General features: G+C 32.7%; 2 protein-coding genes and 2 non-coding genes across 5 annotated transcripts; 3 read left to right on the top strand and 1 right to left on the bottom strand.

Annotated features, from left to right (window-relative positions):
• The first annotated feature begins 961 nt into the window (after positions 1–961).
• Aldh-III (Aldehyde dehydrogenase type III) lies at positions 962–77193 on the top strand. Of its 2 annotated transcripts, XM_085944093.1 has the most exons (11): positions 962–1076; positions 16179–16222; positions 49080–49319; positions 51572–51793; positions 55068–55231; positions 58083–58313; positions 59254–59451; positions 65790–65905; positions 67539–67674; positions 68864–69011; positions 75805–77193. In XM_085944093.1, exons 1-11 carry the CDS (start codon positions 1073–1075, stop codon positions 75823–75825), a joined length of 1524 nt encoding a protein of 507 aa, XP_085800219.1. In that variant the 5' UTR covers positions 962–1072; the 3' UTR covers positions 75826–77193. The 2 variants fall into 2 exon arrangements, with proteins under 2 accessions (XP_085800219.1, XP_085800220.1); XM_085944094.1 differs by lacking the exons at positions 65790–65905; positions 67539–67674; positions 68864–69011; positions 75805–77193 and adding an exon at positions 62158–63603.
• Positions 77194–83249: 6056 nt separating this feature from the next.
• Positions 83250–98338, bottom strand: LOC147074524 (trimeric intracellular cation channel type 1B.1). The gene is made up of 6 exons (XM_085944092.1): positions 98098–98338; positions 89706–89862; positions 88246–88518; positions 86604–86724; positions 85743–85910; positions 83250–84405 (listed from the first exon to the last, which is right to left on the bottom strand). The coding sequence occupies exons 1-5, from the start codon at positions 98216–98218 to the stop codon at positions 85755–85757; spliced, it is 828 nt and encodes a 275-aa protein (XP_085800218.1). The 5' UTR covers positions 98219–98338; the 3' UTR covers positions 83250–84405; positions 85743–85754.
• On the top strand, positions 92958–93029 carry TRNAP-CGG (transfer RNA proline (anticodon CGG)). The gene has a single exon. It is a non-coding gene; the product is annotated as a tRNA-Pro (tRNA).
• A 241-nt stretch (positions 98339–98579) lies between the features above and the next one.
• Positions 98580–98652, top strand: TRNAV-CAC (transfer RNA valine (anticodon CAC)). The gene has a single exon. It is a non-coding gene; the product is annotated as a tRNA-Val (tRNA).
• The last annotated feature ends 23244 nt before the right edge of the window (positions 98653–121896 follow it).

Here is a 121896-nt window from a genome sequence, read left to right as displayed (position 1 = left end):
ATATCAACAGCCTGCACCGGTAATAGGTACCTACCCACTCATACTTTTTTGTATTGAAATACGTAAAGCCTCAAATGGAAATGGGCTGGACACGTAGTTCGAAGAAGGGACAATCGTTGAACAAATCTAGTCATCCAGTGGCACCCAATAGGTACAAAACGTCCGCAAGGTAGACCTAGAGACCGCTGCATCGTGAAATGATTAAGTTCTGCGGAAGTATGTGGCAACGCAACGCATAGGACCGAGAGAGGTGAAGTCGGCTTGGAGAGGCCTTCATCCAGCAATGGATAGATTCAGACTGATGATGATTACTAACAATCCCGAATCCGAATAATAAGGGGTAGGTAGGTACATCAGCTCCGCAGTTGCTTAGCATACCTACTTACTTTCTCATAATATCATGTTTGAGACTTTTACGGTTGTTTGTTTATTGGACCTACCTACTTATTTATAGATTTTTGGGTTTTCATCGCGTGTACTTCTTCCTTCTTTCTTTGACATTTAGTGCTCGTTGCAGAGAATATATTATATCTTGCGAATGGTCTCTGCAACGACACCGAAACGTTGAGGTGACACACAGTGAAAATCCAAAAATCTATAAATACGATTCTCAAACCAATTTAAAAAAATATAATTTCTGTTAATCCATAAAAACTATAAAATTGACTGCATGTTCATAGAAAACTGTTTTGATTATTATTAATAATTTATTTATTTAATTTAATAATACAAAAATAAACATAATATTCATACATAAATTTTAAAACATAGTGGTATCTTGTAACAGAATATTGAAAGTTTTTATCATGTAAACCAATTTCTTCTTTACCGACGTAACTTCAATACTTTGTAGAAATCTACAGTAGTAAATAATTAATATACAAACGTCATCTCTCGGATAAAATTGTAACTACTCATTCATTTGCTATTTTGCACAAAATACTCGGTATTTCGTATTATCAATTTCGAAGTTGACGTTTACCAGTTCGGTGTGCAGTTTGGTTTGGAGGACAGTGATTGTGTATATTTTCATAATATTCGAAAGTGTAATTGATTGATAATAAATATAATTATGGGTGAGTTGAAGAAATATAATAAACGTTATTTCATTCATTCTGTTCGACATCTGAGAATATTTGTGCCATCGCAGCAGACTGTCAACTTTCAATAACAATATGATTTTATGAATTATTTATGATTTTCTGACGCATATTCTAATTATTAGGTTGTAAAAAATTGTGCATTAATAATTCACAGTCGTTTTTTTGTTTTTATGAATACATATTATTATAACAATATTTTCTTGTCAATTTCCGAGTTTGGATGTCAAATCGGCTTAGTCGGTTCTCAGTTTCCAGTTTACATTTCTCGTTGATTGCTCAATCATGCACAGTGCATTCACTTGCATGTGCAGAGAAAATACCTATATTGTATGCAGTTTATAGAAACTCGCTTTTCTTGGTGACTTCCTGGTTACTTTTAGTTCATATTACCACTTATTCGCTTTCATACATGTCATTAAAATCATATTGGAAATTGCACAATCACAGTTAGGTAGGTATATCATTGCAGGCAATGCAGTGCTATTTTAATTAAATAATTATTTAATGGATGACTCTTTAATTGTTTAATTACATACCTACCTATCCTCCAAAGTCTAATTTTATTCTAATAAATTACTATTATCCTATTACGTTTATTTAGTAGTTTGTTTTACAATGTTTATTTATATTATATCCATAAGGACCATGCTGGTCATGTTGCCAATACCTAATTTATCAACATTTCCAGCAATAATTTGCATAATATACCAATTCATGAATAATATTTTGATATCATATTATTAAATCCGGAAATCAATATACCTACTTACCTTCGAAATTTTGATGGAATGTTGATAGGATTTAGAGTGATTCTAAATTAGATAAGTACAACATAAATACGTTCCTAACTAGGTAGCTAGGTACATGCTGTTTAAATTATTTATTTTGTATTTATAAAAATCTACGGAGAAGCCGGCAATGCAAGTAGGCTCTGGGAGAATGATAAGAATTAAAGATAAAAATATATTATCACAGCCAATTTTATTATTTCTATTTATACTTTGTACCTATGTAAATGTAATCACTAATCATGTAAGTAGGTATAACTTACGAATGTTTATACAATTTAATTGTCCTATAATATAGGCATGTCCAACTTCAAGAACCTATGCTGTGATCTGCTGTCCAATATCATAACTGGTAGTGATCTCCCACACTATCACATTGTCATTTTTCAACGTGAACAAACCTATGAGGTATATTTGGCTGAGGACAAAAAGTTTTACAATTTAAACGTTGTGAACATAGTATGCAAAGAGCATACTGCGCAACGGTAAGGGCAATGTACGGCTACGAAACTGTAGAGCCCGATAGTAGTGCTAGTTATTGCTCATAATTTGTATGCAATATGGTAAACGAAATCTTCATTTATTGCGAACATGTTACCGCATTGCATTCAAATAATATAATCAATAATTAGCACTACCATAGTGATGTGCAATTCAGTGTCACGGCCTGTATATAGTCGGCATTGCGATGAGGGGGAAGCTACGCGTAAATTTGCAACAGAGATTCAATTTTTTTCTCACTCCTTTGGCAGACCGTGAGTGTACGAATACGAATCAATTAGTGATACGACAAGGTGTCTTACAGGCTCCCTCGTGGTTAATTTGAAAAGGAATTTCATGTCTGATAAATAAAGTTTTATGTAAAAATTTCAATGAAATCATATTATATTAAGTAGGTACCTACAACGAAATTAGGTACACGCTTGGGTATAATAAGCGTTGGACATGTCTGGTATAAAATGCTTCAAATGCACTCTATGACGATCGGTCATATACCTATATGTCGAAAAACCAGTTTCTTATGTTGGCGTCCTGTGTCACAGGGTGTCACAGAGTGTAAATACGAAGTCATAGCTGTCATACAATATGTATGTATAAATGTCAGAATGGCATAGATTTGATCATAGACACTAAAACGCTCTTAGCATATATGTGCCCGATCGTCATATAGTCTATTTGAACCATAATACGTAATTATCAAGTAAAACCTCTAGTATTATTCGCGTTGCCCAATCTACTGGTGGCCAATAATGGTGAAGTACAGATTAGTAGATAGGTACCTCAGTCGTACAAAAAGTATGCACGTGAATTGCTATATTAATTAAATTCAGTCTTAGGTAATTAGCTAGAGCTGCTAGAGCGTAGTCATACGTTTTGATTTTTTTCTACTGTTCCATACTTACTTTTCTTCACTAGGACCGACCCTATTCGAACCAGATTTAGTTTAGGTAAAGATTTCATGTAAAATTAAAAAATCTAAGGAGGTAGACTCAGTACAAATTTATAAGACGGTTTTGTGTAGCTTTTTGTGCTCAAAAATAATAGTTAAACGAAAAGATTATATACTTACAATAAAATTTAATTAAAATAACTGATAATACAGTCTATTTATGTCGGCCAATGGGTAGCCATATAAAGCAAATTCTATCAGATAACAAATTATTATGAGTTATTGACCGTCTTAAATATTAAATTCACCTCTACCAGTGGCGAAGAGTAGAGGTAGGTTGTTAAGATCCTAACTAAACTCGAGCGTATTTCTTTTCATTGAAAGACTACAATAGTAGGTATGTATATAGTGTTTGCTGGTTTTTAAAATTCAAGCTATAGTATATAGTAGTCGAACAATATTCGTTTATCAGTCTATAAAAGATTCTATAAGATACCTAAAATTATGCCATTAAACAAACCATACATAATTTAAGTTATTTTATAGATATACCTAAGTAAGTATATTTTTTATTGATATAGGTACTTTGGCTAGGTAGGACTAATTGAATTAAAAAAATATATATCCAACACCATCTGTAATAATATGTATTCTTAATTCTACGAAAACAAATAAGTATGACTGGAAAAGTGTGCACTGGTTTTGTCGGATAGCCCATAGCATACCTAAACTATTATGGTTTGGTTGGCAGGGTTTAATTTAATTTTAAAAGCTACCCAGCACCATCTGAAAATTGTATTCTTAGTTCAATGAAAACTGTTAAGTATGACCTTTTAGTTAACGTTTCTTAGGTATATTATGTATTGTTCAATAACCAACAATAACAGAAGTCATCTAGATGTCATCTGATGTTATTATTAAATTTCAGGTAAGAACGTATTGTACTCCAAAAGCAGCACTTCCCACAATAAATTATTATTAGTAATAATACTTGAATATATTATAGATATCTATCATTGTTTTGCTGTCGATTTAGAGACGATAAAATAAACCCATTTTGCATCAAATTCCATATAATTAGGTTCGACCACGACCAGGGGCGAATTTAATAGTGCTCTGTATGCGCGCAGGAATAATGCCCTGCATTGATAAGGAGCCTCCAAATTTAAAAAAAACATCACAAAAAACCTACCAACATTTTTTCAGTGGATATACGAATGTCGTGTACTGCCAAAAGTCTCTAAACCATGTTATCGAGTATGTAATTGCAATTTTAAATGCAGTTTTACATGCCCTCTAAAATCAGGCATAATGTTAATGTATTTTGTGCTTTATGTGCACATTCTATAATATCGGATGACTTTAATTTTTTTTCAAGCATACATACATATTTATAATACCTATATAGACACATAATCCGTTATAAACTATAAATCCATAAAGTAATTTTAAAATGTGTATTATGTAATTGAAATTCTTTTTATTTATATTGAATCGAACTTTGGCGCGGTCACAATACCTTCATGTTGTAGTGTTTGAGTTTAATATCACCGGTAGATGTGGTTTGTACCTAGTACTTACAATTTTTGTAGCGCTCTGAAGTTTTACGTATTTCACCTAAAATTAAGTAACTACTGCTCGGCTCTATACCTATATTGACATCTACGTCATGACGCTGTATGCGATGCCAGTATTACGTCACGCGCTTTTTAGTTATTTCGCGTTTAGTTCCAGAAACTGCCGCAGTGACGTGTGCGTCTCGATTTAGAAGTCGACGTCTGGATGCAGTTCTTTGCAATACTGATTTTCCGCAATAGCATATTACTTACCATCGTTATAAAAGCCACAGACATATTATCTGAAAATCTGTGTTGAATTGAGCAGAATGTTTGTATTTAATAGTAATACTTACCAGGTTAAATGATAGGAAATTGAACATATTTATGCAGTGGGTCAATACCTAAAAGTCTTTTATTTACGTGCGCAACAATATCTTGTGGCACACATGTTGTAAAGCTATGGTCTATCTATTGCGTGTTTGTCCAGTTGGTCGATCGCGAAGCCATTTCCAAAACTCAATTTTATTATTGAACAAAACCGTATCTTTGATTTGTGAAACATCAATAAACAATTATTGAGTACCTATTTCATTTCTGTATTTTTTTTTTGTTGTCTATACGTCTGTATGATTGATTGGTCAGTGAGAGATAAAAACAGCGTCCACCACTCATTATAATATAATTATACAACTAAGCACTGATAAAAAATAATGCAAGCCAAATCAGGGTCTTATAAATAAATAATACAACGCCTCCGTCAATATACGTCACGTATAAGAAAGAATTTTCCACGACCCTAGTTTTTTATATGAGAAGAAACCTCTCGCTCTGACACAAAATTTACCCAATGTCAAGTAAATCCCTTGTAGAAAGAAATAGCCGATCGACCGAATTGCAATGGGATTGCAATTGCAAGGTGCAATTATATTTATTATCGTCTTATTGCCTCTCTAGCCATGGCATGTACAATACAATGGAGTATATAGACACTATAGGTCAGGGATGGCGAACCTATGGCACTAGAGAATGGCACGCGAATGTATTATGTTGAAGAGAAAAAATAGAAAAAATATTTTTTTACAAAAAGTTTTACAAATACAAAAAAAAATGCGTATTTTCAATAATATTTTTACTAATAATATTTATCAATCGTTGCGCAAACGGAAACGACGAAATGCATGGATAAATTTAATGACAGATCGCATTGTATAAAAAATAACAGACAAATACTCTTCAAGAATAAGCATTATAATTAATTTAAATTGCATAGATCGGTCCTTACGTTTTATGCGTCACATATAATAATATTATAATACTGACCTCATCAGGCGGCGGGGAAGTTACGTCGCGGAGAGGATGCCTCATCTGATCCGAGCAATTTTATCGTCAATTAACGTGCGTAAAGAACCAAACTAAGTAGGTGTTGTAGTAATACTCAAGAACTCATTACTTAAAAATTTTGAACTTTCAAATAGAATTCTTTTATTTTTTCATTTTTTCATTTTCATTTTCACTACTCGAAAAACTGCTCGGCACGTCAGACAGTAAAAAAATAATATTTGGGAAATTTTGGCACGCGTGCCTAAAAAGGTTCGCCAACCCTGCTATAGCTAATACGGCGCCTTCAATAATTCTGTAATTCCGTCGGGATACACACAAGTTGCCAGCGCCGCAGGCGAAAAACTGGAGTGTTTACGATTCGTAATAAATATATATTTTTTACAATGAGTTCGACAAGTTTTGTATTAAATCTTTTTGTATGTATAAAAATAAAGTCATATTATGTGAACTTAATTACTTTTTAATAATTCACGATTCGGAACGCATTTTTTTGTTACGTTTTACCACCTTACATTACACCCAAGAATTTATTATCGAAGCTCATTAATTATAAAGGTTCAAATAGACTATATGACGATCGGGCACATATATGCTAAGAGCGTTTTAGTGTCTATGATCAAATCTATGCCATTCCGACATTTATACATGCATATTGTATGACAACTATGACATCGTATTTACACTCTGTGACACCCTGTGACACAGGACGCCAACATAAGAAACGGTTTTTTCGACATATATGTATATGACCGATCGTCATAGAGTGTATTTGAAGCATTATACGGTTTCTCAGTGCTACCAAAATGAGACCATAATAGCAGTAGTTGTTTAGGGAAGTAGCTCACTAGTCCGAAAATGTTACACATTGGTGGTGTGCGATGACTTTCGCTTTTAGGGGTGCTATAAGAAATCATTATTTACTGCATATTATCTGCTATGGTATTCTAACAAATTTAATTTACTCTTAGCAGGTGTGCAGATAAAGTAGTCTAGAGTGTGGTATTATGGAGTAGTGGCTCTGCGATATTTTAAAAATCTTTACGAAATATTAATAATAATTATATTATATAAGAAGTAAATATAAGTATAATTCACCACAAAATGTCGCAATAAATGCATAATATTATTAGTTAGTATCTACCTACTTTATCGATTATTTCTGGGGATGATGCATCTACAGCATCTATTGATCGCACCCCACTGTTACATACTTACATATTATTTTTTAACCCTGCGATAGGCCATGAGGCTCAATGACAATAGTGTGGTCTGTAGTGTATTAAAACGATCACAAAAACATACAGGCTTTGAGGGAAACCACATAAATATGTTGTGACCTCACTAGTGAGCGCAGTGCCTTGCGCACTGGATCACGAGGGTCATCGTTTTTGACACCCGTCAGCCATGCTAGTTTTTCTTATTTCCCAAGTTTAGTTTTTGTCTACATATTTATAAAATGAATATAGGTACATAATTCGTATAATTTAATTTGGCAATATTTACAAAACTAACTTAGAGCCAATAAACGAAACGATGTAAAATTAAATTAATATAAATACGAACCATTTATTTTATATTTAAATCTTATTTTTCGATCAATCTCCGTCTTATATATTAAAAAAATATGATACAGATAGACAAATTTTGCTGTTTAAATTTATGACGGAATACTTTCCGTAGGTACTGAGATATCCCGAGTTCGGGCTAGCTCAGGGTAATAGTTGAACTCAGGAATCACAAAATTAGATTAATTAAAAGTCTTTGTTTTTTTTTGTAAGCACGTGGCTTTGTATTTTCAATGGTTTTTTTTACACTTATATTCTAATAATTAACACATTAGTTTTATTTTTGACGCTGGAGTTTGCGAATTCAACTCTACGCCTGCTCGTGATTACGTATTTTTTCCGACTGCCTTTTTAAATGCACGCTCGCCTGATAATTTAGCGAGTACAGTTACTATAAAAGAACTTTCATGCTAACTCTCTTCCACTCTTACATCCTTTTCATCCATCTCTTTTAAATTCATAAAACAAAATCTTACATAGATTTACAAGCTATTCCTATTACTAAATTAATTACAATTTTAATACTATGAATCTTTAATACAATAACTTATAGCTATTGGTTTAAAATTTTATATCTAGGTACATATTGTATTTGTATCTAAATCTAATATATTCTTTTTTTTATCCAGATAGCCAAGTGATACGTCATAAGTCTTTCCTATTCTGTTAATTGACTATGTGGCCAAGCTGCACGTTTAGGCCTACAAAACTTTATTCCGGCTCCCCATGAAGACGGGAAGTCCATGAGTATGTCAGTACCTAATACGATTTTTTGAACGCCTACAATCAATATAAATTTGAATAGAATATTTGTGACACTGATTGGCTACTTATCCATTCAAAATGTTAATTTCCACATAAATGTCAGATAGGTCATATTTCGAGAATGCCCGCCATTTAATATTTGTTGTATCTTGTGGTAAATAATCACAGAAATAACCAAATAACGTTACTTGGCGAGCATTGTTTCGATTGGGTAATCATTGTTGACCTTTGAAGCTTCTCATTACGATTCAATTATTCTTTGGAGTTCACGCTATGCTTACCAACATAAATAAATTATTTTTAGGTTTATTCTTTACAGTATTATTTAAAATCAATGACCCATCGCTCTGGATTATATTATATTTTAATATGTAGGTATAAAGTAAATTCATATACATAAATCAGCAGATTCTGATAGCAAAATCGATAATTAATATCAGAATATCTATATCGGCAATTAAATACTCATTGAAAATGCTATTGTGGACATCCCAATGAATTATTCCAAAATAAATCAGCAAAATCGATAATTAATATCAGAATATCTATATCGGCAATTAAATACTCATTGAAAATGCTATTGTGGACATCCCAATGAATTATTCCAAAATAAATCGCACATGGCAAAATGCACATTCATTAATTAATTATCACATCCAGATGGATTTTTCCCATACATTAACCAGATTTCGTATTTTGATAGTAAGTAGTCGTCAGTTGTCACATTGAAAAGAAATCATTATCATCATCATTAGCCGGTCTCCAATCACTGCTGGATGAATATAGCTATCCTTCTATTCTTCTCGATCTTTGGTTATACGCTGTCGAACTTGGTGAATTCGTCGATCCAGCCGGTTTTAGAGAGCCTTGTACCGTCATTTGTCATTTTATCAACTTGGCGACCCTAATCACATCGCATACTATTATCTTCCTCTAAAAATTTGCTTATTTCGTGATCTTTCCGCGTTATGCCCAGTATACAAATTTCCATGCCACGTTCCACTACTCGTAGTTTTTAGATTTATCTTACATTAAGGCTCCATGTTTCACATGCATGCGCGAGCACTGGTAGCACACATTTTACAGTTTAGGCACAATCGGACGTCACTTTTGAACATGCTGTTCAGACGTCTAAATGCGCTCCATAGAAGTTTGGTTATGCGAGAAACCTTCCCATACATACGTCTACGTCAATAGACATTATTGTTGTCTGAGATGAACATAGTCGATAGTTTACCTGCTCAATGTGAATTTCATTATTGAGGGTCTCTTTTGAGTCAGCAAAGCAGTTTGAACTATTTTGCAAAGATAACAATGTCGCATATAAAGCACAGGTGACTGAGGTATCAAACCGTTGTTAATTGGTAATTTTCTGTTTTCTGGAATATATCTTCCAGATTTGCGGTGAAAAATTTGAGTGAGATCGTATCTTGCCGGACACATTTTCTTTTGGATAAAAGGATTTTTGAAAATAATTATGAATGAATTCTATTCCGACGTTCTTATCGTCTATTCTTTCGTTACTACACCTAACTTAGCCGATCTTATCGTAATCTAATCTAGCAATTAACAATAGAAAATCTTACGGAGATTTTACAGGAGATTAAAAATGTTAATATTGGTGTTTTCAAATAAATTTTAGAATTACCATACATGTAGCCATGCAGTTGGTATTTTTTTTATTTTGGGAATTAAAAAAAGATTCTCAACATAATCTATATGTAAGGTCAAAAATCGATAAAAATAACAACTAGATAAACAAAGGAAGAAAATTGTTATAAACTGGCCTAAAAATTTTGCAAAATTTAATGATTTTTTGTTATTTATAAGTTATTGTCTACACTCTACATAGCCGTCACCGTTTTAGCAAAACCATCTATGTGCACTTTCTCAAATTGTGCAGGAGAAGGATAAAACTGAATAAAAAAATAATGTTACATTTAAACATTAAAATTATGAAGAATGCTTTATTATAATCAGAAAATGGTCTAAGATTATTATTTTGTTTACAAAAATCTTTTATTTTTAATACAAAAATAATAAAAATACAGTTTGTGATGTCACATAAGTTGTTTTGACCGTTTTGTAAATACACATAGTTTAATTTATTCATCAAAATGTGAATAATAATAAATTCATGAAAAACTGTTACATAAATAATAGTTGAAATATACCTACATAGTGCGTTAGTGATAAATTGCAATATCATTTTATTAATTATTAATGCAATAGTGAGATGATATTATATTTATAAGTTCGTTTACTTTCTATTAGCAGGTTTAAATGTTAGGTTATCGTAGAAATAGTGGTGATCTTTCTCTATTACACTTTTTAATTCCTGAAGATGTATGTATTTCGACTGCGATATTGGCAATGATTCATTATATATATTACAAAGGCAGTCAAACGGTTGCACTGATAAAGTTGAGTTTGTAAAAGATTGTTCCATCTGGTAGATACTGTAACATTTTAATATCATATACAACAGGATCTCCGATTCGTTTTCCTGGTCTGATTGAACTTAATCCAGATTTAATCTTATCCATAATTCTTAAAAATTTAAAATCAATGACATTAATTTTATAAGGTTGTTTTGGTCTTGCTAGCCGCATACGTGCTATATAATCAGATGGTGAATATATTGGAGGCTTAAAATACTTTTCTTAGGTGGCATGTGCACTATCGGCCTCTATGTGTGGCCTTTTTCCAGAAAAAGCTGTTGAATCTCGATGTTTTTTCTCTCTAAAGATATAACTTAGAGCAGTAGCGAATAATTTATTTCGGTTTTGATATCCACACCCATCCGATATTAGAATTATTTCATTGTATTGTCCTGCTTTCGATGAGATGAGACAAATTCATTAGAAGATACATTATGAAGAATGTATATGGTGAAATTGTGTAGTTGCAGCTTTTGTTTATAATACATTTGTGCCTGTGTTTTGGACATAGCAGCACACTTTGTAGATCCATTGTGATTACTAACCGTCCAGTAATACTTCTGGTACTCACCTTCATTTCATTTTTGGTCTTCTAGCATCTTTTTTTTTTTTTAATAATGTGGCTATTGTATTTCATTTCTGAAACATTCTTCATTTTATAACTACAGCAGATGGCAGTGATGGCACAATGATCTTTACGTGGTTGGTGGATACTGATTTTTTAGTGGTAAATATACTGGAGTATATTCTGCTGCTTTATGACCATTTTCCAGAGACCATTTTTTATATTCATCATGCATTTGTATTTTGGATCGGAAACACGATTCCACATACACCCTGGAGGTATTTTCTCTGCAATAATGGCTGGGAACTTTGGAATTAGATCCAACCATAATGTAACATTTTTTCACAAATCTCTCCGTTTTGATTTTTGGTTGCACTACCAATTATTTATCTTCAGTCAGAATCTTATTACCTGTCATTGTTGCTTTCAATTGGCCACTGTCATCGAGACGTTTGTAGTTGTTTATCCAACTTTTAAATTAATTCTCGCCTATACCCTATTGACCATGTAGGCATCTTCCAGAAATTATTGAATATTTCCTGTCTCTCTTTTTGAGAAAGCATCTTTCAAACCGTCGTGCAAGACCATAATGCATAGCATATAACATAGAAACAAACAATGTGTAGCCAAACTGTAAAAAAACATTACACTCTCGATATCAAAATACCATCTTACTTATATGTTACTATAATATACACATAGTTGTTTTTGTGAACCGTGGTTTTTGAACCTAACACATAGCTGTTTTTTATTTTTTGAAATAACTTCGGAGCGAGTTTACCCAACACATAGATCATTTTACTGGCCTATAGAGAAAAAAATAAGGAATGACTTGGTATTTAAAAGTCATTTTTGATAAAAGTGACACATAGATGGTTTTGCTAAAACGGTGACGATACATAGTATAGCCAATGCAAGCAGTAGCGCGTTTCTGTAACGCAACATGACTCAATTGATTCGTCACAAGATTTAAAAGGGGGCATCGAACATTCAATCAATAATTATTAACGTATACAAAAATCCTAATGTTAAAAGATTTTTGTTTCAATAATAAAAAATCTTATATTTTTGATCATCGTTCATTCGTAGTAGAGCTAGACATTTTCACGTCTCATGTTAAATAACATTACCTAAATACTCGCAACCGTTATCCATGACGTATCGTTGTAATATTAAATATCATTAAATACTAATGTTTAAAAAATAGTTTCTAGAATATACAATGATTACTTATAAATTACAAGATAAAAATATATTTTTTTTATTGAATATTGTCGATCAGTCACTATTATCAATTACTTTTGATGCCGAGTGATAAAAACTTACGTTAAACTTACTTTGAATGTAATATTATCTATCTCACTGACAAGATTGAAAATAACGTGTAGACGTGCAAAATTATTTTATTAATATCTTGCATGACACAGCATTTATATGGCAACAGCTAGAGTACACATTGAGTTGAATTCGCCAATAAATGAGCTCCGATAAAAAGGGTAGCAAAGCCGATCTCAACGTTATCGAATTATTTCGAGAATCACTGAAACCCTTTCATGGTTTTTGTTTAAGAGTCCAATATTTATGGCTAGGTAGGACACTGACTTGGTGACTGAGCGACTAAGTGATTCCCAACCTTTTACTGTATGGGGACCCTTTGTATTTGACGTATCTCGCTTTGACTGGTGTATCTAGATTTGATGTATCTCGCGGAACCCCTATCCCCCCCTAGAAAGGAAAATTAAAAGATAGGCACTGGAAGCAACGCATGGGAAATTTTAGTGTGTTTTATTAATTAATAATTAAGTACTTTGGTAACTATCAATATTGAAAAAAAATATTAAAATAGTACCTACCTATTCTGTTTATTTCCTACATTTCGGATATACAATTTATATTATCATACTTCCACGTTGTTCAAAATTAATGGGAAATATGCGCATATCAATGCGTTGCAGTATGTACGCGTAACGTCAAGTGCAAATTTTAAAAGCTTTGACAGAAACAAAATGACCAGAGCGTAGTAGGCGGTGACATTCAATAATAACAACTCATTTTTTATTCCTCCATTAATTATTGTTGTACCCACCCACGTAAAACTCTCGCAACTTCAATAATAGCTAAGGCGCAATATCTAACCTGAACTTCAAACATATCTACTACTACATTTCACTACTTATCCAGACATTGAGGGAAAATTTATATTCTATTTCCTATTAAATCTACATTTAGACCGGCTCTCATTTTATCTCGCAATTATATAATAACTCACTATCTCACTATCTCGCATTTGTCGTTGACAACAGTGTAATATGACATTATAGCGCCTGTACCGTGCATGGATCGCCAATCTCATTTTTTAAGAGTAAGCGACACGCGATGTTGTCATTTTATAGTACTATTTGACAGGTCGTGAAAATCGGTTAACATCAAAATTAGTATCTGCGTAGTGCAGTTCGTTTTTTTTACCGACAGGTTCGCCACTCTCGTTGTACTGCGCAGGCGCAGATATCGCGCAGTCCAATTAATTGTCGCGTGGAAATCTAAAAAAACTTCTGAAGTTTTTTAATCTATGCATGCAATCTTGCAATTTGCACGATAATACGATAACACGTGCATTTTTTGTTATGGCCGCGATAATACATAATGTAAGCAGTAAATCCATGCACGTATAAACGGTATATTAGGCACTGTTTAGTTTGCTTCCTTGTGATTGACACACTAAATAAAGTAAACGTCAATTTATTACAGTATCAGTTCAGCGGAGTTTAGCCTAATCTGTGGTATCAGCATATTAATCGTTACCTGCTGTACCTGTATGGTGATCATGGCCCCCACATTCTGAAACGGGCTCCCAGGCTAGGATCTTTGGCGGGCTCCTCGAAATATCGCTATGGATAAATGCAGTGTGACGCTCTACAGTAGCGTTTTTCAAATCGTGTTGTTACGCGGTAAAATTAATGTGTACCTATAGGTATTTAGTGTTTTTTTGTATATTTTAATATATCCATTTGAATTATGGAGTTGTACTGTACAAAACTTAAAAATGAAAAACGAACTTTTTTTACTATTAATGCAAATTTGTGATGTGTGTTTATCTCACTTATCTGGTCGACTCGCCTCGCCGGGCCCCTCCTGAGCCATGTCAGCCCCCCCCCCCTTGTGGGGGCCATGATGGTGATACAGAAACACTAGAACAACGTGTTGTTTTAATTGCATATAAAAACATAACATTCATTTAACCTTAATTAATAATCTTTGCTTTTTTATAATCAAAATGGAATTGACTAGTCGTTATACATAAGTGTGTTTTTATTATTTAATAATATTATACTGGCAACCTTCGTACTATGTCTAAAAAATATTAACATTATTTATGCAAATTCCTAAAAAAAAATAGCTAAGCTATTTCTTTGCTTTTTTTTAATCGTTGGTCAATTGAGTCAACAACTTTTTGCCAGCAGTAATCTTTTATCTGTTTCATTCGATATGCCGAATAATTTCATTCGCAGTTAAATATTTGAGTTTATAATAAATTAATAATTATATTATCGTAAGTGGGTACATTTTCGTTGTACCTATACAACGAAAATGTACCCATTATTTTGTGTAATATGCTAATATGTTTAAAGATTTTAACGTCAGCCTATAAATTCGAAAAAGTGCAATAACCACGGATATCTTTCTTCAGTATGGCTTTATTCTACACTAAACTATTAGAACGGGGATTTAAAAATATTACTTTCTTATGTCATACAAATATTTTATATAATAATAATGTTTATATACGTATGATGAGAAAACACGGGGCATTATCCTGCAAAGTTTACTGTTTTCAAATTCTTAATTTTATCCTATTTATAGCACCCGGGTCCTTGGACATAATTTCATGTACTTATTGGTTTTAAATGATAACAAATGAACGAAGTGAACATGGTATTGAAAAAATGCACTCGCTCGCCTGAGAAAAATATCCATAATAATTCATTACTTATAATTTTTTAAGGCGACGCGAGTGGGCGGGGTTCACAAAAACGTAGTAGGTGCCACTGACTTCAATATTTACTACGTATAGCTTCTCGTTGCTCCAACCGTGTCCACGCACTTTTCCGGGTACATTCCCCATACCCATACACTCCGCAGTTTATTAAGTATAGCGATGACGACCTGGCGCGCAGCTAATGACCACACGTGGTTATTGAATGCGCGTGACCTAGCGATCAAGCTATAACTGCGGGTGCTCACTACGACTTATTACGACCTATCGCATCCACAAATGCATATTGAATGTGCATAGCCTAACGATCACAATTTTATTATTAGGATCGTTAGTTTCGGTCTTTATGAATAAGTAATATTGCATTCACCTTAATAATGTGTAGTTATATAAAGGCATTTATCCAAATAAATGAAGATTGCGTTTAGCTTATGTTTTTTCCGAGGGAAGTGGCGCCAACTTGTGCTTGCCCTATGCCCCAATGTTGGGACGTGACAGGGTGAAAGAAGAAGATAGTAACGTCACAAAAAATGATTATTGATTATTACGTTTTTTTTAAGAAAAAAAAATTCTTTTTACATTACATCACAGGTACTTGTTGGATTTTATAATTTATTTATATGAATTAAAATAGCAATCTTGCTAATGATGTATTCAATTGTTTCAGGTCCTCATACGAATGGGATGTCAAAAAATGTCAACTACGGCGAGGTAAGATGTTAAAATTTTTATTATACCTAATCAATAATAAATTAATGCATTTCGCGAGTGCAGAATTACAAGGTTCTAAGTTTTTGTTTGGAGAAACAAAAGTAACAATGAGGCAGCTTAGAATACTACCCACTTCATTGTTAGGTTTATTTTGTCAAAAATAAACACTTAGAAACTTGCAGTATTAGGTCGCAATAATGGCGATAAAATCGATCAGATTGTGTTATGTGAATGGACTTCTTTTTTGTATTAAAGTATTTATGGTTGAATTGGTAGTGATACAAAAACAATATAAATTTATTAAAATTAGCATTTGCGTTCGGAGCTGCCATTGATTTTTTTTCATTGTTTGTAAATAAACTACATGGCGGTCTATTTTGGTTTATTCACTAATTATTTAAATGGCTACTTACTTCACGTTGTGATCTTAATATTTTAATTATTTAGAACCTTAATAATTTATTATGTATCATTGTATAAAAAGCCTTTTCAGCCTTCTAAAAGTAATGCAGTGCGTGTTTATCTCAACGTAATAGGTACTGACAAATATAACACAATTTATGTAGTTAGAGCGACATGCACAATCTAAGATTTCGATCCTAAGGATAAGTCGCCGAAAAGCATGACTTAACTATAGACAATCCTGAGTATAGAGTTAAGGAATCCTTAACCATAGACTACTTTTGTTATGAACACGTCCCCTTCTGTATTACCATTTACCACTGACAGCTGCTGTCAAAATAAATTCGCATGTCTATAAAACAGTCCATACACTCAAATTCATTTAACAATGTATCTCAATATGGATATTGATAGTGTTAATTCGTTTGGCATGTACTTGCAGAATATTATTTTACTTTTATACGCCAGCCCGCAGAAATACAAAATACCAGATGAAGAATGACACTTGATGCTAGTGTTACCATGTTAAAAAAAAATCTTGTGGTGCCTGTGGAATCACGTATAATGACTTATAACGGAAACATAAGAGTATTATAATTAAATATTAATATGTATTTATAGTTATTGCATTTATAAAATGCAGTTGTCATATTTTTGTCATCGTTTAACGATTATAAAATAATTTACCTAATTTACCTAACGAGAATTTTTAAATATGGTATTATTTTCAATAAAAATGATCTTAACTAAGGACAGTGTTTCTGCATGGTGTTTTCTGCTAAGGAAATTTTAGTTATGACAAATGTTTCTGCATTCCGCTCTAAGCATATAATTATTACCACTATTGTGTGATAATGATAAGAGTGTATGTCGGGAATAACGTATAACTCAAAAACTACTGGACTATCTTTTTTTCCGTATTTCATGCGGACGAAGTCATTGGTGACCGCTTTCAAATAAAATGATTGGGGAAAAAATAATAATTAACCGAATTAGACAAATATTTCCGTTTTGATCTCATCTTGTAGTTATCTATATTTATTTTCAATTTTTAAGTATTTTCCTCGTTCGTTTCTAGGATTTACAAAAAACATATTTAAATTTCTGCCGGCCTCATTGTAAGCTGTACGCGCTGTTGTCAGATTTAATTTTGAAGGAAGATAATATTTAGCATAATCAAGTAACATAGTCTAGCATATTTTTTCTATATTTCCTAAAACACTTGGTAAATAACGAAAGACTATTGTTTTCATTTTTCAAATATTAAAATTAGATTCGAACGCTGTCTAGAAAGGAATCAAAGATACCTAGTATTGTAAAATTACAAAGGATATCGGCAAAATTAATGAAATTGAAAAAAATACATTAAATGCGTAGTTAGGATTTTTCGCGTGACTCGCAATTATAATAATATCGACATCTTGGGTAAATGGTACGTAATGCATTTATCATATGTAAAAGTTGTGTTGTAGGTACTATTAGATCTTGTCTATTATTCATTAAATACAAAAATAAATTTTATTTAAAATCATGTATTATTATGTAATGTAGACACTTTGCACTTAGTATTTTCATTGGATTTTAGGACGAAAATTTAATAATAATAAAATGCATCCGGAGCAGTGGAGCACTACAAATTGTCGGTGCTCCGGCTCCGCTCCTGCTTCGAGCTCCGCTCCAACGCTCTGATAAAAATTATAATTTTTATTGAGATTTTTCTTCCTCTCTTTGATTTTTGTCTTCTGGATAGCTTCTCTTTGGAACCAAATTCAAAACCACTTTTCCCAGTGGCTAATCGAAAACAAACATACGACAGATTTTTTATACCTTTTCCGAGCGGCAAATCAAAAATCTTATTTTCAGAGTTTTTTCCGAATTTAAAAATTATACTTAGTATTTTTGGTCACTACGTTTGTTATATAATACGTAGGTATATGGTATGAGGATCAAAATTATAGTATGAGCTTCAAAAGTATAGTTTGGTTAGCGACACTGATGAGAATCTATACCTATGTGAATATATAAATCGGGGATTACCATCTTATCAGCTTACTTCGCATATACACTTAAGGTACTCATCATTATTAGTAAAATGTACCTAACTATTTACACAGGAAAAAATAAATGTACCGGCAACAATAATTATCGTTTGTTGGAGAAATCTTTTTATCTCCTGTTATTTTTTTTTCCTAAGTCATTTCGATGTCAACATAATCAGGCTCAATAAATTAATAAAATCTAGGGTCGTCTCTGCCAGACGAATAGGCTTTGGTGAATCGTGGAAAGTGTATTTTAATTATTTATGAATGTGGTTCGCATGGCCCGCACAATGAAGGGGCTGACAGGGGTTAATCTAGTCTGGGGGCCCAGGCTTAGAGGGGGGGGGGGGGTCGTGGCGTGGTGGGTCGAACAGTTAAATGAGATAAACACACCACAGATTTGCTCTAATATTAAATATACTGTTTGTAGAAAATAATGATTGTTCCATAATGAAATAAATGCTAATAATTTGAACGTAATATGTAATCGAAAATTTTCATTATTTATCGCGAACATGTTACCGCATTAAGATAATAAATAACTAGCTCTACCAACGTAATTCGCAATTCAGTGCTACTGCCTGTATATAATCGGTCTTGGTGGAGATGGTACTTGGCGAGGAAGATATATACACTAGAACCTCGATTATCTGGATTAATTGGGGATGAAGATAGTCCGAATAAGGAAAAATCCAGAACAACGTCTGGAATCCGGAAGACAAGTACCTAGGTATATTCAGTATGAATAATTTTTATTTGTCTAGATTTGCATATACATACATACACATATGCACATATAATAAATTATTTTTTAATAAAAAAACTACTATAAAACTTACTAATGGTCTTTTCAAAATTTTGTTCCATGATTTTTTCAAAGTTGACACATCTAAAGAATTCCAACTATCTGCTGCCATGTAGCAACAATCTTTTAAATTTATTTTCTTGTAGAAGCTGATAACTGTTTCTTCATTATTTTCGTCTACTAGCAATAATCGTCGAAGCATTTGTTTTCTATATAAACGTTTGAATGTTTCTATTACACCCTGATCCATCGGTTGTTTTACCGACGTGAATCTTTCGTCTTTATATGAACCACATAAAAATCACACGGAAAGCAAAAACACAAAAGCACCGGGACAACTGGACGCCACGGAATTCTAAAATAAATAGACGTTAGGTACTTATAGGTAATTTAGAAAAAAATATTTAATATTATTATTTATATTTAAATGATTATATTATGATTTAATAGTTGGTGAGAATGTAAATATGCAGACGTAAATAATGACTTAATCGTGCATATGTTTACCTAAGTTCCAACGAAAAAAGAGTCTTTTATTTTATATAAAGCCTTAGGCATGGTAATTCTCAATCCGCAATAAAGAATACACTATGTTAAGAGTAAAATGAATTAAAACTACTAAGCAGTAGATATAAACTGATTAAAATACCTCGTCTACGTTCTGTATACGTGTCTACGACAGTGCGGCGTCCAATTGTCCGGAGTCCAGTTGTCCCATTCCCCGTCCCGGGTCACCGCGTTTCAAAGCATCGATTATATCCAATTTGTCTTTTAATGAAAATAATCCGGATATTCAAAAATCCGGATAATCGAGGTTCTGCTGTATTCTAATAACTGTATGCGTTGTACACTTATCTGATGATGGCTGAAGGAGGGTTGGGCGAACTAAACTGAAGTGTTTAGACTGTGTTGAGAAAACTAGAGAGCTCGCTTGTAGAGTAGACAAACGAGAGTAACTCTTATTTAGTTTTCTATTTTCTTACAATTTTTATTATGGTGTCACTTCATTTTAATTATGAAATGTTCCGGCTCAGTTGTTATTGATTATGTTAAATTTCGCTAGACTAGCCTATCTGTAAAAAATATATTTCGACAAAATTTCGTAAAAAGACAGTTTTTAGGTCGTCTGTCGATTGGCTTCTGTTAAATTTTTTCAGAGGCGTTCAACATTCGGCAGCTAACGAGACTTGTATCTGTTATTCGTTTAATCCACAGATTCTCAAACTTATTTCGACCACCGCCCACTTTGAGATTTAAAAAAATCTAGTGCCCCCCATATTTTTTAACTTACCTTTTTACATTACCATCTGTAAATATAATTTTTAAACATGCATTATTATATGAATAGGATAGGTAGGGTGTGACCCATATCCTATTTCTGAGATCAATTAATAATGTTTTAATGAGAGGAAATAAAACGCATATATAATCATATTTAGAAGTATTTTATTAACATTAAAAGAAGGCTTTGAATTTAAAACTTACCTAATGTGAAGGATGAATCTGATGCATTTCGACGAGTTTCGCTCGAATTCATTGCTATCAGAAATCGTTGAACAACCGGCTATAACCCACGATTAACCTAGATTCCGTCGGATTTTGATAGATAGAATTTTTCTACCGTCGCCCCTCTAGATTTCCTCAACGCCCCCCAATTTTATTTGAGCCTTCTATTGCCCCCCTGAAAGCCTTCAGCGCCCACAAGGGGGCGTTATCACCCACTTTGAGAAAGACTGGTTTAATCAAATGCATACACGAACTATTGCGTTGGTAATTTTTCATATCTTTTATCTATACTATCAAAATCTCACATAAACCATGTTCATTGTAAATATTAGATAATGTCGACCATTTATTAAATTCTCCATAAACTGATATTAATCCTACATGCTGATTATTTATGTGATTTATATAATTAATTATATTATTGTGTTATGCGGAAAATTGTTATGAATTTGGAGATCTATATTGAAACCCGTTTTCGATAACAATACTAATATAACATAAAAAAATCTGACACAATAAAATGATTTTTTGGCAAGTACAAAGATTGTGCTATAATAATTAATTTTACCAATTTCTAGGTAGATATCAGTGGCGTGCGGTAACTTTTGCTTGTAGGGATCCTGTTAAGATACATATTACAATAATTGTGATCCCCAATTTAATACTGTGTGGTATTGCAGAGACGTAGGTATGCGATAATCTAAAAATATCCACGTAATATTAGTAATATGGCCCCCAAAAGGGGGCGGCTGACAGGGCTCTAGTCTGGGGGCCCGGGCTCAGGAAGGGCCCGGTGTGACGATTCGACCAGACAAGTGAGATAAACACAGATCACAAATTAGCTCTAATAGTGAAAAAAAGTCGCCTGCGGCACTATTTTTCTTTAATAATATTAATAATTTAAAATATTTGGTTGTATGATGTAAATTTTTAACTGTGTGTCGATACTCGACAATTCCATAATTCAAATGAATGAACATATTATAAATACAAAAAAATCGCTAAAAATACGCCCTAATTTTACCGCGTACACTATTTGGAAAACGATGCTGCAGCGCGTCAACCTGCCTTTACCCTTACCGATAAGTAGCGGGGCCCGCTCCAGGATGTGGGGCCATGATTAGTAACCTTTAGATTTAGAATAACTGTCGTTAAGTAACATTCGCCACACAATTGGACACAAATACATCATATTATTATATTATACTATATAATAGATACTTCATCGATTATTTCTGGGGATGCTCTGCACCTACAGCATCTATGAACTGTACGGCACTGGTAGACATATAATATCAATATGACATGCATTGTAACATGCATTACCAAAATATGGTGACAGTTGGCTATTATTCTTTTAATCGTTGTCCAATTCATTGCCGGTTTAATTCGTGGGACCGCTTCGCTTGAACCACTGATGCAGATTATTCTTCAGCCAAGAGACGCATCTTCGTTCTGGTCATCTTTTGCCCTATATCTTCCCCTGCTTGTAGGGCCGTCATATCAAAAGAAAACGTATCGAAGTTACGATAATTCAAAATGTCAGTAGTTTTTCGGCGCCCCTACGTGGTTAACTAACGCAGTGCATGTTACATTTTATAATTTCGCATTATGTATTCAAAGAATTACAGTTCTTTCGAAAACTAATAGACAAACCAGGGAACACAAAATTAAGTTGTGTGGAGAATACATTAATTAGCCTACCTTGCCAACAAACTTGTGTAGGTTTAAAAGTATGTATGTTCAACTTGGTTTCTCGCATGTTGAACCGGACATCGTATTTCCGTGTTTTGTTCTCGAATTATCATTACCCTAAGTATCCGCATTTTTTACACGAACTATGATGAGTATTAATGATGAATCATCAATTGTCACTTATACCGCATGTACCTACACGTGCACCAATAGTGTATATTTTAAACTATCGCGAAAAAAACTGTTTACACGTAAAAATACTGACTGTCTCGCCACTCTCATTCTTCAAGAGTAAGCGAGACGCGATGTTGTCATTTTATGGTAGATACTATTTGACAGGTCGTGAAAATCGGTTAACCTCAAAATGAGTCTGCGCAGTGTAGTTCGTTTTTTCCCTTTAGGTTCACCACAGTCATTTTACTGCGCAGGCAGAGATAACGCACGATACAATTGTCGCGTGAAAATTTAGAAGCTTCTAAACTGTTTACATCCATGCATGTAATCTTACAATTTACACGTGTTAACACGTGCATTATTTTGTTATAGTCGCAATAATACGTAGGTACTGTTAGCAGTAAATACATGCACGTGCAAACGGATTATAAAACCTTGTTTCATATTTTTTTCTGTAATCGCCGTCCTTTCTATAAAGATTGGCAATCATTTGATATCGATACCCGGAGGCCGGAACAACCTGCCTGTGCCCTAATCATATGAAACCATGTCATTTTTTCAACCATGATATTTGTCTTCGGCCCGGACCTCTTTTTACTGGAAATCGCTTGTCAAAAATACTCCACAGTTTGCGGTGATTTGTCATTGTCTTTAGTATCGTGCCGTTTTCTATCTCGTCTTTCCACGTTATTACATACAAAAATTGACTGAAAACGACTGAAAAAACGTAAAGCCGCTGTCAGCGATAAATTACAGCGATTTTATAGAACTTCCCAAAAATCTTTAATCGGTAAGGTTACCCGCAGGTAAAATAGATTATTATGTATAAAAGAGCCGTGTCAATTTAGCGAAATTCGTTTATTGACAATCCAATAATAGAATCAATAATTAAGTTTTTTCGTTAGAATGTTCAAAGATTACAGAGGGGGGTTTATCTCTTCTTCCCCTCGTTATGATTTACCATATCTATACAGTATACTTTATACCGGTATTTATTAATAAAATAGATACTCGACCACATAACATCAGGTATATAATAATAAAATAAACTATAGCCGTTGAAGTGGGTTTGATATTATTTTCACGTCATTCGATTTATGTTACAAAACAAAGACTAATTTAACGGAGATTTGTGAATATAAACCACAAATGGTCGGTATAAATATAAAATTACCGCAAGACTCGTAATGTTTTTTTTATTTAATACGAAATGTCTGATCTTCTTCTTGCCACTAGCGTCGTTGTGAGACAATCATTATAATCTGTAGTGTCAAATAGAAGTGGGACAAGACAAGTCAATAAATGAAATTCCGCTATTTACCTATAGCTTATAAAGGAGAGGAGATAATAATATTTATTTCAGTGGGAGTAGAGTATTTTTTCTTACTTATATACCTATTATATTATTTATTTACCAAAAATATACAATGTGCCGGTATATCTCATGTTTCCTTCGTAAAGTAAAATATCAAAATGTGGTTGGTTGGTGTCAGCGTTGCCCCACACAAATATATCTGATAGGCATAAAGCCCACCAAAGCGGCGCTCGGTGCGCTCTCTACGAAGTAGGCCCCCTCCCACCCGCGCATTACCCTTCACCTATGTAATAAGGGGCTCAAGGAGCACAAAATAATTATTATTATCAGCGTCTCTCATAACAAAGCAATAAAAATATTATTAAATTTCTCGGGGCTTGTAATTAATATTCACGATGACATCATTATACCAGCGAAATATCGGACACGCAATAACTATACAAAGAGTTCACTGTTATTAAATAATGGCTTCTTGCCCGTCTATCGACGACGCTGCCAGGAGCGTGATTTTGCTTGCCATGTTCAATGAATGGACTACGTTGTATTTTCGTTAATTCGGCCGCTGAGAAGCCACACAACGGTGACTCATGGGGTGGGCGGGCACAATGTGTCGTCAAATCCAGTGTGCGCTGGCGTATTTGATTACGTTGTATTTTCGATGATTCACATAGAATAGGCGCGAGCGCCCCGCAAGTCCGCTTTAGTGGACTTTATGCCATAGGGTTATAAAGTAAGCTAATTTGGAACTTTTTGTGGTGTCAAAAAACCCTAGATTTAACGCTATACGCCAGATGCGTTTTTTGAAAGCTAGTTGTATATTCAAAAAATGCTATATCTGGCACGAAAAACAATGTTTACAAACGCAACGCTGTTTGGTATACATACATACATAATTGAAGTCAACGTTATCGCATCGCATGACTAACATTAACGTTACTGTAATGACATGGGCCAAGTGGAAGAATACTGTTATTACTAAAACTATACATTTATCTTTATTTATTGGGTTCAATGTCATTTTTACATAGTCCACTCTTTTTTCTTAATATTTTCTAGCTGTGACTACCTATAATTTATGCAATTAATAAGGAAACGTAACCTCGCCAGTATGTTTCACTTTGAAAACTCGAAAGGTTACATAAATAAGTAATAATTAGAGGCTAAATATATATTTGTTACGCTTCTGTGCTGCCATGAACCATTATCAAAATGGTTTTTAATCTTAATTCTTAAATTTAATCTCTGTATTAAATTCGGTAAAGATAATTTAATATTATTTCTAAAATACAAAAATATACAAGATAATATAGTATAGTATAATTTATGTATGCCTGCGGTATATAATAAAAAACCTACAAGTCATAGTCTCATCAGTCATCACTCAACAAACATCAATTAGGTATGAATTATTTTTACTGCGAAATTGTTTCCTAACATCTAGTATGTCATCTTCAATAGTCTTACTTTAATAAAATCGTAGGCACATAATGTTACATTATACACTATTATAAGTGTTTTATAAATACAATACCTACAGTAGATATAAAATTAATGATATTTTTTTTTATTCGGTGTTCGCTTCTCTTAAATAAATTATAATGGTGCCATTAAGTCAGAAAGAATTTTTATTTCCGGGATTAATATTTCGTCACTACATATTCTATAAATATTATCTTAAGTTCCAGATACTAAAGAAAAACTGTTTAAAAATGAATAGGTACGATGATTTTTGCAACTAACTTAAATTTAATTTAATTAAGATTCGAAAAGTACAAGTTAAACTTATTTTAACTTCAATAATTGTGAATAAAGAGATTGTATTGTTTGGTTACATGTAAGTTGTACGTATGCAGTTCTTCGTGGGACACTAATTATTCGTGTGCCGCAGTACGTGAAACATGAGTTCGTGCAACATTTAATCAAATGACGAGTTCTTCATTGAACATTTCACCGTAGAATACATTTCACCGTGGAATGCGTATTCTACAACATGTGGCGCTAGTTTGCTGTTCCAATTAGATTCAATACTAATTTTATGAGATGTCTTTATTGCTTTTAAATAATTTAATGTTGAAACTACATAAATAATATACATATACATATACGATGTGATTGTATTTATAATCTACTTACCTACCTATTTTTTAATCTGTGTTCCTTGTATTACGATGGTTTTATTACGTATTTTTAAGTGTTTTATTTAGAAATTAATATTGTAAGTTACCGAAATAGCAATATTTTGTTAAATATTATAAATAAATAATATTATATTTATAATTCCGTAATTTTATTATTATTTAATATATTTATGTATTATTTTTTATTATTTTAATATATTATTTTAATATATTTATGTAATATATTAGTATTGGCTAGTATTAGTATATTAGTAAGTAATATTGCACTTTAATGATATAATTTATCAACAGCTATTGGTGGTAATTGGTAAAATATTATATTAGGAGATTATCTTTATTATTAGAATATTATGGTTTCAAATGTTTTATTCAGATTCCTATAATCTTAACAAAACATTTGAATAAAAAAATTATGTGAAAAATGTTCTCTTATTGTATTAACATGTATATTTATATTTGTATTATAAAACCAGATCAAATGTTTCGTATACACATAAATTTTGCGTGTGGACAATGGACTAGTTGATTTGAAACCTTTAGTAAGTAGGCATTATTGAAAATACAAAGATGGCAATACCTACCTACTTTAACTTTTACTATAGATAAATGCAGTTATTATTTAATTCATTTAGGATAATATTGATCTTTATATATAAAGTACGCAGTACCTACCAACATGTAATATATATAATTAACGCTTTCGCTGCTGAAGAGATAATGAGATTTTAATTGCCCCCTTTAAAATGCACGTTAATTACATCGATCGGCCGCCTGGCCATTACGCGCTGTGCGCGTCTTCCGCGTCCAAAGTATTAAAAAATCAATAACTAAAATGTAGTGTTTTGAAATAAACCAATTACAAATCTGTTGTATTTTGGTGGTGGTATTTTGGAGACTGCATTTCATAAAAAAGACAAAAGACGTATCCAGTTGGTAATGATTTTGTATAGAAATTATGTCAGTTTATTGTGTAGGTTTCTTCTATTATTATTGTGTGCACAAAAAACATTTGGCCACTGTAATATACCTAATATCCGGAGTATATAAATAAATGTACCTACCTAGTTATATAGATAAATGGTGTTATTTAATTCATTTTGAATACTACAATACAAAACTACATATAAATAATATAGGTACCTATATGATATAATTCTATTTATAATATACTTACCTACCAATTAATTGTCTGATGTGTATCCCTTGTATGTATTACGATGGTTTTATTACGTACTTTTATGTGTCATATTTTGACATGAATATTGTAGGTCAACCGAAATTAAAACTACAAAAATGTTAATTATTTAGCTAGGAACTTACTGTATTCTGTTTACTAAGTATTCACACATACATGATTAATTATAAATAATAATATGTAATGTTTAATACACTTACGTTATACTTAGGTTACTTTTGTTACAGTTGCATAATAGTACATTTTAAATATCTATAGGTCTTACCACAGAACTGAGTAATAAGATATGCGAAAGCCAGTCACCATCGACCAAGAATTTGAAGCCAGCAACGCAAGAAATACTAAGCCCGTTTAGTGTCTTCGAATATTGCCAATATTGAATGCGCGTTTCGTTTATGTTAGAAACTTTAATGCATATTATGTAAACAATATACATAATGTAAATATTGAAAATAACATATTCTTTATCACGTGGTTGTTGACTATACTACTACTACTATGACTTAAGATACGTGAGAATGAGTTTAGGTGGATGTTGTTTTATAAAATCTTAAAATAGGGTCTGCTTAACTCATCCGGTGTACTTCCTTGTACCTATCTAATTCATCTACTGATATATCTCTTTTTTTATGTAATACTGTTATATTTATATATCTTTGTTTCTAAATGTCATGTTGTGAACGTCTTAAACTTATAATTTGTAATGTCCACAATATGTTAAAAAAATAAATGAATTGAAAATTGAATTGAAAATACCTACCTAATATAATGTTTTCCTAATTCCCACTAATAAATAGCTGGCACTACATAATATTACTAATAAAAATCATCAATTATCTATACTTACATGATTCCAATATATTACACAAGGAATTATAAATCTGGATCTATGTAAAAGAAGTGCCTATGTCAAAATTGTCTAATATGTACTATGTTAAGTGTTGAAAAGTTCTTAAAAATTTTCAAAAATTGCTTTATTTTTTAGTCTTGTCCAAATTATTTACTTGTATTAAAAACAACAAAAAAATCTATAGTGCATCATTATTGTTAAAATTATCAATTAACAAGTCTGAACGGTACTAAACAATCGCTTGTACTGGAACTAGCTAAATAATTAACATTTTTGCTCCAAAGCGCCAATACATAGTGCTCCATTGAATGGAAATTATATTAATAAATAAACTTTTTACAAAGAATGTTGTCGCTTGTTAGCCATTCGCCCAACCCATTGGGTCTTTACGCTACTACGTACTTATCTATAAAAATCATTAATATCCTAAATGAATTAAATAACAGCATTTATCTATAGTAAAAGTTAAAGTAGGAAGGTATTTTCATCTTTGTATTTTCAATAATGCCTACTTACTAAAGGTTTCAAATCAACTAGTCCATTGTCCACACGCAAAATTTATGTGTATAAGAAATATTTGATCTGGTTTTATATACAAATATAAATATACATATCAATACAATAAGAGAATATTTTTCACATATTTTTTTTTCAAATTTGGTAAGATTATAGGAATCTGAATAAAACATTTGAAACCATAATATTCTAATAATAAAGATAATCTCCTAATATAATATTTTACCAATTACCACCAATAGCTGTTGATAATTTATACCATTAAAGTGCAATATTACTTACTAATATACTAATACTAGCTAATATTAATATATTACACAGGGAATTATAAATATAATATTATTTATTTATAATATTTTACAAAATATTGCTATTTCGGTAACTTACAATATTAATGTCTAAATAATACACTTAAAAATACGTAATAAAACCATCGTAATACAAGGAACACACATTAAAAAATAGGTAGGTAAGTAGATTATAAATACAATCACATCGTATAGGTATATTATGTATGTAGTTTCAACATTAAATTATTTAAAAGCAATAAACACATCTCATAAAATTCGTATTGAATCTAATTGGAACAGCAAATTAGCGCCACATGTTGTAGAATACGCATTCCACGGTGAAATGTATTCCACGGTGAACTGTTCAACGAAGAACTCGTCATTTGATTAAATGTTGCACGAACTGCGGCACACGAATAAGTGTTGTACGTTGAACTGTTTACGTACAAATTTCCGGATACGGTATTGTTTTGACTATTATTTTCGTATTAACTTATAAGAAAAGTATTAAATTAGAAGACAGCTATACAGTTAGAAGAACTCCATCTAAATTCTAGAAGATTTAACTTATTATTCACCAATTATACACCAATAAATCACTAACCGGTCTCCGGTGAGTGCGAATTTGTAATATCACTAAGTATCAATTTTTAATAATAATTATTTGGCCCACACTTATTTAGACATGTGCCACGTGCCAGGAATCGTAATAATGAAATGAATCACGTGCGATCAAATTCTAAGTTATTCACAAATTTTATACAATAAGTGCAGATAGGCCAATCAGGGTGAAGTAAACCATTTTTTGTAATATGTCGATTGTTTTTTGCAACATGAAACAAAAAGAATGTTATTTTTTCCATTCAGTGCAAAGTTACATCTCGTTTATTTTATGTACGACGTGATTTTGTTTTGTTTATTAACAAATAATGTATTATAAATAGTTTTATTTTTGGAATCCCCCGTTGTTTACGGAAATTTGCTTGTCGCAAGCCAGTTAAAAATGTACCCCCGAGATCAATGGGTGGGTTTACCTGTAAGTATTCATATTCTTACGTAAATTTCAATCCATTTACATATGGCCCGGTCCTAGTAAACGCGAGGCCCATAGATTTAATTAAATTCATTTTATTTACAAGATGAGTGAACACTGCAAGGTTATCATCTCAGTTCACGCGGAAACACCAGAAAATAATAGCCAAATAAAAATATTTTTAAACTTTTAGACTACAGTATGTACCTACCTAATGCTGTATATGCGTTTCGGAAACGAACAGGGCGAATAATTAATTGTTAACATGATAAAACTAATCATTATGAAAGTCTTTATTGTATGTAGGTACCTATATTATAACAATTTATTGAAAATCTTGATAATATAACAAAATTGCTTATCTTATCGGGATAATATTTGTTTTTCATGTCTGTTGTTCGAAATTCAAACTACTTCTTCGCTATTGAGTCCTTCTTGGGGCGTCATGGCTTGATTGATTTGTATAATCATTAATATTGGCATTTTTGAAAATGCTATTTGCATTTCTGTAGTGTGATGATGCCAATTTGGAATAATGTGGTGTTTTGGTTAAATGCATCAGAAACATGTTGGTTGAGGATATTCTTAAATAATGTGGCTGAATGTTCCGAAGAATTGTATGCTTTTACTACGCGAGGTATCCTCGTTTAAAATGTAGTCCAATAAAATATTTTAAATGAAAAAAAACTTTTCCGTTTCCTTATTTACTTTTCTTGAATTTTTTGTGTTACACGCATAAACACAAGTTTTTAATATACTTACTTAAATAAATCGTCGACTTATTTAAAATAAATACAATTTTAATATATTTTTAACGATATGCTCTTAGTATGTAAGTACGTTTTACTTTAAATTGATGAAAGTCATTAGGTACCTACTTACCCGATAAATTTAATTCGATGGAAAAAAATAGCAACTGCTATTTTGACATATGATTCCGAACAACTATTTTCGTCAATGAATATAATTATTATAAAATCGAAAGTTAGACATCACCGTGGTAATTATTTGACAGAAGCTTGTGTAATATTAAAATAGTATACCTACTTATAATTTGGAATCTAAATAAATTGGATTCAAACAAATATTAACAAATATGTCGCTGAATATTGTAAAAAAAATGGCTGTATCATCATATATAAAGTGTCTATCTATATGAATCATGGCATCTTACTAAGCTTCAAGAGTCTCGGCTTTTGAGCTTTGAGAATCGATGTCTCCGCCGAATCTTAGGGGTACATTGATACGACCTCATTACAAACACCCGAGTTCGTGAACAGACTCAACAGCCTTCGGTGACTGAAGTTATCACGAAGAGACGCTTTACGTGGCTAGGACACGTATTCCGGATGCCGCCAAAGAGTGCGGCACTTCGTACCCTTGTGGCACAGCCTCAAGGGTTCCGTCGCCGTGGCCGGCCCTCCCTCACCCTGCAGAGGTGCTACAAAAGCGACCTTCGTGCTGCAGGTCTGACATGGCGGGAGGCGCAGGAGTTGGCGATGGACCGAGGGAAGTGGCGCCAACTTGCGCTTGCCCTATGCCCCAATGTTGGGACGTGACAGGGTGGAAGAAGAAGAAGATATGAATCATAATATAATATAACTGAATCATAATATAAACATAATCATAATATCGTGCTAAATGCAATCAGTTCCCGTGCACTTGGTTGTGTTTGGAGACTGAACGTATATGTTTGATGAACCCAAATTGTGTTTTGCATATTTGTTCGTAATTTAACAAATACCTACCTAGAAAAGGCTTCGCCGGTTGGGCCTAATCGGTCCAGTCGTGCTAAGACCGGGCCTATGTTTACTGGATCAACATTAAATCAAACCATGTGTATTACGACCCACGGATTGGTAACCACTTGTGTACATTACGGGATCGTTGCATCGTGTCTAGCCAATTTAATTGTTATCATTTTGTAATAATTAGCAAAATTGCACGTAATGTAAATATTGATTTGTCAAAACAAGTTCGCTCCGCTTTCGTTATTAATGTATTGTATCGTGTGAATTATTGTGGACAGACAACTAGTTGTGCAAGCAAATATTGCCCACTTGTATTTTTTTCAATACCTAACCATACTATGACGTATTTATACTATCGTTGTATGCACAATAATTGTCCTACATTTTTGTTTTAAACCGGTTCGATGATTCGGCTGGTTTTTCATTACTAACTTATACGTTCACGTTGCGCTGTTGCGTCACATAGAAAGTTACTCAATATTTTCAAATTTGAATAGCAAGTTTTTATACAGCTGACCGCCGCGAATAAATCGTTGAAATAATAAAAAAAATAGGGTAAAATATTCTTGATTAGACTTTACTTTTATCGGTACATAATATAATATAGCAGTGGCGTCCGCATCATATATGCTATAAATGAGGAGCATCTCCTGAAATAATTTATAAATTACTATTAGGTACTTAACAATAATGTACAATGCTCCCTCTAAGGTGTGCGCGTGTGCGAGCGCACACCTGCCAAAATATGTCCGCACACATGTTTTCATCCCCCGCATAGTCCTAACACAAAAATATTCTAAAAGAAAGTTTCAAGAAGCGATCACCATATACGTCCCGTTCAATAGCATGCCAAAGTATACGAAAAGAAAGATACGTATTTTAGTGTTTAGCAATGAGTAATGACCACCTATGTGCCGGGTCCTCTTCATTTCCTTTGACATGTTTCAACTTGCAAGAAACATTGTCAGTACAGTCTCATAGTAGTCCTTATTGTGAAACTATCACAGTTCTTACAATATTTTTTAAACGGTAAAAGTGTTCGTGCCAAAAAGGAGTGTTTTTTACTTAAAATATTTACATACAGATGTGCTCAGGGTACGTAACAAACAATTCAAGTGAACAATACAATTGCTTGCACAGTTACATAATATTATATAGTACTTACAATAATTATTCTCTCGCGACAAGACATTCATAATCATGTATCTAAATACACAGATATCCCCGAGTATTATGCGTTCGAATTCGTCGAACTTTGACTTGAATTTTAAACTTTGTCATTAAAAAAGAAATTGTATATGTATGTTTGTGGGGGGGGGGGTGTAAATTTACCGAACCGGATGAAACCAACCCTGCACAGATGCGTTGATGATCCGCACACACAATATAAAAATTAGAGGGAACGTTGCTATGTATCTATTGTATTCATGACCCACGATCGTTGAGTTGTAATGACGTGATCCTGAATTCGAATCCCTGGTCTTAAAAATTCACGTTTTGTTTTTTAATGTGTATTTGGACGCAGACAATGGACGTAATACGTCGAGCAAGACGTACCTAAGAGGCCATCCATTGACTGAAACCGTATGAGGTTTAGAACCGTGTGCCAACTAAACTTATGATTAATTCTGTTCATGGAAATATTTTTTCACAAAGTATATTATAAGCATCTGATCGTATCCGCTTATACCATACACTCACACTTACAAAACTTAGTGAAAATATATTTTCATGAACAGAAATTATAAGTTTAGTATGGCACACGGTTCTAAACCGTATACGGTTTCAGTCTATGGATGGCCTTTAATACCCATTTCTCGTAAAAAAATCTGTTACTTAATGCATCCTCCACTCTGTGATAGCCCATATAATTGTCTTAGGATCGAACATGGTTTAAAAAAAAAAGTAACATACAAATAATATTACTAACGTAAATATTTGTTGAATATCGCAGTTACCACTCTGCAATACAACACGCCACACGGCCTCCCCCAAGATTAAATTACAAAGTTACAAAAAGACTTGAGTGGGTAATATGTAGGTATATAAATTTTAACAGCATCCCTATCGCCAAAAGTCACCACACTTCACTGATATGCAGGTACCCGCATAATATAAGTTAATTAAACGTGAATTCAAATATAAACAAAATTAAAGTAAGATATATTTTATAATATTATATAATATTTGTTTATTAAAAATAGCATTATCAAATTTAATGAGCATACCGTAATACTGTAAATGTCTACGTATAGGAAAAAGGACTTAAACCTCAGTATCCAAATTTTACCGGGAAGCAGAAAATGTTTTAAAAAAATTATTTATTACAGATCAGAATGCAAGTCTGTTTCCGATTTTAATGGTTGATTTTGAGCAGGGAATACTGAAATAATGGGAAATGGTTTTCTGGGTGTAGTAGTCGTAAACAATTTTTACATGTAACATCTAATTGATCTGTAAGTATCCATAATATACAATAAAATTTGTCATATAAACGTAACGCGCATTCGATATATGTAACGGCGATCATTGTGTATTTCGTGATTTATGTATGGTCTGAGTAATAAATCGAGGCCGGGTTTAAATCATTTGTCCATAGCGACTGACTGTTACATTTTTATTTTATTAATTTGTTCTGTGGTTTTAAGTTACATCGAGCGTTGATCTCCTCCACAGGTTTCTTCCAGACAGCATATAATGTCCCTGCCCGTTTCCTCCAATTTTACCGGTCGTAATTGTTTTTTTTTGTGTCTCCCATACACTACCTTTTGAGCTAGTCCGTGAATTTCTCACTGACGTCTTAAGCGCCGGCTAGTCGCTCATGCTTTACGACAAGCTTACCTGCGCAAACCGGTTTGTATCGGGAAGCCCGTGTGTATGGACGGGAAAACTGAAGAACGCGCAAACCGAAAAGCGCTGTAAAAGTCTATACCGCAGTTATGTTTCAAGTAGTATAACCTATGTAACCCTTCTTTAAGTGTTCTAGAAAAGTTACATAAGCACTAATCAATAAACAAGGAGTTATAAGAAAATGACATTGTAGCGCTCATCTGTCATGATTTTAATACCTGTCGTGGTCACCTTTAGATAGTAGGCAAGGTACATACCTACCAGTGTTGTTTTTTTTTTTTTTTTGCAATCGAGACCTTGTGGTATTAGTTTGGCTAGTGATTTATGTCTATGTTATGAGTTATAGTATACCATGTGTCCACGATGTGAAATTTTAAAACGCCTCATGAGTAGATGTTAATTTTATATCATGACTCGTCTCAATTGAAGTTTTTTACTGATGAAAATGAATGAAAACGCAAGTGAGTGTGTTAATTGGGAAGGCCTTTTGTGTTTACACTGTCAATTGTTTTAATTGGTTAAAATTCACTCACAAAACTCGTCAAATAAAATATCACATATCGGGGAACTGTCTTTAAAAATATAGTCATTAAAAATAAAGCAATGCATTTATATGAAAAGTACATTATATTAGTGTTACGCGGTATATTATATTTATATCATAATATTATCTATTAGGTACTATAAAGTGAAATTAAACTTTTTATTCGCGCTGTCTATTTTAACACGCACACTAACGTTCGTAATATTTCGTATATTTTCCAATATAATATTGTATTTCCTATTAAGGGGGGACATGCTCAGCGTAGGTCAAAATGGAGCTTTTGTTCTATTTTCAAAGCATGAACCTTGGTCATACCTTAAACGTTGTATATAATCTATTTATATAATTTTGAAGCCTTATTATCCTTTATATTTATTTTAAACATTTGGTGTCTGCATAAAGTATTTTAATTACATAAAATAGTATTCTTTTAAACCTTTCGCTCTAATGTTTTAGAATATAGTCATATTTCAGTACATAAATGTGCAGTGGTGTTAAGATTTTTTACATTTAATAATTATAAAGCAATCATTATTCGTAGGATGTTTATCACACTTGAATGGCCAAAGACATAGCTTATAATGAGTATATTTAGAATTATCTTCAAATGTGTTAATCTTGCTCATTTTTTGAATAATAAAATGCCTAATTCTTGTCAAATTTGGGATCACAGAGATTAGCAATATAATTTTTATCGTAAATATTTCACTATAATAATGTCGACATAAATTATACTGACGGTTTTATAAATGCGTTTAAAAATTAATAAATGTAAAAAATCTTAACACCACTGCACATTTATGTACTGAAATATGACTATATTCTAAAACATTAGAGCGAGAGGTTAAAAAGAATACTATTTTATGTAATAAAAATACTTTATGCAGTCATCAAATGTTTAAAATAAATATAAAGGATAATAAGGCTTCAAAATTATATAAATAGATTATCTACAACGTTTAAGGTATGTCCAGGATCATGCTTTGAAAATAGAAAAAAAGCTCCATTTTGACCCACGCTGAGCACGTCCGCCCTTAATATAAAGTTACACACGGTAATAGTATTTTATGCTAAATAAATAGGGAATGAGTGTATTTCCCAGAAAGTCTGGTCGTATTGTCGTAGAGTTGGGCAATTTTCTCTCACCCATGGTTTGTAATATAAACATACGAAATGTCTGTTAGTATTACCAAATTAACTACGTAAATTTATTAATACATTATTTTTAGATAGAAAACAGTGCCGTCTCGTGTGAGTAGACAGACAATGTACATTCACATGACCAAACAAGTCTCACGAGTGGTTGAAAGAATATGCTAATGCCATACCAATTATTTTAGTCATGGATGCATAGAATGTCACAGCTAATACGCCATTTCCCCTCTTATAATTCAGCGTTTAATGGATAACGAATATGCGAGCTCGATGAATAACCTGCAAATTGACAATTGTCATATTTTACGCATGAATAAAACTGCTATCTAGTTATTAACGTCGTTTACTTAATTCAGACAGAGGAAAATTGTATATTGTGTTGATTATATACGCATATACGAAAGACTAGCAGTATTAAATGCGTATTATATTATTTTCACTATTGGCATATACCTATTATATATTTTAACACAATAACAGTCCATAATACCAAATGACAGTAGTGTACTGAAACAGTAGTGTGATTAATAATATAATGGAAAAACACACCCAGACTTTGAGAAAATCTCATAAATATATTGTGACCTCACCGGAATCGAACCCGGAGCCCCTGTATGAAAAGCCACTGCCTTACACACTGCGCTATGAGAGCCGCCCGTCTACTATGTTAATAGGCGATACTTTAATAATCATGTCAATAAAAAATATACGAATGTAGATACTGTCGGTAGCTATACTGTATCCGCGATGCGTACATTTATTCAATTAACCACTGATAACGCAACTAAGCAAGCATTAAGTTTATATTAACTATTTATTTTATATTGTGTAGTATAAAAATATTTTAATAATTATCGAGCAGTATATATATAAAAAAATGTTAACACTTGATTGCAGAACGTTACGTTGCCTTACTAATGCTTCAAATACACTCTATGACGATCGGTCATATATATGTCGAAAAATCCGTTTCTTATGTTGGCGTCCTGTGTCACAAGGTGTCACAGAGTGTAAATACGATGTCATAGCTCTCATACAATATGTATGTATAATATGTCGGAATGGCATAGATTTGATCATATACACTAAAACGCTCTTAGCATATATGTGCCCGATCGTCATATAGTCTATTTGAACCAGTGATGCCAACCGTACTATAATTATAGTACAATACTATAATTTTAATTCTGCGAAAAATGTAAAATACTATAATTTTACGCCAAATATACCAAAATACTATAATTTCAAAGGATTCAAGACGAAAAATGTTCCTGTACTATATATTTTTCAGAAATACTATAATTTTTACGCCTTTGTACTATAATCAGCATAGAAAAAGATGGCAACACTGATTTGAACCCTAATTAACATTTTTGTGTCTGTCGTTATATTTTGATAATATTTGTGCATGGCGACGTCATTTTGATTTGACGTTACGTCGAATTACTATGCATTACTAATGTAAACGTAAGCATTATTGCACTGTGTGCCACGCGTGCCTAAATCGAATGTATTCCTTTCTCTAGCGACCTTCATGAAAATTTTAAATACGCGGTGAATGTTTCATACTAGTATAACATTAATCATAATATGTTATACCTACCAGCTTTTGGTGTTGCTATATTCAATAATATTTATTATCTACTACCGAACAGTAAGAATTGCTTAAATACCTGTCAAGGTCTGCTGCATCTTATTGAATGTTGTTAAGTATTACATTATTTTTTAGATTTAATTAATAATTATTTATATTCATTTAAATTATGTAATATTTGCTACAATAACTAGGCTACAAACAGGTGGGTAATCAGTAATCACTAATCAGTAATCACTAATCACTAATCAGATTGGACTTTATTCTATACTTGTACTAGAGAACAGAGGTCGACAACGCGTACAATGAAATTACTATACCTATCCAAGAGTTAAATATACGAGATAATCTTTTATTTTTGTTTGTTAAAACTGATTCATATTTTGTCACATGTCTTTATGTAATCGTTTTACTTTCACGTTTCGTCCAAACTTAGACACACATTATTCACACACAATTCTCATGTAATTACAGATATATAACATTCGATATAATTGCTATAAATATATGTACACAAAATAAAGCAATACGGGTCAAAGTTTGACCCATGGGTCAATGTTGTAGCTACCTAATTTATTTGATAACCAATGGATTCGACGTCGAGAATCTACTGTGAACCGTGCTTCTGTTATTACGTTTTTTTTTGTTAATTAGACACTTACTACTAGATGTTAGTTTGTATGTTTTTTACAAATCTTAATAATTACACGGAAATTTACAGAGCCATACGTGAAAAATCTGCATTATACTAGTTTGGCGGTCGAATTTGGGGGTCTAAAAATGTCTGACACTTAGTCGGCTCTCACATCAAAACTCGTCCGCCTGCAACGTGTCGAATACGTCGATGTGACGTCATCGTTATTCACAAAACACGAGTTGTCAAATGGAGCTCCGCAGATTGGTCGAATGCGACTTTTTAGTCTGAAAAAAAAACATCTACTGTTCCAATCGACAAGTTGCATGCTTCTCGGGCTGCGAGTCGAAGACGCCAGGACTCGTACGAACACCTACGAATTGGTCATTCCTATACCGGCTCGCCGATCGCCGCATTCAAATATCTATAGATATGTTTCGAAGGTTACGTGCGACTATCGCTAGATAGATGTGCGCGGTTATGCATGGCCGGATCGACGTTTTTGAAAAGTTTGATTTATTCGTTCGGCTTAGTTATAAACGCCGCCTTTACAAAGATATCTTCCAAGCCGCCGACTAATTTCCAAAAGGCAACAAACACTGCCATGAAACTATAATAGACAGGAATACACCACACGTAAAACACTTATTTTAGCTTAGCCAATATTTGTAGTAGGTATGTAAATCTAAAACTCTTACACACTCTAAATAAAACGTTCTACACTTGAATACGCCTACATATAACCTGGTCCATTACCACCGTTTGCGTGCATGGCTCATTTCAGCACGTGCTGCGCAATATGTTCAGACCCGTCAATGATCCACAGTCAGGATTAAGAGATGTTATAATATACAATAACGAGCTGTATGCTTTATGCTTGAGTCTGCACATCATACAGTTCATCAAATTAGAACACCTCAGCCATGTCTACAAAATGGAAGAATTAGGCATGAGAAAGAAACAAACCTCGTACAAGATGGAGAAACAGTGTCGAGCTGGATTAAAATAAATAAATGTATGGAAACGGCTTTGGACAGGCCTGAATGTAGGCAGACGCTAATAGAAGGTCAATACCTATATAGGGTTGAAGGCATAGAGGTATTAAATTAAGAGAGGGGCAAGGAATCGGCTTTCTCATACAGCTGAATGAAGCAGGCCAACAATAGCCGATAACTTACGAAAAATAGCGACGTGATAAAAAAATTCAGGGCATCACAGAGGATTTACTTTGGTCATTATAATGTACCCAACGTTATAATGTTAACATTCAAATTTTGCCACAAATTGATTACCAGCCCGCCCCACCATACTTTTTCGCCATACTAGCCGGCTTCACCATACTTTCATATAACCTGCCGCCCCTAGGTTGAAGGGTTGTTTTAGGATTTTGCACGGGGGCGGTCGACTACCTTTGAATGTATCTGGACACGAGTAGTATAAACATGTTATTTTAATATTGGTTATAACTTTAATATCAATTAAAACACGGCGTATTATAAGAAAAATCTGGCAATAGTAGGTACCTACTTATGTTATGTTAAAAACGACAAAATAACGTAAGTAATTTGTAATGTCGACAGGTCAGCCAAAGGACAATGTTCATTAATGGTATTTAAAAAAAATCAGTGAATAGATTGGAACAATTTATAATAATGTACCTAGGGATTTCAATACCGAATAACAATACCGGTATTTCGGTGTTTCCAATTGAATACCGGTATTCGTGAAAAATTAAAAAAAAAAAAAAAAACAGAAGTATCCACAAATGAAATACGGATAAGTATATAAATCTCTTTAAAATGTTAATATTTTATAGAAAAAATATAGGGCACAGATAAGTAGGTACATATTACTTATAAAATATTATACGTATATTACGTTAAAAATGAGTAAAGGTAAGATATGGTAGAGATGCTGATGTTTAAAAATACCTAGTAGTTGAACCATTGGCACTTTCTTCTTCCAATGATCTTTCAATAAATTTATATTATGAAGTGTTCTTAGATGCGTATGTCTCTGGTAATTCTACCTAATTAATGTTTTATTAGTTTTTTGCACTTTTTACTTTTAGCGATTTCTTTGCTTTTATCCCATAAGAAGCCTCCATTATTGTACTTATAAGATATTTTTTAGTTAGTCGATAAACATCAAAAACTTAGGCACATGAAAATCCATTATAGTATATGATTATTACTTTATCATTAAATATTGACCACTAGGGCGCTGAGGTTACTAATTATTATACAAACGAACGTTATTTAACCGCGATTTCAGATTCATCTAAAAGTAGATACACCTGACAACTTCTAAAACCCGTGAGCGACGCGAACATATTTGGATACATTTTAAATTAGGGAAGTAGGTAGGTACCTACATATAATGCAAATGTATTTCGCAAATCTGCGCGTGTTATTGCTGGCCAAGGACATCGAAAGGCATCGGAAATAAACTATAAATCGCGTAACCCGACAATAAAATACAATCCTGTTATACCTTTTATTTTAATTAATACCTACATTTTGTTTCCACTTTCAATACCGAATACCTATATCGGTTTGGTCTGATTTTAAAAACCGGTATCGAAGAATACTGGGATACCGGTTTTAAAATACCGGTATTGCAATCCCTATACGTACATAATAAAAAAATGATTCGCCGCATTTAGAATGGTCTCGCGGAGAGTTAAATAATGTGATATGAAATTTCAACTTGGCCAACGAAACTCGGCATGTGTGTCCGCCGAGGTCTTCTTTGTAGAAATGTTGCAAAATAACGCCTAGGACAGGCTAAACCTCATCTTCCCGCAAATAAATAAACACAGTTTTGTATACAAACTGTTAATTTCCCATGCTTTTTTTGTTTGTCTGCAGCTGATGTCGACTCGGCATGACTTTGTATATTATTCGAATAGTAGTGTGGAACCACTTTTGAGTATGACAGGTTGCGGTGACTAGTAGGTGGGCACGCCCACTATTGATTATAACTACAAGCCATATGTTCATTGCTAAAATCAAGTGCAGAGTGTATGGGTATGAAAAATTTAATGTATGCAGTGCATGTGCGGTATGGAGTCTAAAATTAAAGCGATGAGGTGCGATAAGGTGTTTGCGTCTAAGAACTGACAATATCATGTCTCCATGTTAGCTGGGGACTTTCCAAATTCCGCAGAATGTGAATGTCCCGTACAAACAGCATGAAAAACGCAGTCCGCAGCATGTGATTACCACCGATAGCAGTGGTTAGTGAGAGTTGGAGTCAGTAGTTGCGGTTGGATTAAATTCGTGGATCGTTCACTGGATCGTGATCGAGTCGGTTTAATCCGTGATCCAGATTGAACATGTATCGAGCAGATTTAAGCATTGTCCAGATGGTGCGATTTGACACGCGCATTCTCCGGTTACATGTGACCTCATTGAGCCATCCACATGTGCTCGCGGCGTATTATTTGTCGCGCGACAAGCGCAAGCACTCGCTAATCGCGGGTAAAGCGCGGTGAGACACGCGCCATCTGGATGTCTTATGAATTTATGAACTGAATTGCTTTGATTTTCGACATCCGCGATCCAGATTGAACGTGTAATGTGTAATGCCTGCCTAAAATGCGGTAATGTTTTTTTTATAGTTTTCTCATTTTTATACCTATCGTAGAGTGTCTATTTCTTCTCTATGTCCGGTGGTTGTTTGTCCGGTACAAATCTTGCAATCGATTTTTAACTAACTTCCCGACTAGCTAGACATTTGAAACTTTTAGAATATATCAGAACACGATGCCAATGCATTCTTTTAATACTTTTAGCCATCTTTAAGTATAATTGAATTCATTTTCAGTCAATGATGTTTTGTATGAAAAGTTATTTCGGAAGAAATCCGTAATCCAATCCACTACACATTCCCCAGTAGTTAAGCTACAACATACGGCCGTAGCCATAAATTGACAAACTATATTTGAAGCAGGGAGTAAAATGATGTTAACGTGCATGTTCGAACATGTACCTAACCGATTTTTTTAAACGGTACATGTTCAAACACGTTCCCTACTTTAATTATAGTTTGTCAATTTATGGCTACGGCCGTATGTTGTAGCTTAACCACTGGGGAATGCCAAAAGAAATGGCGTATTTAAAAAAAACACTACCTTATTCTTAGGTCAATACTTATTATAAATCAATCATTATTCGTAGGATGTTTATCACACTTGAATGGTCAAAAACATAGCTTATAATGAGTATCTTTAGAATTATCTTCAAATGTGTTAATCTTGCCCACTTTTTGAATAATAAAATGCCTAATTCTTGTCAAATTGGGATCACAGAGATTATCAATATAATTTTTTATCGTAAATATTTTATTATAATAATGTCGATATAAATTATACTGATGGTTTTATAAATGCGTTTAAAAATTAATAAATGTAAAAAATCTTAACACCACTGCACATTTATGTACTGAAATATGACTATATTCTAAAACATTAGAGCGAGAGGTTTAAAATAATACTATTTTATGTAATAAAAATACTTTATGCAGTCATCAAATGTTTAAAATAAATATAAAGGATAATAAGGCTTCAAAATTATATAAATAGATTATCTACAACGTTGAAGGAATGTCCAGGATCATGCTTTGAAAATAGAACAAAAGCTCCACTTTGACCTACGCTGAGCATGTCCGCCCTTAAGCTAATCATGTCAAGTTTATATTATGATTCAACAGAAAATTTTTCTTGTAAGTAATTATTTATTATAGAACTATACCGTAGATTCCATTTTCAAAAATCTAATCTAACAAACTACGTTGTGCGGCTTTTAATTATATATTGACTATTTTCATATAATATATTATAATAAAGACAGTTACAAACACAACAGGAAAATGCGGTCCGTGCGACCCAAGCTGTATAATTTTTTTTTTTGTTACAAGTGGATAAATTCCGACAGTATAATATTAATAGCTGTATAGCGGTCAATTATTTCCAGTCACTGAACCTATTTTCAGAAAACATATACTTAATTCAAACTTGACTCACATGGATACAAAGTAATTACGTTCTATATGGGTCTAGGACGGCGTTTCGGAGTCAGGATAACAGGTTGATCATCTAGACGTCGCGTCTGGCAGCAGCTGGATATAAAGAAAGAGTAAAGAATACATTGTGTGAATAAATAGGTAGGTACCTACCTAATGTCAGTATCATTCTTTTTTCTATTGTTTGTGTAGGGACCATGAACTCGATCTGAGAAGTAAATCGTGTACAAAGAAAAATAGTCCCCAAATATTCACAGATTTTTTGCTTAGATAAATGAACTCGTCAAATTAATTTGCCGCGAAGAAATGAGTGTGAATAATGTGCAAAATTTCGTGGGTGGAATAAAATGTCCATTCAGGGAAATCGAGAATCTGGTATCGCATACCTACTAATTTTCTACGATGTGCGGATAGTGGAAGCGTTTGTGCGGATACGTGGCACTAGAGAGAACGTTGAACGTTAGGCCTTGTCCACATGGCGCGTTTTGACTCGCGCGCATTCCAGGTACATGTGACCTCGTTGAGCCGTCCACAAGCACTCGCGCCGTGACGACTGTCGCGCGCGGTCGAGGTGCAGGTGACCTCATTGAGGTGTCCACATTTACTCGCGGCGAGACACGCGCCATGTGGACAAGGCCTTGGTGTACTACGACTACTTGGCGTTAATTTGTATTATTATATTTTGATTTCTTATTTTCACGACTCTGGATAGAAAATAATTATGTAAGTATTTACATTGTGATGTCATTTCATTAATAATAAAATGAATCTGATTATTAGCTTATCTCCGCCAATGAAATTAATTTGTTGGTAGTTTCCAAAATAAATATACATATTATAATAATATATAACTTGCGAACCGTATTTCGTCGACCCAAAAGCAAAAGGGCACTTGTGCATAAATTGAGTTTTGAGAAAAACGCATTTTAAGTATTTTTGGAGTGAAAAAAATCGTGGAGAGGTTATTACTTAATATTTTGAAATAAAATTTTGAACACATGTGACCTAATTACTCAACATTGAAATTCAATTTTTATTTTTTTTATAATTTATCAATTTTTTATTTTAAGAGGTTTTAGTCACATGTTCCTTTTTTCCTATATGCATTTATGAATAGCTTTATCTTCATCTTTTGATTTGCGAGCGTCCACTTTACGCTTATTGTGATCTTCCAAAATATTTATTTCGGCCTCTTTGTCCGCTGCCAACATGTTTTTAAATTTTTCACAAATTTCACAAGTGCCCTTTTTCTGCAACGAAATTTTTTTTTTGTACAAAGGCCCTTACTCACTTTTAAATAATTACACTTGCTACCTTTTTCCTACATTATTTTTGTAAACATTGCACATAGTTCCTAAAATCGTGTACATGTTACCTTTTTCCCATACATTAAATGAAGATCAGTAATGAATACGTGTATTAATTAAGGCGCTAAGTACCAAAAAAATAAAAACTGACATTTTTATAGAAAAATGTTCTACATACCAACGCCAATAACTTCAACTATACAAGCAAGTCAAAAAACTACAGAAAAATATTTAAACCTGTCGACGTTGTAAGTCCGTTGGCGTGTTTTATTTATAATGGTGTAAGTATCATTGCAGTGGTCAACGGTATTCAATATAAAATGGCTGACGATGGTGTGTTGACACTTGCGAATTCTTAATACCTAAAATTATAGAAGCTGCCGTAATTGCTTCACACTGTAAAACCATATTTTTCAGAAGGTCTGCTTCATGAATTTTTACTGCAATGACTCGGTATTTTGTAACTTCAGGCAATACTACTTTTTGGTACTTAGAGCCTTAATTAATACACGTATTCAGTTTACAAATACACAAGTAACCTTTATTTTCTTTGCTCAAATTGTGAATTCATGGGTTTTGCTTCATAAATGCCGTTTTGCCCATAATGTAGAGAAAAAAATACGAAGAAAACTGCATTCATAACTCAAAACCGTAAAAATTGCACATGTGCCCTTTTGCTTTTGGGGCGACGATTTAATACACAAACATCAAAACGTGATGTTAAATTTGACAATGACCATATTATTATTATACTTACTGTATTTTTTTCGAGATCCCAATCTGGCAAAGTAGACCTCTTTGGCTATTATAGCAAAACAGGTTTTGTTTTTAGCCCATGTCCGCTGAAACGTAATATTATTTTCGTCGGTTGTATAACGTCCATAGCCAACGATAAATGCCTCGCTACATTACGGCGCGTAAACTAAATGATATTTATATTTTATTATTTAGTGCTCTATGCTAATGTGCGTTCCCATTTTTCTCGATCGTGACTCTCTCGCCGGATTTACGGCCGCAATGTCAAGATCGTAGTTGATTTTCGGTTAAAGTTGTAGCAATACAGCGTTGCGTAAATATATTTTGTATACATTTACAGCTCATCACTTGTACGTGTGGTGGTATCTCTATGTAGTAAAGTAGTTGAATCGAGACGTAAAAATACATACTTGACGCACTAGTAATTCCAAATACCTAGCACGATAATACGTTATTTCTCTTGATCCGAAATAACACGGATATCCCTCGGGTCAATTCTGTATAGGTATAACGCGGTTATTTAAATTTAAGTTAACGTTCAACACCCACCCACTGCGCTTGCGCCATGCCATTCTCATTTTTTTTTAAAATATGTAACTTCGACGTTTGTTTAACCTAAAAACAGAAGAGGAATTAATGATTGTTATATTATATATTATGGCGTTTATATTACAATATCACAATATCGCATTTGAAATTTGTTGAAAATATTTCGCGCAATCAATGACATTTGACAGCTTACGGGCGTCTAGTACGACAATTCTAACTTGTGACGCTAGGTCGCAATGTTAGTATTAATTATCGAAATATAATTATTGTCTTGCTCTATCTCGCTATCCGGACCAGCGTTAATAAACGTCACGCCTGACAGTTCATATCCCGAGATAATTATCTCTCTGAATGCGGCATAGCATATTTATCACTTTTTTTTTTATTAATTTTTGAATATCCCGGCTGACGGATAATACAGATATGGTTAAATTCATATGATAGGGGTCTCGTACGCAGACATCGCATGTGCTCCCCGTGTAGGTAGGTAGGTACCTACCTACTTGAAATCGCAACTGGCTACTACATGTCGCACCCACAAGCGGTTCCGTGTGCGCTGGCACTGAGAGGATACTATTATTATGAATTATTATCGTTATGGATGACACCTATGACTGTTGGATAGAGCAACTAGGTATTAGGGTCGAGTCACACTATAAAAACTCGACCTCTGCCGACAGTATGTCATTTTCTTTCATCAAACTTCATACAATTGTATTTTCATGGTCGATGTTTATTGCGATTTGCAGCTGGTGTGTCTTGACCTTTAGTTACCTACATGCTGCATACCCTTTTTCAGAAACGTCATCCATTACAAATACATTAAAATCACATAATTTTTTTATAATAACTACATAACTATTAAGTATGTAAGCATAATAATTATTTGTATTTTTAATACGTACCTAATTACCTAATATGTTTTTAACCGATAAGTTTATACAACCACGAGTATCTATTTAATGTCCTTAAAACACTAAATTATAACGCATTTCAAATTTATTTAATTTACATATGAATTTTTCAGTCATATTGATACCGATCAAATTTAACTGTCATTCTATGTACAATATAAAGCTACTAGAATCTAGAGCTTGTGATGAAAATTTTAGACCTTATTCGATTCTCGAGATGCTCGAGTTCTCAACTTGAAGAATGTTTGATTCTTGTGAATTGATATCTTGAGATCCCGAGAAATTATTGTTACTTAAGTTGTTCGCTAGCAAATTACTTATTATACGTTTTCTTCAGATTTCTTTTCCGTATTAGAAGTCGTCAGGTTTTTTTAGCTCTTCAAGAAGCCAAGAAGGCAATAATTCGAAATGAAACTCGAGACCTTTTTTTTCACCCACGAATTTAACAAAATCCACTCAAATTCAACCCGGACTTCCGAATCTCAACATTTTTTTATAAGGATACTTGACCGTATCGAATTCTCAAGATTTCCATTGGTGATCTCTGGAAAATGGATCTTTCGTAATTTCTGAGAAATTTCGATCACAACCTCTGTAGTCTGTATGTAGGTAGATCCTTCTATGTATTTATTGATTCGCGTTTTTAATAGAGCGGTGGTTCACTCATCAAAAGTGGACTTAACCAGTGGCCAGGGCAGCGCTCGAAATGGAAAAGTTTACGAACCGGAGCGCTCGACAGTTTTCTGAAGATATTTCCATAGTTATCAAATTCTATGGGTATTTCATAAAATAAGTGTGTTAGATTTTCTATTTTTGGCCTATCTGGTTCAAATGGTCAAATTATTTTTTCCACTAGACGGAGCGATAATTTTACCGATTTCACGAACAGGAACGGCGCTCCGGTGCGCTCCTGCCCATTTCGAGCCCTGGGCTAGGGCCTACTCCAAGTACCACGAATGATGATGCCATCACTTTTTTTATTTATAAGTTATAAGTTATAACAATGCTGCCAATGCAAATATTGTTAACAATTAAAATACACTTATTTAATTATAGGTAGGTGCCAAGTTAACCACATTAAAATCCGTTTGGAATCGCCATCAATATTGTTTTGTATACCTAGCTATTATAGTTTGGCTTAGCATACGTCCCGGTTTTGCTGGTTGTCCCCAAGTCCCGGCTGGTTTGCCGTTTTGTCCCGGTTTATTATTTATTATACACCTGAAGAATTGAAATATTTTAATTACAGATTTAAACCAAGTACCAATACTATATATATTTTCTGTCTACTAAACCACTTCTGTTCTTATCAATTGGTATTCTCCATCAACAAGGTTTGGTGCAAAAAAGGTTTGCTGCGGGTTCTCAATGGTCTGGTTTCATGAAAAAGCTTGAATTGCTGAATCAACAATTCAAGGCAGCATAGCTAATAATAGTATAATTTGTACCTACTACATATTTAGTCCGCATAATATGTACCATAGTAAATAACTATAGTACGCCAAAAATACTATACTATTTGCAGAATGATATAATATTAAATACCTACAATAATTCTAAAAAACACATTATTTCGAATGCTTTAGTTAACATTTAATACTTAAGGCGGCTCTCGTGGTGCAGTGGGTAATGCGCTGGCCTTCCGCCCGAGAGTTCTGGGTTCGATTCCCGGTGAGGACACAATATTTATGTGTTTTTCTCAAAGCCTGGGTGTTTGTGATTGTCCAAAATTACTAACAACCACCTTGTACGAAAAAGCAAGGACATGGTTATTAATAATTTAAAAAAAAAAACTATAAAATACCTATCGTTGTTTCCAGATTGTTCAAAAATCTCGAGATGCTTTCAACCGTGGCATGACAAAGCCGGTGGAATGGAGAGAAAAGCAACTCAAGGCGCTGCTACGGATGTACGAGGAGAATAACGAGCAGCTGATAACAGCTCTCAACAAGGACCTGCGCCGACACAAGATGGAGTCAGCTCTGCTGGAAATAGAATTCTCCAAAAATGACCTCATCAACACAATCAACAACCTGAGGGATTGGGTCAAGCCAGAGAAGGTACCATATTATATTTTATCCATGCTAAAGATATCAATCATAATAAATCCCCATCGTCTTGGACAGTGACCCATTTACAGAGGTTGAGAATCTCCTTTTACCTATGCTTCTTCTACCCTCTACCTTTCCTTGTATTATGAGTTATGGTAAATCATACTTCTCATTCCGGAAAATTTGGCTGAACTAAACTATTATGTGATTGATAGTATTTCTAACGTCTGTTGGCTTATTTTATTGACTTATCTTAAAACCTAACCTCCTCATTGGTAATGTGATCCGGAGATGATGTTATTAAATTAAGACACAGGGTTTAAGTTTACACCTTTATTATATTAAATTTACAATGTTTAGTTAAGTTTGTTAGATTATTTGGACGCGGGAAGTTATGTAGTGATGTTGTAGGTCAGTAAGTAAAAGTATTGAAGATAGTAACGAGATGTGAACTGCTACAGCCGAGAGCCACAAAAGAAGTGCCGCCTGCTGGTAGTCGGTTTTGAGCACTGTTTTTAGTTGCCACACAGCTAAGTATTGCTCTTGCAAAAAATACCCGTTACAATACTAATTAATTACTATACCACAGGTTTCAGTAATCGCTTTAAATCTTTAATTATGGATAGTTTTACTCTTGAGTTTATACAAAACATAGATAACTATTGTGACTGAGATAAGCTATCTTAGTTCATATTGTCATATTCTCAATTCTTTTATTATTATTTAATTGTTTCATAAATAGTTTCATGATAAGATTGACAAGAATATTCTGACCCATGATAGTAATGTGTTTGCAGCAAACATAACTAACATTAAATAACCTTTTATCAAGGGGGGCAGCTACCCCAGGCCTCAGTTTTGCAACTTGTTCACAATGCATAATACCTATAACAAATATCATTATTCTACAAATCGATTAACGGCTACTGTTAATTATTGTGTGTAGCATGGCCCCCACACAATGAAGCGGGCCCCCAGGCCATGATCTTTGGTGGGCCCCCTACCTACCACTAAGGTTAAAGGCAGTCTGACGCTCTACACAGGTGTTTTCTAAATAGTATTCAAGGTCAATAAAAATTCAGTGTATTTTTAGCGATTTTTAACACATGGAGACGAATTATGGAGAACACACAAGAACCAAAAATTGCATCGTACAACCATATACCTATTTTAAAATGGTAATAACCCTGAAGTACAATAGCGCCGCAGACGACATTTTTTTACAATTAGAGTGTATTTAAGATGTGTGTTTATCTCAATAATGTGGTCGATCCGCCACGCCGGGTCCTTAGGCTAGAGTCCTGTCAGCCCCTCCCCCCTTGTGGGGGCCATGGTGTGTAGGTATGTCTATGTGAGTGTAAAAGAAATATAGCAAATATAGAAAAAAATTAAAAACTTTCTACAATCAATAATGAGTCAATATACTTATGAGATTGCACGTATTTTCGATTATTCCTAAATATTTAATAAATTTGCTGTTGCAAAATTATGAAAAGCTTTTGTTAAAAATAGTGTCTAAATAAATAATAATATTAAATACCATGAACAACAACTAGCATATTATATTAATTTTATTAGTCGTAGTTTTGGATTTTGAAGAGAGGGGGCTCAAAAATACCAATTGCCCCAGGCATTGCGTTTTCTTGTCATATCAAAGCATCATTAAATTTGTATAATTTCAATAAGTCATTAAACCTAGTAAGTCAATGAACATAAATGTATTTATTTAGTATGCATGTAGATTGAAATACAACTATTATTAAGTAATAGCTTGCATCACTATTATTTTATAATTATTATTTACATTTAAACGTATATTGCTCAGGTATTAATATGAACCTGTTTTATTAGTAAATTGTAAAATTTTATAATATTATAAAGTATTTAGTTTGTAGGACTCAAGTAATTATCGTTGATTAAACTAAATCACAATAATATAATGGTACTGCTTCTTTCAATAACGCTACAGTTTAAATCGAGCCTATAATTCTCCTCTTCTGTTCCGGAATTTCCGTTAAATGCGGGTTCGAGTACTTCTGTGCGTCATATTTTTTCTAGTAATTATATATTTAAACATGTTCAGTGAAAATAATCAGTTAGTAAATTCAATAAATTGTTCTTTATTCACCAAATTTAATGACAATTGGCATTGCTTAAAAGGACATTGTCAATTGGTGTCATTATGTACTTGTAAATGTTGACGTAACATAGCTATTTCTTGATGCATTTTTATATTCCTTATATACCTTTTCTATTTATAGCCATCAAAGGCACTCGTGAATATGCTGGACGATGTGGTGATCTACAACGACCCGTACGGTGTGGTGCTGGTGATGGGCGCGTGGAACTACCCCATCCAGCTGTCTCTCATCCCCATGGCGAGCGCTTTGGCCGCCGGCAACACAGTCATCCTCAAACCGTCAGAACTCTCCGAAGCGTCCGCACAGATCATGGCTGAACTCATCCCCAAATATTTGGATACTGTAAGGCTTCACATACATACCTACTTACACTTAGTCATCTGAACTTGCATATTTTACCTGTCATGTCATCGTCATCTCTGTGGGTTGTGTGGTCAGGACTACATGTAGGTACATCCTTATGGTGAAATTACAAGACCAGCCATTTTAAGTGGCCATTGTCAATATTTTTAATTCGAATCATAGAAAGTCTAACTTAAATAATAAACAATACTTTTAACCGTAATTGATGCATTTTGATATTTCTAAATATGTATGTTACGCCGAATGTGCGAAATTGACTATTACATAAAATGGGAAAATTTTGCCTAAATCATGAAAAATGCAAGCCCGTTGCCTTATTCATGAATTAGACAAAATATCTGGCGAGTGCGTGAATTCGGCAGTAATTTATCTGCCTAGTTCATGCATTGGACAAATTAGATAGTAGCGCTTTGGTGGTATTTTTTGCAACTAAACTAAATGTGTCAAATGCTCATGCATTGGTCAAAATGTACGTATATTATCTATGGTCAAAATAGATGATTGCGCTCCGGTGGTGTTTTTTGCAACTAATCAAACTAACCAAATGTGTCAAATGTCATTGATTATAATATAAAAATATACCAATCAATAACTACAATGACGTTAATATCCATTTACTATGCGCAAAAAAAATCTAGAACTATAATATGATAACGGAAGAATTTTATTGAAAGGTATTTTGGCGATTTGATTCTTGCTTGGGTATCAATCGTGCAATGATCGATTGTATGTTTGTGATAGTTTGTTGACACTTGTTAGCTAACCTCAAAATGGACATTCAGTTGAATAATTTAATTCAGAATTACAAAACCTAACCTAACCTAATAATGATAATATTATATTATGTCCAATTATAACTAATAAAACCATCCGTATTAAATTTACCTTTTCTTCTGTCATGTTGACAGTTTAAGAATTCCATACCCTGGCGAATTCATGTACTCGGCAGAAAATTTACCTAATTCAAAGGCAACAGGCTTGACTATTACATGAATTAGCCAGAACTTTGCCCATTTCATGTAATAGTCAATTTCGCACATTCGGCGTAACATGTATAAAAATAAAAACTATTGTTTTTCCTAAGCAGAGCATATGAACCTACATAGACAGGTGGTTATATCAACAGATTGAGTGGTTATTGGCTGTTTGCCTCACCATTCGGTTCTCTCTGGATGAAAATATACATTGAAAAAAAGAATTTGATTTTTGCGGTGTTTGCTACTAATGAATCTTCAATGCGAGATAGGTTGCAGCTAATTTAATCATTAGCTTTACTAACCCATTTTCTGATTCACTTCCATAACCATAATATTATTTAGGCTCCGTCTCTATCAGTGGTGCCAACTATCGTTGACAAAAACATGCCAGACGAGGTACGAAAACAAGCTATAACTAAACTCATTTCAAAATTTACAAAAAATAATTAATTAATCTAACAACCTATGATAATTAATAATTAGGTAATACCAGAGAGTGGAATCCCCGATAAAAGTGAATCCGATGCCAAATGTCTAAGCACACATTAAATTATAATATCTGATACCATTATATCACTATAATGCTAAGAATGCTCCTATTGTTTCATTTATTTTCATATTTCTCAAGTATCAACCTACCTTCATTAAGGGGGGACATGCTCGTCGAAGGTCAAAATTGAGTTTTTATTGTATATTCAAACCATGATCCTGGACACTCATTAAACGTTGTAGATGATCTATTTATATAATTTTGAAGCCTTATTATCCTTTATAGTTATTTTAAACATTTGATGACTGTATGAAGTATTTTTGTTACATAAAATAGTATTCTTTTAAACCTCTCGCTCTAATGTTTTAGAATATAGTCATATTTCGGTACATAACTGTGCAGTGGTGTTAAGATTTTTTACATTTATTATTTTTTAAACGCATTTATAAAACCATTAGCATAATTTATTACGAGATAATTTTTGTAAAATATTCACGATAAAAAATTATATTGATAATCTCTGTGATCCCAAATTTGACAAGAATTAGGCATTTTATTATTCAAAAAATCGGCTAGATTAACACATTTCAAGACAATTCTAAAGATATTTATTATAAGCTATGTCTTTGACCATTCAAGTGTGATAAACATCTTATGAATAATGATTGCTTTATAATAATTATTGACCTAAGAATAAGGTAGTGTTTTTTTGAAATACGCCATTTCTTTTGTCATTCCCCAGTGGTTAAGCTACAACATACGGCCGTAGCCATAAATTGACAAACTATAATTGAAGTAGGGAGTAAAATTATGTTAACGCGCGTGTTTGAACATGTACCTAACCGAATTTTTTTTTATTTTTTTTTAAACGGTACATGTTCAAACACGCGCGTCAATATCATTTTACTCCCTACTTTAATTATAGTTTGTCATTTTATGGCTACGGCCGTATGTTGTAGCTTAACCACTAGGGAATGACAAAAGAAATGGCGTATTTCAAAAAAACACTACCTTATTCTTAGGTCAATAATTATTATAAAGCAATCATTATTCATAAGATGTTTATCACACTTGAATGGTCAAAGACATAGCTTATAATAAGTATCTTTAAATTCATCTTCAAATTTGTTAATCTTGCCGATTTTTTGAATAATAAAATGCCTAATTCTTGTCAAATTTGGGATCACAGAGATTATCAAAATAATTTTTTATCGTGAATAATTTCCAAAAATTATCTCGTAATAAATTATACTAATGGTTTTATAAATGCGTTTAAAAATTAATAAATGTAAAAAATTTTAACACCACTGCACAGTTCTGTACCGAAATATGACTATATTCTAAAACATTAGAGCGAGAGGTTTAAAAGAATACTATTTTATGTAACAAAAATACTTCATGCAGTCATCAAATGTTTAAAATAACTATACAGGATAATAAGGCTTCAAAATTATATAAATAGATCATCTACAACGTTTAAGGAATGTCCAGGATCATGGTTTGAAAATACAATAAAAACTCAATTTTGACCTTCGACGAGCATGTCCCCCCTTAAATATCTGAATAAATAAACTAAATATCTAGCTTATTCTTATCACATTTAAAGCTGTTGAAGGCATAAAAAACGCTAATAAAAACGCCATAAGCTAGATGCATTTTTTGCAAACTAGATGCCTATCGAAAAATTCTAGATCTGGCAAGAAAAACGCTAAGTTGGTAACGTTGGTCTCTATAGGCGAAGGCTTTCTTCAATGTTTGTAGTATTGCTAATCGATATTATTTGCAGGAAGCAGTCCAAGTAGTCCTGGGTGGTGTTGAAGAGGCATCGGAGTTATTAAAACAGAAGTTCGATTACATTTTCTTCACGGGTTCAACAACTGTGGGTCGCATTGTGCATGCTGCCGCCAATAAGCATCTCACGCCAACCACTCTTGAATTAGGTGGCAAAAGGTACAAAATGAATTTTATATCGACATATATCATATAATCGCAATACCCTTTGAATTATTCAGATGTAAACCGGTGTCAAAGGCGGCCGTTGGTTTAAAAAAAATATATTGGGGGTGCACTTGTGTAGGTACCACCTACAGCATTTGAAGAAAAAAATATTTTAAATCATTTTTGAATAAGCAGTTTTCTTTATTGTATTACAAGAGTTAGTAGGTATATTATCATCAACCATTTTGCATTAAAACATCAAAGAATTTCCAAGTAAGAATAACTGAAAAGCTATCATGCATTATTAGAACTCATGGGACTGTATGACTTCAATTAAAACTCTAAAATATTGTACCCCAATAATTATAACTACTTTATACATTTATTGTGTAGGGCTGAGATGAATGGAATGTAAAAACTGAATGATGTTATCTTATATAAAATTGTGAGGAGTACATTAGTGACTATTTCTTGTCTAGTGAGTGCAGTGGCGATCGGTGAGTTATTTTACTGGGAGTTCACTTTTTTTTAAAGTACCTATGTTATTGTTCATTTGTATGAGAAATCCATTTTTCTGTTTTTCATCGACACAAATTCATTCTTTTTTGGATACTGAGCATATATAATGCCTTCAATCTTGGTTGCGTGATGGAGTTTCTGCTAAAATACTTGATCCGTTTGAGTGTGGTAAAACATCTTTCACTTTCCACTGATGTCATCGGAATAGTGCAAATAATTAAGGTTAATAGTAAAACCGTTTTCGTAAATGTGTCAATAAGATTTTCTTCTATTATAATGTTTAATAATGCTGAGGCAACATCAGCATTATAAAAAATATCCAAGCTGTAAATAACACAATAATTATTAATAATATGAATCCGCTTTCGGGAGGTTTTACTGGGCGTCTTACGAGCCTTGAGCGGCTCGCGCAACTCAAACGTTTAACCGTGTGTGAAAATGTTCGTAGACAAAGTCTTTTTTTGGTTATACGTTTATTCGGTTCGAGAACGGAACGCGCCTTGGCGACAGTGAGTGGCGCTCGAAGAAGTATTGCTATCTCACGCTATCACCTACAGACGAATATTATTGCTGTCGCACTCATTCTCATTACAAGGCATGATTGCTCGAGCGATCGAGGAAACGCGCTCCTGAATAGCATTGCATTTGGCAAAGCAAAACCACACGGGACGATGCCAGCGCGACGCGTGATCATGAACATTGTATATTATATTTAAAATAGCCGGTTAAAACACATACTTATTAGAATTCGTTTTTGTATATGAATTAATGACTACGGTAATAGATCAGAACACTTTTAATAAATCAAATATAAATGAAATACTTATTTAAAAAAAAATCTTTTCGCATAAATTGAGTGGGTAGGTGTTCACCGCTCCAGCACTCTCAAGGGCGCATCGCCACTGAGTGAGTGTGTTACTCGGAATATAATATATTCCATATAATATATAATATATTATACCATATCTTATGGCTGTGCTAATTAGCCGCATACATATTGAATAGCAATCATTGTATACTTAGTATGTCAACCGTCAGGAGATTATTATTTATCATTTAAAAGCACCTGAATGTTAATGATTGGTTTTTGATGACAAAGTATCTAATACTAATCGTTTACAGTAATATTCGTATTAATTATGCATTTTATTAGGTACGTAGGTCAATGACAAATAAATAGTCATGAGGCATTTATTAATTGAATGTCATTAATCATTATAATGAAGAAACTTTTTTTATGAATGAAAGAATATAGCGCACAGGTTCTCAAACTTATTTCGACCACCGCCCACTTTGAGATTTAAAAAAAATCTAGTGCCCCCCTTATTTTTTTAACTAAAACCTTAACTTTAACTTTAACCAAAACGCCATTTTGGTCAACTTCCGGAGATGCCAGATTCGTGATATAAAAAGCGGGAACGAGACTAGTGCATGCGCAAGCGACTCTAGTTTTTTTTGTCAATATGGGTCTCCAAGCATTCAAGCCTAAAATCTCATCTCAAGAATTTCGGAGGAATTTCGCCGCGATCGACCGAAAATTTTTGTATGAAAAAAAATATCTTAAATCACAGACAATTTTATTTAGTTAACTTAACCATGGACTACGTACATGAAATATAAAGCTGCATTCACATTATTACATGCGTAAGCGACTCTAATTTAACCGTCTATACAGGACTCCAAGCATTCTAGTAGTAAATCGCATCTCAAGTGGTATCATGTCTAGATTCCGTCGGATTTTTATAGATAGAATTTGTCTGCCGTCGCCCCTCCAGATTTCCTTAACACCCCCTAATTTTCATTGAGCCTTCCACTGCCCCCCTGAAAGCCTCCAGCGTCCACAAGGGGCGTTATCGCCCACTTTGAGAAAGACCGATATAGCGTCTGATTACAAAAAAAAAATCAAACACTTTTTTCGTATGATTTTTTTGTATTTTAGAAGTTATAGTTATGTGGTGCATTATTATTCAGTCAAACTATTACCAAGGTAATGTTTTACCTTCGATTTGAAATTATTCATTGACGAAAATAGTGTTTGTACACAGTTATTATAATATTATGTTTAGCCGAAAATGGTGAAAATAGTGGTTTGCTTAATTTTTCATTGAATTAAACCTATCATGGTTAATGACTTCCATTGCTTTAAAAGTATATTATACAATAATATTAGTTTTTTTTATTCACAAACATATTGGTAAAAATATTATTCAAATTGAATAGAATCAAATGTACCCACTTAAAGTGGAGAATTCTTGAATATTATGAATAGAAAAATGTTGAAAAATCACAAACTCACGTAAAAGTTTATGTATATTAATAGATTGTTCTTTGTCATTTTTTCCAGCCCCGTGTATATTGACAACACAGTAGACATGGATATGACGGTGAAGCGGGTGCTCTGGGGCAAGTGCATTAATGCTGGTCAGACTTGCATCGCCCCCGACTACGTTCTGTGCACCAAGGAGGTGCAGGACGCCTTCGTGACCAAGTCAAAGGAGGTGCTGGGAACCTGGTTCGGTGAAAACCCCCAAGAGTCACCCGATCTTGGCCGGATTATCAACAACAGAAATTTCGCGTATGTTGTATTCTTATAATATTGTCAAACTTGTCTTTATTTTGGCAAATGAGTGACCATATACTTGGTAAAATCTTATTTATATTAGTTGAATAACACCGTCATATATATACATAATCTTGAAAGCCTTAAAAACGTACTTATTAGAAAAGATCCTAGAAAAAATCTCGGACAAAATGGGATATGAACAGACATCTTTTGCTTGCCTGGCGAGTACTCTTAACCAATTAAGCTACTGTGTAATTGTCGTTTTTTTCAAATAATTTTTAATTACTACACCATCTGTCAAGAAATGCGTACCATCTTTATTATTTAAATCAAGTGAATGACATTATTAACTTGATTTGTAGATGTCATCAGGAGTAATCAAAATTTTAGTTTTTTATGACCTTGCACTTGCTAATAATTTTTAATTATTTTTTAATTAAACCATTTTTATTCAAATGAATAATAAACAAGATTTATGAATGTAGCATTCCTTATTGAATACCTATATATAATTTTAAAGCTCAGTAGCGATGGTTGTTGGTTAAGTCATATTCAGTGAATAATTTTCTGATTATTTTTTCAATACGTATGTTTCTGATCTCTATATAATGACACGATTTATGAATGTATTTATGTTTTATTGAAAATACATAATCCTGAAATACCTTAGAGGCCATCCATAGACTGACCGTGTGCTGTACGAATCTATCGATATCTGTTAATGGAAATAATATATAAATGTATACGGTCAGACGCTCATATACTTAGTGACAATATATTTTGATAAACAGAAATCATAGTGCGGCACTCAGTTCAAAACAACATGCGGTTTCATTCTATGGATGGCCACTTAGAAACCGACCACCGACCCAAATGTCTTTTATTCGAATAATGCTCACTCAAGATAAAATGACATAATTTATTCAGAATGTATTATTAATTTTTTTTTCAGCCGTGTCTCCTCGTTAATCAACAAAGACCAGGTAGCGTGCGGAGGCAACGTAGACTCCAAAGACAAATACATCCAGCCCACCATCCTCATCAACGTAAAGGGCAGCGACCCTATCATGCAGGAGGAAATCTTCGGCCCCCTTCTGCCCATCGTCAACGTGGACAATGCCTACGAAGCCATCAACTTCATCAACGGCAGGTATGAATCCCACCGTCTGACTACAGGCCAACTTTTGTCGGATACCTGTGATTGATTGGCTGAAATCTTAAACCTAGGAAACACAAAATTAATGGGTACCGGCTTACCCTGCCGGGTGTGGTTGCAGTTTTGTAATAGTGTGAACTTTATTATTTTTGGTCATAAAACCATGAGACTCAAAACGTGCCGATTGTAACGAAATATTAAATGCATGTTATGTTTACGTGACAAACTTTAATGCATATTATGAGACAGACGTAACTATTGATAATAACATATTCTTTAAATTTTATTTCATATTATTCTACACTCAATATATGTACCATGGTATACCACACTCAGTAGGGAAAGCCAATTCCCATTATTTTTGTGTTCCCTGGTTAAAAATATCACAAAGAATAAAGTAAATACTTTTTATAGTACATAATAATATGTCTAAGTTACATTTATTATGTATATTTTAAATTAATGTCAGAGAGTATTTTTCTCTGTTATATTGATATTGAATGTGTTTTTTAGCGATGGGTTAGTGTTTATCCAACTTTTGTAAGCTTTTTAGATAATTAAATTTAAAAGACCCAAATCGAAGGCTAAATGGACATATTATTATGTATTTGAATAAGACAATATCTCCACAAATACCCTTTACCCCTTTTGGCATTGGAGGACAATATTTTTATAATATAAAAATATGATACAGACGAGAGTTTTGACTAGGTTTCGGCTAAAACTGGACTTAGATACTCACGCGTGGAGCATAGATCGATTGAAAATACATATTTTAGTATTTTTGCCATTTGTACTGACTGGTAGATAATATGACAAATTGTCTGTTATGAAAAGGCCACCATGACGTGTTTCGACTGTTCCGTTTACGACTCACGGAATTAGCTTCAATTCCATATAGAAACACCACATTAATTTACACTACATTAATTGTTTATTTAGCTTAATCTGAGCATAGAATATTTATTGATTTAAAAAATTTAATTCTTAAGACCTAATTAACAATCATTTATTGAAATATAGCAACATTGCGATATTCTAGCAATGGAATGCTGTCTCGTACTTGCATCATTATGCAATTGGGAGCCAAACAAAAATGACAAAATTATGCAGACTTACATAGCAAGCCTAAAAACATAAAACTCATCAAAAAGCACATTTAGCTTCTCTTTCTTACACATCACTAATAATCTTACCCCTTTCATGTTTTAGACAGAATTTTATATTCTTGCCCCTTTTGCACATGTGACAGGAATGTCACTTATTCATAAAATGCACAGAATTGCCACTTGCTTAATTTGATGCTCCCAATAAGTAAACTCTGCAATACAAAGAAACTACTACATAATCCGATGGATAGCTTTGACCCTCCAGTCCAATTTTTCGTCCACACTTTTTTTCCATCGCAAAGCAATAATTCAAAAAAATATTTATCGTGGGTAAAGAAGACTGAACTTGACTGTATTGCCTTATTGTATTGTACTGTATGACTTGATTGAGGTAATATTTTAATAGGTGAGGTGTTCCGCAGGGTTTCCCTCTCTATCCCCCGATATTAATTATTTATTTTTCAGAAATCTGGCTTAGTTATTATCAAAAGAAATTTTTATGTTGTTTATTATTGCATTTAACATGTTGACTGAAACAGTCCTTTTGAAAATGATAGACAAAACTATTTATATTTTCATACAACTTAATTATTTACATACAATTATAATCTATATTATATTATTGTGAACCATCATGATTTGATAATTGTTATGTTCATCATTCATATACACAATTTTAAATCGTTTTAATGATATGTCATATCATTCTGTATAATCACTTTATCATTGATAATGTTTTCGCTTATCTTACTAAAAATATTAATTTACTTATTAGATGATTGATGCATTTTGAAATGTCATGCATGAAGCTAACATTAGATTGTTTAAATGAAATTCATCTCTGATTTCAACCTATGTTGCCATTTCATCATTAATTTTCCATTGTTAGTTTATAATGGAAGTAATTAATATCATCAACTGAACATTATTAAAAAAGAATTAATTAAAATTCTTATTGATTTAAACTACCGCAACACTGGGTAACTGTCAAATTATGACAATGTAATTGTGTATTTCAGAATTTAGAATTTTTAAAAATTTAATATTGTTAAACCAAACATATTTTCTTATATCGTTGGGCTTTTTTGAAAAGAGAGAAATATTATTTTTTAAATGTTGAATCCGTGAATTAGTAGTGCAACCTATTTACAAATTCCGTCTATGATGGAGTTCCAGCCATCACATTAGAACCAAGGCAGACAGCACTACAAATTAATTTAAACTGTAACACCGCAGTTTGCCTGAATTATTAGTGCCATGCGGCTTATCATTTATGAAGGTTTCATGATATCGATGACCACTATTATAGTACATGAATAATTGTATTAATAATTTACGACTGACTGTATCAAAAATCTTTATAAAGAACCAATTACTGTAAATTCACTTGTGACAATAAGACTATGACAAAGCTGATAAGCATATTTCAGATATACTTTTGAATCGAATTACAAAAAATGTTCAATAACTGTGATAGTGGTCCGATGTATAGTTGAGACGGCGATGTGTTTGTGTGAATGGCTGCGGCCGCTGACTTCTTGTTGTTGTTTTGCATTCCATCATTTTCCATCATCACCAAACTACGGCACAGGGGATCACCGTTGTCATTGTACGTTTTCACCGACCAATCGGCCATCGCGGACCTATTTATTCACCAGACGCGGTCTGGCAACGTCTGCGTCAATGATACCATTATGCAATACAACGGTAAGCCAAATCGATAGACAAGTTTAAGCTCTCCCTGCTGTGTATTGCCGTTGTTCTAACGCTAACTCGTATCTCAATAGTGAGGTTAAAGGAAACACCGCAATGAAGTTTTATTTCAATTCTAAGTTTGTATGGCTCCCTTTATAAACAATTTAAGATTTTTAATATTCATCAATGATATTCAAATAATATATTTCCATTAAAACCAAGATTGAAACTGCATTCTTACTGCACTCGTAATGAAACCAACTGGCTTCATAATTTGGAATGCAAAAGATGTAGATACGAGTTAGCATAATATCAACAATAAAGTACATAATATTGACGCTATTCTAATATTGGAAACTAGATATTATGAAAAACTGTATTCTGTATTCACTCTAAGAACATGTCTTGGGCATATGGGCAAAAACTAATTAACCACAAGTTACCTTTGAAAATGTTGTAGTCACTTTCAAGTTTTCATTAAACACAAAAAATTAAATTAAACATCCCACTAAAAAAAGAGGGAAAGTTAATCGTAAATATATGGTTAATCAATTTTTATTGTGTACCCACGAAATTGGTCTCTGTGTAGATATTTGATTTGTAGTGATATATCATAGACAAAAATGCTAAAAAGGAAGTCTAATATTTTGGTAATTTCTTGTCGGCCTGCATCAGAAGAGCTGCGATATTATGTATTACGCGATATCACACGGAGAACTAGTGGTGATGATCCATGGTGGTTTGAACTTGAGGATTGGCTTACTTTGGTATTAATTCGGGTGGTGGGTTAAAAATATTTCTTTTATGTTCATATGCATGTCATCACTTAGACAATAGACGACTCACTTACGACGACTAGTTAATTACAATCAAATCGAATATGAATTCACTTCAGTGTCTAAATTTGAAGTGAAAGTAATTGTCTCTATGTCCTAACATTGATTGAAACCACTTGAAGGACGTGTTAGCAAGTGATTGGTAGAATTGTCTGCCTAAAAAATGATGCGATTAGCAAAATGGATAGAACTCCGCCATTGTTATTAACGAATTTTCGTATCTTAATTGGAATGTATTATTTTTTCAATTGTGAGTAATGTAAAATCATTTTTATTTAGTATTTGACTCACATAATATCTGTACTTACCGTATTGTATTGAATATAAAAAAAAACCCACTAATTTTTAAATAACAATAATAAATTGTTACAATTTTGTTACGAAGATGAAAGTCATATGATGGCAATAAAAAGCGGTATATTATTTATCTACTTCCGTCTTTAATATCGCCATCAGTCTGTAACTTCTTCAGATTCCTATTTACATTTCGACTGATCTCCGCATTTTCCCACAAAAAAATATCATTTTTCAAAGACACTAAAATAATATTTGCCTTTTATAATCAATGCAATACCTACAGTATATTAGATAATACAGTATAATATATCAAAATTATTTGTATTTCAATTTTTGTAGATAGAATTTTATTGATCAGAAACAATTTGAATATTTTATTTGTTGTACAGCAAACATTGAATATTGATTATTACATATTAAAATGAATGAATTAGTTATACATGGCAAACGGGGGTGAAGGTATCAAAATATATTGCTAGATCTCATACAGAAGTAGTTTTTTTTTTTAATATGCTATGTTCATAATATTGTACTGAATGTTATATTGTAATATGTTGTAAATTAAATTATGATAAATAATACAAGGGTTAATTTTAATAAAAGAAATAATTTTATTCGTCCTAATAAATAATTAACCAAAATCTTCACTTTAAATCAAGGTTGCTAATTAATTCCCATTTGCATTGTCTGTGTATGATAATTCTTCAATTGCCGGCTCGCTTGTGAATAAAATTTAACTATTCAGATTTAGGAATCATTCATTAAAAGCACTCGATCAATTCCATCCGGCAATCCATTACATACCTATATCACGTTCATAATCATTCGAATTTTGATTGGTCAAGCCAATTGTTACAATGTACTGTGTATTTGACACTTAATAGGTACCTACTGATACCACCTGAGAATAAAATATTATATTTATTTCTCAGATGAATATTATTGGAACAAAAATGCTTTATAAGAATTATGTTCTTACAGTCTAAAATCTGAAATCTATATATATGTTTGTGTTGGCTAAACACAAGTCAGCAGCTGTTGGTACATTGTAACATAACTGTTGAGTGATAAAATATTCAATACTCAAATAGAGATGTTGATTTTTTTTTCAATTCAAATACATTATATGCTTGAATTCAAGATTCAGGCGTCTTAGGGGTGGTTATAGTGTATTATTAATATACACATCCTCGTGAAATAATGACTGTTACGAAACCCCCTGCAAGAAAATGTCGGAGGAGGCAACAGACAGCTCTAAATGTGTTACGTATGCTTATGATGTTACCACGAAGATTAAATTTCTATTGCCTACTTCTACATTTTTATTATCAATTTGAAAATTGATAAATCGCCTGGTCTTGTTTGGCCTAAAAAACAAACATTGTCAACCGCTTCTGATGTGGCGGTCCTAATAAACATAATATATATTTAAGAATATCGAAGATCAACAGTAAATGAATGAATTCAAAATCATTTTTATATATTCTTTGTAGCAATGTTTACTTTTTGTATATTTTTATCTTTTTGTATACTTAGTTCTAAAGTTCTAAAATCTAAACCTTTATATCTAGGTGAAAGTTGATACTATGATAGTTATTGTGCAAAATTCCTACATTTGGACTGAACATGATAGGTGGCAAATTTTTAAATCTGTTTACGATGTATGATTGTTACTTACATACATGTGTCAATAAACGGTATATAAACTGATAATTTCATCTCAATTTTGGGCCAAAGTAGAACCTCAATTATTTACTGGACAATAGACCATATTCATATTGCGGCAGCTTATCAATGACACACGAAACAGAAACAGTATTATCACACAAAGTCACACAATCCAAGGCTGGTATTGTCACTTTGGACTGCCGAAACTGGAAGATGTCCCATTTTTAGTAGCATTCATTTTGAATTGAAAAATCTTTACTTCGAAAATTAACTATTTTTCACGCAATCATTTTAAAAATTCTTGTTTCATGGAAATACAAAAGGTGGTTCTACTGTGTCTTTAAACATCTAAATAAAATTATTGTGAAAAGAAAATTCAAATTTTAGCTATATAAATATTTTTTTTTTTTACTTTCAATCTTCATATGTTTGGTAAATCTCGTCTGGCTAAATTTGTGAGTGATTTTTCAATATGTGTTTGGATCCAGAGCATGGCCCAAATAGGTCAAGAAACTGGCCAACATTTATCGTATTAAAAAAAAATCTGTAATGAAATCTCTTAAAAATTTGGTACATATCATGTTTTGCGAAAATAACGAAATACTGTCTAATCTAATATTATTATTTATTTATGTTATGTTATGTTGTATCTTCCTGACTGATATTTCATCAAGAGGTGTCGGTGTACCTAATAATATGTTGCATCTCTTATGGCTTTTTAATATAGGGAAAAACCGCTATGTCTGTACATATTCACCAAGAAAGACGACGACGTGAAGACTTTCACTGAGAACACCTCAAGTGGAGGTCTCGTCATTAATGACACTATGATGCACTTAGCAGGTTTGATATTATATATTTTCACATTCAATTAACGAGTTCTGGGATAGATACCTACCACATAATTAAAATTCAATAAACAGGATACCCTGATAAATTGTACTTAATTTTTAACACATTCTTGTTTCAAAATTACAAGGTTGTATGTTGGGTATTTTTTGGTAACGTTGAAATTTTTTTTGAACAATACACTATATCTCAATAGTAATAAAGGATGGGTACATATCAGTGGCGTGCGGTTCATAGATTCTGTGATTGCGGCGCACCCCATAACTATTTTTAAATATTTATATAAAATATTCATAAGATAGAAAGTATGTGATCACTGCGTTGTCTATATAGGTGAACTAGTGGGACATATTTAAAACTCTTCGTATTGATGTAATTTTCCTGAGTTTCTACGTACATTTCACATATAGAGATTGCTAATTAAAATAATGAATATTGAGTAAAAACATAAAAATGGCTGTTTCCATTTATACCTAAAACCACTCAACAGCATGCCCAATCCCAAAAGTCACCACACGCCACCGGTACATAAATAATATATAAAATTTAACAATGCAGACTTACACTTCAAGATTTTGCGGGCTCCTCAGATAAAGTAGTATAATGCTTGAATATACATTATATTCGGAGAGTTAAAAGGGTGTAAGTGACATTTTGCAACATTTATTATTTTTATATATGTATATAATAATTGTAACTTTGTCACTGAATAATTCTTGCTGACACAACAATCAATCCACGTAAATAACAAATTTTTGTTAAAATGTCACTTACGCCCTTTTGGCGTTGCAAACTCATTATTATTATAATATAACACTGGTAATTTATAAAAACATAATGATGTTACATACAACCTTGTAATGTTGAATCAGCGATATGAAATTATATCAAGGATTATATGCCATGCATAAAAAAACTGTGCCATCTTATAAACAAAGATTGGCATCATAGTCATTGTGTCTAAGAGAATTGATTTTCCTTTGGTCGAATCACCGATACAGATTCTTCACCTATAACTTCTTCGTTTTACAATATATTCATGTCTTACTTATTGAATTTTACTGTACAGTTAATAATCAAGCTATGTTATATGGAAAAAATTACCTATTTGTTTTTTTATTATATTTAATGATTCACTTTTGGATTTCACCTGACAGATTGGCATTTTTAGCTTTAATACCCCCTTTACACGTGCATAGATTTACTGCTGACAGTGAGCAATTTAGAAGCTTTCGAACTTTTTTGATTCATGCAGGCAATCTTGCCAACTGCAGAAAAATACACGTTTTTCTTGTTATGGCCGTAATATACGCACTATTGCTGGCAGTAAATCCATGCATGTGTATGGGCGCTATAATGTTGCTTAGGTAATCATGACTTATGTATTGAAAGTATTTTTTAACAACATATCAAAATACAAAAATGAAAAAAAAACCTGGTGATAAGTCAGAACACAAAATGTAATTTTTTCACTTAAATAGTCGGTACCATTTACCTACCATTATTTTAATAGTAGTTTTTAATTTTGAAACAAAGTAATATTATAATTAATTTATTGAGTTTTAGTAATCCCAAAGGAAGCGTATTGTATTGTTTTGAATAACATGAAATTGATTGTGATGTTCAGTTGACACTTTGCCGTTTGGAGGAGTGGGTTCCAGTGGAATGGGCTCCTACCACGGCAAGTCCAGCTTCGACACTTTCACCCACAAGAAGAGTTGCTTAGCCAAGAACTTCAACCCCATACTGGAAAGTCTCGCTTCGTAAGTAAACCATATTATTATCTTCCACTTACTATATAAATTCTCACGTATTATTATCATCCGATACAAGTGTATTACATTTAGTACAAGATTTCAATAAAATGGAACTAATTCTTCTAAGAACACATGATTATAATATAGAGAATGTCACAAGCCACCCTCTAAAACCATGGGTCACAGAATCGATTCCTATGCTTGGCAAAAATTTCACATTTGTTCATTCCACATGTGTGTTTAACCCAGAGCAAGGTTCCAAAGGGTTGAACGAATGGCTGACAATCATTCCTCATAACAAAACATCTATTAATTAATCTCTACATTGTGATGGCCTATCTCTCTGGAACAGTGTTGCCATATGTTGATTATAGTACAAAAGGGTAAAAATTATGGTATTTCTGAAAAAAACTATAGTAAGTTTTCATCTCAAATCCTTCAAAATTATTGTATTTTTGGCATATTTACGTAAAATTCTAGTATTTTACATTTTTTACGGATTCAAAATTATAGTACGGTTGGCAACACTGCTCTGGATTGAAAATGGTAATTTAGCTAATTTTGATTATTGAAGTTGAAGTTTTTACTATACATTGGATTTATAACTACAGTGAAACCCCGAATTTATGTATAAATTGCGTTGGAGTATAATATGTTAACATCCTCTTTCATCTTTTCGAGACTGTTCCTTTTCTCTTAAGCTGACAATGTTCTTCTTTGCTGAGACATTATTTGAACGAATGTAAAAAAAAACTTATACAATCGCGTTGTGTAACCTTGATATTGGGCACTGCAGACATGTCAATAGAAATGCACATGTGCGTCTGGAATACATTTCAACGAGGTATTGAATTAATGTGTTCGGGTAAATCGGATTTTTAATTTTAATATGTGATTTTTTTAATATTTCAGACATAAATTGCGGGAAATAAATACTTATGTAAAACCAAAAATAAAACAGGATTGCAGAAATCACACACGGAAAAATGTGAATTCTGGGCACGTAAAATTGGGACTTCACTGTAGTTGTTTTTTGTTACCTCACTATTATCAGCTATTATCGCAACGAAAACATAATCAAAATTTTAGACGACTTCAACGATATTCAAAAATTAAATTGAAACTGATAAAGTAAGATAATAATGAACCTAAGTACATAAATATTTAATAATATTGATTCGTTCCTTCATTTCAGATCCCGTTACCCACCGTACTCTGATAAGAAAGAGAAGATAATCGGGTTCCTGGTGCGCAAGCACTCCGGTGTCTCTCTCAAGTACCTCCCACACGTCGCCATGTTCGCTTTGGGCGCGGCCATTGCTGTTGCCTTCACATTACCAAAGGTACGAAACATCCCATCCAAAGTTATGAGCTTTATCAAATGAACAAATGTTTTGTCTTCACCGCAAGTTTTTTACTACACAAAAAAATTCTAATAAGCTACTGTTATTTATTTGAAATAGGCAATAAGATAAAATACAGATTGCATATAATACTGTTCAAAGATGATGTCGCACTAGCTAGTATCTACATTTTGGACAGTTGAATTAAATTAGTTTTGACATCATTTATATACATTACAAACGTCACTTGATCACTGGTGTCTTGATAGAAATGTTATCTTTTTGCTCAACCAAAATTACGACATTATAAATCTAGAAGTGGATATTTTTTTTATTTAAAATGTTAGTGACATATTTTCAAATTTTAAACCTTAAAATTACTATTTTTTCAATATTATTGATATTATATTAATTATTGGTACATCATAATTAACTTTTTCTGTATTTACATGGACTAAAAAAACTATACTATCAGTAATCCGCTATCAGCAAACACATTTGGAATACTGACTCAAATTAGATTTATATGCTATATAGTAATATGCCTATTTTTTTTTTTTAATAAACAATATTCTTTTTATGGCTATAAAGTGAAATTACATTTTATAAATCTGTCGAACTATATTCTTCAATCTTGTTCATGAAGTAAATGAATATTATTGAAAGGAAACATCTTCTCTGTGACATCATTTGAGATACTAACTAGTACTACAAAACTGAAGATATTGAGCATCTGTTCACTCGAATTAGTCTGGTTATGCACAGATTATGCTGATATCTGTTCTTCAATTTAATAAATTAGTTTATTATCGTAGTTGAAATTGCCTTAAGTCTTTTTATCCGTTAAGATTGTGCAACTGTAATTCTTGCCAAACCTTCCAACACTTTTCTTGGTGTATTGAAATTATATAGAATTTTTTGTTTGTGTATTCAAAAATTCATAAGTAGAAGAACTCTTGTAATAATAAAGTGAAAAGTGAGATTGGTTTATTGTTTCAAAATTACAAAGTCTTATGTAACATTTATATGTTAGTAAGTATTATATTACAAGGTTCTATGTGGCTGTTTTGTGGCTTCTGGAGACTATGCGCTGTATTTTGAATCGTAGTATCACTTTATCTCACACATAGACCACAATCTACTCTAGGTATATTAATTCATTCATTTATTAGACAATTTTTTATGATCAACTATCAAAGTTACATATTAATACTTTGTAATATTGATCAGTAAATTGAAATTCTGTGATTTTCTGTACTGGCTGTAGGTAATAAGAATCCTTCAAAATAAACATAATTATTACTTTTTGAGATAGATCAGTAAATTCTAAAATTAAATACTCACAAGACTGTGCATCCATAGCAGCTCATTGTTGCTTGTGGCCTCATAATATTATTTAATTTATGATATACTTGCCTACCTACTTTTAACTTTTTAAGCATTAGAAATCGTTTCTTAGCTGAATCTAATTTCATTTTTAGAGATCGAAAAACGGTAATTGCTGATATTTGGTTTTTTATAATAATGTGCCATTTGTCATGTTATGTAGGTATTTGTTACACAATTTTCTCGTTAAAATAACTACCAATTTATTACAATTATTTTATTTTAGTCACCATTTAATTTCCCATTTCAAATACTTAGGTATTTTTTTCTCAAATAAAATATGTTGATTTTTAATTAGACATATAGTTATTGTGGTGATTTATAGTTGTTTCGTAAACGTTAGTTTAATTATTACAAATAAATATGATTTAAGCTCGACTATTAATTGGCCTCATTCTTGGATGTTGATAGGAACTGTATTACCACAAAAACCACCAATTTTACATTTACATACTGTTATACTCTTTAAGCACATTTATCTTATTAATAATAAAGAAATCTGGATTCAATTAAATGTACTGAACTGAACTAGAACTAGTGTATTTATTTTTTTAATTTCATTTAAAATGTCATCTATATTATTGATAATCCATAAGGAACTTAAATTTATTTTTGAATAATTTTTATTAATAAATGAGACATCTAATTCCAAAAAGCGATAAGTCCACATTTGGCCAAAATCGAGAAAAAAATACGCACGTATTCTTTGTATAATTTTACATAATATGTATTGATCTATAAATTCCAAAACGCGACATAACCCTACGAAAAAAAATATTTTAAGTCTCGATTTATTACAAAAAGCGCCAAGTCCGTTTTTCATATTATTTAAAGCTTGGTTGATTTCGCGCATGTTTATGTCAACCAATAAGAGAACGTTCAATATTGAAAAGGGCGTCTCCCATGCTGTAGCATCTGGTAAATTTATGACAGTGCCACGGAAATATGTGCCTTATGCGGGATAAATTAAAAAGTGAAGTACAAGTAGCGCTAAGTCCAATTTTATTTTGCCTATATTTATTACATTTAAGAGTTTATCGGCTGAAACAAATTGCCATTTGGTTTTAATTTCGACATAGAATACAACGGAAAAAAAATCTCACGTTAAAACAAATAATTGAAGTTAGAAACATAAAAACGTTGTTTCCCGAAAATATTGAATTGTGGACTTGTCGCTTTTTGTAATTAGACACCTCAAATGAAGTAAAATATATATCACACAATTACTGTACTTGTAAATCAATAATTTGAACCTAGCGTGTTTTTGTGTTCTATACCCGTGATAAAATCATTTATTGTGAAACACATTTTTTTGTCTCAACAAAAATTAATTGTACAAAAAACATGCTAGATATATCAATAAATTGATATACATACTTCCATTGTTGTTATATCACTAATGATGGATATTATTAGGTATACTTGGTTATTATAATAATATTGTTATCTATGGTAAAATATTTAACATATTTTTTTATTAATCTATGGCAGTATAATGTTTTAGATGCATACCTATTAGTACTATATTATTACTAGATACTTATGCTAATTTTATGTGAAGCTGCCGATAGATATGAAAATTGTATCTAGCTAAATATGAAGCGGGGTATGTGATACTCATTTTTTTTTAAATGTTAAAAACTAATGTAGGTACTGTAAAATTTCATAACAGACTCGTCCTGCAAACGTAACGTTACATTATGTTCATGTTTATCGACAGCTCATTGTATAATTTTTAAACATGCCAACTGTTAAATGTCATTTACTTAGCATATTTTTTTTTTTTTTTAATATTTGTTGATATTGAGGGGAAAAAATAATCATTGTTTTCATTATGAATTATCATTAAATGGAGATTATTATAAATATTGTTTTATTATGACCTTTAATTTGTATTTATCTACATTCATAGTATTAACAACAAATTAACTAAAGGATACATACAAAAAAATACAAATTAAGGTATTTTCAATTTTAGTTTTGATAATATACATTGTGTACTAAAAAAAATTAAGTTATACTCATTTAAAAAAAATATGTATCTATTAATGAAAACAGAATACAGTAGAACCTCGATATAGCGGACTTTGGATATAATAGACAAAATATCCGCTCAAATGTAAAAATTATTAAAAACAACCTGTTTATTTTATACATGTTTAAATCCAAGTGTCACGTTTATTGACTATATACCTATGTCAGATAATGAAATTCAACTATATTACACGCATTTTCATAATTTTAGAGAGTTGATTATAAAAAAACAGCAGAATTCAAATGCAAACAAAACATGATTCTTTTTTCAAAGCAGGATTACCGAAAGCAAGTTCGTCCACATTGAACATTAATGTCACTCCAAAACAGGTGTGTGGATATATCATCTGAAAACAAATAAATAGGATTTTGTTTGTGTTTTTATATAACAAACTTTCGGTTTAATAGATGCATCCTCAACCGCATTAGTCCATTATATTGAGGTTCTACTGAAATATAATTAATAGGCTTTCATTGATTCAGTAACAAATTCTGTTTACGTTATGACATTTTTAAATCATAATGTACCACACAGCCGATTATGTGGCATTAAAAAATCATTTATTCCTTTTTAATACCGTATAATAATTTAATCCTCACTTGGTAAATGAAGAGCAGATTTAGATTATGACGTGACCAAAAAATCATTAGATCTTTTCAAAAAGTAAAGAAACTACACCTAGTTTTGAAATAAAACAGTCTAAATTAAATTTATTCAAACAGTGAATTTCAATGATTTATAACCATACCACATAAGCATGATGTTCGATAGGTTTGACAGAAAATATGACGTAGTTAGAGCAACACCGAGCCAGAAAAAACGTATAAGAGCAATCAAAAGTAATACCCCGTTTACACGTGCATGGATTTACTGCTGACAGTACATTTTATCACGGCCATAACAAGAAAATGAACGTGTGAACATGTATTATCGTGCAATTTGCATGTATCAAAAAAGTTCAGAAGCTTCAGAATTTTCACGCAATAATTGGTACTTGCATGGCAGAGCGCATGCACAGTAGAACGATAGTGGTGAACCTTCCGGAAGAAATATGAACTACACCACACAAAATATTCTGATGTGTACCGATTAACTACGAATTTGTCCGAAGCTGTCTGAATCTGTCAAATAGCACCATACGATGACAACATCTCTCTTACGCTTGAAGAATGAGATTGGAGAGACAGTCAGCACTTTTATGTGTAAACAGTTATTATCGCAATAGTTTAAAATACACGCTATTAGTGCAAGTAATTCCATGCACATGTACAAGCACTATAATAATGGTAACAATAATTAATTTTATCTTATGTAATTCGTGTGTATTAGAAGAATTCGCAATCTGCACAATTTCAAGGTTAAGTTGTTCCACTATAGTAGCTGATTTACTATCTTATTCATTCCTAGTTGGATTGAACACCATACAACAGTGCCCAGTTGCATTTGTACACTAGCGCTCACTCACATCAGACAAACTTTTCAGACTCGATTTGGATTGAAACAATTTATCTCTTACTGGCAGGTCATTTCCAAAGTTAGAGAATCCGCTACTACAATATTACAAATTGCATTGAAGGAGTAAATATTGGCAAGTATAGTTATGTGATAAGAACAAAATATTCATTCTGCACAGACGGATAATCTATTATTATGTTATAGAAAAAAACATATAATATTTCATCACAGGTATTGGAAAATGAATGTATCAAAATAAGTACACTACACAGCAAGTAAGAGTATAAAATATCCAACAGTTATAAATATAATTATGACATATAATCAACAAGAGAAAAAACTTTACACCTCCTGTCTGTGGACTGTCATACTGCAAATGCATTAATTCTACAAAAACTCAGATGTACTAGGTCAAAGAATCCAACATCTCAGGCAGCTCTTTGGACATTTATAGCTCGCAGGAATAATTACAGCTGGTTTATATTAATTAATATAAGGAGTTGCATATAAGTAAAAAAAGATGGCTGTGCTTCTCTGCCTAGATGTCTGTATCGGAAAATGAAAATTTGAACAATGTCATGTTCCTCTGGATTAGTAAAACACTAAGAAGTTAAGAAGTATTGTTGGTTTAAATATACAGCAGAACAGCAGAAAGTATGAAGATAAACAATACTAGGAAGGTCTACAAGCCCCGCATCATGTAAAGATGACAATGGCATTAATATTCACAGAAAAACACAGTATCCTTGGATGATGGGTGGGTTTCTTTGGCCTTTAACTATTGTCATATTGAATATTAATCAGTGGCTTGGATTCTGTTAATCAATCATTAGGCAAAGAAGACTCCCTGGTTCTGCAAAGCTGAAGAAAATTAGGTGCGTGGATGCACAGGACAAGTGCACATTCTACACATTCATTAACAATGCCATAATTCTGTAAATAAATAATATGCAGTTAGAAAATTTACACGTAAAGATAATATTTTGTTTGTGTAACAATGGTCACAGTATTGTATTGTTCTCCCATTTTTAATCTCTAGCGATATTTTATTCAGTTTGAAAGAACAATATTGGCATATAGCATGTAAAATTAACTTTGCTACTGTCAACGCCAGCTAGATCTGCCTTCTGATAATTTGCTAATACAGAACTACAAGGTTCCAAGTGATTATTTTTGGTGAAACAAAAGTAACAATGAGGCAGTTTAAAACAGCGCTGCCATGTCTACTGAAATTTTTTCCAAAATACTGCATTGTTGATTTTATTTCGAAATTCAAGAAATTACTCGTATTCGTGTATTTCCATAATTATTGTAAGTTAACTGATGATTATTTAAACTTGAAATGATTAACGCACGCCCTTTTTTGATGTGTGAGTGTGACACTTCTATATTGACAAAGAAAGCATTGTAACTCTACCCAAGAGCGCCATTTTACCCATTAATACCATCCCTGTTTATATTAAATTAATATTATTAGTTATTCTTATTCTTATTAGTCTTAAATTATATCTAATATATCTACTACATTTTCCAAAATCTACTGATATTTTATGAAATCGACTGATTTTTTTTTCAAAATTTACTGATATTTTAAATTTTGACTTGACAACACTGGTTTAAAATACAACTTCATTGTTTCATGTTTTTTCTGGCAAAAATAAACACTTAGAACCTTGTAGTATTAGGCACGCGAATTGTCAAAAACTGAGCATAATCACCTATTTATACAGTGGTGATCTACAAACAAATCTACCAATACAGACTACTCATTCATGAGACTGTGTAAGCTAACAGTTCCAGGTTAAAAGATACCGAGCTATTTGTATACAAAATGTACCAACAAAAACTATCAATATTTTTCTCGTAATGCTTGTAGTAAGAGATGTGATTAATAATTTTATCTTTCTTTTGTTATAGTGGGGGTCAGGAGAGGAATAAGGAGAGAATTAAATCTTAAAAGGACTTCACAACCACCATTTAAAATAATATACCAATGTATTTTTGTAAAATAGTTTCTATGAACGTAATATAATTATTATTATGTGACAAACATAATATCAAATACCCATGACAAATTAAAACCATCGTTGTTTGACACAATTATTGTTAGTGTCTTACACATTGAGTAATCACACCTGTCTTTATCTTTTATTATGGTAACATTGAATTTCGTTCTGTACTAAATGAAATAATTATTTCCTTATTTTTATTTGATGTAACAATTATCACATATTACCTTGTATTTGCCAAAAGAGGCTTTAGTATGTAATGAGTATAAATGCTTTTAAAGCAAAATTCAGTCGTGATATCTATCTCTTAAAATTTCATTAAATATTTTGTTATTACGGTAAAATATGACAACTCTATATTTTTTTCTTTTCTTTAAGTTTGTTGAGTATTTTACTCAGGTAGCTAAGAATTATTTCACAAGTAAAGGTGGGTTAACGTTCTTTATTTCATTTGCTATTGAATGTATCACAAATTTCTTGACACATTGAAGAATAAATCGTTCCTGCAAAATAAAACTTTTATTGGTACTGTTCGGTTAAAGCGGATACAGCGGAAAACGCGTTTTGAAAATTGCCGATAAACCGGATTATTTGTTAGGTTAACCTAACCAAACCTAACCTAAACTAACCCAAACTAACAAATAATCCAGTTTATCGGCTATTTTCAAAATGCGTTTTCCGCTGTATCCGCTTTAACCGAACAGTACCCTTTTATTTTATGTATTGTTGCTGGATTTACAATACTACCAGGGATAGTTAATTGGCACCTCACAAGTAAAATTCAATATAGATATAGTTTATAACACGGCATACATGAGAAAAATAATGATAGAATAATTAATTGTGTTTCACTTTACCACGGTGATTGAAACCTAATGGTCTATTTGGCCTATTGTAGAGTTTAAAAAAAATATATGAGTGTGTCTTTATTGAATTTTGATTGGTATGTGCCAAAAAACCTTTGCTTGTAGATTACTACTAACTATATGAAGGGTGGATTACAAAAAGAACATAATATGTATGTCAGAACTGAACAAATTTACAGGAGAGCAAAAAAAAACATAATAGAATCTCTACCTTGTGAATTATGAATAATTAAATTTCTTGATGTGATACTACACAATATGTGCTTATATGCTCAATGACAAATATTAATCAGAACTTCTGCAGTACCTGTGAAAGTGAAAAATATGTAATTAGGTATTAATATTATGTATTTGTAGAAACTCTTGTCAATTGATTTTTCTGCTGGAATAAACAAAATTGTATATCTCAAATATGAAAAAAACTGACACATTATGTTGTTTTTGTAATATAAATACACCCTTCATATTATGTTTATAATATATATATGTCAATTATCATGGTTTAATATTAATATAATATTATAATTACACTTCGAGCACCACCTATTCTAAATTTTATTGAAAGCACAACTGCATAGCTATTTAAAACACGCTAAACTGTCACGAGGTAAGGAGTGAGAGTGAGGATATTCGCGCTACGAAAGGTAACTATGTGCCTAAAGATGGCAAGTTAACTCTCAACGATTCCGAAAACTGAACATATAAAAAAATATAATAAATATTTTTGATTTGTTTAGTATACGAGAGCATTTGGCTTAACCCCCAAAACACCGTATCTGGGAGCTGCATTTTAACATTATTATACAAATTTAAAACATGTCATTCCTTTTAGTTGTAAAAATTTAATAACACTACACATATTTTATATGATATATTATTATTGTTAAGGATATAGTCGTGTTGAATTTGGCCATTAAGAATTTATAATATAGTACTTACATATATTTTTTGTAATACCTAAGAAATTTTAATTTTAATTAAAAATCAACACTTTTTTTTTACTGTTAGGTACATAGTACGCCAATTTTTAAAACTTAAATTACGCACTTTCTCAGATATGAAACTAATTGTTGTAAAACGAAAAGCTATAAATATGTTTTATTGAGTTGCTAACTGTGAGATTTTTGATGAGGGAGAGTGAATCAATTTTGAGATAGTCAATAAATTTCCTTACAAACGAAGGGTTAAAAAAACTTGTAATTGAAGAACAGTAAGAAGGACAGGATTAACAGAAGTAACAGGAAGAACAAAACAGAGTTTGCAGGATTTGCTGAAACCTTTATTTTTAACCAGCCCAATGGGGCATCCTATTTCCAAAACGGTTCCTTTTGTGATAATATATTTTGAGTTTCATTTTTAAAGTCGACCTAATATCTCCTCTAACAATACAAGAAAAGACTTATTAACATATGTATATATTTACAGGGGTGTGCTTCCGGGCATTGGGCATTTATGAACTAGAATATGAGCAAAATTGCAAATATCGTAATGCGGTTAGGATAAAAATTACGAAGGTCCTTAATGGGGCTAATACTATAAACATAAAATTTCTTATTAGATAATCTTTTTGTGACTTTTAACTCATGTTCACATTAATTAATTAACACTTCTTACTTAGTTCATCTTTTTCAGCACAGGACAAAAAATGTTAAATACGTTTTTATTCGATTTTGGATTGTTCATGTACCCTGCCGGGCTTTTGGTGCAATTTTTGTTTTTTAATATATGTTTTTGAAAATCTTCACTATGTATTCTTCCAGTGTGTGTTTCAACAATGCGGTAGAATTATTATGTGACAAAACCGAGACTTTGTCATAAGCTTTATGTTTGATTACTGGTAATATCAAATTGTTGGTATATATTAATTATATGGTATGTAATCACCAAATTTTTGTATGTATTTCGTATGTTTGTACTGAATTGTATATTTTGTGTAAATAAATATTATAAAATGAATCATTTTTTTCTTGGCATACCTACCTACCAATTCCACTTTTACCCACCGATATAATTAATATGTATCATGCCAATGATTGAGTTCACTTTGACATCCATATAATGTAATGTAATGTTGCAGTGACATATATATGATTCTGATAAGTGGTGTGAGCACACAAAATACAATGTATAAATATAATGCAGCATCCACTGAACTGACATGGGGGTCGGGACGTGAGTGAACAACTCTCTTACGTATCAACAATATATCGTCTCTGTTCTGGCAGAACACACTAACTGGAGAATACTAGTTTTGAGTAATTTGACTTTGAAGTTGTTAAAATGTTTGAAATGGTCTATCATGTGAGTTTATTAAGTAATCGTAAAAAGGATGACTTTAAAATAAAGACTGTTTATTTATTAAGGAGGTTTCCAGACGGTAAAGTTTGAAATAAGGAACATTTTGGTATAACTAACTCAATAAGTCATTTTTTCGAATTAGTGTCTTCTGCCAGAACAGTGACGATATTATTTTTGTTGTTTTTGTTTCACCATGGATTAATCTAAATCAACTAAATATAATAATAGTTAATATTTTAGTCTCAAATGTTATCTGAATTCATTACCTACTCCGATTTCTGTATTGCTATCTTAAACAGATATATCCAGAGATAATCTTCAAACTTATGATGTTATTAGAGGCGCAGATCAATTCATCTACCATCATTCATATTTTTGCCGTCAGCAACGCGACTGCCACTAAGGTGAGTAAACAATAATCAGTAGGTTCCTACATAAACATAGTATTATGTCAGTTTTTAATACAACTGAATTTTTGACACATATAGCTAGCTATTCAATATAATTCTCTCCCCGAGTAGAATTCGCTCTAGTTAAATAATAACCACTAGCAGAGCCAGCTGGCGGTCGCCAGTCTGTCTCGCTAGGTCTTGTTGATATTAATATAATTGTGAAGTACCTATGCATAGACATAGCGCCATAGTGTTCCCTTCGGGATGGATTTTCATTCACCTCAGACAGTGAGACATTTTGCTGATTTGTCATTTTTACGATTTGCAAGTCGCCACTGCTAATTTGGGGTCATATGCGTAGTCTATTCTGGAGTCTGGCCTTCACAATATCCTCTGACACCACCTGAGGCTGATAGGCCTAGCAGAACTGCTGGCAATCACCGATTGCTACCACTGACATTTTAATAGAATATAATATGTTTATATATTGCACCATTTCATTCATACTTATTTGTTTCCGTTGAACTAAGAAAACATATTATGCATGTGTTGGTTAGTTTTTTATAATTCATTAAATCCTGCCTCAACCAAACAATAGTAGTAAACAATATTTTTCTATCTATTAAATATCCAAAATGATGTATGATTTAATGGCATAATTTTACATGTTTTATGGACAGATGGCTTGGTTTCCCAGGGTTTAATTGAATTTTAAAAAATAACACCATCTGTAAATAATTGTAGTCTTAGTTAAATGTAAACAAATTCGTATAACTGACAAAATTTAGTCTGTACTATCTATGGTGGATCCACCCTACCTCTACCCATCGCCACTGCAGGATAGACTTATTTTTCAAAAAATTACATTCTTGCGTTATAATACGTTTTATATATTCAATGGGGGAAGATCCCATTAGATTGAAAAAATGTAAAAACTATTTCTCATAATAAGCCTTTTAAGATACTCGTAATTACCACTCTGAAGGGGTGTGTCCATATGCTTTGCTTAGGAGCAAAAATGGTATTTTATTTTAAAATTCGTAAGTACTATATACTACTTAATGAATAAATTCCAACGTGTTAAATTTTATTATTGTATCATGTACTTACAAAAATGGAAAAAGTAGCAGGTACTTACTTATTGTACCTAATTGTGTCGTAAAAAGGTCATAATTGACTATTTGACTATAAATATATCATATTTTACTTAGAAGTGATCAAAGATAAAATAGCAAACAACATGCATAATGTCTTTATTAAAAGAAACATTATTGCAATTTAATTTTTATTGAGTATTAATAGTTACTAATGATATAAAAGAAGAAGAAAGGTTACTGTAATTTTATATATAATAATTATTATAAAATATATATCTAAACATCATTAATGTTTAATTCCTTTGTATTAAACGTAACATGAATTTCATTTGCCTACCGAAATGTAAAAATAATACAATTATTACTGAATCACGATAACTACCTATCTATTTTATATGAAAGGATGTGGTACTTACTATAATATCGAGGGTATACTGACAGTACTAATTATTTCAGTTTTTGCTGTTTTTCTGTTTTAAATGCCAAAATGTATACAATTTTACGCTCTACGTCCTGGTAAAACGCACAAAGGCATAGGATATAATGGTGAGAAAATAGAAACATTATTAAATCATATCGTCACTGTTCTGACAGAAGACAGTAATTCAAAAAAATGACATATTGAGTTAGTTATACCAAAATGTTCCTTATTTCAAACGTTACCATCTGGAAACCTTCTTAATAAATAAGCAGTCTTTATTTTAAAATAATCCTTTTTACGACTACTCAATAAACTCACATGATAGACCATTATTTCAAACATTTTAACAACTTCAGTCAAATTACTCAAAACTAGTATTCTCCAGTTAGTGTGTTCTGCCAGAACAGAGACGATATGGTTATTTTTTTATTCTGATAGAAAGCATGATAATGACCTAATGCGTTCTGCGTATACAAAATACAGGACTTGTAACATGTCGTTATTGTGTTTGCCATAAAGGTTAGTCTTTATAATGTAGAAAAAATGTTTTTAAATCATAAAAAAATCTATGTGGAAGAACGCTTTGAAAAAAAAATTAAAGTCCTTTTTGCGATTATCTCAGAACTTGTTTTAATGAGTTAATGCTTTCTGTCAGTATACCCTCGATATTGAGAAGAACGTAATATGTATAATATAATGCAGTGGCGAAGGGTGGAGGTAGGCTGTTAAGATTCGCTATAGATAGTGCACACTAAACTTTTTTTGTCATATGTATTTGTTTTTATTGAACTAAGACTACAATTAACAGATGGTGTTAGTTAGTTTTTAAAAATCAATCAAACCATGCCTCTACGAAACCATAATAGTTTTAGTCTAATTTGGGCAATACGACAAAATTGTGGATACTTTTTCATTCATAGTTATTTGTTTTCGTTGGATTAAAAATACATATTACACATATTGTTGGTTAATTTTTTTAATTCATTAAGCCCTGACTAAACCAAACTATAATAAATAAAAAATATTATTCTATTTATAAAATATTCAAAGTTATGTGTGATTTAATTGCATAATTTTAGATATTTTATAGATAGACATGTATTTTTTGACTATTATCTATTATGGCTTGGTTCTCAGGGCTTAATTGAATTTAAAAAACTAACTAACACTATCTGTAAATTGTAGTATTATTTCAATGAAAACAAATATGTATGTCTGAAAAAGTTTAATGTGCACTGTTTATGGTGGATCTTAACAGCCTACCTCCACCCTTCGCCACTGATATAATGTAGTTTCTTATATTACTCGTAAGTCTAACATTATTCAATTTATTGATAGCAGTCTTAAAATTATCCTCATCTTACAATAAATGTCTTGATTGAAATAATTGATTATTTATGGGTGCTAATAAAAATGTCACATTTTTTCGATTAATCCTGCAAATTCTAAATTTGAATTCTGATACGTCATATGAACTTGTTATAGGCGGTTCGCGAAAGAAAACAAATGACAATCATTAGTCTATTAGTTTGACAGATAAAAAACAAGTGACTTGGTTTTAGATTATATTATTTTCGTAGTAATTAATGAGGAAATATGCATTTATTTCTTGTTAAAACTCATAGTACACCAATGTGCCTCGTACAGATTTAAATAGTTTTGTGGAATTATCATTGTGATTGGTGAAATATCGATTATATAGAAAGTATTATGCGACATTATAATTAATTTACGGTAGATGGACAGCAAGACGCGAAAATGTATGGTGACGGATATGAAACGCGATTTACAAATGATTTTAATCTGTAATTGTGTTGAGTTTTATCAGATTGTGCCGAATTCAGATGGAAGTAAATTCGGGACTCTAAAAAATGAATTGAAATAGTTTAAAAATCAACAAAATGGTATTTAAATAAAAAAAATTGGTGCGATTTCCAAAATCTTTTAGGATAATAATATATAGGAGATGATTCGATATCTAAACCTAAACAAGCTCAACTTTCCAACAATCCATTACTTAAATTCAGGTAACATTACTTTTAGAAAATTAGCAAAAAGGCTTTAAGATGTAGAAGATGTAAGCTTTGCTAAATTCTCACAGAGCCCCTGACAGACCTCGCGGTACCCTGGTTAGGAATAACTTTTCTAAGTGAAAATTATTCATTGATATGAAAGTATATTGATATGTAGCTACAAATTGTGGGGAGGTGTATGCTCCGTCTAAAATTTTAGGACAATATGGGTTTTATGTCGACAACAATTAATGAAAAACCATAAAGTATGATACCAGTCATTTATTTATTTGTTCTTATACTATTTTGACATGTATTTTGTAAATAAATCTTTTATAATCAATTCTCAAACTTCAAACAGATTTAAAACTTTATTTACATGCAGGAATTCTTAAAAATATCAACAGTACATAATATATTTTACGGTTACAGGTCGCATTTGCGATGGATTATTATATAAAAGAAACAAAATCACAAATGTAAGCGTAACCCAACAAAAATAACGAATTATAAGACTGCACCCACTGAGTCAAATAATTGAAATTTTTATTACACTCTTATAATATTCATCCCAGCCGATAACGTGGCAAAAAAATAATACACATGAAATTTAGCTTTGGCATTTTGTGATATTGAAGTAAAACTAAGTAATACATTGGGTTGCAAGAAAATTATTGTAAAGTGGTAAATTAATCACGCAAAGGTGATTTTGATAAAAGCAACATCTTATACTAATAATAATTATTATTAAAATAGGGCTAGAGATGGTAAAAAATATTTTTGTTATTACGGACCAATGTTTTGGTACATTCTACAAAAAAAAAAATGAAACTAGAATACTAATCTAGTAATCTTAAGCAGTAAAAGCCCAAGTAAATAAATAATAAACACAGTGTAATTTTATATTTAAAATTGATAGTGTAAAAATATTGAATTTACACTGTTTTATTATTTAGTTTATATTATAAACAACCCAAAAAGGGTAGTCTTTAAAAATATTTTTTTAAATTATTTGATCATTGATTTCATTAAAAAATTTAAGGCAATCGATAATATTATTTTATTTTAAATTATCAGTATTAAATAACTATTAATATGCAAAAGAACAAGCTAAAAAGAATAGCTTTGAATATGGTATCGAAAACGGTGGAGTAGAATTGTCAATTATTGTGAAAAATAATCGGTATATATTTGTACAAAACAACTAACACATGGTCAAAACTGCTTATAAATAAAAGGAAAATTCGCTTAACTGACTAGCTTCCCTAGGTAAAAATGTTTTGGTCGCTGCAATATTTGCTATTTTTCTATTTTTTTTGCATTCGCAAGATTGCCGACGCTGCCGCAGGTTTCGAGAAGTCATAATCCGACAGGAAATGAGACGGCTAAGTTGTTTTGAATTCGGCAGCCTCAGCAAAGCCAACTGGAAAAAGAAGAAAAAGGCAAACTGATTACTATAATTCATTACGGGCACGACAGACTGAAATGAAATTTACAATCAGACATATTTAGCATAAATTATATTACTGTAATCAAGCTTGTACTACTATGATGTCGTTTAGTTTTCATAAATTTTGAATACCTATCCCAGGGCTCGGCAATTTTTTTAAACAATATCCAAAAGAAAGTACAGACCTACAAACTTTTCTGTAGAATGGCCAAAAATGGAACTACAAACTACCATAGGTTGCCATTTTGAAAATTTCATTTGAATGTCAGATTTTGTCCAGTCGACAGTGGCTCCCCCATACCATTCTTCAGATAAGTTTGTTGGTCTGTAGCACAACAATTATTGAGATTTTTTTCAATAGCCATAAATATATTTTAACAAGTACATACAGTGGAACCCCGACTTTACATGCTCGGAATTCACATTTTCCCACAATTTGCATGTAACTTCTGCAGTCCCGTTTTATTCTAGTACATTGTATATTATTTAATTATCAATTTTGCGTTTTTATTTCCCCCAATTTACATCTGATATATCGTCACTGTTCTGACAGATGACAGTAATTCAAAAAAATGACATATTGAGTTAGTTATACCAAAATGTTCCTTATTTCAAACTTTACCGTCTGGAAACCTTCTTAATAAATAAACAGTCTTTATTTTAAAGTCATCCTTTTTACGATTACTTAATAAACTCACATGATAGACCATTATTTCAAACATTTTAACAACTTCAGTCAAATTACTCAAAACTAGTATTCTCCAGTTAGTGTGTTCTGCCAGACGATGTAAATGTAAGTATTCTTGATACGGTTCTTGCATGAAAATGACTTCTCATATTATAAATACATAATATTATTATGTGGAGCCGAATACAGTTATATATACAAATGAAAATTTGCAATATAAATATTATTGAAAGATTGTAGATATACCTACCTAATTACATGGTAACACGCACGCTGCTTAAGCGTTGGCCTATAGTGTCGTGGGTCCCAGGTTCGAATCCTGGATCTGGCAATTACACATATTGTTTTTCAATTTGTGTACGAGTCAGAGTATGGACCTAATAGGTTGAGCAAGTGGCTGACATTCATTTCTCGTAAAAACAAAAATCTGTTAATACAAACCTCCACTCCGTGGAGGCCCATATGATCCTATTAGGATCAGACATGGTTAAAAAAAAATAAAAATAACATAACAAAAATAAAGATTTTGATAATGTTTTGTAATTACACTAAAGAAAAATATTTGCGTAAAACCAGTTAAACTAAAATTGAAAAATCATCTTAATCCACACGTGATTCATACCTAAAAAGAATTTTAGTTGGTCTTTTTGGCATCTTTAGATTCTTCCTTGGGCTGTCCGCGACCCATCAGCTTGGCCAGGGAGTCCCATATACCCCCGAGGAAGAGCGCACAGAATAGGTTCTCAAATGGCAGGAACGGGTCGTGAATTCCCAACAAGATTGAAGACAGCTGCAATAGAAAGAAAAAGAATATACATTGTATATTCCATTACAAGCGTAAAATTTTGAATACATATATGTTGAATGTAAACAAATAATTTGTTAAAAATCTTGTTTTTGGTACAAATTGTGTAAAATTTTTAAAATCCAATCAAACCCTGCCTAACCAAACCGTAATAGATAAAAGAATATTTTTTTATCTATTAGCCGGGTCGCACATATAAAGTTGTCTCGACTGCAACACGTCGAATACGTCAACATGATTTTCACAAAGCACATGTAACTTGATGTACATCCGCACACAGCTCGAATACATTTTAGTTTGAAAAAAACAGCTGGTGTTGCAAGCAACAAATTTCACTCAACAGAGACCACATGAGGCATACCCTTGTTGTTGTAGATACGCATGATAAGTCACTAACAGTAGACCATTTCGAATCCAACTGTCAAACTCACCAGTCGACATATCTTCTACTTCGCATAGGTGGTTATGTGCAGGTATGATTCATGGCTGTGTCACATGATTTTGTATGTGCAAAGCGTCTTATGGTTTGGCTTGGGCAGATATTGATTGAATTTTACTAACCAATACCGTCTGCATTTTGTATTATTAGTTCAATGAAAACAAATAAATATAACTGACAAAGTTTGATGTGAACTATTGTTGTTGGATAGATTATAATGCTTTACAATATTATCTCACCTTGAAGTAGACGAAGAATATAACAATTCCAAAGTAAACAAGTGCATGTGGCGCAGATATTAAGTCAGTCTTCTTGTCAAGGACAAAGATGATGGATGCAACGAGAGAAGCTTTGGTGTAACTGGAAACAAGCAGATGACAAAAAATTAGTATTTCTTAAAGTAATTACGATTAATTATGATATAAGCTGTCCGCACACGACGACCACTCGTTGCAACAACTTTTCCCTCTCTGTACACCGCACAAGGCACACTTCACCATATGGCTCCCACAACTGATATGGTGGAAGGGTGGACAGGTGTGCGAGGGGGTCAAACGCAACAATTCTCAAACGAATCATTGCCTCCGCACACCTGCTGACCCTTCCACCACAACAATTGTAGGTACCATACGGTGGAGTGTGCCGTATGTGGTGTTTATAGGGGTAAAAGTTACTGCGACGCATGGTCGTCGTGTGTGGATAGCTATAAAGTCCCCAGTGAAAGTTTGTAAATACCAATAAAGAAAAATTTAAATAAACTTGCATTTAATATTATTTTTTTAATCTTGTAAGATAAATACATATCATAAACTATTCTTAGCTTAAAGCGTGAGAGGTAAGACAACATAGATATCATGATATATATTTTGAATATGAAAGAATCTATTCATATCATTGAAATCCCATAATTAAAAATCAATAAATAATACAATAGAAATTCTAGGGCAATTCAGACAGGTCTGAAAATTCTATTGATACAAATATCTCAAAATACCTTAAGATTTTAATGTATATATATATTATGATGATACTATGGACTATGAATAGTGGAGTTTATTATGAATTTTGTATGTGACGACAATTATTCCAGAATGATTTTACTATGGTTCAATACTACGTCAATGGGTTCAGTGGACAATTATTATAGAAGAGTTAATATTCTCCATGTTGCGAACTATTTGTAAATAAAATGGCGACCTGCTGTTTGAAGTTTTGCTTTGATTACTTATTCACTCTGATTTTTTGTCTAAAGAATTATGGTGCCATTATATAAAAAAACTTTTTCAAGGCTTGTATTCAGGGAACAGAAACACTTACGGGTGTGGAGTAACAGGCAACCGATCTCGAGTGTGGAAGAATATGGGAGGAAACACGCGTTAAAAATACGTCATTCTAAGCTTGTCCTTCATTCTGACAACTGCTCTCGATTTACGTACTGACGCTCATTCAATATTGGTGTATTTGAAGGTTGCAACACACACTATTGCATGTCTATAATGTGTGTTTCATTTTCGTAGGACACTCACACATTCAAAACCCCGCTTCAAAATGTAGTGTATTGGGGTATATTTATAGCCTATCTGAATTCTATTTATTAATCTGTTCTGTGTTTGTATTGAATGAATTTTAAAATACGAATGTGATATTGCAAAGTGGAATGACTTTATCCCTAATTGAGTTATTAAGCCTTAGGAACACTTTCATATATTTAGGTTCTAATAGAAGCAGGATTTAATTAATATATTTCAATATTCGTATCTCCTATACTATTGGGGGTGCTACAAAACTCTATGTGGTACCTCAGAAAACAATGTCACTGTATCTATGGTAATCAGTTTTTAGCTTATTTAAAGTGACAAAATATGACATTGTAGTACTCACAAGCTTGGTTGCATGAACTCCATGGCAGTAGGGGTCCACGCCCCTCTTATGAGCCTCTCGAGGAGTTTCACGAACCCGGCACCGTTTCCTTTCATGGTACCGATGATGATCATGATAATATACGCGTTAGGATATAGCTTGGCTGCGTGCGACACTCCATCGTATACTTTCTTCGCGCGGTATATTTCTTTCATGGCCGAAGCGACCACTTTCACAGGTAAAAATTTGCCCACCTTGTATCCGATGTCAAATGGAGTGTAGAATACGAAATACCTGTAAAAAACAAGAAATGATAAACCATCTACGCATGGACTGATATAAGATAACAAAAGACTGAATTTGGAGCTACAATGATGACTTGTTTCTTTTTTACGGCAGGAATATGACCCTTCAAATAGTCTGAATTATTCCTATAGACCACAAGTTCACAACCCATGGGACGTAACACCCAGTGGGGTCTCCAATGAAAGAATTTAAATTTCAAATGAAATCAACACTTCGTCGCTGTAGGATTGGTTTCCCGAATAGACCAAATGTTCAGGAGACGAAAAACGAATTTCATAATCCTATATTTAAATACATGGAGATATTTAAATTGTTATTTTTACAACATATGAATGATGTACTCATTACCATTACAAAGTAATTTAAAGAAAGGGATGGTTCTCGTCCAATTAGATACAAAAAAACATTCTGCATTAAGAGGTTGATTTAAACAAAAACGGATATTCGGTAAACCAATCCTATAACGACGACTTGTTAACCTTTTCTATGCCTTACGATATTACTATGGCAGTATTTGACACACCGCAGATTTTTAACGACACACGTGTAATATAGAGCAAAGCTCTTACTGAAATCGCTGTAATACCAATAATTTGTGGCTTAGTTTTTCATAATAACAGATGTCAGTGGGATTTTATTTTTTTGGATTATGCAAATCAATCGTCAGTGACTAGTAATTTGAGTTTAAAGTCGGACAAGATAACTTGTGAAATTTTTATGTGTGGCCTATCGAACACGCCCTCATAGACCAAGAAAACTCGCTAAAGGCATAGAACCGGTTAATCAAAAATTAAACCAAAACGGTTAAAAATAATCTTAAAGAGACTAAGAAAAGGTAATGTTTGACAGTAAACAAACAGAGACTAGTAAAGTCAATGAGGTTTGAAATGCTTCGCTGTGATCAATTGGCAATATAAAACCTCATTGGCTGCATAGCCCCCCAATACTAATAAGGCTGACCAATGAACGGCCCCATTTACATTTGCAATTATTGTGCAAATGCAACGGGGGTCATAGGTTATTTGGCTATTATAAAAGTAGGTCACAACTCTAAAAAGGTTGTGAACCTGTGTTCGACCCTATAGTTAATATGGTATAGAGCAGTGATTCCTAATGCACCCTCGTTATACTTGGATGTATATGGCAGTATTGAATTAATAAATAAAACAAAATACCATGTCAATGTGCCGACCACAAGCTGTGGTGTGTTTTTCAGTGGCGCTAGAATTGGCTCGCCGAGCAGACCATTGGCCACCATCGCTCCGGAGAAAATAACCAGCATGGTAGAGAGCCAGCATGATAGCGGATGTTTTCTTGAAAACGCCTGTGCTCCTGTGGAAAAACAAAAAAAAATCGAATATTAGAGAAAAACTGTAGCCGATCTGAATCAAAAATAAATACATCCAACTCATTGAACACCTGGGAAGCGGCGTAATGAAAATAAACATATTGAAAAGAAATAAATAATTTGTTATTTGTGCATTACATATAATGACACGCACAGTTATCTGATATTTAACGGTCATTTGAAACGTAAAAATAAACTAAAAACTAAAACAACCATTATTGTAGGTTATGGTAGGTTAATTTTATGTAGCGTAAAAAAATTGTATCAATAATATATTAATACAGGGATCGGCAAACTGCCTATTGCACGAAAAACTAAAGATCTGGCATACGCACAGTGACATGTCAAATCTAAAGTTAAACAAAAAAATAGGTACAACTAAAGTTGTAGAAAATAAAATTGTAAAAACATGCGTCGCTGTTATCAGTGTTGGTGACCACAAGTGATCTGTGGGAACGTGGGTGAGTCCACTTCTCACTTGTCACCACATGAGAGCGCAAATTTTGAATCCATCCACATTTCATCCGGTTCATAATATTATATTTTATGGATTGTAAATGTAAGCGTGAACATTGTTTCTTCTAATTGCTTTAAAAACATTAAAAATACCGTGAAAAAAGGTGCCGGAACGCCATTCCACTGCATTACATGACAAAAAAAGCCCAGGTTGTACCACATTAACCGAGGTTCAAAACAATTTATATTCATTGAGTTTTTAGACTGAACTGGCCAGGCCATGTCCAGCACATACCGTTGACATAGGTAACAAAAATGGTTCTCGTTGGAAACTCAGCAGGACGACTGCAGATGCGCTGGGAGGAGGGGTGAAAAGTGACACTAGGCCCTTCACAACATCAAAGACTGGAGAGTTGCCGCAGAAAATCGCACCAGCTGGAGGAATGCGGTGGAAGAGACTTGAATTGAACTGTAGCGCCATCGAAAGAAGAAGATTATTTCATTGGGCATATTGGCCAGAATCCAATGGAAGTAAGCTCGAACTTGCTCAGTAAAAATATTTTTTTCCATTAGGTATAATGAAGGTATGCTACATTCTTAAGTCTTGTGTATTATGTATTAATTGAAATAGGTAGGCATTACTAGGTATTGTTAGGTTAGGTTAGGCAGGTCACACAATACCCATTTTACTATCTATCGTACTGGTTGAAGTATTACTGGACCCAAGAGGTAAAATGGGTTATAATAAAAACGTATTTTTTCACATGAGCCAAAAACGAAATGGTGGAAAATACTAAATAAGTAGGTAAGTAAATAAGAAAACACGTCAGATAGATGGAGTCTAAATATATTAATGTGAAACTAAAGTCATTTCGGTACAGTTCGGTTATGAGGAATACAGCGGAAAACACATTTTGAAAATATCCGACATACTGGATTATTTGTCAGTTTGGGTTAGGTTAGGTTTGGTTAGGTCAACCTAACAAATAATCCAGTATATCGGCTATTTTCAAATTGTGTTTGCCGCTGTATTCCTCATAACCGAACTGTACTGTCATTTCGTATTGCAGATTCATTAGTAGCGAACTTCACAATATCAGCAATGAAATTTCGACACGATTTAACATGGGCACCTATCAGTGGCGCACCCAGGATTTAATATTGGGGGGGGCCAAGGAGGAGAATGTAAATTAGTCCCATAGACTCTTTTTCTTCTTCACAGCATAATTTCTCGTTTATCAGTCTTTTGTCTATTGCACTCGGTGTACCTATACCATGGTCCCCACATCCTGAAACGGGCCCTCAGGCTAGGATATTTGGCGGACCCCCTACCTACCGCTACGATTAAATGCAGTGTGAAACACTACATTAACATTTTTCAAATTGTGTTTTAGTTCAAATTAAGGGTACTTATACAGTGAATTATTGGCGATTTTTAATACATCTACTTTAATATGTAATGGAGCTGTCGAGTATCGACACATAATAATGAAAAAATATATTTCACAATTATATAAGTACCTACCTAATTGAAAATATTTATGACCATGAAGTGTAATAGCGCAGCAGGCGACTTTTTTACTATTAAAGATAATTTATGATGTGTGTTTATCTCACTTATCTGGTTAACCCGACACGCCGGGCCCCCCACAGCCCGGGCCCACTGGCTAGAGCTCTGTCAGCCCTCGCCAGCCATGACCTACACCACTCCGGAATTCGGGTGGACACCGAGGATTTTTTGACAGTTCCCTTAGGTATTGGGTTTCTAAAAAAACCTAACATTAGTGTTTCGAAATTTTTGTGCTTGAAATTAAAATCTAAGAAATTTTTCTAAAAAGGGTGCTGGAGAATTATTACAAATCATTTTTTTGCCGTGTTTTATTGGCTTTCGAAGTCAATGTTTAAAATCATTCTGATAATTTTCATGTTTGGGGGGTGCCAGGGCCCCTTGCCCCCACTTGCGCCACTGGTGTAAACCACTCCGGAATTCGGGTGGACACCGAGAATTTTTTGACATTTCCATTAGAGATTGAGTTTCTAAAAAAACCCGACATTAGTGTTTCGAAATTTTTGTGTTAGAAATTACAATCTAAGAAATTTTTCTAATGAGGGTGCTGGAGAATTTCAAATCATTTTTTGCCGTGTTTTTATTTGTCTAATCTATTGGCTTTCAATTTCAATGTTTTTTGGGGGGGGCAAGGCCCCTTGCCCCCCCCCCTGGGTGCGCCACTAGCACCTATACCCACTCATATAATAAATTCGGTAAAAGTCTGTTTACTAGAAGCCAGGCGGGAACAGAGCCAATTTTCATAGCCGATTTCGGCAAAATTCAAGAATGATAACCTAACCTAACAAATAATCTAGTACCTATAGGTATCGACTATTTTCAAAATTTGTTTGCCGCTGGCGGCTGGCTTCCACTAAATAATAGACAAGAACCATAAATTCTTTAAATTATTATCTGTACTAATATCATTACAATCTACATAACAAAAATAAAAGACAGCATTTTTCACAAAATACCTACCATTATCAAAATATTTTTATTCGCGTTTTTTGTATTTCTGGCAATATTATATTATTGCCCAATTCTAATTTGTTATTAATGGGAAGCGACGCCAACGGCTCGTTGGTCTAGGGGTATGATTCTCGCTTCGGGTGCGAGAGGTCCCGGGTTCAAATCCCGGACGAGCCCTGGAACGAGGGTTCCATTTTACTTCCGATCACATTTTTTTAAAATCGAAAATCTATAGCGCGAACTCGCAAAGCTTGTTTTTGTTTTGTAATGGTACTATGAACAAATTCGAAGGCCGACTCGCTATCAAGAAAAGAGATAGTCACCTAGGTACCTACTTATTGCACTAGAAAAAATAAGATAACATTATAAATGTATAAATAAATAAATAAATAAACACGATGAAAAGAGTTTGGACAATAGATGAGGTTTTACTTTTTACTTCGATGTCTTTGACGGTTTTTTTGTTACAAAATATTTATGTAAAATGTAATCCAAGACGTATTTGCCATTACAATGCAATAAGCAAAAAAAAATATCCATTATGCTCATACATTAGGTAGGTACCTACTTATAATATTAATTCATAGTCGGCTGTAATGTACCTACATACTTCGGGAGATGGAATTTTATAGTTCAGTGATATTGATACGGCGGATAGATAGGGGTGCCAAAAATTCCCAGGCGAAAATCCGGGAAGATATTTATTAAACACAAGTTTCATTTTTATGGCTGGAAACGGTTTAACATATTATTTTTTTGGTACAAGTTGGTTATGTGGACATACTGGATAATTTGTAAGGTTAACCTAACCAAACCTAAACTAACAAATAATTCAGTATATCGGGTGTTTTCAAAAAAAAAAAATTGCCGCTGTATTCCACATAACCGACTTGTACCATTTTTTTTTATTCAGGCCATCCAATAAGACCAATCACAGACGAATAAGTACAATAGAGATATACAATAAAAGAATAACTAATGGACCCAATGTCAGGCACACACAGAATAAATCAAATTAAATATTAAATACAGTTAATGAAAAATACATTGGAGAGAAAAATTAAAAATGATTAAAAGAAAAAAAAACACAGGTAGTAGTTATAAGATAGTATTATATGATTTTTCAAATAGTGATTCATTTTAGAATTCAACCATGAGGAATCTCATTGGGCGGCTTATACGTCACGAATACAACATCGGATATAATTTGAATTCTAGAAGCTGTATATTAAATGGCACGTGTTCCCAGTGTTCATTAATAAAACTGCTGTGTCAATCTCGTATACTAAACTTTGTACAGAGTAAATAAATTACCAACATATCCGTATTTATAAATTTCCACCTGTGTAAGCCAATGACATATTAATGTCATTGGTGTAAGCATCTAAAAAGTTGTGGGCAGGGATTCTGTAGTCCGCGGTCATATTTGTATTCCCTATAATGTGTATTGTATTTATTATTATTATTATTTTCACCCCTGAACGTAGTATTACGAGCTTCCACGAAGTGGAGGTTATACTGTTAGCCTTTTGAAAGGGAAACGACTTTTAAGTGCTCGATATGCCCTGTGTCAAACGCACATTGGAAAGAAAAAAGTATTATTTTGGCAAAGGGCAAAATCGAACCCGACCCACGGACGCATAGACGGGCGCTCTACTAACTTCGCCACCTTCTAACATACAAATTTCATTAAATATTATAAATTATCTTTGTTTTATAGCATTATAATTATATTTTGTCTCGTTACATTTTTGTAGTCCGTGGAAGATTCACGGTTCCAATAAAAGTTGAGTCGACACTGGATCGAGGGAAATGGCGTGAACTTATGTTTGCCTTATCTACCCAACACTGGAATGTGAAATTAGTAGTTGGTATCTTAAGGGGGGACATGCTCGTCGAAGGTCAAAATTGAGTTTTTATTGTATTTTCAAACCATGAATGCGTTTAAAAATTAATAAACGTAAAAAATCTTAACACCACTGCACAGTTATGTACCGAAATATGACTATATTCTAAAACATTAGAGCGAGAGGTTTAAAAGAATACTATTTTATGTAACAAAAATACTTTATGCAGTCATCAAATGTTTAAAATAACTATAAAGGATAATAAGGCTTCAAAATTATATAAATAGATTATCTACAACGTTTAAGGAGTGTCCAGGATCATGGTTTGAAAATACAATAAAAACTCAATTTTGACTTACGACGAGCACGTGGGCCGTTAAATAACTTCTAGTTGAAGTCTTGTAGAATAAATTAGGAAGATAATGAACAATCTAAAGACCCGATATCTAAAGTAGGTAAATATTGTGAGGATGATGAGTAAGCAAGAAGTTCTGTCTATGACTGGGTAATTGCTTCTTTCTGTACCATTTTAGATAGGTACTTACTGAATAGAATAAAATTGACACAAGTTCGAAGAGCTTATTTTATTAGTGAATATTAGTGAAGTTTATGAATGGTGATCGATTTACCAATATAAACATAAAGCAGACGTGCGTTTAGATGAGATAAAATGTTTGAATGAAAATGGCTTAGAAATAACTGGAACCAACAAATTTACATTATAAGTACACACCCGAGTAATTAAATTGAAATTAATGAATATATACTTTCTCCTTTAATCATTTTCATTTCATAAATTCGACGCCGAGCCAAGAAAGAACATGTGGGGCCCGATTTAAACATTTCGAGGCCTTTCGCTAACAACATTTATTTTTCAAGTTCCGCCGTTAAAAAATTGGCGGTAACGTCTAAAAATTTCATATGAAAAAAATGTGAGAGCTTTGTTCTTAGGATTCCTTGCTAATGTATAAAAATTCAAAGTTGTGAAAGTCGTTAAATCCGACGCTAAACGACAGCCAACTTATCATTTCCTTTTCATGCATGAAGTCTCAATGATTGATTTTGTAGTATGAGTATACTTTTCATTTAAAATATTATAATATTATTAATAATCGGGGAATACATTTTTGACAATAAGTGTATGTTTTTATTTATCGCATTGATACGTTTGCACTGGAAAATGTGAGGCAATAATTGTATTCATTATGATCGGTAAAAACAAATTTAATATTCTCCCTAAAAGTAATATTGAAAATGAATGTAAATTCACAAATAATCGTGGTGCATAGCCTTGCTTCCACGTCAGTGTTTGGTGTTTACGACCAAGTAGGTAACTACGAACATAATAATAAGGTAGGTACTTTGATTAGTATGTACCTATGGCGTGATTCACGATCATTACTCGATGCAATATTTTTTGCTCTCGAAACAAACTGTAAAATAATATCAAACATAATGGTAGATTAGGTAGGAAGGTGATATCAATTATTGAATATTCGAATGGATATTACCAGGGAACTCAGGATATTACATATTATGAGTATAGGATAAAAAAAAAAGCTAAAACGTCCCAAATATTATGTTTAACTATATTGTCGAATAATTAACATAATATTATGTTTACGCTCAATTGACAATGTCTGTTGTGCTGAGACAAACGTTGCAATGGTTATAGGTAAATCTCATGTTTGTTGATTGTCAATATAATTATAATATCTTTATTGTTCTGATCTATTCGATTCACGGATAGGTATAACATTTATTTAAGAAAACGAAACATTGTGGACATAACAAATCTAAATTCAAGACGTTCACATGATATTTACATTATAACAAATATCACCCTCACAAGAGAGGAGAAGATAGTAATAATAATAATAACAATAAAAATATAATAAAAAACATAAGTAGAATTTTATATTTACAGAAAAAGAAAATTTCGAATACAAAATACATAGCACGTCACCGAAAATGTCTACGTCTTTGGGGAGCGCATTGACTACTCTCGCACCCTTCGCTGGTGCCTGATAGGCTTGACACGATGAAACGGTTATATATGACAATTAGTACCTATAACCGATGCAATAATTAATATTATAAATGAAATTTTCACAACACTAAATAAAAGCATTCGCGTTTTGTTAAAAAGAAGTAACAAAAACATTTATTTTTAAATTTAGTTGGGTTAAATACATAACGATTTTATCGTATACTACTATTTGACAATGACATCGATAATATATTATATATTACAAACAAATATGAACGTAGTACTTAAGTAGTGTGACAAAAATGAGTACAAATAACGTCAAATAAAAAATCTAACTACGTCGTATGAAAAGTTATACGCATTTTCATAGCTATATAATTCTAATAGCATATAATAGCATATATAATTTGAATGTTTTGACCTGCCTTGTTATACTGTAAACATTAAAAAACATCAATAAACATATAGACAAATTACCAATGGGTACTGATATCATTTAAGAAAAATACATTATCAGTCAGAAGTCAACTTGATGTCCATTTACTCAACTATACGCGTGGATCATTTGAATTCTCAGTTTTTAAATTAGGTAAGTAGGTATGTATAATGTTAATAAGCGGGAAGAATTCGAACAGTAAAAATAATATATTTATTTAGTTAATAATGTATTTTTGTAGATAAAGATTTAATACTTGAAATGTGTGTATCTAATGATAACATTTCAAAAAAGTTATTTTTTAACAAAACTAAACGTCCCGTTTAACAGAAGTGACGCTTGGCAACCCTATGTAAAAGTCGTGCAAAATAGACCAAGTAGCCCGGAAAACAAACCGGGAGAGAACGAAAATATCTTTTTACGAACCACGTGTGTGTTTATAACTGGCTGTATACGAGCTTATTTGCTTATTTAATTCATAATGTCATATTTTGAATTATTTTATAGCGTTGAAAAACGTCAAACGACCAACGCACGGCAATCGAACAAAAATAATTCAAAAATTTGGCGGTATTTTGGGAAGAGAAAATACTCAAAAACAAGCGAATAACCCATAAAACAACGCTGTATTTATAACTACATTGTAAATGTTAAATGATAATAATTATTAACGAATTTGTATTTGTAAAAATAATAAAATTTTCCACCTGATTGTACTTTCCACCTGAATGAACATTGAAATGTATTTTACGCACGGACAAATTCGATTTGAACATTATTTTCACTGCCTGACCGCCGGCCGTGTGTACTGTGTAGTAACCGAGAAGGTATTTCCAAGGACTGGTTTATTTTTAACGCGAAAGGTATATTAAAAATATATTTTCAAATGTAAATATGCGTATCAAAATTGCTGATAAGAGTCACTGATAAACACGAGAAAATTTCTGTAATAAAAATAATCACGGAACTCACCAGCTCCAAGATCTTCTCTGACCGCTAAAGCGCAGAGGAGAGAATGTGCAATGTCAAAATAAGGGAACATCTTGAGTTTGATGACCTGATTGGCCATGTCGAGAAAGGCTTCGGGATCCATGGTGAGAGGTTCTATGGGCCGACCTCTCAGGAAAAATAATAGTGAAAACGTTAGAGTCTAAACGTCTTCGCTCCCCTAGCCGGCCGGAGATGTTTACACCTCGTTGCTGAGAAACAGACTGGTTAATTCCACAATTTGCCACCCTGCGACAGGAGTGCGAGACTCGTTCTCAAATTAGATAAAGAAAATGATACCTATTCTTCATTTTATTTACCTGTAGTTGTCAAAGATTCAGAAATATTTCACGTTTAGAATAAATCAATAATATCTTATGATTGTGTACCATTTTGTATTAATTCTGAAACTGAGTTTATACACATAATTTTTATTTATATACTTTAATTTTAGCAGTGTTGACATCGTTTCCGTAGTGTAGCGGTTATCACGTGTGCTTCACACGCACAAGGTCCCCGGTTCGATCCCGGGCGGAAACAGTTTTTTGATATTTTTAAATCGTTTTAAAAATAATAACAAAATTGTCTACAATACATTTTAATTAAAAATCTGGCAAGAGGCGGTATCGTACTAAACATTTAGTAATAATTTTCTTGATCACTGAAAATTTACTTTTATGTAGTGATCAATACCTTGGTATGTATGTACCTACCTACATATTACTATTGTATACAATGAAAAAGAAAAAAAGGTAATCATTTTAATTTTCTTTTCAAATGTTATTTTAGGTATGGGGTCCCAATATTGAAGCTTGATTTGATATAAATATAAAAAATATTAAAACGATGAATTAGTCAAAAATCTACACGATAAAAAATTGAAAATTGAATTAAGTAAATTTTAATAATAAATATGACCATAAATATAATGTATTAAGGGGGAGAGGCATAGAAATTCATTATCAAATTAAAGCTTTAAACATATTTTAATCGATCGATACCTATCTAAATACAATGGGAAAAATAAAATATATTTTTTTATTTCAAAGAGAAAGCGACAAATTTGAAAAAATGGCTAAAAATAAGGGTTTTACTAAAATAAATATTTATTGTTCCAAGTAATTTCTTGAAACAAAATTATCGATTTAATGTTGTTTAATAAGTTTTCTTGGAACTAGTGAATCTCTCTTGTCAATTAATTATAGTTTTAATGTTTTTTTTTCAATCTAAAATCAATCGATTTTTACGAAAAATAAAAATGTTCAATTTTCAATAATTGCATCAAGCGAAAACGTGGGCCTGTTCAATATATTTTTCTTACTTTTTAGATATATTTCACGTAATATTTTAATTTATATTTATTATGTTATTTACTAATTTCAAATTAAATACAGTCGTCAAGGACGTGCTGCCTCTAGCGGCAACAACGTGCGATACCGAAATAACTGTCATCTGTATTAGATTCTAGTTCGCATGAATAATAGGTACCTACCTCGTATGTAGATACGTGCGGTTAGTATGCATGCACATGGTAATATATTTTATTACGAATGGTCTGAAACAATTTGAGAAATTTATGTTAGCATTTATATTAAGCCGTCTTCTCATTTGTTTACTTGTATATTGATAAAATAAAGCAAACATTCATCAGTCAATTTCAATACACTGCTAGCAACGTTCCCTCTAATTTTTCTATTGTGTGTGTGCGGATCATCAATTCACGCATTTGAGCAGTGGCGTAAATAGGGTTGGTGTCACCCGTCAGCCGGTGTGGTAAATTTACACCCCCCCCCCCCCCACAAACAAACACATACAATTTTTCATTAAAACTTATATTGTTAAGGTAGGTATCTATTTATTAATTTCAGCGATTTTATATAATAATAACACTAACAACGATAATTTTTGAAGTACCTACTTAAATAAAAAAATAGGAAATAAAGAAAAAAAGTAAAACACCCGATACAAAAGCCAATTTGTTGCATTTAGAAAATTTGCGGCGTCATACTGTCAACGTGAAGATGTTTTTACTTCCTTAGATAATTCATAATTATCAGCTTTGTATGAGCTACCAAATTTTTTAATTTTGCTTATGTGTTCCTTTCTTTCATGGCCACTCTTGACTAGTCATATAAATTCGGTTAAAGCACACTTGAGTGCATGGCAACCTCAGTTTGGGTAACTGCTCCTGAGACATTCTCAGTTATAAAAAAGCAATTAGACGAAATAATGTTCGCGCTTACGTAGTAGGTAGGTACAAGTTAATTTTCCTGAATCATCTTATATGAAAAGACATACTATTACATATCCTGAAAAACTATCGCGTTTGATATATTATATGCATTGAATTCTATTACCATTACTTCAAGTGAATGTGAACGCGAATTTTCGCAAATGAATCTAATTATTACCCCAATATTGCACTCGGTGTACCTAGACCATGGTCCCCACATCCTTAAACGGGCCCTCAGGCTAGGATATTTGGCGGGCCCCCTACCTACCGCTAAGATTAAAGGCAGTGTGAAACACTACATTAACGTTTTTCAAATTGTGTTTAAGTTCAAATTAAGGGTACTTATACAGTGAATTATTGACGATTTTTAATACATCTACTTTAATAATGGAGCTATCGAGTATCGACACGTAATAATCAAAAAATATATTGCACAATTATATAAGTAATTGAAAATGTTCATGGCCATGAAGTGTAATAGCGCCGCAGGCGACTTTTTCTACTATTAAAGCTACTTTATGATGTGTGTTTATCTCACTTATCTGGTCAACCCGACACGCTGGGCCCCCCACAACCCGGGCCCCCAGACTAGAGCCCTGTCAGCCCTCCCCAGCCATGACCAACACCACTCCTGAATTAAGTTGGACACCGAGAATTTTTTGACAGTTCATTAGGGATTGGGTTTCTAAAATTTTGTTTGTTTTTTTCGTTTTTTTCAAAATTTTTGTGTTAGAAATTAAATTCTAAGAAATTTTTCTAAAAAGGGTGCTGGAGAATTATTACAAATCATTTTTTTGCCGTGTTTTTATTTGTCTAAGCCCAAAGGTATAGTTTATTGGCTTTCAATTTCAATGTTTAAAATCATTCTAATAATTTTCATGTTTGGGGGATGCCAGGGCCCCTCGATCCAGGGCATATCGACTTGGACACTAAAGATGTACCTAGTGCGTAACGATTAGGTGGCCAATCGACATAATTAGCATACTATTTAAAAGTGGTAATTAAAAAGCAATTATCTAATCAGCAGTCAATGTGTTAAGTAATTAACATACCTACTTAATATATGTCGGGACTAGCATGGAAACTCACCATTACATATAAATTATCATAATATATTTAAGTATCTAATAATATTTGTTACTATGTAAACTAGTTGATAAGAAAAGCGTGTTGGCATGATTCATAATCTGACTGACTGCACACACTGGCAGGTCAGTCAACTTTCGCAGCAATTTGCAAGACATCAAATTTCATCGTAAACACATTTGCTTTCTTGATAAATTATAATTATTCACAATAATTATTGAGCAACATTGTAACAAGTATGCGTTAGCAGCATTTCCGCGGCCTTATAAGGTAATCAGGAAATGTGCCAACTTATCAGATTTGCTCGTACTTAGTAAACTCACAGTAAACAAGTGACATGTGGTCACCGGTCAACGCCCTGACCTCAGATAACCTTTCTTTGTTATAATTTCTATAAAAGCTCAAAGCGGGGCGAATCTGATAACATACGTCGTCAAATCTTTGAAACACATAGTCGAATCTCTGCTCGTCGCATTCGGTTCAACTTTTCTCATAGCAACACGCCTTTATAATTTAACTTTATCAATTTAACTGTAATTCTAAATATATTGTCTGTAAGAATTGTTTAAAGTATCATTGAGAGCAATAAATCTCAATTTACGAACTGCAATAGACTACAACACATTCGAGTCTCTTCTGATCAGTTTTGCTACTGGGTCATCTTCATCCTTCACATCTCCTCGCAATAGTGGTGACCCCTCAAAAGTAAATCAATCAATTCAGCTGATCAATTTTTACAGACTTTACTTGCATATTTGTTTTTTTTATAAATTTACACTGCGTTTGCTTTGAGAACAGTTGAACTGAATCGTCGATCTCGTTTTACCGCGAAGTATTTCAACATCCGTTTTCCCGCGTATTTCGTTTCAATTAAAATCACTTGCTTTTCACGATGCCCGCCGGACAATATTTCGCCGGGTATAACAGCATTGCTGGAGACAACACCACAACACCAGTCCAGCAGACCACACCACAGACCAGACCAGTAACCGACAGGATTCCATCACCTTGGCCTGAGAACAACTGTTCAGAGACTCCAGAAGACAGTTCAGATTACGGCTCAGAACCATCACAGGACACCTCCGACAGCGGCCCCATCAGATTTGGCGCCCCAGAGAGTCCTGACTCTAGCCCCATCAGATCCAGCCCGTCAGACGACTCCAACATCACAACCTGGTCGTCATCAGGAGCCAGCAACTACAACAGAATGATACTCGCCAGGATGGAACGACTGGTCGCCGGACTGCGACGTGTAGCCGAACAGGATGAATCACACCAACCCACCAAGGATTCGCATCCTTGCAGTCATCAGTCACATTCATCCAACCGCCAGCGCAGCCGAATCACCGGAGCACCATGGACCTCGCAGCAAATCAGGAGGCAGTTCCGGTGCAGCCAGAAGCTGACCAGTGCATCACAGACGTCACGACGGAGGACACCAAGCAACCCGCTTTGGCCATCGTCATCCGCCAGGTGCACCCAGACTACATGCTAACTCCACTCCGTTCAGGCAAGCTCAAGGTTTTCCCACACACACACACATTAACGTAGCGTCAACCCACGAAATTAGCATCTCTAGTTACATTTAGAAGCAGCAACCCTCGACTTCATCCCTAAGGCATTTTACTCGAAGGACCTATTCTAAAATAATTAGATAGTTTCCTGACGATGAGTAACTGTTCTAGGCGACTTTTGATATTCCAACTTTAGACTTCTCAAAACTCAACCAACCATTTTTCAACCCTTCGTAGTTTCGATAACGCACTTTCAAACTACTCCACTGCACCCTGTTAACGCACATACAAATGATATGTACTAACAGAGCAGCCTCTAAGCTCATCCGAGCAGGCGCGAACGCCCTCGACAGCTTATATCTCTCTTAGCCCTGTGGATCCACTCACAAGCTAAGTTACCCCTTTCCACACTTCTGCACAAACTGCAAGCAGGAAATTCCAGAAGACTTCATCTTACGAGCAGCTGAATGACAAATTCCCTCGTACTCAATGTTTTCAAATGGCCCGAAAATACCTTGGTTGAACCCACAAGCCTAAACTAAATTGGACACTCTATCAAATAATTCAAGTCACAACCCCAGCTTCTGCATAATAACTTAATGCTATTTTCATACTACCTATGTTATGTCAATCACCTCACAACTTGTAACAAAAGTGCACACACCACACATGTAACAAGGAAAAATCTAAGCGAGCCAGACGAATGACGACATCAAAAAAGAAGACTCCACTTCAATCACCGTTCAATGGACCATATGAAGTCATAACACGCAACACGCGTACTTATGTCATTTGCAAACATGGAAAAAATATCACGGTTTCAATCGATCGTTTAAAACCGGCATATTTATTTAACGAAAATAACTTGCATACGCAAACAACGCCGACAAAGGGAACTGACCTCGGACAAACACAATATGTAACCCGAACAGGCCGTCGTGTCCGTTTCCCGGAGAGACTAGGTCAACAAAATGCGAAGGAACAATAAACCATAAATATCGCACACGGCACGCGCCGCCGGAATGTTCAAGCGTCAAATAGCAAAACAACGACACGAGTTTCATTGTTATTACAAAACCAGTGCAAGCAAAAAAAACCATACGAGTGACCGAAATACAGGTCAGTATGTTTTTGCACAACGACAAAACGCTTCGCAAGCAAGAAAATAACAATATATATTGGACCACACAGCTGGAATAACCAGTGTGAAATACGAGAGCAGTAACAAATCAAGTTACTAACGCCAACATCCGATAACATGGGTTCCCAGCAGACAAAAGAGGAAATCGTGCTGTCACAAGCCGCCGCGGGTGGCACCATCATAAATGACACATCAGCAGCCAACCAGCTTTCTTGGACAACTTTTGCAATCGTCATCATCATCATTGCAGCAGCAACCAGTTTCCTGTTGTGGAAGCTTTGCAAGAAACACCTCACAAAAAGGATCCTCAAGGACATCAGGACAGACGTCCCAGGATCCCGAGCACCACCAAGACAACTTTAACGCAAGAGTCACCATGCTACACACCGTCTATCTTCCTGCATCACGACCTGCCACACCAGATCGCTAGGGAGGGGGTCTGTCGGGACTAGCATGGAAACTCACCATTACATATAAATTATCATAATATATTTAAGTATCTAATAATATTTGTTACTATGTAAACTAGTTGATAAGAAAAGCGTGTTGGCATGATTCATAATCTGACTGACTGCACACACTGGCAGGTCAGTCAACTTTCGCAGCAATTTGCAAGACATCAAATTTCATCGTAAACACATTTGCTTTCTTGATAAATTATAATTATTCACAATAATTATTGAGCAACATTGTAACAAGTATGCGTTAGCAGCATTTCCGCGGCCTTATAAGGTAATCAGGAAATGTGCCAACTTATCAGATTTGCTCGTACTTAGTAAACTCACAGTAAACAAGTGACATGTGGTCACCGGTCAACGCCCTGACCTCAGATAACCTTTCTTTGTTATAATTTCTATAAAAGCTCAAAGCGGGGCGAATCTGATAACATACGTCGTCAAATCTTTGAAACACATAGTCGAATCTCTGCTCGTCGCATTCGGTTCAACTTTTCTCATAGCAACACGCCTTTATAATTTAACTTTATCAATTTAACTGTAATTCTAAATATATTGTCTGTAAGAATTGTTCAAGTATTGTTGAGGAGAATAAACTGAGATTTACTCAAACACGCATCTACCTTCGATCCATTGAAGTCCATCTACCTATCTCATCCTCGCACACACCTCCTCGCAATATATATATTCATCGAAAATAAAATTGATACAATGTTTGTAAGTAGCTACATAAAAAAAAACATTACTTATAAAATATCTGCAAACTAAATAATGTCAAAATTAATTATAAAATTAATTTGGGATATACCTATTCAAATTTAAATAATTAGATCAGTCCTTATTTGGTTTCACTTAACCAGTTTCCAATATTTGTATAAGTAATCAGAAGTATTTACCTACCAAAAATAATCTCGACTGGCATATTTATACCTAGTCACAAATCAAAACTGGCGCAACGTTGCTTTTTTGCGATGGTCCGAGACCACAGAAAAGAAAAAAAAATATTTCTGAGTTCTCTGTCCAGCCAATTCAGCCAGCATTGATGGCAGCTAGCATTGATATTATATTACTAGGTAGGTACCTGCACGACTGACAGATGCTTTCCAAATAAACCCTGCAGTGTGCCTGCCTACATGTATTATTATTACCTACGTTTTGTGAATGCCAGAAAAAATAAATTATCAACACATTCGACGTACTGTTTTGAGTCCGGTCTATTCTATTCAGATGTTAGGTATATTTTCTTATGATGAGAATAAATTATTATTGTCAATGTTTTGGGTATATTTAATTATTTTCAAATCACCAAACCGGCTGTCATCTTCGGATTGTTCTAATAATGTATTGATAATATTTATATTTTTACTTAGGTAACCTAATCATTATTTTCTAAAAATGTGTTGTAAAATAGTCTATGACGCCATTTTTATGGAGATCGTGTGTATGGTCTAATGATTCCATACCTAATTAATTATCTTCATTACTATGAGAATGTCAATAATTCACAGATTGTTATCACATATAAATATCATTACACAATATTATTATATGTATATATTTTTTTAATATTACTATAAAATCCAAATTCTAATACAATCCAATCCATTCCAATTAAACTCACATAAGTAATTATTATAAGGTACTACCAGGTCGATGGTCCACGTATATTTTTATAATAATCTGACAAAATATAAAAAAGTCCGATTGAAATAAAATGCAAAAAAAATATATATATACCATTGTTTAAATAATAACTGTAATTATATCACTTGTTTTTAGATTTTTTATTAATATATAATTACAGTGACATCTAGATAAGATGCCTCGAAGATTCATTCAAATTGGATTGTAATTGGAATTAGATTCTGATATAATTTTGACCTATATGCTTTGTAATTCGGGGAATAGATGGCTCTATAAAAACGAAACTTTTGATGACATCCCCCTTAATAACGTTATCCGTGACATACCTAAATACGTAACAAATTCACATTTTTTTACAATAAAATTGTAAGTTTATCTTTGACTTAAAAAAAATCTTTTTTATGTTTTCAGATACCTACATATTTATTATCGAAATTGTAAATTATCAAAAAACTGTCTCAAATTACAAGCTTCATATTTTTCCGCTAGGTGCCTCTGCTGGTATTCTGCTGGAATAAGCAACGCCCTTAAGAGTAACTGATGACCCCTTAGAAATCACACATTCGTAATAATGATAATATTTTTTTTCCATTTTCAGTGCTCACCTACAAAGGATTTTGAAAAATAAATAATTTAACTGTTATTTCGGTGTCGGCGAACTCTATTTTTTATTAAAAGTGCAACTGACATCTATCTATCAATAGTGTATTATTTAACTTACATTTTCGCCATTGTAAAACAACTGTTAAAATATAGATGGCACTATAAACTTTATTATTATATTTATTGTTCACCGAATATTTTATTACAGTTTTTTTTAATTGTGTGATTATATCCGAATTAAAAATACATTTTTTAAATTTTTAGATGCCTACTTATGAATTAAAAATGCAAGCTTCATATTTTCCGTCAGGTACCTCGAGCAACCAGGCAACCGCCATCGCCAGGGGGGTGAAAGTCAACTTTCAGTACATAGATGGCAGCATGATGCCAGTATACTAACAAAAATCGTTCGCCCATTTTCTAATAATAAATGCCCATCCTATGAATTGCTGCTACTGCTATGCTCAGATTAGTGGGAGCCATATACCTACTTATAATTTATAATATACTATGTACTAGCCGACCCGTAAGCCGCTTGACCATCGTGGCCATTTATTATAATTATAATATTAATTGGTTGGCAATCATATTATTAATTTGTGCATTTTTTAAATCTAATGCCGGGTCCACACTGGCAACATGTCGCGCGACAACCTCGTTAAATTTTACGATAATTATCATAATTGCTTAAGAAATTTTACGATAATAATCATACTTATCGTAAAATTTAACGAGGTTGTCGCGCGACATGTTGCCAGTGTGGACCCGGCACAATACGTACGTAGGTAGGTAATGATAAATAGTTTTTATTCTAGAATTGTTTATCATCTCTTAGTATTTATAAATATTATTTCTATGGACCGAAGGGAGGGTACTTGATGGAATTTCAATTTAAATTATAATGTATTTAAGTTTTGTATTATTCCATTTGAGTCATTTTTGTGATCCGGGTTTCGCCTTTCGGGATCTTCAGGCACTATGTGAATATTTGATTATGTATTATTATTGATTTATTGATATATTATCTCATTAGTTAACTTCATTAAATTCCCAATACGTTGCCATTGTTCCCAGTATTGACGATTTTACACCTCTTGAGTGTACTATGTATTTTTATTGATTATAATTACTAATGATCTACTATTAGGTCTTGACAATTTATATGCTTATCGAGTGTATTATTAGTGATAAGGTAGGGGTTTTTTTACAAACACTATTCATAATAATTTGTTTGTTTTTTTTTTTTAGGTATATTTTTTTAGTAACGAGGAGTTCAGAGAGCGATCCGTGCATCTTTTTATCACACCCAAGCAGCTTATGAAGCCTCTCATCACATCCAATTGAACCTGAGTCAACTACGCGCCACAGGTGTATCAAAAGAGTTACAAGCTGGTCCGGTCCGCCTTTACACTCAATCGGACTCCATTTTCTTGGATGACTGATAAATACTATCCAGATTATTAGTAGGTATAATATTATGAATATGTTTATATTACAAATATGTATAATATTATGTAAGAATATGAAAATATTTTTTCCAATAGATATGTTTCTGTGGTGTTATAAATATAATATATTATTTTATATATAATTTGATTATAATCGCCTTTTATTATTTTCACTGCTATAATTTACTTGCAGACATTTTACACATTATAAAATAACATACACTTAACTATGTAGTTATATTATATATATATTTACTTATTTCCACAATTTATTATATTCAAGTACATACGAAAAATAAAAATATGCAACTAGAATTAAGTGTTTGTTATTATTATAATTCCATCAATATTTTTTGGGCTTTCTCTACTGTTTCTGAGGTACATCTCAGAGATTAGTGGAATTAACTTTGTTCATCTCTTGCGGTTCTAATGGCCACGACCACGGATATCATATTATGTACAAAATCGATAACGCTTTACCATATTAATTGTGGAAAATCATGAAAAAAATTAGAGCCTCCCACCCCACCCATAATAGTATGGGGGAGGGTTAGAGGGGAGTTTAAATGCCATCTCTACTCCAATAGACAATATAACGAGTCCACGGTTCAGATACATTAAAAAATACACCTGGCAACTTGCAAAACTCGAGAGTGACTGTGCAAAAATATTTTAATTGGGTAAGTATGTACCCTACCTAGGTACCTATAATTAATATATAATTCGCAAATCTGCACGTGTCATTGCTGGTCATCAAGGACGTGACGTCCAAGAACAACAGAAGTAAAGTAGACATCGCAAAACCCGATAAAAAAATTACAGTCCTGTTAAACCTTTTATGTTAATTAATACGTTTTGTTTCCAACCAGTGAGGTGATTTTTTTTAATGGAAACATATTTCCGTTATTACTAAGTTTAGGTACCTACCTATTTCTATATATACCTAATGATTCTTCTCGATTTTCCGCCCTTCGAGTAACTGCCGCCCCCAAGTGACGCTTAATCTGCCTACCCCCACGGGACGTCACTGGTGCGCACACAAGAGGGAGAGCTTGGGGGATTATTTCGGCTCCGTATCCCCCAAGAACGAAAAATTACAAATTATTTAGGTGAATGGACTAAGACTTCTTCATCTTCATCAAGACCTTGTGACAGGATCGTGACGCTGATGATTTGGCTATCGAATCGCCTTCTCAATAGGTTAACCCCATACCTCTTGGCATTTTACGGTACGCAAGGCTCAATGAGCTTCCCCTGACATGACGTGAATGGAAGACCCGTGGCACTCATGAATTGGTATTATCCGTGGCTCTATCCGACTGATTTTATTTTAGGTATGCCAACATACTGTAGCTTAAAATTTAGAAGGGATCTTTATTTAGCTACATATTTTTTCAGACATGTGAATATGTGTATTTCGTAAATGTGAACTCTGCCATTCTTGGTGGTGTTGGCTTGTGTGTCTCTGATAATTACCTTAGGAATCGAGGGCATCCGTTGTTTGTTCTCCCAAGGTACAGAACTAACCTGCCATTAGTAATGCTAATTGGGAGGGCAGTAACCATGTTTAATGAAATCGCTTCGGATATTGATATATTCCACTTACGTGAGGTGAATTTAAGTGAACGTTGTTTTATAAGTTTTTAAGATAGGGTCTATCAAAGTTCACTCTGTGTGCTTCCATCTACTTTTATTTTTGTTATTTTATTTTATTTTATTTCTTTTCTTATTTTATTACTTATTGTATTATTAACTCACATTTCTCTGTATTTTTATTTTTAAAAATTATTAACACTTATTTTATGTCATGTCGTGAACGCTTTGAATTTATAATTTGTTATGTTCATTATAAGTAAAATAAATTTGATTTGATTTGATTTTATGTTTAGCTTGATATTCTGACGCAGCATGTCTAAAATACAAAACAGCGCGTACTACACAAACGAACACTGACGATCCTAATAATTACCTATAACCTGTTAGGCAACGTGGATTCGATAACCAACTGATCACAATAACTCGTAAATGAGCACTCGTTGTTATGGATGCAGTCCAGGTGTTCATCGTTAGACTAAAAGTTCGGAGTGTCTGGGCATGGGGTATGTACACGGAAAAGTGCTGGGGTTCGCGGGATAAATGCGGATGTCAATGGCTACTGCTAGATTTTTTAAACCTTGCCCCCTCCAGCCGCCTTAAAAAATTATGGATACGGCATGTGCACAATATATTTATATCTGTCATAAATGTCACTGAATCAAACTTGAATAATATCATCATGAACCTGTTTCAAAATGTCAATATTCACAAAAATATCATCACCTGTAAGGATGGAAATTGTGTCCGCGGCGTCCAATGAGATTGAGCTTTACGGGAAAGGCGAGAATGACTTCTTTACGCGTGTCTATCCAGTGACGTCCCGTGGGGGTAGGCAGATTGAGCGTCGCTTGGGGGCGGCGGTTACTCGAAGGGCGGCAAATCGAGAAGATTCATTTGGTATGTATAAAAATAGCTAAACTTATTTTTGTTTACATGTTGTACAATAATAGCATTGTAAAAATGGTGTGAAAATAATACATCTGTGTATTGCTAGATGGTACAAACCAAATGTGTCAGAAATAGCAACCAATTGGGACCTCAGACTCTGATGATTTGGGTAAGTGTCTGGCATACCTACTTACCTTATTTATTCGCTTTTTATATCTAAATTTAATTTGGTAGTGGTATATATTTTGTTAGTAATCCATACAACACATTTATTAGATATTGGAGTCATGAAAGGATGATAAAACATACTGTATAAAAAAATGGGACGGCATTTTGGCGCTGCTAGGGGCGGCATTTTGTCTAGTGACGTCAATATTAAATATAAATATAAATTTGTTAAACTTTCATGAAATACTGCTAATACTGTTTTACTTGCTCAGCCACGCACACAGGGTTCATCATCGACTTGGCGATAAGTTGATTTTGAGAAATGGACCTGTCGATTAGCCTCCAAGGCAGTGACGTCCCGTGGGGGTAGGCAGGTCATGCATTGGATAGGAGTGGCACATTATATAGGCGAATGAAGGAACGAATACAAATATTATAATATTCGAGAGCAGTAGTGGTTTTCCGTGAAGTAGACGATGCCGCCGCTTCATTAGAAAGTATTGACATCATAGTTTAATAATTACAAGATAAAAAGAACTTTTTATATACTTACCACGTTTTTAAATTTTCTGTTGAATCATATAAACTTGACAATTCTATGTATTAATAAAAACTTTTTATTGTACTTGATAGAAATACTGAATAAAAATATTATATAATATTGAAATGTCATTTTGACATTTCATATTGATTTTCATAGTAACGCACGTATATATTAATAATTTAGTTGGTAGGACCCCCTTAGCAACCGACAATAATAACTTTCCATACAAAACAGAAGTAACTGAAAATGAATTCAATTCTGCTTAAAAATGGTTAAATTAAAAGTATTAAAAGAAAGCATTGTCGTCGTGTTCTGATATATTCTAAAAGTTTCAAATGTCTGGCTAGTTGGGAAGTTAGTTAAAAATCTTCAATCATCCACTACTAATCATGGACAAACAAGAAAAAAAAATGTACTGGACACACAAGAAAAAATCTTTACCGGACAAACAAGAATACGAGCTAATAAAAACGTGGTAAAAATAATCAAAGCAAAAAAATGCTGACAACACAACTTTACTATTGTTGTTTTGTAATACATGGCAATTTATTTCAAATTTTTCACAAGGGTGCCTCAGACCCTTGTATACCTATATACCCTTATATACCTATTATGAATCGTATTGATATATAAATAGGGATGTGATGTAAATAGTGCTTCTAGGTAATTTTTTAATTATACTTATGTCACGAATAATCTTTTAGTCCTCAAAATACATATTATATTAGCTATGCTTATCGCTTATGTTTCTTCGTATATACAATACAATTATTATCTAGTTAACTAATTATGATACAAATAAACTAAGGGTACACAATCATCATCCTTCAGTGGCGCCACCACAGCTTCGGATAACTTTATAATAGCATTAATTTTGGAGTGGGAAACCACAGCGGCATGCTGGATAGGCTCTTGACTATTTTACATTTTACTGTCACTGCCAGTCGAGCGCTTGCTAACTGTAAACCGTTACAAATGCTCTAACCATTCGCGAGAATTTTGTGAATAAAATAAACATATTAATGGTTATTATTCAATATTTTATTTTAGTGTAGACATTACAAATAAGTACAACGTATGGATTATTGACATTTTCGATCGAATATCGGTGTTCATTTTCTACGTATTTAGCATTAAATTATTAAAAACAGCATCGCCGGGAAAATTATGTTGATGTGTCAGTGATTTAAAAATACTTCCAAATTCGAATCGGCTTCGATTTGAAATTTTACGGCGATCAGTGAACTATTTTTCGGCAATGATGAATATTATTATTTTGAATTTGGCGCGCTGAAAGGTAGCGGAAGTTGTGTGGAAAATCCCTATGGATAGGGCAAACCAGGTGCAGAAAGGAAGCGATGCGCGCGCTCGCCTGGCTTGGCGCCGCGGCCCTTTTGCTTTTGGCGGGACGGCCAATTTCCACATCTTCAGCAGAAAAGGTTAGTTATAATAAAACAATAACATTTAAATTACCTACCCACATTATCTAATATTATTAAAAGGCACTTAAGCCAAATATTGAAAATTTCAAAAGGTAAAAATTGTCAATAAGAAAATAAATATCTTATAAAAGTTTTATTATTCTGTCCATTCTTTAGTCGAGGAATACTGTTCGGTGAACTTAATGCATTGACTTGATAATATCTGATTTATTTCACAGAAATTAACTATGTCACATCTCTGTAAAGACAGTTAAAATAAGATAGCATATTTTTTCATTATGGAAAGTAGATGCTTAATAACGTTAAAATATTATTGTTGAATAGAATAGAACACATTAATTTATCAATGTTTAATATATTTTATATAAAATTATACTTGGATACAATAAAAGCTTAGGTTTTCTGAGAATCTGTGGCGATTTTCCATGAAGTACCTAGAGGCGGTCGCTTCGTTAGAATCTACAAAAGTCTTACAAAAGCTTTATTGTACTTCTATAAGTATCCAAGCTCTTTGGAAATAACCAATATAAAATAATAAAGAAATAATTCAAATCGGAGGCTGTTCTAAAGGTAATAAGAATTATTTTTTACTTATAAAATCAAAATAATTGTTTATTTTCGTTGACCCTTGACCGGAGTTGCTGGTTTGTACTTTAACGTAATTTTAAGCACCATGGCTTACGACCTAATTATTTTTACAGTCAAAATGTTAATCAGGGGCATTTTAAGATTTTCATAGGACATAAGCCTTTTTTTCTAGAAGACTCAGTTCGAATTATTTTTAACCTGTTTTTATCAATACTAATTATATTATTTACTTGAGCATATAATTCTGTACCCTAGAACTGAACTATATTAAGTGCCATATCCAAAATTTCTCAGTAGAGCCATTTTAAGTTTATTGAAATATATTTTTTCTTCTGTATTAAAGTTTTGGCAAAAGTTTTATAGTTCTTAATTTTTTTTGAGAAGATATTTGATTATTTTATATACTTATCACAGTATATATGTGCATATTTCAGTGTTTTAACTTAGTTATATAGAAAATAAACACTTAATACTATTTAGCTTTAAGAAAAAAATATTATGTTACTTTTAATACTGCTTCAAATAGTATTATGTGCCATTAACATTCAGTGAAGGGATATATTATGTTGAATAAAGTACACTCAATATTGATTTAAAAATGTATAATAATTAATAGTATTACAAAAATAATGTATGTTTTAATAATAATCTCGAACAGTGGGATTGCAAAACTGGAAATTTATTAATATGATCTCGAATATTTTGTTTAATAAATTCTGGTATTTTTGTTGATGGCAGTTGCTTTCCTCTTTTATCGTGTTCAACATTTCCTCCAACAGACTTTTTAAATAGTGCAGTAGTAATAAATGTTTGTGAAATATAAAAAGGTAAATAAAAAATACTTTGCACACTTTAATAGACTGACCATCTAATTCAAAGTAGTATTGACGTGTAAGATTTCTTTTATCGATCCTTTTATCATTTGTTATTCTCTTCCTTTTTATCGGTATGAACTTTACATTTAACGCAACAAATTGCCGTTTGTGGTCAATGTTTTTTCACTTTTCCAAAATGCCTTGTGAATTTCATTTCTATGATGAGCTGAAAAATGTATGGAACATTTAAGGCGACATTCTGTCTTGCAGGGTGCAAGAACTCTTTGTGCTGGGATAGTTTGTGTTTTAATCGGACGTTCCTCTCCTGCTGCTACTTTTTGTTTTCTAATGTTATTTTTCCAATTTAATGGATTTTTCTTTCTTTTTTTTCCCTTTCTCACATTCAGTTGTGCTTCGTCCACGATATTAGTCAAATTTTGATTATCTGTATCTGAAATTTCCTAAACTGATACATCTGATTCAGAACCATTCTCGCTTTGATGGTAATCAGGATCGTCAGCTATACAATCTTCATCGATATGTGTAGATGTTTCATGTACAATATTAATGTTATCGCATTGGAGAAAATCTGAAGTCTCTGAAGCGAGAGTGGGTTGTATTGGTGCAACCGATGTTTCCAACACTTCATAGTAAACGATGTTACCACTCTGACCAAATGCATACAGATTATCATCTCACACAATATCACTATGGCTTATTTCTTGATAACCAGCCACAGTTTTGTCGACATAAATCAAGTCATCTAGGGGTGAATTTATTTGCCTTTCAATTGATGAACTCCCTGCATCTAAAACGAAAATGACCCATTATCAATCTTAAAAAATGAAAATATGAATACTGTATTTTTGTTTCACGGATCTTTTGTCAAACCAAATTAATGGATTTAATACTATGACATTCGGCTAAAACAAAATTAAACAATACTATTTCCAAACTCGAATAATCGAGCTACACTATTATCTTAAATATCAGCCAGGTTTAATGTACAATTTAATAACATTGTTTGATTTCATAAAACTGATTATAAATTCCTACCTTTCGTTTCTGAATCGTTGTTTGACACTGCGGTAGTAATTCATCACAGTCATATTATTGGTTTGTATTTTCACTAAGTCCAGAATACGTTTACTTCTCTCCGACATTATTGTAATTAACTTTTCTTATTTGGAATAAATGTTTCAAACATTCGCACAAAGGAGTTAATACAACAAAAATGTGCGGTCGTCTGTCAAGTGTCAAACATTGTTCGTACTAACTCCGCAAGATAACACTTAATACTGTTTAATTGTATTAGTTGTTTTGACTGAGTGGACTTAATATCAATAAATAACAAAACACCCACAACTAAAGAGTATTAAAAGACTTAAGTATTCTTTGATTCCAAAATCAAGATGCACTTAATATTCTTTAAAACGCAATATCTCAGGAAATAATTGATATAGGAGTTAATACTGTTTACCATGGGAAAGAAGAGGCAAAATCATGAAGTTTAGTGCAATAAAGTGACTTTTGAAAATTTTGGAGTTAATACAGTTCGGTTCTAGGGTACAGAATTACAATCTAATTATTTGTATTAATCTTAAAGCATTTAAATACATAACTTAACTCTAATTAAAAACTGAAATGGTATATATTTTATTGATAAATTTCATTTTACATAATAAATAAAATATTAAAGACTTTTTTAGTAAATAAATAAACTTAGGTAAAACTTTAAAAGAATTTAAATTTGTGTTAATTGGAAATCCGATTTTCATTAGTAGGTAGGTACATAGTATTTTAAAAATATTTTATCAATAAAATGTTGTTTGATAAGTTCTTCAGAATATGAAATAACGATTTTTGAAAAATTCATAGTGTTCACGTATTTTTTTTTATAAAAAATATTAATTTTCGAAAAATATTTTTATGATTTTAATGTCATCCTTAGCGGCTACTACGCTACCTACGTGTCTGTACTTGTCTCAGAATAAAATTGAGAAACCGGACGACTTAAATTATTTGTTATTACTTATATTAAAATATTTTGAATTCAACTTTGTAGTCATTTCTTGTTTACGATTTTTCATTCGTTTGACGAAACTTCAGTGAAACCCAAAAAATCACCTTTCATTTAGCAAAAATCTAATGAATAAAATAAATTAAGACCATTTTGAAAAATTGAGATATTCCCTTGAATAATAACTAAATATTTTGTTCAATTATGATTTAAAAAACAAATTTTTCGATTATCAATAGATAGTTAGATAATAGAAATGAAACCAGTAATAATATCGTTTCATACCAAGTATCACGTCATCTATGTAGTACTTACCTGATTGCCAATTAAATTTTTAAAAAATTAAAAAAAACAATACTTCAATGTGATCGACGTTTTAATATTTTTGTAAATTATCGTCCTACTTATTTTTTACTTCCTATCTACTGAGCCTATTGGATCAAGTGGCCCTACCCTACCCTTAGTGAAACTTTGATAAACCTAGTGCAGACCATGATACATACAAACAATAATACATAATGTATAAAAGCTATTTAAAATTTCTATGAAACTGTAAACAAACGCTCGTGTTTTTTTTTTGTATTTATATTTAGAAGGATTTTTTTTGTTCCAACTACATTACATTTGATAGCAATATTTGCAGGTGTGGACGTTGACTTCCAAGCAAATGTTTGTGTACATGCAAAAAGTTTGCAGACAATGATGTGAAATATCTTTGATGGGTAGAGTATCTCGGTGTGTACTAGGCTTTACAGTTAAGTTATTAACAAAACAAACAGATTGCCACCCATTATTTAACAAGTTGGTACGACAAGTCGGTAGACGCTGGTGCAAATCGGGCACAACCGCCAATCAAGCGAAAGTCCGCGACTCGATTCTCATCGAAGATTAATAATAATTGTATTACTTTTCTTTTCTGTAACAAATTGCAGGTGGGTATAAAGGTAATACCTAATTATTGTTCATTCTCGTACACACCACAATATTATCGACTTTCGATTCGTCGTCAATCTCCATGACAGTCCGTCAATACACCACTAAATCGAATAATAAAGAAACCACTTTCGATAAATCTCTAGGTATAGGTATATTCTATGCTTTTGATATTAACTTTTGATAAACATTATCGTTTTGTATAGGGACCAAAAAATGTGAGGATTTAATTAAGTTTTCTTTGCTGGTCACCAATATTACCACCATCATCCGATGCCAATCCACTGCTGGATTAAGGCCTCCAATAGCTCATTCCACTCTTCTCTGTCTCTAATTCTTCGCTTCCGCGTACATTCTCCGAACTTTATAAGTTCGTCTATCCAGCGAGTTTTTGGGCGGTTTTGTTGTCGTTTAGTGTCCCTTGGGTATCACTGCATGACGGAATTTGTCCAGCGGTTGTCCAACCCTTTGCCATTTCACCTGCTTGGTCACCTGTTCTTTTTTGACAAAATAATTAATATCGTTCACTGATTTTCGACAATAATTGGGTGCACCTATTTGCAATTAATTTTCTATACTGTTAGTCTTTACATCTTCTTCATTGGAAATACACCCAAATTCATCTAGGCTGATAATGACAACATAATTTAACATGAAAATTGAGTTTATTCAAAAAAATACTTATTGGTTTTTGGAAATATATTTTGTGTATAAATCTAATTGAGGCTTTGATAGTTTTGCCACCCCTTATAAATTGACGGCATTCGAGGATCCACAAGGACACAGGATTATATTAGTATTATCTGTAAGTACTACATGGACTATGGTTCATAATAAAGCGACGCCTTTTTTTCTTTGAATTTGATAACAGGAGAGGACATTAAATTAAAATGAACTATTTTTTTTTTCAAAATCTAAAGAAAAGTGAATATGATACTTGATTATAGATAGCATGATCCTTCTCGAGCAGGTCATAGGAAAAAGAGACCGATAAGGTTGTGTTTAAAAAATATTGTCTCCACTCGTTTACAAGATACCGAATCTGGTCAGTGTTGTCGAGTTTATATTTCAGCGCATTCCCAAAGCATGCACAATATATGGGTGGCTCATAATAATTATGGATCACGTCCAATTTTCATAAAATTCGATGTTTTTGTTACAGTGGCTAGATAAAACAGATTTCTATATTGTTATATCACAATCGTAGCTCTACAATTTTCCGCATAAATGACAATACTAGTGTTGATAAGACGTCAAATTGAATGTGAATCATGTCCATTTTAACACTTCCTTCAGCAGTATAAAGAGCTATTTCCTAACATTCATTTGCTAATATTAATAAAGCCTGAATATACTTTATGTTTCCACTGTTTATTTAAATTGATCCATGTACTAACAAAATATGGTAAGTATATACAGTGAAAACATTCCTGAATTTTACAAAAGGAGTTTTAACTTTACGTCCTAATATCTCGGTATCCACTCATATATACAAACAAATACTGACCAAACCAATCCTCCCCGCATCAAACTCGGTCTTCATCGACCATAACACGAGACCCTACACCTGGATGTGATGCATCAGCAGTTTGTTAGTTTGTTATGCATGGGAATATCTCAAGACCAGTTACCCAAGACTAAAGTCACCGTGCACTCAAATGTGCTTTGACTGAGATTAAATTGACATATTTAATAAAAATGTGCTCATGTGTGATGAGAACAAAAATTAAAAGTAATGCAAAACAAAGCTAATGAATATGTAAAACTGACGAAGATTCAAAGTGAAGAGATCTTTCTGTCTGCAGCATGATGTCACAACTTTTTTAAAAGGAATACAATTGGCCTTTGTGGTGACCAGATCGGACGGCTCGATGAGCTCAACAGCTGGTTTGATTCACTTGAGCATATCTTACTTTTTCTATATACATTTCAGGACATTCTCAAAGGATGTGATTTGCATCCTGTATTTCTCCGCCATATGGACATGTCGGTCGGATAACAAGTCCAACCTCACAGAGCTTGGGATTCGAATCCACAATGTCCAGTAAAAAATGACTGCATAAGTGAATTCTATGCAATGAGGTAGGTACGTAAACTTGAGCATTTACGAGAAAATTTATCACGTAGGGTCTGGCAGATCATAGTCTGCTTAGAAACCACTTCGACTATAGACGTTGCATTATTAAATCGGCATATTTTCCATTAATTCATAAATAAATATCGTAGGTATATTTAGTTATATAAACTAGCGGCTATAATTAGTATGGTTTCTACGTTGATCGTTAGTAATTAATTTTTAATGTTACTAATAATGAATATGTTAAGTTTACATATTATTATTTGCATATGACGACTATATCTTATAACATTTTCCAAGAATTTCCCCGTCACTTTCTTTGCCAAAATTTCACTTCAGTTTAGTAATCAAATTTGCTAAAAATGAATTGCTAATTTTTGCACGAATCGTCGTGATTGTTTATAAACAGTCACTTTTACTGACTTTTTAACATTAGCAAAATTATAATTGTCTTAAATTAACACAGTGATTTGCAATATGTCTGTACCTGTTTTAATTATACCTATGTACTTCCTTAGTTAGCGTGATACTTTTAAACCAAACTCTTACAAAACTAATAAATAATAATGACATTATACATCATTTTCTGAGAAAATAATATACTTTAACCATTTAACCAATAGAAAAAATCTATTTGAAAAAAGTGGAATCGAACCTGCTTCTCTCGAGAATCGGGCCCACGCACATAGACCATTATGCTAAAGGAGTCATACTTAATTGCGACAAATTTTAAGTAATGGCTTTAATACTCTCTGAAGCGTTTTCCAAATCGAGGTACTATTATTACTAAGATTTTTTGATGTAACTTACTTGAACTTGCTAATAATTTTTAATTAACTATTTTTTTATTCAACGTATAAGTCACAATATTTCAGAATGTAACATTCTAATTATTGAACATACATAATTTTGAAAACACTTCTGAGAAAATATATTATAACCAATAGAAAACATCTTTTTGAAAAAAGTTAGCGCAGGAATCGAACCTGCATCTCTCGGGTATATTCAATAATTAGAATGTTACATTCTTAAATCTTGTAAATTATTCATTGAATAAAAAAATAGTTAATCAAATAATGAGAATATTTACGTGAGAGTTACATCAATTTTTTTATGCTTTACAAATCAAATCATCGGTTTTCTTTATTTAAAATATTACAAACACTATTTTAAATTGTCACAATGAAATGGATAATAGTTTAAAAAAGGTTGTCGTTTAAAATACTCATTGATAGTCAATCTTGACATAATAATATATTTACGGGATCGAGGAAAAATATATGTACCTACTACATAGAGAATAAAATAATATATTATTAATAAAATAAAATTTAATCCTGAAATAATATTCATATCACCGTTATAGATCAATTTATTATCAGGTTATTCGTATCAGAAATGTATGCAACCGTACGTATGAAAAAAAGTGCTCATTAAAACGGTTTTTGCGTTGATTTCAACTCCCCATTATGTTATTCATTGCGTGATAACCTGCAGTATTTTTAAGCGCTCTTCTGTCTTTACTATTTTTAAATTAGATGACATATCTACGACCAGTTGCATCCTCAGTTGTGATTACCTAACTAAGAAACTGTCACAGTCAGAATAACTGTACATTTTAGTGCATTTGAATTATTACTATGTTTTAATACTACCTTTCTGTTGACATTTTATGAATTCCGGTTTTGTACTCAAATATAATTAATAGTCTTATATTAACTAGATTTTAAAACACAATAACATTTCACTAAACCTACTTTATAATAGGTAGTGTAGTAGTGACAGTCAAACAATCACAGATATGCACATGCTTACAAAATAAACGATCTAATTAAGTCAATTTATTAATTAAGTAATGTAACCCCACGTTCCCTCTATTAGCTTTCACGACAATTACTATATCATTATTTACTTAAGCTGGCGATATAGACCATTCAGGTGCTGACTGCACAACCGTCCTCCAGGAACCTCTGTCCAGTTGGCAACAATCAGCCTCTCTACGATATCCACCAGACTATATTTGAAATAAAAGTTGGGTGCAATTAATAATAATTACACGATAAAAAGAACTTTTTATTTACAACGTTTTTAAATTTTCTGTTCAATTATTATGCTCAATATGCTCAAACTTGTACTTGATATGAAGTAAATAAAAAACAAACAAACAAATATAGAATACTGAAATGTCATTTTGATTTCCATAGTAACGCACGTATATATTAATAATTTAGTTGCTAGGACCACCCACTTAGCAACCAACAATAGTGGATTGGATTACGGATTTCTTCCGAAATAACTTTTCATACAAAACAGAATTAACTGAAAATGAATTCAATTCTACTTAAAGATGGCTAAAAGTATTAAAATAATGCATTGGCACCCTGTTCTGATATATTCTAAAAGTTTCAAATGTCTAGCTAGTCGGGAAGTTAGTTAAAAATCGATTGCAAGATTTGTACTGGATAAACAACCACCGGACAAACAAGAATACGAGCTAATAAAAACGTTGTAAAATATACTATCCTTAAAATCTGCCATGTTTTACTGTTACTTGTTTTACGTTGTAATAAAAAGAAAATTGTCAGTGGC

This window comes from Rhyacophila brunnea, unplaced genomic scaffold (genome assembly GCF_057557595.1).
Source record: "Rhyacophila brunnea isolate RB1 unplaced genomic scaffold, BYU_Rbru_1.0 scaffold_16, whole genome shotgun sequence".
Taxonomy (NCBI): Eukaryota; Metazoa; Arthropoda; class Insecta; order Trichoptera; family Rhyacophilidae; genus Rhyacophila; species Rhyacophila brunnea.
Note: the sequence above shows the minus strand (reverse complement) of the source record. Positions and strands in the feature narration are given on the sequence as shown.

Coding starts and splice junctions, on each gene's coding strand:
- Aldh-III (XM_085944093.1), top strand. Junction 55,232..58,082: donor CTTGAATTAGGTGGCAAAAG/GTACAAAATGAA, acceptor CATTTTTTCCAG/CCCCGTGTATATTGACAACA. Junction 69,012..75,804: donor TTGCCTTCACATTACCAAAG/GTACGAAACATC, acceptor CTTTTGTTATAG/TGGGGGTCAGGAGAGGAATA.
- LOC147074524 (XM_085944092.1), bottom strand. CDS start 98,218: ATGGATCCCGAAGCCTTTCTCGACATGGCCAATCAGGTCATCAAACTC. Junction 88,519..89,705: donor GTGGTCGGCACATTGACATG/GTATTTTGTTTT, acceptor TGTTTTTTACAG/GTATTTCGTATTCTACACTC. Junction 86,725..88,245: donor GAGTTCATGCAACCAAGCTT/GTGAGTACTACA, acceptor GCTTGTTTCCAG/TTACACCAAAGCTTCTCTCG.